Below are 144,179 nucleotides of genomic sequence, written 5' to 3' on the forward strand. Positions count from 1 at the left end.
CTCTTGTTATACTATTGCTATTTTAGGTCTGGCACAAAGGTTAAAAAAATGCATAAAAGGCATTCATAAAAAGTGCATGATAAAAAGTTTACAAGACCTTTTAATATGACCTTCATACTGCAAAACAAACAAACAAACAAAAAACAACCCCTATAAAAGTGCAAAACATCCAATTACATACAACTGTACGTATGACTTGTGCTGGATGCTTACAGTAGATAATATAAACTCACTATTATGAAGGTTTAGTAAGCAAATAGTTAATCACACCACTACCGTAACCATTCCATTTACGTCACTCACTATGACTCTGTTACCCTCCATTTGTCATTTAACCCTCTGTCTGTCAGCACTGTTGAGTTCACAGTTCAGATTTTACCCTGGCAATTTTGTGATCTAGGATTACAACTTCCTGCCCTATTCATATCCTGCTAGTGGAGCGGAATGAGTCTACTGGCCTGCAAACCTGCTGCACGTTTGCTGCCGAGCAGGACAGTTTCCCTGTCAGCAGCAGATGCCCAGTCCTGAGCTATCGCTAACAGCACCTGTCTTTGCTGAGCTACACAAGTGCCTGTGATCTACAGACCACCATGAGTTGGGAAACCGCACTGATCTCTCTGAGATTTCACTGACTCAGTGTCATTCCATTACACAAGTCCATCCAATCTGATCTTCAGAGAGGAGAATGATTGCTTTAGCTTCGTCTTACTTAGGCACTTCTTACTGACATGGGTGATAAAGCTTCAAAAGTTGTCCACTCAGCTTTCCTGTCTATTCGCAGCGGCCCCCACAGTTCTCTGAAGTGCAGGATGTGTGCCGCGGAGAATGAATGTTTATTAGATTCTCTCCACGTTAAAGCGCACTTCATCAATCACTCACTTCCTGTGCTCAGGTTCTGCAGCCCCACCGGACCTCTCGAGACTTCCTGAATGGTCCTGATTGCAGGAAGGCACATTAACTTCACTCAGCACATACAGACGTAATTTGATGATATACTCAGATGTGTATCTGATACTTCATATTGGAATATGAAACAATACTTCATATTGTCTCAAACAAGTTCGCCTCTGCTGGTAGAAACTGTAACTGCACTGTTATGGAGGCACAAGGCGTCTTTCTCCACTGCTGGCTAGACTGTAAAACCGAACAAATACCTTTAACTAAATGAAAAGAGTTCATTTCACTCAAATATTATTGAAAGTTCATTTTACTTTATAGAAAAATGTTATGTGACCTAAATAACTGATTATAGTAAGCTGAACTTAAAATGAATGCGTTGCAGTAGATCTAGTTCCCAGCGTGCTTTGTATCAGACTATATAAGGAGAAAAGTTTTAGTTAAATCATGGCCACGAATTAAGAATTTGTTCCCTCGTTTTAGGAAATCGTGGCCACGTTAAACTAGTTTGTTTCTTTGTTTTGATTTAACTAAAACAAGGGAACGAAATATTACAACATGGCCATGATTTAATAAATCGAGGGAACAAATTATTAGGCTATATCGTGCAAACGATTTACTTAAAACGAGGGAATGCATTAGTAAAACATGCTGACGTATTAGTGAGTCTTAATATTTCAAATAAACTACAATTAACATGTTTGTGTAGTAGTAATAATAATAATAATAATAATCCTTACATTTATATAGCGCTTTTCTGGGCACTCAAAGAGCTTTACATATTGAAGGGGGAATCTCCTCAACCACCACTAACCATAAAAAAAGTTGTAGTGTTTACAGAGCATTGAAAATGCTAATGGACAGGTGTTATGGACCTCCTTGGTCTGAAATGACAATAACAATCATGTGTCTTCACCTCCATTCTAGTAGGCCATTATAATGCTTATAGGATTAAAGGGTGATCAAGTTCATTTTCTCTCTGAGTGGACAAAGACTCAGAGAACATACAAACACACACAATATACACACTCACACACACTATGACTCACTTGTCAGCTCATATTAAGGCGCACAGATTTTCTGCCTGGTAATGAGTGAGTAACATGCAACATTCACACTCCGGCCTCACTGACCCTGAGGGGAGTCTAAAGTTGAGATCACAATGCTTAAACTCAAATAAGTTTCAAGCACGCAAACCCAGAGGAGTTTTTCTTTTTCAACAAGAGTTAACCTCAGGAGGTCATCAGATCTGGGTCTGCATTTTTTGTTAGAAAATGTTATTTTCTGACAGCAAATATGACATAAACATCTAAATTAAATAGACAACAATTAAGAGGTAACAGGGTTGAAATAAATACTTCTGACAGTAAAGACATTTATGATACATAAGATTTCTATTTCAAATAAATGCTGTTATTTTGAACTTTGATTTCCACAAAAATTTGAAGCAGCACAACTACGTTCATCATTGATTAGAATCAGAAATAATTCCTGAGAACCAAATCAGCATATCAGAAGGATTTCATGTGGCCACTGAATACTGGAGTAAGGGATTGTTCACACAAAATGCATTTTTCCATTCCACTGCACTACAATTTCCATTGTTTTTCAATGGAAACACGTGCTAGACAGACATGTTTGATCATTAAACTGGAGACATTTGCAGTGTCTAAAAACACGGCGTTCAAGTTAAATGAGTTAGTTTACCCAAAAATGAAATTGTCTGTCATTAATTACTCACCCTCATGTCGTCCCAAACCTGTAAGAAACCTTTGTTTATCTTTGGATATTAAGATAATAAGATATTTTTGATGAAATCTGGAGGGTTTCTGAACTACACCCAGCAACATCATTGTGCCTTTTGAGGTCCAGAAAGGTAGTAAAAATATTGTTAAAATAGTCCATGTGACTACAGTGGTTCAACCTTAATTTTATGAAGGGACGAGAATATTTTTTTGTGTGCAAAACAAAAATAACGACTTTATTCAACAATTTCTTCTCTTCTATGTCAGTCTCCTATGCAGTTGATGTTGTACACTCAGTGCAGCGCTTCCAGGTTCGCCGACTCATTATTGGCCGGCTCTGGCGTCAGCATCACACGCATACGTTGCTTCATAACATTAAGGTTGAACCACTGTAGTCTTTTTTTTTGTTTTTTCAAAGAACAATAACATACAGCATGTCAAGAAACAATATCAAAAAGGAAAAGAAAAAGAGAACAAATTACAACAAATAAAACAGAATGTCAGGGGAAAGTAAATATAAAAGTTCAAAGCAAAGATAGAAAATATAGATATATACATATATATATACATATACATAAAAAATACATACATATATACAGTGCTCAGCATAAATGAGTACACCCTCTTTGAAAAGTAAGATTTTAAACAATATCTCATTGAACACAAAAACAATTTCCAAAATGTTGACAAGACTAAGTTTTATATAACATCTGTTTAACTTATAACATGAAAGTAAGGTTAATAATATAACTTAGACAACAACATTTTCAGTTTTACTCAAATTAGGGTGATGGAAAAATGAGTACACCCCACTGAAAGTCTCTGGAGCAAAGCTAAATTTTAGACAACAAATGGCTAATTTAACAAGAATTCAACCACAGGTGAGTCTAAATATTCATTACACAGGTAACCAGCAGACAGGTGACTATAAAAGGGTGTTAAAACCCCTTCCCATTTCATGCTGTCAGCAATGGCACCACATGGAAGAGAAATATCACAAGACCTGAGAAAGAAAATAATTTCTTTACACCAAAAAGGTGAAGGCTACAAGAAGATCAGCAAAGCTTTACTTATCAGTCAGAATACTGTAGCAAAAGTGATACAAAAATTTAAAAAAGATGGAACTGCAACCATCTCACAGAGACGTCCAGGTCGTCCACGGAAGTTAACACCTCGACAGGAGCGTCTTCTGATGAGAAGGGTTGAAGAAAATCGGCATGCAAGTGCACTTTAGTTATCTAAAGAAATAGAAAGCCAAACTGGGTTGACTATTTCCCATGACACAATACGGCGTACACTGCAGAGGAATGACATGCATGGGTGCCGTCCACGAAAGAAGCCTCTCCTAAAGCCCAGGCACAAGAAAAACAGGCCTAGAGTTTGCCAGGGCCCATGCTGACACAGATGAAGACTACTTGGACTCTATACTCTGGAGTGATGAGACCAAGATAAATGTTTTTGGAACTGATGGCTTCAAAACTGTATGGCGTCGCAAAGGTGAGGAATACAAAGAAAAATGCATGGTGCCTGCAGTGAAACATGGTGATGGCAGTGTCCTTATGTGGGGCTGCATGAGTGCTGCTGGTGTCGGGGAGCTGCATTTCATTGATGGCATCATGAATTCATAGATGTACTGCTCTATACTGAAAGAGAAGATGCTACCATCACTCCGTGCCTTTGTCGTTTGCACTGTTCCAACTTGACAATCATCCTAAACACACATCTAAAGCCACTGTTGGATTTCTGAAGAAGAACAGGGTGAAAGTGATTCAGTAGCTCCTGATCTGAACTCAATCGAACACCTATGGGGAATTCTGAAGAGACAAGTTGAGCATCACTCTCCATCCAGCATCCAGTCTCTAAAAGAGCTCATTCTTGAAGAATGGAAAAGGATAGATGTTGCAAAATGTCACCAACTTGTTCATTCCATGCTTAGAAGAGTTGGTGCTGTCAGTAAAAATCATGGAGGCCATACAAAGTACTAGATGTAGTAGTTTTTGTTGTGGGGTGAACTCATTTTTGCATCACCCTAATTTGAGTAAAATTGAAAAATATGTAATCTAAGTTATATTATTAACCATACTTTCATATTATAAGTTAAACAGATGTTAAATAAAACTTAGTCTTGTCAACATTTTGGAAATTGTTTTTGTGTTCATTGAGCTATTGTTTAAAATGTTACTTTTCAAAGGGGGTGTACTCATTTACGCTGAGCACTGTATATATACATAAATAAAAATCAAATAAATGTATTAAAAAGTTCCCAAGCTTTCAAAGTTCTTAAAGCTTTCTTGTTTAAAGAGTCTCTGATACTGTCAATATAGATATTTCAGTCAACAAAATCATAAAATTTGTTATTGGTAAATTTGCACTTATGAATGTGAAATATGGTTAACAATATAAGTGAACCACTGTAGTCACATGGACTATTTTAACGATGTCTTTAATGCCTTTCTGGACTTCAAAAGGTGCAATGACTTTGCTGCCTATGTGTGGTTCAGAAACCCTTGGATTTCATCAAAAAACTTCTTAATTTGTGTTCTGAGGATGAACGAAGGTCTTACGCGTGGAACGACATGAGGGTGAGTTCAACTTTTAAAAAATGCACTTTTTTTTGTTCCACAAAAACGATTCTGTGAACCGGCCCTAATTCAGAAAATTCAGTTTTGCATCACAGGAATAAGTTACTATTTTAAAATATAATAAAATGGAAAACTTGAAATTGAATTTTAAATTGAAGTAATATTTCAAATTGCTGTTTTACTGTATTTTTAATCAAATAAATGCAGCCTCAGTGAGAATAAAAGACTTCTTTAAAAAAAAATTTTTTTTTAAAAACTTACCGACTGTTCAATTGTGAACAATAGTAAAAAATCAAATATATATATACACACACACACCCACCACTTAATACCCTTTTATGTATCTGAAGCAGAAAGAGGGGTTGAGTTTGGATTCTGTGCAAGCAGACTATGAGTTTTTGCCAACCGCCTGAAGGATCTGACTGAATGCACTGACTGGCCCGACTGGCAGCCTTGGCAGCAAACGCCACCTCCTTGAGCACATACCTAAAGCTCCTCCAAATGCTCCTGAGGCAGAAAGCCCAGAATCCATGGACACAGCATCTCATCACATCATCAATACACAGATCACAACCTGTATGGATTAAAATGCAAAGCAACCATTTTTATTTTATTTAAATGTCCCCCTACCATAAGAAAATGCAGCACTGATAAGAATGATCAACACTGCAGAGCAATATCTGTGTAGTTCCATCTCTAAATGCAACTTCTCTCCCTCCATGCAGTCTCTCTCACTGCACTCTAATTCATCAGAATTGTCTCTGGAGCACAGCCAAGTCCTTCGGGTAATGCTGTTGCAAGCTTCACTACACATCATTTTTTATCTGTATTTTAGTTTTTCAGAAGAAGCACGGGGAAAGAAAGAAAAATAATGTGTGGAAAATTGCTATACATGGGGGAGGGAGGGGGTTTAGTGCTGAGATTGCAGTTGACGTGAATGTTTCCAAAAGGCTCTGGGATGTATGGCCATTATTAAGGGTAATAAATGATGTAGTTTTTGGTGGATTGCAGCTTTATTTCAGAGAAATTGGCCTGAAGCTTAAAAAACAGAACTGCCAAGAAAATGAGTGTTTGGCAAAATGAAGTTAATGCCTTTTGGGGCTTTAATGTTTCTGTATTTTATTCATAAAGCAGTTCAAAGGCAAATCTTCATCACACCGCCAGCGCTTATCGAGTGTGCTACATAACTGATTGATGAATGCTACACTAAATACAGCAGATGTCAGAAACTATGGTAGAAAACAACACTGAACATCTTTTCTACTACAGTTATGAGCACCATTTTTAAAATGTACATGGCTTTACATGAAGTGGTGTGACAGAGAGATTCACTATCATCAATTAATCTTCTACATTTATTCATTCTGAGTGCAAGATCAATCTCAAAGCATTCAAAAGCTATGAGTCAGATTTGCAGGGCGTAAAGGTGCATCTAAATATGCCAGTAAATGTCCAGCCTCTCCTCAGCATGAATCAGTTCACCACAGTGGCCCATTTCACTGTCACTGATTGGATTTGCTCATCAGTTACAGCTGACTAGAGAGGGACAGGTAAATCTGCAACTGTCACTTACTGTCATCATAAAATTTTTCCCTGTCATTTCCCTCTATTTGCTAGATGGGACACACACAAAGCAAAGCTGAAAATGTTCTAATGTTGACTGAATGATGATTTTCTCAAAAAAAATATTTTTTTAATTTTATCAATGCTGTTTAATATTTTTGTGGAAACTGATAAATTTTCTTTGATATATGGAAAGTTCAGAAACAACATTCATTTAAAGGTTCACTATTTAACTTGTGGCCCTCTAGCAGTTAAAAAACAAAACTGTGTTCAAGAACAAGTGCGGATGAATATGGTTATCCTACTGGTCATAAAACATTCACTACTAGGCATAAGAGATATAACCAGTTTAGATGGAAAGGATCCCAAGCTGACTAGCTGAAGATGTTACTGTAGCTTTACCCATTAATAGAAACAGTACTTAAAGGTGCTCTAAGTGATGTCACGCGTTTTTAGGCCAAAACATTTGTCACATACAGCAAACATCTCCTCACTAGCCGCTAGCTGCCTGTCCCCTGAACACACTGTAAAAAAACGCGGTCTCTGTAGTCGCCACAAGCTCCGAAAACGGCAATAAAAACAAACTGGTGCAGCCTGGACCACGAATCATAATAAACACGCTCCACCCAATAACCGACAAGAATGATTTTAAATGCGCGTTCATGACTGTTTCAGGAAGCATGGAGGGGAGGGGAGGAGGAGGAGGAGGGAGGGTCTAGCTAGCCTCTGTTTTGTTTGACAACACTTCATACGTCAACAGGAAGTTACTCCACCCAGGATCGCTTAGAGCACCTTTAATACAACACTACAACAACCATAATGAAATGACCCTTCACAATAGATAATGCTTTACAATGAACTCTGTTAGAGAAGTACATATGACAAATTAAATGTTCAATAAAATACCTTACTAAAACGCATCTTCGCGTCGCTTAAACAACATTTCAAATCCCTCAGTTCTCGCAGTCTCTGAAAAGCCAAGCCAACGTTGATTCTCCTTTTAATACAAGCTCTGTCTCGTTCCCTTTTTGCCAGCAGACTCTCCTCTGTTCTGCATTTTTAAAAAAGGGTGATTCCCCAGTTGTTGGAAATTTAGGGGCCGTTCACACAACTCCATTTTTAACTAAAACTTAAAGGTGCCCTAGATTCAAAATTTGAATTTACCTTGGCATAGTTGAATAACAAGAGTTCAGTACATGGAAAAGACATACATTGAGTTTCAAACTCCATTGCTTTCTCTTTCTTATGTAAATCTCATTTGTTTAAAAGACTTCCGGAAAACACGCGGATCTCAACATAACACTGACTGTTACGTAACAGTCGGGGTGTACGCCCTATATTTGCATATGCCAGCCCATGTTCCCAACATAATGAAAGGCATTAGACAAGGGCAGCCAGTAACGTCTGGATCTGCACAGCTGAATCAACAGACTAGGTAAGCAAGAACAACAGCGAAAAATGGCAGATGGAGCAATAATAACTGACATGATCCATGATAGCATGATATTTTTAGTGATATTTGTAAATTGTCTATCTAAATGTTTCGTTAGCATGTTGTTAATGTACTGTTAAATGAGGTTAAAGTTACCATCGTTTCTTACTGAATTCACGGAGACAAGAGCCATCGCTATTTTCATTTTTAAACACTTGCAGTCTGTATAATGCATAAACACAACTTCATTCTTTATAAATCTCTCCAACAGTGTAGCATTAGCCGTTAGCCACGGAGAACAGCCTCAAACTCATTCAGAATCAAATATAAACATCAAAATAAATACTTTACTCACATAATTCGAAGCATGCATACAGCATGCATGACGAACATCTTGTAAAGATCCATTTGAGGGTTATATTAGCTGTGTGAACTTTGTAAATGTGCTGTAATATAATCGAGAGCTCGTGTGGCAGGGAGCACGCGAATTAAAGGGGTGGCGCGCTGAAAAAATCAGTGCATAGTTAATGATGCCTCAAAATAGGCAGTTAAAAAAAATAATTAAAAAAAATCTATGGGGTATTTTGAGCTGAAACTTCACAGACACATTCAGGGGACACCTTAGACTTATATTACATCTTGTGAAAAAGCATTCTTGGGCACCTTTAAAACTTTTTAATGCGTTTTGGCCATTCTTAAACACAACAATGGTGTTTTTTGGGGCCTAGAAATGCCAACTTTTGAGTTTTTGTAAAGTACAAAAATGTGAATTTGTGAAAACGGTGGTGTCATGCGCATGCATATTATGTGTTCAGTCTATAGGCATGTAGTGTTTCTTTACAAAGTGGCATCGCCAACTACTGGCCTGGCATGAATAATACACCGTTTTTAGTCATTTTCACAGATCTGTGTGAACGGGGATAGTTTTGACAATGTTGTCATCTGTACGCAAAAAAACACAAGGGTTTTAGTACATTGATGTCGTGTAAATGTACCCTTAACGTGCTCAATGTCAACCTTTTCCATATTAACTTTTCCGTATTTACGGATATAACGAGACAAACATGGGTAAGTGACTTATGTATGCAATTTCCCATGAAAACCGTCCCACCTGGTCTACAATATAAACACGACAGATAGATAAAAAAAGGTTCCCTTAGCAAGGGGATCATCATATTTAGGGGTCCTTGGCAAAAGTTTGAAAACCACTGCAACAGGGGTACTATTCTTCAGAAATACACCCCCACATCCATTCCAGCTGGGTTAAGAAGTTTGGATCAGACCTGAAATAAGTTAAACAGAACTTTGCCTAAATCAGAAAATAAGGCTTTGTTTGTTGCTTATAGAGGGACAGCCTATATGGCAATGCTAATAAGTTTGTTTGTATGTATGTGTGTCCCTTCTCTAAAGGCAGGGTGCATATGCCCCCCCAGGAAGAGTGTCCTTGCTGGGGGTGAGGGGTCAGCGGCGGCCAGCTGGTTGGAAGGCCTTTCATTGATGGAGCACTTTGTCCATCTGCAGGCTGAAATCAATCTGCCTGCATGCTGGCGAACAGCAGATCAGGTTACGTCACACCCTCCTGCCCTGTGGCTCCCAACACCTTGTGCTCATTGTGAGAGCTCCGTGGGTGGCAAGAACTACTGGAACAGGCTCGAATCTGCAAACAGTTCTGTTTGAGCAGACAAACTTTATTGGCCCGGAAGAAGAGGATGGTATTGTGGAGCTCGTGTGCTCAAGGCCTGCTGTTGGATGGGCCTGTTTGTCTCTGGGGCCATGTGAATATGTCACTTTCGACCCCTCCACGAGGAATATGGGTAATGGCTGATTAAAGGGAGGGGTTTGTCACCTCTACTGCCCTTCTTCTCAAATCATTCAATTTCTACATGGAGCTCCTAACTACAACCTCAGCAGCTCTCTATAAGCCCAGACCCCCCTATTTATCATGCTGAAATTTACACCCCCTCAGGGCCATTAGAGTCTTATGGTGCGATTTCTCACTGGTCCTTGACATATCACTTATTGAGTGCATCAAGTATCTCACAGATAAGATCAGCTGACACAGGTCATGTAAGCAGAGATGCCGAGCGCACTGAACGGAAATCAGGCACATTTCTTTTGTTTCACTCTTTTCTTGCTTTGAAATCTGATATCAGAAGAGTTCTGCATCGTTTGTTTTACTCTGTCATGCTGTAATGGAACAACAATCAAAAGGTTTTTTTAAAGAAATGAATACTTTTATTAAGCAAAAACATATTAAAATTAATCAAAAGTAAACAGTGGGCCAGAGATGTGTTACATTTCTGAGTTTGGAAAAAAATAAGACTTCATTTAAGGGGCTCCAGGTCTAGGTTCACTGTCATGTGCCGTCCTTTCATAAATTATCTTCAAAACCAATTATAACTGTAAGTGGACGAACGGATGCTGTTTTGCTTGTGATTTACTGTTATTCTTTCTCTTTTTTTTCTGTTTACACACACAATGTAAAAGCATAATGTCTGTATGCATGCTGTGTTGTTGGTTGTGTTGATATGTGAATATGTATGTTGATTGTTGTGTAAACAAATTAAAAAATTGATCAAAAGTGACAGTAAAGACATTTATAATGTTATAAAAGATTTCTATTTTGAATAAATACTGTTCTTTTTAATTTTTCATAAAGAAGCACAACTGTTTTCATGCTGGTTCAGCAGAAAAACAATCAGCATGTACTGCAATCACTTTATTTTATATTCAGATTATATGGGTTATGTCACATAATACTAGGCAAAACACTAATTACACTCAAACTCATTACAGCCTTTTTTATGTGCATTGCTTTTTTTTGTTGCTTAATGTACAGTTAATGGGCTTGAACATGTTAGAATTTATCTGTTTATTGGATCTTCTCACTTACTCTGTAGAAAGTGCTTATCTAGAACAAGAGCTTATGTTTATTTATTCATAAAATGAAGGAATTCATTCTCCATTTGTTAAAGCAGTTCTCTGATTCCAAATTCACTGTTATCCTCCATCAGGATTATTCTAAACTCTAACTAAACACTTCAAAAAAAAAAAAAAATTTTTTTTAAATCTTTCACTGAACATGATTGCAAAAATTAAAAAAAAATAATAACACTTGCAATTTTTACACTTGAGACTGAATCCAGCCAACAGGAATCTATGCCACCTAGTGAAAGATTTTCCCAAGCAAATTTCAGAACACATTCAAGTTGGGCAAAGTAGATCACTACACTCCATACATTACTCCACTATTGACAATAGACAATGAAATTAGCTGTGACTGCACACAAACCATAAAGATTATAATACATATCGAGATTATAATACATTTCCCAGACAGCAACATAGTGTGACCCAGATCCGGCCCACATCTGGTACATGTGGATTACACACGGACCAGATGTGGGCCAGATCTGGGCGGACACTATGTTGCTGTCAGGTTTGCATCACAAATGTAAAGTGGCAACAGTGCTAAATAAGACAGCTCATTGTTAGCACAATTTTGTTTGTACAATATTGTTGTTCTGCAAGCGCAGTGACCCCTCTGATCCTAGTATATGAGGGGGTGGTCATTAAATATCAAATAGAAGATTGTAAAATCTGCAAGGCCTTACACATGGTAAGGTGATCTCTATTATTGCACACCAAATATATCGTTTACAGTGGATTTCGCTCCAACAACACATAACGGCAGTAAAACAACTTAGTAAAATTTGTCATGCCAGATTATTTTTCAGTGAGCTCCATTGTCAGTGTCAGCCAGTCTAAACACACTTACGCCCATGCATTTAAACTCTATAGTAAAAAAGCCATATTAGTTTCACCGTGGAAAAGAAAATGTCACTTCTTAAACTCAGATGGGTGGATGGGTGATATATATGGCAACCTCATCCATAAAACAATATGTTACGTAAACAGGTGATCAGCACATAATAATCAGACAGAAAAGAAGCACATCTATATGATATAATCATTTATTTTGCTATGTTTCAAATGCATTTTATATATGGATTTAATTGTTAACCTTGCCTAAGAAGGTAAGAGTTAAATAGTCATTAGCCATTTCAATATATATAATTTTTACACAAATTTATCTATCAATCTACCTACCTACCTGTCTGTCTACAGTAAAGTTTTTTTAAAGGCCCACGAAAAGTATAAATATTGCAATCAATCAATCAATCAATAAATCAATCAATAAAAATACTTTAAGACTCCAGTACAGCTGAGTACAGATCTTACAGAAGAGAAAACAATTAAATAAGTCATTTTCTATACAAGCCTTGTGGGGTTGTGGTGGTCCAGTACCCAAAAAAGTTACATTATTATATCACATATAGTCTCTACACTGCAAAAAATGCTGTTCTTACTTAGAGTTTTTGTCTTGTTTCTAGTCAAAATATCTTAACGTTCTTAAATCAAGAAGCATTTTCTTGACAAGTAAAATTTATTTTCTTATTTTCAGGAAAAATAAGTCAAAATTAAGTAAGTTTTTTCTTAAAACAAGCAAAATAATCTGCCAATGGGGTAAGTAAAATAATCTTATTTCAAACCAAGAATAAGCTATATAATCTTGTTTTCAGTTTGGATTAAGATTATTTTGCTTACCCCATTGGCAGATTAATTTGATAACTCACTTTAACTTATTTTTCCTAAAAACAAGGAAATAAATTTTACTTGTCAAGAAAATGTTTCTTGATCTAAGAATTTTTAGATATTTGGACTGGAAACAAGACAAAAATTCTAAGTAAGAACAGCATTTTTTGCAGTGATATGCATATTTAGGCTTTTTCATATGTTGCTGGTTTGAGGATGTTAACATATGTATGTCTGCTCCTTATTTGAGGCAGTACATTATATATGATCAGAGTGTATGAAGTCTTTCAGAGTTGGGGAACACAGGAAAACAGGATATAGGACTTAGATGTATAACAGCAGGAAACAGGTTGAGAGAGAAAATCCTTCACTCACAGGTGAGTCTTTCCGCTTTCTCTCTAATGATTGTTTTTGTCAATGGCAGTAATTGCAGGAGGATGGTATGAGCAGGCTGCTGGTATAATTACACGCTTCATGAGCAGATGACGTCCATCACTTTTGTATCCTCATCATTTTATCTCTGCGTTCCGGCCACCCCCTGCCTTCATTAAAGATGGCACCCGGATTGTTTTGCACTTCACTCTGAGTGAGAGTCCTGGCAGCATTCATCGTGCTGTTCTCTTTGTTAACTCCCACTGTGTCACCTACAGTAGGCTGCATTCTGTGCTGCACTGATTACAACATGAAACTCGACACCTCTTATTACACAGAGAGAGGTGAAAGAGAACTACTTCCCCACAGGGCCTTCATGACCCTCAGCCCACAGACAAGTGTTATGGTTGAGTCGGTCTGCATCTACCTGTCTATCTCATTTTCTGTCTATTCATTTTTCTATATATCTTTTTCTGACTGTCTATATACACTATATTGCCAAAAGTATTGGGACACCCCTCCAAATCATTGACATCAGGTGTTCCAATCTCTTCCAAATGTATAAAATCAAGCACCTAGGCATGCAGACTGCTTCTACAAACATTTGTGAAAGAATGGGTCGCTCTCAGGAGCTCAGTGAATTCAAGCGTGGTACCATGATAGGTTGCCACCTGTGCAATAAGTCCATTTGTGAAATTTCCTCAATACTAAATATTCCACGGTCAACTGTTAGTGGTATCATAACAAAGTGGAAGCAATTGGGAACAACAGCAACTCAGACATTGAAGTGGTAGGTAAATCACAAAGCGGGGTCAGCGCATGCTGAGGCTCACAGTGCGCAGAGGTCGCCAACTTTCTGCAGAGTCAATAGCTACAGACCTCCAAACTTTGTGTGGTCTTCAGATTAGCTCAAGAACAGTGCGTAGAGAGCTTCATGGAATGGGTTTCCATGGCTGAGCAGCTCATCCAAGCCTTACAACACCAAGTGCAATGCAAAGCGTCGGATGCAGTGGTGTAAAGCACGCCGCCACTGGACTCTAGAGCAGTGGAGACGTGTTCTCTGGAGTGACGAATCACACTTCTCTCTCTGGCAATCCGATGGATGAGTCTCGGTTTGGCGGTTGCCAGGAGAACGGTACTTGCCTGACTGCATTGTGCCAAGTGTAAAGTTTGGTGGAGGGGGGATTATGGTGTGGGGTTGTTTTTCAGGGGTTGGGCTTGGCCCCTTAGTTCCAGTGAAAGGAACTCTTAATGCTTCAGCATACCAAGACATTTTGGACAATTTCATGCTCCCAACTTTGTGGGAACAGTTTGGGGATGGCCCCTTCCTGTTCCAACATGACTGCACACCAGTGCACAAAGCAAGGTCCATAAAGACATGGATGAGTGAGTTTGGTGTGGAGGAACTTGACTGGCCCGCACAGAGTCCTGACCTCAACCCGGTAGATCACCTTTGGGATGAATTAGAGCGGAGACTGTGAGCCAGGCCTTCTCGCCAACATCACTGCCTGACCTCACAAATGTGCTTCTAGAAGAATGGTCAAAAATTCTCTTAAACACACTCCTAAACCTTGTGGAAAGCCTTCCCAGAAGAGTTGAAGCTGTTATAGCTGCAAAGGGTGGGCCAACTCCATATTAAACCCTACGGATTAAACCCTACGTCCCAAAACTTTTGGTAATATAGTGTATCTACTTTTTGTATGTCAGTCTGCATATCTCATTTTCCTATCTATCTATCTATCTATCTATCTATCTATCTATCTATCTATCTATCTATCTATCTATCTATCTTTTTCTGTCTGTCTGACTGTTCTATTTTTTGTACTGTATGTCTGTCTGCATATCTCGTTTTCCTGTCTGTCAGTCTGTCTGTCTCAGTTTTTCGATATGTGACCCTTTCTGGCAAAATGAGTCATAATGAGCAGATTTTCAAAAATTAGTTATTTTATTGTTATTTAACTAAGGTCACTTAAGACATAACAGATAATGCATGAATACTCACCAAGACATTTTTTTTTAAAATACTGTAATTCTGTTTATATGTGTATATCAGGATCGCACATTGTCTGAGGCGTCTTTGTCAGATCTGTCAGTCAGTGCGAGTAAGATAGTTTTGTTTACATCAGCATGTTTGAAAATGACATTTTATTGGTTCAGACTCATGCCATCGAGAATTCGCTATGAATATTCACAAAGTTTGAATGCTGCGCTTTAAAACGATACCAAACTTGTGCTGAGGGGAAGCGCCAGTAGTTGAGAAGCGAGCAGAGAAAAACAACATTTTTCATGGTCAAAGGAAAGGTACTCCTCTCAGAAAACGTACAAATAAAGATACTTTTAGATGTTTAATTGCTATTTGGACCATTGGGATCGCTAGACGAGGGCTCAATGAACTCAATTTTGTGAAAACCTCAATTTCAACCAAAACTGACATTTTTCACTTGTTTTGCCTGTAGCTCAAAATTAGCCTGTGTGCATTCTGACTCTATCTATCTATCTATCTATCTATCTATCTATCTATCTATCTATCTATCTATCTATCTATCTATCTATCTATCTACCTCATTTTCTGTCTATCCATTTTCTATATATCCTTTTCTATCTGTCTGCCTATATATATATTTTTTGTATGTTTGTCTGTATATCTCATTTTACTGTCTCTGTCTATCTATCTATCTATCTATCTATCTATCTATCTATCTATCTATCTATCTATCTATCTATCTATCTATCTATCTATCTATCTATCTATCTATCTATCTATCTAATTTTGTCTTTTTGTCTTATAATGTTTAAAATATCTATCCATTTAAACATTGTTCTGTTTGTTTGAGCATAAAAACTAACTCAGCAACACTTCCTCAGTTTGAAATGGGACTATCCAACCAATAGTAGATGAGGTCTGTTCAGAAATACTAGTTTGAAAACATTATTTTTGTAATTCTGTTTGCTGACACTAGGGGCACAGGAATTACACACATCACCTTTGAAGAATCTGGGTTACATAAAGTTTTACATTTAAATCTCAAGCGGGAGTAACAAAGGTATAGAGTTACTGAGATCACAAACCTCTTTTGTTGAGTTTTGAGTAAGGGGTTAACCCATAGGTTCCTATTACTGTTAGCCTGTTAGTGTAATAATATAAAACTCCTGAATCCTGAGATTTTTTCATAAATCTGTACTAGATTTCACCTTTATTGTTACATTAATATTTCTTTGCTGACATTCTTTAAGACAGTGGTTCTCAACCAGTGGTCTGATGGGGTCCTCGGTAGACATCCAATAGGGCTGTAAGATGATTAAAATTATTTTAATTAAATAATATTAAAAAATAAAATCTAATTAAAATGCTAAACATAAAATAAAGATGTACAGTGTGTAGACTAATATATGAAAAAATAAAAAAAATATTTTTATATATACTATGGTATTTATTTAAGGAACATGTAATTCTTAAAACTTCTGGAATCATGAAATGAATCATGTTTAATTATTAAATTAACAACAAGCAGTTTTGTCATGATCACAGCAGAAGTATCAGAATAAATAACTTTTTTTTTTAATCAAATATTGTATTGGACAATGGGGGTGGGGTCTAGGATTCAAAAAGGAGAACCACTGCTTTAAGACATGTCCCAATGCTGTGACACTTGAAACAAGATACTCCATTTTAGCAGTTGGAATTCCCATTATTAAGAATTATTGTCTCGGCCAGTTTGTTGACCAACTTGACTGTCTGCAACTACTGTCTGTCACCAGTAAACCTTTGCCCTTTCTTGCCACTCAAAACATTCAATTTACTCTTTGTTTGCACAGAAAACAATGAAAAGCTCCAAATGACACAAAAAGGGTTGGTGGGTGGGGCATAACTGGGCATGGAAGTTTGTGTCAGCGCAGGGGATAATGTGCTCCATGTGTTGAAATCTGACACTGTGCATTGAGGCACAGCAGTATGGAGAGGCACACTGGTGATGGAGGGCTTCCTCCTGAGCCATAGACTTGGGGCCAAAACGTGGCGTAACCCCTCTCCTCCACCCTAGTTTACTAAATTGCAACCCGCCTCCCTCATCCCCTCCAAAACTCCAATAACTGGACCCGAGAAGCACTAAAGGCCATTAATTTAGAGCTGCTTGTCAGAGTTGAGCCATAGAGCAGCTTAGTATAGCATAATGGTATTCCCCTTTATCGTGGCATTCCCAGTTGCCTCTTAAATGTGCTCATCCTGAGAGATGGTTAGAAGTTATGGATGGCTCCACAATGTAATTTACTCTCCCCTTGTGGGTTTTTCTTCTTCACATTCCGACTATTTCCTCTTTGCCCCACTGAGCATTCAGTAACTTCCTCTGTTTTGGTTTTGCTGACTCAAAGCAGTGACAAATATGAACCCGGTTGCTGGCACCATGAATATGTGAGAGCTATAAGAAGAACATGTGTCATAGCAATGCAGAAATACTTTTTTAACTTTTCCTCATTTCTTCTCTACATGGAAATCTTGGCCAAGTTTTCCATGACAATGATTACAGTCCCTCTCATAATCACATTATGTCTGTGCAGCAAGGCAAATTAACTGTAATCATAGTTTCCAAAGTAAAAGATGGAGGTTTCAGCCTGTCACTCAAGACAATGGTGTGGGCTTGGCCGTCCTTGGATTTCTCGCAGATCCAACTAATTCACCAGAAACACGTGGATGGGTTTTAATTAGAAACAGACTCACTGGATCTGTTCCCAAAACTCAGTCAGAATGGATTTACAAAGTTGTGAACAATTAGTAGGCATGTGTGCCTGCCTGAAAGTAAACGTCTGAGCTTTGTCAAATATTAGAGAAACATATTACTTTCTTTCCATATGAAAACTCTTTGTATTTATATTGGTTTCATGTTGCTTTGAAAAAATAATCATAATCTTGCATATGAGTGTACACATCTTAACTCTTTCCCTGCCAGCATTTTTTTTTTTTAAAAAGTTGCTTGCCACAGCCAGCGTTTTTGATCTTTTTCACAAAACATTCATGGCCCCCAGAATATTTTGTTGTATGAATATCTGAACAGGCAATATATCCAAAGAAAGAACAGAGCATCTGCTTTTAAACAAACAAGCAAACAAGCTTTTATTCTAGCTTCATGCATTCCTTTTTTAATTAGCACTTGAATGTGGGTAAGTTCTATTAAAAAAAGCAACATTTCTCAGAAAAACTCAGAAAGATCGTGTTTTTGTCTAAGACTACGTCTGGATCGGATTCAGAACGATGATCAAATACACAGATGGAGTAGATCATGTCCATCAGTACCCCCAAAGCTTGCACAGTCCTGTACTTCGTCATGGGTTGACATTTCACTCAGTGATGTTAGGCAGTTTTGATTTATATGCTGTTTAATGTTGATGATCACGTTATTTTACATATGATTACATATGTTATCGCTTGTTTCTGCTTCTTCTTCGCCTGTGTTTTGATCAGGAGATTCAGTACTCTTCCAAAAGATGTGTAATAGAGCCCCCTACTGTATAACAATGGCAGGGAAGCGTTGTTTAAAGGGCACCTATTATGCAAAATTCACTTTTACATGGTGTTTGACCATAAATGTGTGTTGGCAGTGTGTGAGCAAAACCACCCTAGAATGAGAAAAATCCACCCAGTGTTTTTTTTACAATCTTAATAATTCATAAGCACTGTCTCAGAACGCCCTGTTCTAAGTTTGCTCTCACTGTGACGTAGAATTGCGCTAAGCCCCACCCACGTGGTTTGATTGACAATCTGGTTTTGGCATAGACCCCACCCTCGGTGATCGGTCAACCATCCTCCATTGTTTCAACGACAGCCGGTAATGTCTCCTAAGAAACATAAGTGTTCTGTTGTGGGATGTAATAATGAACATAGTAGTTTTCACTTACTTCCGACATCAGAGCCACTGAAAACGCAGTGGATGGATTTTATTTACAAAGGAAAGGCGCCACTCAAAATTCCAAAATACGTTTATGTTTGCGCGAATCATTTTTTGACTGACTGTTTTGAGAACGAGGGTCAATTCAAAGCAGGTCTTGCTTCAAAGTTAATCCTCAAGTGTGGATCGTTGCCTACTGTTCGCGATCCAACGTCACCTCCAGAAGAAGTAAGTGTATTTAATGTTTTTTGAGCAAATAGTCATTTCAGTCGATGTCAGCCAATTCAATAACAAATACGTCTAAAGTTGTTGTCGTCGTCGTAGAATGTCTGTGTATATAATTTAAACCTTGTTTGTATAGTGTGTATCCACACGTATATATATATTTTTTTAAAGATATTGTATTAAAAACTGTGTATGTTTTCTGTATGTTTTCATCCATTCCGGGATGGTCTACCATACATGATGGAGTGACTTGAAGTTGTTTCATCCGCCTTGTAACCTTTGATACAACAAATAGCGTCAGACAGTTTTATGTCACGTATTATTTTTTGCAACAATTACAAATGTAAATAAATTAATACCTGTTCTATCTCCCTGCAGCATATATTTTCTGGTTCTGTAGCCATCTTCTCACATTTGCCACATAAGTACCTGTACGACAAGTAATGTCAACATGACGCAATCGTTCCCTCGCATAAATATAATTTCGTTTGTACTTAGCAAACGTTATCACAGTATTTGTGTTTGTAGTTTCAAAAAATTGCGCGAACGTTATCACAGTGTGTGTGTGTGTGTGTGTGTGTGTGTTGCACATCCATAATTGCAAAGGGGACGCGATTAAAACTCTATAAGTACATAAATGTATCAAATAACCATTCAGAGACGTCCTGCTCCATTCTCAATTGTGTTTCTTCTGCCGGAGTCTCTTCATCATCTGGGTCTGATTCCGGTTCAAACATGTACAGCTGAATGCCATTCAAAACAGCGGGTCTCTCACTCTCAGCCATTCTGCTTCTACCCTCTGTTTATTGCCATAGGTATGCAAGTTACGCCCTCATCCAAAGGCAGGGCGGGGATATGCAGCTCATTTATATTTAAGGTGGTATACACCAAAACAGCTCTTTTTAAAACAGGCCCCAAAAATGACATTTTCAAATGGTTATAATAAATTAACTGTGGGGTATTTTGTGCTGAAACTTCACAAATACATTCTGGGGACACCCAAGACCAATATTACATCTTGTAAAAAGGGGCATAATAGGTGCCCTTTAATAAATTACAGAAATTTCTGTCAATGGCGGGGAATGGACATGTGCCGATATTCGGTAATGCGATGTATCACGATAATGAATATGCACGATATTGTTATCGTGGGCACTTCAAAATACCGTAAATAATAATGTATTACCAATTACTAAAATTTTTATAATGCATTTAAGAATACTTTCCCTAGGAGACGCGCTGAATGAAAGTGCACGTTCACTCTCTGACAGCAGAGGGCGCTGATGGAACAGCAGAATGCAGCTGTTACCCCGGAAACCCAGCAAACAAAGCAACTGCACTAGTGAAGTTTTTAAAATGCTTCAAACAGCTATTCATTTTTTGTAATCTCAACGTTGTTCATCACAGCACCAAATACTTAATACTTAAAGACTTAATATGCTATTTATTTTCAAAATTGAACATTTTTATATTTTAATCTGGACTACAACATGCCCTAATGATTAGAAATGTTCTGATTATTTTTTATTGTTCAGTAACACTAAGTGACATAAGGCTTATTTAGTTAACATGTTAAAGGTGCTCTAAGCGATTTGACACGTTTTTAGGCCCAATTTTTTTTTTGTCACATACTGCAAACATCTCCTCAAAAAAACTAACAATGATCAGTTGTATTTCTTAACTAACATTAACAAAAAAATAATACTTTCTGTAACAAATGTAGCTATTGCTCATTCTTAGTTAATGCATTAAATAATGTATTGTATTATTGTATTTAAACATTCTGACTTCTTTTTGTTATTACAAAAAGAGTTCTTAAACCTGTTATACTATAACACTGTTTTTGCAACTTATTTCAATATTGTGATAAAACCGTGATAAAAGCTTCAGCAATTAATCGCAACATGAAAATTTGATACCGTTACATGCCTAGCGGGGAAGCGGTGTCTTACAAATGACGGAAATTTCCGTCAATGGCGGGGAAGAGTTGTCGCATAAATGACAGAAATTTCCGTCAATGGCAGGGGAACGGTGTCTCACAAATGATGGAAAGAGTTAATTATTTCAAAACATTATATTTTTCAGGGTAAAAAAGTTGGTTGCACCACATGACTTTGTCGGAAAAAAACATTTTTTTTTTTTTTTCTCTCAAGTATTTATAAGAAGTTTTGTCAAAACTTTTTTTTCCTAAGACATAATAATAAAATACTATGCCAAACTATTTAATAAATTTCTTTATGCTTCTTTCAGCACTATTGAAGCCCATTTTTGTCACATAAGGAAAACAATTATGACATAAAAAATGAAAGTTATGACAAAGTCCAAGTCATATTATAATTATAACAGTTGAAATTGACAAAAAGTTGAAATAATAAGATAAAAAGTCATAATTATGAAAAAAAAGTTATGTAATAATTATGTCATAAATAAAACTTAGTATGTCATAATTTGGCATCATCAAATATGATCCAAAAGCATGATTTTTATTTAGTTTTTTATTTTAGTTTTTTTTGTATCACCCAGATATTTTGATTTCATACCTGAATTTTTTTTAAAATAGAAATAAAAAACATACTCATCATAGAATAGAATAGCGGTATATTCATGCCATTGTATGTATGTATGTATGAACTGACTAAGACTAAGCCCTTTTAAAAGTGACATTACCATTCCAAACGGCATCACCTGAAATATGTTTCACACACTCATTGCAAGCCTCATGAGGGATTTGGTTTACTGCATGGAAATAGCACGCGTTTCACAGGCAGTCTTGCATGTGCAAGCATATGTGAGGCAAGAAAACAGACAGAGGGAAGGGCAGATGGATAGGAGCTTTGGCGCCTGGCTCCGCTATGTGGCCACGACTCCAGATGTACTCCGTCTTTGGATCTACAGATCCCACCCACACAAAGACACACACATACACACACATAGACAATGGTCCCAAAACAGAGGCTGGCCTGCTCACTGAATCCACAAACGCCACCCACCCTCCACGTGACTCGTGCACATGAGCAGCTCATTCAGATGACTGAATTACTCCAGCAGAGTCTCATAAAACCATCAGACCCTCCAAGAATGAGCTGATATATGGGATCATATTAGTTCAAACGCTGATGACCTGCCTTGATAAGACCTTCCCTATTAGCGAATATGACATGCTGCCTGCGGATTGGATTAATTGGAGGTCTGCCTTTATAACCTTAATTCTGCTGCCTAATTATAGGCCAACGCTGCTGATTCAGGTGTAATTATAAATGCGGGGAAGCCCATTTCTATTTCCCCGGCCCCTAGTTCATTGTTGTCACAGGCAACGGATTAATGCAATTAAAATCCATTGTTTCAAATCATGCACCCTATTCAATTACTCATGCCCAACTGGCAGTTTCTGTCTGGCAGCCCTGGGCATGAGTGTGGGTGACATTTAGATATACTGTCATCTCACATTAGACCAAGATTACTGCTTATTAATTCATTACTATATGAAAGCTTGTTTACTGATTGTCAGTTTTGGTTCCTGGAAGGTTTCTTTTGCATTGAGTAATCCACGTAGACCACGGTTTACATTTGATTTGAGATGTGCTGCACAATTGTGGGTGCTCTATCTCAACATCATGTAATCTTAGTTGTCGTTGTGTCTGAGCGAGAGAGCAGCCAGGGGGCTAAAATGACAGCCAGACAAATGCAGTCAGTGTTGGTTTATTTTGACGCTACAATGCTGTCTGCTATCATCCGTCTGCACAATGACACAATGAAATAGCTGTACACTTCAACATCTACGTGGATTGACAACATATGGCATGGAAACAGGGGAGGGCCAAGGATAACACAAATTTAACCGTGTAAGGATTGTTCTTATTAGATTCTCATTGCTGCATGACATTCATGATAATCATCTAATCTGAACACAATGATCATTTTAAAAATGTATAACAAATACAATTATTATATGATACATACTTTATATTGAAATAATATATACAAACTTAAATAATATATCATTATTTTCTTTACATTTCAGGGAGGGGAAAATGTGAAAATGAATATGAATATGAAATATTCATATGAAAATAATGCCAATAAAAAAAAAGATTGCTTTATGAAAAGCCTTAAAATATAGCTAACTATAATTATTTTTGATGAGCAAATTAAATACTTTTAATAACAATTAAAAGATTATTTTATCAAATTGCATATACAGTGCCCTCCACAATTATTGGCACCCTTAGTAATTATGAGCAAAGGCGGCTGTGAAAATAAATCTGCATTGTTTATCCTTTTGATCTTTCTTTCAAAAAATTCACAAAATTATAACCTTTCATTGAAGGAAAAGAATTGAAAGTGGGGGGAAAATCACATTATGAAATAAATGTTTTTCTCCAAAACACGTTGGCCACAATTATTGGCACCCTTTTATTCAAAACTTTTTGCAACCTCCTGTTGCCAAGATAACAGCTCTGAGTCTTCACCTATAATGCCTGATGAGTTTGGAGAACACCTGACAAGAGATCAGAGACCATTCCTTCATGCAAAATCTCTCCAGATCCTTCAGATTTCCAGCTCCATGCTGGTGCTTTTGCTCTTCAGTTCACTCCACTAATTTTCTTTAGGGTTGAGGTCAGGGAACTGGGACGGCCATGGAAGAAGCTTCATTTTTGTGCTCACTGACACATTTTTGTGGTGGTTTTGATGTTTGTTTTAGATCATTGTCCTGATGGAAGATCCAATCGGGGCCCATTATTGGATTTCTAGCAGAAGGTCAGGTTTTGAATTTTTTTCTGTTGGTATTTGCTAGAATCCAAAATACCATGTATCTGAACAAGATGTCCAGGACCTCCAGCAGAAAAATAGGCCCACAACATTAAAGATCCAGCAGTATATTTAACTGTGGGCATGGGGTACTTTTTATCCATGTGTGCACCAAACCCATCTGGTGGGTTTGCTGCCAAAAAATGCTTTTTTTAGTTTCATCTGACCATAGAAGCCGGTCCCGTTTGAAGTTCCAGTCTTGTCTGACAACTGAGTATGCTGGAGATTGTTTCTGGATGAGAGCAGAGGATTTTTCTTGAAACCCTCCCGAACAACTTTTGGTGGTGTAGGTGCTATTTGATATTTTTTTTAGGCTTTCTGAGACTCAAGACTCAACTAATCTCTTCAATTCTCCAGCTGTGATCCTTGGAGAGTCTTTGTCCACTCAAACTTTCCTCCTCACCACACATTAGGACGATTTAGACACACGTCCTCTTCCAGGCAGATTTGTAACATCTTTAGTTGATTGGAACTTCTTAATTATTGCCCTGATAGTGGAAATGGGGATTTTCAATGCTTTAGCTTATAGCCATTTTCTATTTTGTGAAGCTCAACAATCTTTTGCTGCACATCAGAACTGTATTCTTTGGTTTTACTCATTGTGATGAATGATTACGGGATTTTGGCCTTTGTGTTTCCTCATGTTTATACTCCTGTGGAACAGGAAGTCATGACTGGACAATTTCATTCTCCTAGTCACCCTGGTGTGCTAAAAAAATGTAAATATGAATGGGAATATACTTCAGAGATATTTTACTCATAAGAATTTCTAGGGGTGCCAATAATTGTGGCCAACATGTATTGGAGAAAAACATTTATTTCATAATGTGATGTTCCCCCCACTTTCAATTGTTTTACTTCGATGAAAGTTAGAATTTTGTGAATTTTTTGAATGAAAGATCAAAAGGATAAACAATGCATAATTTATTTTCACAGCCGCCTTTGCTTATATTTATTAAGGGTGCCAATAATTGTGGAGGGCACTGTATATACATACATACTAGGGCTGGACGATATGACCTAAAAATCAAAATCTCGATTAATTGAACGTTTTACCTCAATTATGATTAATGAAAATTACTTTGTTTTTTTGCCCTCATAGTTCACTGACAAGGTTTGTACTGTAAATATGCTTGACTATAAAAAGGTGGGATCTTTTTTTCCTAATGAAAGAGTGCTCCGACATAACAGCTCACTTTCAGCAGTTATTTTATCTATGGTTCGTAACATTTCTTACAGATTTCTGCTCGTTGTAAATCAGATACAGATAAATTAGTACAGTACCAGTACATTTATTTGTATGCATTAATGAGAGAGCGATTGCATGTGTGAATTAGTCATACCGTCTCTCTATTCATTGTGAAGCTGTGGGCTGCAAGTAGTTATTTCAAAAGTAGAAAAATATATGCTATAAATTTTGAGTTTCTAAGCTACTGAAATCACAGGACAACGAGTTTCTGCGCTCCTCTCATGTGCAAGCTACTGTCTGTATGAGTGTTTGTGTCACAATGCATCAGTGCAGTAGCTCAATATAATGATACAAATCTGATGGTCTAAAATCACTTGAATGTCCAAACTGGCAAGCCTTAAAACACATACAAATGACAAAGTTTAGTGCAGATGCAAGTGAATGTAATCTGGCTTCAGGGCTCGCACGTTGTCAGAGAAACATTGCGGCTCGGCTCTCTGTGTCACAGAAAACAGCTCATGAGCACTGAAGAGAGGTGTTTTCCATATTGTTGTTTTTGAATGGTATAAAATCACTTGAATGTTCAAACTGGCAAGGCTTTAAACACATACAATTGACAAACTTTCATGAGGATGCAAGCGAAAGTGATCTCACTTCGGGGCTCACATGCTGTCTGTGTGTGTTGACTTGTCCATTTGAGTTTGCCTACATGTTGCTTCCATGCCACTGACAGGACAGGGCAGTAGTATGTTTTTAAGGGGAAAGTATTAACACGATTAAAGAAACGAAATAACCGACATGGGAAAATTATGTCGGTTAGAGGTTCTGAATTTCAGTTTTGATTACTTCTCGATTAATCGTCCAGCCCTAATATATATATTTGACAGGCCGTGAGAGAATCACCTGTAAATATAGTCTTGTCTGGAAGTTTTTGGTGGTCTCCCTCAAGAAATACAGTAAAAATTGAGCTAAGATTAAGAAAAATGGCAAACGGGATGTTGGGGGTCAGCCAACAAAGGGCCTTGTAAAACGCATTGTTCTTCATCAGCATGGCTGTCTAACCACAGCAGCCCAGACGACAGCACAAGAGTCTGTCAACAAGCAATACATAGCAGCCAGAGAAAGAGTCATTTGACATCAAACACTAACCCAAAGGAGACTATTATTCATGCTTGGTTTTTTAAATGAGAGAGGGTTTGTCTGTCATGTGGCTCCAGTTCAATAAAATATGTAAATAGAGCCAATATTCCTCACAAAGTGCAACGCGGTTTACTTACCCCTTTACTTAAGTTTGAAGTGTATCTTTTAACAAGCAATATCTAAACTTATATTTGATAGAGACAGCATTAATTATGTCCCAATAAATATTTCAAGCCAGTTTTTATTTTGTTTTCAACTTAGGCCTATTGTATATACAAGAAAATTGGAGACAGGTTCATGCTAAAATATGATTAATAACAACTATCAACGATTTCTGTTTACATTCTCAGAAAGATTTCTGCCCTGGAGACACAAGATATGGAGCTAAAACATATTTAACTCTTTATATTCAGGGTTTAAGCTCTGTGAACTGAATTAGAAGACTTAGATCTAGAAAGAGCAAAACACAACAAACAGACAGATATTTATAACATCCAAATACATGGCTTTCTGTGGTAAAAGAGCTGCTGTATTTCAAAAGCTTCCTTGTAGGTTTCCTACTGGAAAAGTAATTCAGCTAATAAGCTGAAAAGTCTGAGTGTATGCGTTTAAAACCTATAGGGCAAACTCTTTGCCAATAAATGTCAGCTTTATGGAATGGCTTTGACCCAGCAACAAAACATTGATTGTTTCCAATTGGCAGGATTCCTTTCCCTCAGACAGGGACCCGGCCAATCAGAAGCAAGCTTGATGGAAAAGAGTCTCCTCACCCTGGCAACCGCTTCTCTCTACCTTTCCCAGTTGGCAGGATTTCTCACAGGCAGACAGTCATAACAGCACGTGCTCTCAACTGTGACTCGTCATTTCTTTAACTGTGTGTGTGTGTGTCCATGGTTTGCAGTGTGTGTGTGTTCACTACTCACTGCTCCTAATGTGTGTGCACTAACTTGGATGGGTTAAATGCAGAGGACAAATTCTGAGTATGGGTTACCATACTTGATCTTCACATCACGTCAAGTCATGTCACTTAAAAGGTGGTAACTGGTTTCTCTGCCTATCTGAATTAAAATATTTTCCATTGATTTTTTTTTAAGGCATTAAAAAAATAAATGCTTATTTTTTTGGGTAGAACATTATCTAACCATATGAGCACTATGTCCACAAGCCTCTGCCATCAGATGTTTCTCTTTAAGTCTATTGTTTCTTTACCTTTATTTTATTTATTTATATATTTTTTTAATTTATAGTTTTGTAAATAGTGCCATTCACTTACTTTTTAAATGCAATTTTGCAAACTGTTGTTCTTTATTATTATTATTTTATTAAGAAAAATATTATAACTATATTTTACTGACCTTATTTTTTCCATTGTTTTAAAACAAATGAAGATTAGAATATAGCAAAGACAGTCTGGAGCACAGTTTTGTTTGAGCTATAGCACAGACAATCATTTAACACGACAGAGGGAGGTGCTGAATATTCCCAAACAGATGTGTCTAGTGGGAAACCTTCAGTGCTGTAATAAACATACAGAAATTACAAACTCAGCAGTTTCACCTATTTGAATCCCCAAACACAGAGAATGTGTTAACTGTCATGTTAAAACTACTCTCTGATATGCTGTGTGAGCGGCGTGGAGAGGTCAGCTGTGAAGTGTTCATGCATAATCTTCCACTGACCATCTGCTGCAGATTTTCCACTCTCAGTGTTTGTTTTGCCTCCGTTTAATAACTAAATCTGTGAGCTTTTATGAGAGAACAGACAAATGGCATTCATACAAATCTCCAGGTGCCACACACACACACACACACACACACACTATATATATATATATATATATATTCATATATATATATATATATATATATATATGAATAAAGTTAAAAAATGGAAGTATTTTAATTTGCATATTAAGCAGAAAGTATTTTAATAAATAAATATATATAAATACTTTCTGCTTTCTCAGCTTAATATTCAAATTAAAATACTTCTATTTTCAAGACAGTTCATAGCTGTGTGGTTTGAATATCCCAAACAGTTGAAAACTGTTTGAAACAGTCTTTTTTTTTTTTTTTTTTTTTCCAAGTTCATTTGATCAAATCGCTGTTTTGATGACAAAACATAAAATAGGAAGATATGTTGCTAATATTTATTGTAAAATATTTATATTTTTAACCATATTTTAGTTATTTTACCGGATATATTTTGATGATTTTTGCACAATATAAAATCAAAATATTGTCTTAAACATATTTTAAAAAATATATAATATAATAATTCCACATATATATATATATATATATATATATATATATATATATATATATATATATAAAATAATAGGCATGTAGTTCTTTTTGGGAAGATCTGAGAAGATTTAAACAAAAGCCGCATTTCCACCGCAGGAACTTTCCCCAGAAACTAGGAACTTTGGGGTGGTACTCGGTGTGTTCAACCACAGGAATCAGGGTCTAGATTGAAGTTCTGGGTAAAAATTTCCCCCTCAGAAAGTACCTGCTCGTGCGGTGGTACTATTTCAAAGTTCCAGAACTTTCGGGAGTGGGACTTGGGCGCTGAACATGCTGATTGGTTGAGTTAACACAGTATTTTGATTGGTTGACTCCACACAGCATTTTATTCCAACCGTCATTTCTAAAAGTCTGTTGCGGTGCGTGCAGTAAGAGTTGTTTGCTATTCGAATCAAGAATGGAGTTTAAAAATTATGACCGATGGACCAACGACGAAGTTCAGGCTTTATTAAGCTTATATGCGGAGGACGAAATCGTGTGTAATCCTACGTTATCCGAATAATCTTCACAGTACTTTAGACCGTGATGGAAACGCAGACAGCAACAGGTCTGGGGGAAAAAAGTTCCTAGAAAAAAAGTTCCAGGTAATTTCGGTGGAAAAGCGGCTAAAATATACTGTTTGGAAAATGAAAATTTAATTTCTTTCAACAATGTTGTTTACAAATACAAGACATATTTAAAGTATATTTTAAATATATTTTGGCAAAAAAAGAAACATGCATAGGTGGTGATGTTAGTGGTGCAGAAATACCTTTAAATAGATATTTCTACAATAAAAAAGTATAAAAAGTGTATACCAAAAAAACAAACAACAACAAAAAATAGTTATACTGAATTGCAGCATTTTACTGATATCCCTCATCTTGAGAGGGCAAATCTCTTTTGTTGGCAGTGAGGAAAGGTGCTATAAAAGAGAGATCTAATGGAGATGTTTGGGTTATGATGAAAGTGTGTGTAATAGGATTAGCACAGCTTAGCAGTCGAGCTATGATGTGGTTACAACAGCATATCGCAGTCCTGGGGAGAGCGCTGCAGAGCTTGACCTTTGACCTTGACAAATTATGATGGTTGAATCTGACTGTGCAAGATGAAACAGGAAAATAAATAACACTTTAAAACAATAATGATCATCATCTGACCTGACCTCACAATCCTGACAGCAGCATTTATGAAATCAATGCTGGAATTTAGAAAGATAGATGAGAAACTATACTTACTTGTATAGGTTTCTTGTATAGGAATCCTACTTGATCTAATTTAGTCATTAACAGTACTGCCTCTTCCCGAGGCTGAAAATAATAAATAAACTCCTACTCCAACAATTTTCTCAATGCATACTGTACGAAATTTCACCGAGAAATGTGTCACATTCATGGAAGTAACACATTGTGAAAAATATTTACATGAATGTCACACATGGTAGGCAGCTACTTCAGGATTCTGAAGTTTCCTCTCTGCTCAGCCTAGAATCTAGATACAGTGTGCATGTCCCTTCCTGTGTCATTCACATCAACAGTGCACTCGAAATTTAAAGCCTAATCACTGGAATTCCCACGATTAAAGGGATAGTTCACCCAAACTTGAAAATGTGATGTTTATCTGCTTACCCCCAGTGCATCCAAGATGTAGGTGACTTTGTTTCTTCAGTAGAACACAAATGATGATTTTTAACTCCAACCGTTGTGGTCAAATAATGCGAGTGAATGGGAACTCGAACAATAAGAGTCGAAAAAACTTGCATAGACAAATCCAAATTAAACCCTGCAGCTCGTGACGACACATTGATGTCCTAAGACATGAAACGCTGATCGCGCTCTGACAATGGAGGTGATGTCTCGCGCTTAACTTCAATGAGTGCTAGACATCACTTCCGTTGTCAGAGCGCGATCAGACCTCACTAAACGAATGCTGAACGCAGTTGGACATAGTGGTGTTTCAGAGGTAAAAAATAATATAAATACTGTTCGGTTTCTCGTACAAACCGATCGTTTCGTGTCTTAGGACATCAATGTGTCTTAAAGGGACAGTAGACTAATTAAAAATTTGTCTGTCATTAATGTTAATCAAACAACAAAAGAGTTGCTCACCCATCCCATATTCTACTGTGAGAAATCTGGTCACCCTACTTAAAGCGCTTCTCCTAATGATTGACAGAGTTTTGTGGTATTTAACGTATAAAAGGGACTATTTACACAAATTACACACAAGTTTACAGAGAATTTTACAATTTTGTGTGAACGGGACAGTTTGAGAGTTACACCCAGGGCCTAAAATTAACACTCGCCAAGCGCCAAATGAGAGTTAAAATCGGTGTTGGCAAATATATGATCGCCAGCTGGCTGGTAACATTTTTATTCTAACAGTGCAATATAGTGAGAACATAAACGTGAACAAATGTGAACGACGCTCGGGACAGTTGATGGACCAGTGCTGCATCATCACGAAAGTGTAAGCTTTGCCAATTTAAATATTCTTGCTCAAGAAGACTAGAAAGCGAAATCAATTCATTATTCGTTACAGATCCGAAGCACGTGCCCAGAAATCCGTCAGTGTGCGAATGCTGATTTGCCCTCTCTTTCACGAATTCTTGTGCTTGAACAGACATATTCAAACAAAATGTCAAAATGCCCATCTTGGCAAGTATCCTTGTAAACATAAAATAGTCAGTCATGTCTTAACTGAATGTAAACAGTTGAGAAGTAAATGCAGGTGTAACAGTATATTGGATCCGTGCATCAGATCTTAAAGTGAAAGCAGCCTAATATTTATGCTGTCTGTGTTTTTAATGTTAATCAAAAAACAAAAAACAATCATTCATTGCAACTTTAATCCATCTGTTTTATGGCTGTTAAAAAAATATTTATGGCCAGTAAAAAAGCCACCAGCCATTGGCAGGTGTGGCAAAAAGTTAGTTTTAGGCCCTGGTTACACCTGTTAAAAAATACTGCTGTGAGTCCCAAAATGGGACTTCAGTTTTCTTTGAACACTGAAAAACCTGTCCTTCATCTTTCATCTTCACATCATAACTCTTTCCATCTCCCTACAACTCTAAGAGCAACACTACCTCCTTTAACCATACACAGCTTCTGACCAACAGTTTCCTGGCTCAGGAGAAACAGCTCCTAGTTTAGCATGAAAAGACACATTCATCAATGCGTCAGTTAAGGCACATTTTCCGTGAGTTACAGTTCATTTACAGAAAAGGTAGCAGGGATACACACTTGAGCTGAGAGGAGTTCAGAAATTATGAGCTGAAGTACTGCAATTCAATTTATTCTATAATCTAAAATGAGAGCTCAATGATGCATCTCAACCATCTCCAGCATTCAGCTTTTGTGAGGATGAAACTCATGCCCACAGGCTGTGATAATGCCATCCTGTCTCTTATACCCAAATAAAGTGCCCTCCATTAAGAGCAGAGGGAGTGACTGACGCAAACTTACTGAAAAAGACATTATGTCTGCTCTCAGAAAGCCTGTACAAAAGCTGCATCGTTGTACTCTAGTGCGTAATCATACTGTTGTTTGCGGATAAAACATCAAGTCAACGTCTATTCTTATCTGAGAGAGAGGTAGAGACAGAGAAAGTGAGTCATGCTCATGGGACTAAGTGGATATTGTAGTTTTACGCATTTTGTCAGGACTTTTACGTCAAACATGTCGTGCATAACAACAATTGTAAATTTATGCATGCTGCCTTCGCTCTCATGGTGAACACAGTGTTGACTCTCTGCACTGTTTGGTAAAACTCAAAACAAATTTCATTATTTTCATAGAGTACATAAAAAAATAAGTGTTGAAAACACTTGCCTTGCAACATACACTGACATTAAAAAGTAAAACTCTGCAAGTAACTTTCAATATACCCCCCGGTTTCAAAGACAAGGCTTAAGCCAGTCCCAGACTAAAATGCACGTTTGAGCTGTTTTAACTGAAAGCAACTTGCACTGACATATCTTAAAATATGTCACTGCCATTGTTTTGTCTCAAGATGAACACCAGTACTGTTTTTTTCCTAGGGTATGTTTATAAAAGCTACTTCAATACCCTAATTGAAATAAGGCTTAATGCTGGCTTAAAGGATTAGTCCACTTTTAAATAAACTTTTCCTGATAATTTACTCACCCCCATGTCATCCAAGATGTCCATGTCCTTCTTTCTTCAGTTGAAAAGAAATTAAAGTTTTTGATGAAAACATTCCAGGATTATTCTCCTTATAGTAGACTTGAATGGGCACCAAACAGTTGAAGGTCAAAATTGGCTTCACTGCAGCTTCAAATTGTTCTACACAATCCCAGATGAGAAATAAGGGTCTTATCTAGAGAAAAAATCACTAATTTTCTGAAATTTTTTAAAAATTATATAAGTTTTAACCATAAATGCTCATCTTGAACTAGCTCTCTTCTTCTTCTCTATTAGAATTCCAGCAGTGTAGACACTGCTAAGTGTATTACTGTCCTCCTCAGGTCAAAGTTTGAACTAATTGTTATTTACTATTGAACTAGCATATTGCATATAAAAATTAGTTCAAACTTTGACCTGAGGAGGGCAGTAATACACTTAGCAGTGTCTACACTGCTGGAATTCAAAAAGAGAAGAAGAAGATGAGCATTTATGGTTAAAACTTATATAATTTTAAATTTTTTTCAGAAAATGAGTGATGGTTTCTCTAGATAAGACCCTTATTTCTCATGTAAGATCGTGTAGAACAATTTGAAGCTGCAGTGAAACTAATTTTGACCTTCAACTGTTTAGTGCCCATTCAAGTCTACTATAAGGAGAATAATCCTGGAATGTTTTCATCAAAAACCTTAATTTCTTTTCGACTGAAGAAAGAAAGACATGGACATCTATGACATGGGGGTGAGTAAATTATCAGGAAAATTTTATTTAAAAGTGGACTAATCCTTTAATCTAAGCCCTGTCTGTGAAACCGATCCTTTATGTTTCAACCACAGATGGCGATAGAGAGGCCACAGTTTATTAGTGCACCCTTAATATTTATTACATGTATGCATTTGGCAGACGATTTTCTCCAAAGCGACTTACATTGCATTCAAGGTACTGTAATCAGTTCTTGCTTTCCCTGGGAATCAAACCCATGACCTTCCAGATGTTAGTGCCATGCTCTATTGTTTGAGCAAATGATGACATAGTAATTCTGATGGCATAATCACGTTATATGATGAACATATTTAATTTAAGGGTGAACTATCCCTTTAAGTGCCATAGATTTAAATAGATGCATATGGACCTCAACAACAGTGACAACTGACAAACATCAAGTAAAAAGATGAGCACTTAACGGGTTAGTTCACCCCATTATGAAATTTCTGTCATTAATTACTCACCCTCATGTCATTCCAGGTTTTTTTTTTATTCTCCATTGAAAGCAACGAAATTATCACATGTCCAGAAAAGTAGTAAAAACGTAGTTAAAATAGTCAACATGACTACAGTGGTTCAACCTTAATGTTATGAAGCGACGAGAATACTTTTGTGCACAAAAACAAAACAAAAATAACAAATTTATTGAACAAATTTGTCTCTCCTCAGCTACGCTATTTTCGTTGCAGCTTCCAGGTTCTACATCTGAACGCCAGCTCAGTATTGGCCGACGCCTCTTCACGTGAGCAGCACGAGGCATGCGTGTGATGCTGACACAGGAGTTCGGACGAAAACACGGAAACGCAGCACTGTGCCAACTGCTTAACAGACTGACAGGGAAGAGAAAAAATCGTTGAATAAAGTCGTTATTTTTGTTTTGTTTTTGCGCGTAAAAAGTATTCTCGTCGCTTCATAATATTAAGGTTGAACCACTGTAGTCACATTGACTATTTTAACAATGTTTTTACTACTTTTCCGGACATTGAATGTGGTAATTTCTTTGCTTTCAATAGAGGATAAAAAAAAAACTCTCGGTTTTCATCAAAATATCTTAATTTGTGTTCCAAAGATGAACGAAGGTCTTACGGGTTTGGAACGAAATGAGGGTGAGTAATTAATGACAAAAATTTCATTTTTTGGGTGAACTAACCCTTTATAACACACAACAAATTACTGTAATATTGACGACAAAACAACAACAGCATAAATAAAGCAAAACAACAATCTATTATAGTAACAGCATAATTTATTCATGCTGCAATTCACGTTTGGGGCTCACAAAACCATTAAATAAATCAGCAACATTCTATGACATGAAATTCTTTGTTCAGAGAACTCTTTTAGACTAGTCTGGACAACATTTGGATTAACATGTGTTTTTATTTTGAAAGTATTTCAAGTTTATGCTGAATGAAATGTACCAGTTTGATGTCAAAAGACATTAAGAGTTGAACTGTTCTGTTTAGAAACACACCTCCATCAGACAGTGTTTATATGTGAGGTAGTGGAAATCCTCACGTGCATGTCAAATACTGGCACCTTTGGTGAAAGAGGAAAAAAGAATTGAGTGAGAGAGGGAGATGGAGAAAGGGAGACTGAAATAGAAAGAGTTCTTGACCCCCTGTTACTGTCACACTACAGGACGTCAACTTTGATTTGAACATCCTTTGAACTTATATTTCAAAGCGTTTTAGCATCGAAGGAAGACAGCGACAAACCCAGACCCTTCTGAAAGCACATCTTTTTGGAAGCAGATGAAACTCCAATTATATGCTAATTTCCATATTACACCGTCGGTCCAATGAAAACATTTATGTTACTGAGATGAATGGAGCGCAGTATACTGGATGTCATGCCATCAGGTCAACCTCTCATCAACCATCTAGCAACCATACAGAACACCACTGGAATCACTTAGCAACCCCCTAGCGACTATCCAGAACAGCATATAGCAACTACACAGCAACATGCAGCTGTATGGGAACGCCGCAGCAACTATGCAGAACATGCACTGTGACGTTGAGTGTTCCACAGAAAAGCATCACTCACATTTTCTTCAAAAGATGTAAAAATGTTGTTGTATCTTTTGCTGTTCTAGTGATTGTAGGGATGGGGAAAGAGCCTATAATTTGGCTCTGTGAAAAGGAGAAAAGATATAAATATGACAGCTTCCTTAATATACCAAAAAAAAAAAGCACAGCCAGGATGACACAGAAAGTGATAATGTTAGGAAGTCTGTTTTTTTCTTCAAAGTACATAAATAAAAGGTAACTGACTTCATATGCAGTGTTACTTAAGAATTATTTATATACTATTTTAACACTTTAATATAATATTTATTTTTATATTTTCAGTTTTAATTTTACACAGTTTTTATAATTTTGTTCTATGTTTATGTCATAGGTACACTACGTAACCTTTGGCCCTCTTGCAGTTAAAAAACTAAACTGTATGCATTTTGCGGAAGAAGAACATCGTTTTGGTTGTGCTTCGGCTCGGTGACTGTGCGGATGAATATGGTTCTTTCTCATAACTAAAAAGAGAGATAATTTCCTAAAACATTCATTACTACACTTAAAGGATTAGTTCACTTTCAAATTAAAATTTCCTGATAATTTACTCACCCCCACGTCATCCAAGATGTTCATGTCTTTCTTTCTTCAGTCGAAAAGAAATTAAGGTTTTTGATGAAAACATTCCAGGATTATTCTCCATATAGTGGACTTCACTGGAGCCCAAACGGTTGAAGGTCAAAATTACAGTTTACAGCGATCCCAGACAAGAAATAAGGGTCTTATCTAGAGAAACAATCACTCGTTTTCTAATTTTTTTTTTTTTTTTAATTTTATACATTTTAAGAATAAATGCTCATCTTGAACTAGCTCTCTTCTTCTTCTCTATTTGAATTCCAGCAGTATAGACACTGCTAAGTGTATTACTGCCCTCCACAGGTCAAAGTTTGAACTAAATTGTCATATACAATATGCTAGTGCAGTATATAACAATTAGTTCAAACTTTGACCTGAGGGGGGCAGTAATACACTTAGCAGTGTCTACACTGCTGGAATTCAAATAGAGAAGAAGAGAGCTAGTTCAAGATGAGCATTTATGGTTAAAACTTTATATATATATATTATTATTTTATTTTTAGAAAATAAGTGATGGTTTCTCTAGATAAGACCTTTATTCCTCGTCTGGGATCGTGTGGGAACGTTTTGACGCTGCAATGAAACTGTAATTTTGACCTTCAGCCATTTGGGCTCCATTGAAGTCCACTATATGGAGAAAAATCCTGGAATGTTTTCATCAAAAACCTTAATTTCTTTTCGACTGAAGAAAGAAAGACATGAACATCTTGGATGACATGGGGGTGAGTAAATTATCAGGAAATTCTAATTTGAAAGTGAACTAATCCTTTACGAGATATAACCAGTTTAGATGAAAGGATCTCAATCTGAGTAGCTGAAGATACTGTATCAATAGCCTACCCATTGATAGGCAAGGCAGGCTCCTTGAAAATAAATTCCAGCACAGCACTACAACAAGCATAATGAAATGATCCTTCACAATAGATAATGCTTCAGTAGGAGTACATATGGAAATGTATCTGCGCAATAAAATACCTTACTTACCTGTTCAGTAAAAAAACGCCATCTCCGCGTCGTTTTTTTTTTTACAACATTTCAAATCCAGTTGTGGGCATTTCCGAAAAGCCAAGCCAGTGTTGATTCTGGTTTTACTACGAGGTCAAGTTCTCATTTTGCCAGCAGACTCCCCTCTGTTCAAACGGGTGATTCCCTGAAGGTTCGAGATTTAGAGCGCTCCAATTTCTCACGCATTGTAACTGAACAAATTTTCTCTATTAACTAATAGACCACTTTGGAGCAGACGTCACAATGACGTCACTTGCAGCTGCGCGCGCATAGTGGTTGCAGAAAAATAGCGGCAGCAATTGGAGGAAAATGTGCAAAATCCACAGAATAAGAGAAAAATGTTTTGTTGTGCCTCTGGATGTTGGAATCGGAATGCAAAAAATATAGTCTTCATTTTTAAAGAAAACCATCGTTGAAAACGTCCTTTGAAGCTAAACAGAGACGTTTCACAGACTGGACTGATGACACCCGCAAGGATTAGTCTACTATTAAAGCAGGAATTTGATGTAAAGAGTAAGTCTACATAATATTCACATATTCAGTTCAGAGGGCATACATACATAGCAGTTACAGCATTGAAATAATATTTAAACCTATAACATTTCACATAGATAACTTTTAAACAGTCTATACAATTTTAATTTCACAATTCTGACTTTTTTCTTGCATTTGCGTGTTTATTACTCCCAGTTCGGACTTTATTACTCGCAATTGTGAGTTTATTTCACAATTCTGAGGGGAAAAAAGTCAGAATTGCGGGATAAAATGCAATTCAGAAAAGACAGAATAACGAGTATATCTCACAATTCTGTTTTTCTTTGTAAGAAATGTGAGATATAAACTCAGATTTGCGAGAAATAAAAGTCAGAATTGTGAGATATAAACTCGAAATTAACTTTTTATTCTTTTAATTCGTGACTTAAACAAAAACAAAACAAAAAACAAAGTTGTACGCGTCAAGAGGCACTCTTTTAGCTTCTCCTGAGTATAGGCTATACACTTGAGGTGTCAATCAGGTAAATATATATCTCTGGCCACTGGATGCTTGGCCATTTCGTTTTGTCATTTAACCACTGACAAGGTGCTATGGCAAACGGATCCGTAAGCTGTATCCCACTCGGTAATGTTAATTTTTTTTTTAAATAACAGTGCTTATCGCTGGGTGAAGCTGCTGTGATATGCCGACAACATTTAAAAAAAAATAACAAATCAAAATATTCTATAATGTTTCTAAATCTTACCTACTTTGAACCGCTTCGTCGTAACTCTCTAGTCGTACTGGTTATCACTCCCGGGTTTTCTGCAACCATGATGCGCGCGCATCCCGAATGTTTACAAACATTAAATAGGCCTATAGTGTGTATGCACGTGACTTCACGGTCGACCGTTACGACTGCGGTCACGCCTGCTGAGTGGCAAAAGACTGAGCGGCAGCATTGGTTTTCAGAGTGAATGCCGCGAAAAACACACAAAACACATCCAAAACGGAAAAGAGCTTTGTGATTGACTGTACAAATAGCTTTGACACAAACCCTTAGGTATATATTTAAAGACTGACGAAAAAATAAGCAAATGGATCACTGCAATTCACAGAAACAGCTGGACTCCAGCAGAGAACATGGATTTGCAGTTATCATTTTGTGTCAAATTGTTGGATTTTGAGATAAAAATCATACGGTATATATTGTATTATTATTATGTTGACAAATCATCAATTAAATATTTTACATCTTATATTATGCATAATTGGGTATTTTTAAATAAACACTGACAAAAACTATACTATAAAACAATATATGTTTTAGGGCTGGACAATATGACGATATAACATTGATATAAGTGATTACGTGGATTTAAACCTACCTATATTGTAGTTCAGGCACATATGTCAGGAAACACGACTCCTGGCTGCATGTCAATATCCATGGATTAAGTTTACACTTTCGAACCAAACCTTTAGTGTAATTCGTTTGTTTTACTCGCGTTTTGCAGTTTCCCCTATTAAATTCAGTCATGCAGCAGGTTCTTTGCCACTCAGTCCAGCTGAGGGAGCGCATTCCGGCGGGAAAGTGACGTCGATGCATACCCTCTATACGAAGAGACACGCACGGGCGAATGACGTATGCATGCAATTTCCCGCGAAAACCATCCCGTCAGGTCTAAAATATAAACACTTTTCATAACGGGCTTACCATCAGGGTAAGACAAAATTGATGATGTTTTGACTTGCTATTTTAATTTTGATTATTTTAAACAAAATACATAGTGTAATGTATTTTATTTCAGTTTTTATTCTAGTTTTTCAACTAATATTTATGTTTTATTTTATTCAAGCTTTAATTCAGTTGACGAAAGCAATTTTTAATAGTCTTAGTTTTAATTTGCAATATCAACATAGTTAGCTATCAATTATAACATTGGTATCTTTCAATGTCACTTTATTTCTCCTTTTAAACTTTATATCATAATTTTTTTTTTTTTTTTACTGTGAGTAAAAATGGCTTCTATAAACAATGTGCAGATAATGGACACAAGTAGTTGATTGAACCAAAGTATCTTTTTAGTTTTGTTAAATAAATAAGAACGTATTTGGAACTATTTTCATTGTGTGGGAAACAAAAACCCAAGTTATTTGGTATTTATTTTCCTACATAGATGTTTTCATGGTGTCTTTCCAAATAAGCTAATAAAATAATTACTCAAAATCAATCTTTTATTTAGTTCTTTGATCTGTAGCCTTTTATAAACACTATTTTTATAGGATTCTCATTGCAACAAATTTAAGCACAACACTCTGCTATTAGCTTATATGCTAAATGTATATTTTCAATATTCTTTAGAATATAAATACCCATCAGCAGTGAGTCAAAAAACAGACATCCTTTCCACACAGGGCTCACTGGACTCAGCTAGCACACATCACTCATTGACATTTTCTAATGTAGTTTGCTGAGAGCCTCACCTAGGAAAACATAAACAGAGTTTAGTCCTTGAATTTGAGAGAGAGGCTTTATTGAGACACACAGAGAGCGCTGAGCAGCCTGTAGCTGGGCTCTGTGCCACACGTGACTGTTCCACTCCGAATGAGAAACATGTATGAGCTAATGTGTAATTAGACGTTACTATTTTCACTGAACTCTGCCCTAGAAGAGTGCAAGGCTGCTGTTTGAACTCCCTGTGCCAGGAAACTTAGGGGCCATCAGTACGGCTTTGGGTTATTGCAGTTAACTTTAAATAACTCTGTGTTCAGCATGGCTGTGGAAAACGATACGCCTGGAGAAACTTACTCAGAACACTCTCAAAGCCATACTTTCAGCTAGTATAATGTCATGAAATATGTAAATATGATTTCTTAAAACACAAAGTTGGCACATTAGAAACCCCCAGCTTCACATCCACATTTCAAATATAACTTTTAAAAAAGAGTTCCAGTTTCTTAACATGTGCAAGTCACTTTTAACAGCTAAATTAGATTATATTAAACATTTTTATCTGATATTGTATACAGTATATATGTAATTATATACATTTAATTATAAGTATAAATAAAAAAAATGAATAATGAAACTTCAAGAAACTGAAAACTCAAGACCATTAAGATTTTTTCCATTGTGACATTATTTGAATGAATTTCAAGCATTTTCACTCAAATTCTTATTACTGTAATGTCTCTGGATATTTATAGGATTCATATATATTTATGCATAGTGTAATTTCTAAAGGTTTGTTCTGTATTTTGTGGTAAAATATGACCTGGACGGCGCAAAAGCTTGGGTTAGGGACGATTTTTAAAAATATTATTGGAAACAAAATAAAAACTGTTATATTGTGAAATAGTATTCAAAATATCTGTTTTCTATTTTAATATATTTTAAAGTGCAATTTATTCCTGTAATGCAAAGCTGAATTTTCAGCGTCAGTCTTCAGTGTCAAATCATTCTAATATGCTGATTTGGTGCTCAAGATACATTTCTTCTTATTATTAATGTTGTAAACAGTTGTGCTGCTAAATATTTTTTTGTGGAAACTGAGATACATTTTTTTCAGGATTATTTGATGAATAGGAAGTACATAAGTACAGCATTTATTTGAAATAAAAAAATCTTTTATAACATTATAAATGTCTTTACTGTCACTTTTGACCAATTTATTGCATCCTTGCTGAATAAAAGTATTAATTTCTTTTTTTTTAAATCTTACTGACCTCATGCTTTTGAATGGTAGTATATACATGACCCTTCCACAACTTTTAGGCCTCAACACATAGTTTTAAAGTGATGTTTCAGGGTTGGCCTGTCTTAACTGAGCAGCTTTTCTCCTTTGGGGGACTTGTGAGAAGCCTTTATATGCCTTCTTTTCTTGAAAAACTCCCATTCACCCGTACAGAGTCCAGAGAAAACCTCTGGCACAACATCAAAGTTGAGCACATGTCTGCTTCACTTCCTCCCCCTTCATCTCTGGGGGAGATCAGCACATGTAGCGGCGATGTGAGTGTAGTAATAAGATACAGCCCCCTTTCACTTATTGTTAAAACAAAGCAATAAAAACTGTGCCGACTTGGCACTCGTCATGACTGCTTAGAAATGGAGTGAAAAAAAAGAAGAAGCTGTGACATTGTGAGACATTTCAGCCAAATTGTAGCTGTAAAGATCTTTAAAGTTTTCCACACCTTTTCACCAATGAATTTCCATAACATTTCCAGCATTTTGTGATCACTAAATAAACTTTTTTTTTTTTTTTTTTTTATCATTTCATAGCAATTGCACTCCCAAAGAGTAGCTGATGCAATTTTTCAGAGCTAAGTGCAACTAGAAAATGCATATTCACAATAGAAGTTTCCATTTTATAACTTTTCCAGACACAACTCCCTGTTATTCCCAACTGTGGGAACTTTGGTTGGACATCATTTTATTTTATCTTACACTGTGGACACTACAGCAAATCTGATTATTTGTGTATCTGATCTAAATTGTGTCCACCCTGTGTACTGTAACTGTTCAGATCTGATTTGTCTGTCCCATGGCTCTCTTTGTTTTCTGGAATATCTTCATTGGCTTTTATGGTAATGTTGTTGCATTGGTATAGGCATATGCCAAAAACAACAGCAACATGGAGCGGTTTGCAATACAGATGTTGTCTTATTGACAACATGACATTGTGTAGCTGCTGCGCTGGACTACAAGATCTTCTGAGGCAGCGGCAGAAACGTAGGAGGCTGATATGCTCGGCTTTATCAGCCGCTGGTCGGCTCGTCTCCGCTGGTCTCAGAATTCAACATGTTTCGATTATATTGTAATTTTCTGCTCGACCGGCACTTTGCAACAACACAATCTTGTTTCTGCAGTGACCTTCAGCATGTTTCCTATAACAATATCTGACATGTGTACGATTTCAAACCACATATGAATGTAGCTGAAAACAGATTTGTAAAAATCGCATTTCATGTGATTTTTTTTGCCGTTCACACTTGCTAAATCTGATCGGACTCCAATCGGATATGGACATAGCCCAAATCCAATTTAGCCTGACAGGCTTATAGAAAGTTTTGAAAGTCTTGTTCAGACTCTCCTAACCTTGTTCTGTATTTAGCCTTGTTCAGACTGTCAGCCCAAATACTATTTTTGGGCATATCCGATTGCAATCCGATCAGATTTAGCAAGTGTGAACGGCAAAAAAAAAAAGAAAGTGGTTTGAAATCCTATTCAAATCACATTTCAGTTTGACTGCTCTGATCTGATTTCGTGTGGTTTATGTGACTTTCTCACACCAGGTAAAACATGAACGTAAGACAGATTATAGGAAATATGCTGAAAGTTGCTGCAGAAACAAGGTTGTGTTGTTGCAATGTGCCAAACGAGCAGAAAATAACAATATAACGGAGACGTTTTGAAACCGGCGGAGACGACAGCACAGAATAAAGCCACATATACCATCTCAGCAGCTACACATTATCATGTTGTAAATGAGACAAAATCTGTATTGCAAAACCCTCCATGTTGTGGTTGTTGTTGTTGGCGTAAAAAAAAAAAGGGATCTGAACAGATATGGACAGTCAATTATTTTAGATCAGATTCCAATCCAGATTTAGACAGTGTGAATGTAGCCATAAACCACACAAAAAACAATCAGAGTGGTCAGACTGAAACAGATTTCCAGAAATCCACATGTGAATGTAGATCAAAACGGATTTGTAAACTGATTTTTTGCCATTCACACTTGCTAAATATGATTAGATTTCAATATGCACAAAAACTGGATTTGGACTGAGTCTGAACGAGGCTTATGGAAAGCTTTTAAAGTTAGTTGAGACTAAATTAGAGAATATACTGTTCTTTTTTGGTCAACTGTGGGTTGTTTCTTCTACAAAAGCTTTGTGTTGCTGGTCTTGTGGGCGGCTCCTGCGGGATTGGTAAAAATTTGCGACTGCGGGCCATGTAAACTTTTTAGATTTGAGCTCAGAGGGCTTTTTCCAGCAACATTAAGAGACAACACCTGATCAGAGCAGACCTTGTAGACATAGTTTTATTTCAAGTGATATCTGACAAGCAATCATCAAATCAACATATAAAAACATCTGCACCATTTCCTTTCAAGCTTATGTCATGGCGCTTTAAAATAAATACTTCTCAAGAGGAAATAATACAGACATAATATGCAAAATCCAAACCAGACAAAACAAAACGACCGAGCAAATGCCACAGACGTGAAACATAAAAAGGGTCCATAAAATGTCAAGGTACAGCCCCCGAAACTCATCGTCAAAAAGAGTTGTAGAAAACATCTGAAGTACTTTGTAAAATACAGAATCTTAGCAAAAATGTCTTTTGTTTTTTTTTCCCCCAGGTTTTCTCAAAATCATTGCAAAATATTAGCTGGTATCATAGCAAGATTAAATGTGAAGAAGAATGTGCTTTTGCATGTTTTTTTTTATTAGTATTCACATATAATATATAATAATAAGTATCGACAAAGTCCTGTATGGAGCAATGGCAGCCATATTGCACAAGGCTCATCTTCCTCAGGCACATGGAAGAACTCTCCTCTCGTTCACATGCTGCTTTAGCGGGCACGGGTAACCATGGCTACCAGCGCCACTCGAATATGACGCCCTCGCACTCGACGCGCTTTGGGGCGGCCGTTGCGAGTGCCCGCACCTTTCTATTCATCATCTGCCAGCGACCGACAGAGTAAGACAAAGAACAGAAAGAGTCAACTGAGCATGAGTCCAGAGTTCACATTCGAAATCCCCCTCTGTTTATGACACAAACGCAACAGGTTGCTCACATTTTTTTCTTTTCACATATTAAAAAAAATTTGGTTCCTTTTGCTCGTCTTTCCGCCACAACGTAACAAGCCCTCACACGCTGGTTAAGAATACAGGTATACAGTACAAAAAACTGGTCCGTGTCAAAGATCATGTGACCTGTGAATGCAACCCTCACAAACACCCACAGACTGAATGTAAACAATCTCTCGCATGGCTTTCGATCCAAACCGGAGTGCATGAGCTTGAAAAATGTGTCGTTTCCCACTGTACAATGACGAAAAAAGCTTGCCACCATGCCTTAGCACCTCAGAATCGGTCCCAAATGTAATCTAGCATTGAAAAACATAACATATCATCAAATACTACAATGCACCGTTGTGTCTCGAACCGCTAGAGCGAGTTAAGCTACATTTAGTTCACAGCTGTTAGTTTACTTAAAACGAGTTAAGCAGGAAATGAACGTTCTCTTGAGTTTCCATTGAGTTTCTTATCAAGGACCGGTGCTGGGCGAAAACGTGTACACGAAAGGGTAAAAAAGAGGGTTAGTGTGTGTACGCCGAATGCCTGCCATCGTGTCGCAGAGCTCCGTTGCCTCGCCTCCGAAGAACATTCTCAAAGTGCAAAGGTTACGAATAGCCTTTCACAGTCCGCTTCAATCGTTCACTTGACATTTGTGAGAGAAATAACATAAATCACGCTTTAAAAATAACATTTAAATTAAAATAAATGTTCTAGGCACTACTGAATGTCCAAAGGCGTTGCTGTAAATTGAGGAAGAGAGTGTTAGAAAGCAAATCCAAAACGTTTTAAAGTGATGATTTTGCGAAACACTTCTACATGTAGATACCTCAAAACCAGCCAAATAACCAGATAGACGAGCTCTGAGTCTTTCGGTAGAGTTTCTGAGAGGAAGAAGGGTCCGTAAAGATGTACGTCAAGACAAAACGTCCCAATAAACGTCCTCAGGCCATGATTTTCTGTGGGATCTCTATGGAAGCTTTGAGGAAGATGGAGTTGTCACGGATGTAGTTCCTCTTCTTGATCTCCTCGTGCGAGATGAACTTGGGGTAGCCGAAACCCAGCGTGCTCTCGTCCAGCGAGTTCCGGCTGCTGCACGGTTTCTGGAAGTTCTTCCAGTTGGGATCAGGGTTGAAGGTCTCCGTGATATGCTGAGGTTTGGACAGCGACGGGTCGCTCTGGTCCAAAATGGAGAAGGTCACCTTGTAGGAGAAGGGCCATTCCAGCAGGTTGTCGTACTCGCCGGGCAGCACGCGGATGTAGATGGACAGATGCGAGCCCTCTCCGCTGCCGTTGCCGTTCAGGAATGCGGACACCTGCAGCTTGTAGCCATAGCGGTGCGTGTAGAAGGGCGGGCTGAAGAACTCGTGGTTGTTGCGGAGTTTGGCCTCCTGCAGCTTACGCGAGTAGTCGGTCAGTTTCCAGATGAGAACGCCGTCGTGACTCACCGACAGCTCCTCCATTTCACGTCTCAGCTCCATGATTTCCTGCCGCTGCCGCCCCACCAAACTACACATCATGGTTAGGTGGGATTTTGTGCTCTCCTCCAGGTGTCGTCCGATTGCCATCTTTGGGCACTAGAAACCAGAGCACAGAACATTTACATTAGCATAATGTGAATTTGAATCTTGACTAAAATGTGCTCATCTTGTTTTGATCTAAAATATAGACCTTGATCATCATTGTAGACATCATATTTAATTTGACACAAATCAATGAATCGATGTATCAGTGTATTAATTCAAAAATAAAAATGTAAATAAATAAATAAGGTTTTCAAGCTGACAAATAAAATTACATATTTAAAATTTTTTTTTTAAACTAGCTAATTGATAATTGATGCAACATTTAAAAATATAAAACATTTACAAATTACTTTCTGATTAATTAAACAGTTTAAAATATCTACTTATTTGTCAATTTAAAATGTGATCATTTTACTGTTACATCTAACTCAATTTTGAAACATGAACTATATAAACAGTTGTAATGCGTCTACTTATTTGTACATTTGAAAGGTATTTTATTAATTATTTTACTGCTACATTTAACTACAATTTTCAATGTATTAATGAACAAATTAAAAAAAATCTAAACTCATAAAAAACATATTTAAAATCATTTAATTACTGTTTAACTATTTACTTAACAAATCATTATTAATTAATAATTTTAAATGCAACATTTAAGAATATTAAGTATTTACAAATTTGACAATTTGAAAAGTGATTTATTAATAAATTATTTTACTGTTACATTTGAACTAATTCAAGTACTTAAACTTGAATTATAAAAACAACTGAAATATGTCTATTTGTCAATTTGAAAAGTGATTAATTATTTCACTGTTACATTTACTTATATTTTTCAACGTATTAATAAAAAACAAACGTAAATAAGTAAATGATTTATTATTTTACTGTTACGTTTAACAATTGTGTTTGGAAAACTGTGAAAAGTAATTTATTATATTTTTAAAGTTGTATTTTTTTTTTTTTCAATGAATAAACTCATAATTCCTTTTAAATTTCTTTTTTTCCCCCTTTTAACTAGCATCGCTAGTTCTCCATACTCTCAGGACTTAATACTGCAAGTAAAGACAGGAGACAGAAACACGCCACAGTAACGTTGTTGACAGTGATGCCTGCAAAGTGCATTAAAAACGTAATTCCCCAAACTCCCTTGATCTCAAAAACTAGAAAATATGATATCTCACAGAAGACAGCCCATCCTTAAAAACAGTCTTCTACTATAAGCTTCAAAGAATTTTTTTACTGATACAGACTTTTTTTTTTTTTACAGGTGTGGAGGAAGGAAAACTGCATAAGGCAGCACATACTAAATGCAGTGAAGTTACAGCATAGGACTCACTCTGTGTTTGCAGCCGGCCTCCTTGAAGGGGCAAAGGATCAGCGCGCTGCCACAGCTCTCCTTCACGTGGTTCGCCAGATCCTCACGTGCAATGTTTGGGGTGCCGCATTGATTAGGACACTGCACAGGAAAGCGAGGGCAGTGGTACTGGTGGTTCTGTGAGATGAAAGGCAACAGTCAGCATTGACGTGAATCTGTAGGTTGTGCTGTGATTTCTTGAGCAATAACAGCTTGAGTACTGAGGCGTGAGAGCTAAAATATGCATGGATTCATGAAATCATCATGAGAGTCGCTGCACTCGTGTTCCTGTAGCATGACACTAGGAAAGCAAAAGTCTTGGGTTCAGTTCGCATATTGATGAAAGTTTAGGCTTTGGATTGAAGTGTAGGCCAAATGTTAGTCATAAAGTAATAAAAAAACTACGCATAAAAGAAAAAAGAAAAAAAAACATGAAATGTGAATCCTCCTCTGTATAAGGAAATTAAAAGATCCATTTTTTTGTTCCAACACCTATAGGTGCCTACAGAGGCAGTATTTTAAGGAATCATAGGCGTTCATAAGGCATCAAAGTGCTGTGCAAAAAGGTAGGTGACTTAATTACACTTAATTACACTTAATTAACCCTCATTTTAACTAAATTCTGAAGCAGCATTAAATGCATCCATTTAAACGCCCTGTGGTCAGTGAAATCCAAGATGGCGGACAACATGAGAGAAATGTAAACATAACAAAAAATGACAAATGTAAACAAAAATATACATATTTTTCCTTCAGTACTGAAAAGTATCAAATTGTGATTTCTTTCTGACAGAAACTGTCATTGCTAAAATGTGATTTAAAAAAAAAAAAAAGCTCCAGGTTTGCTGTGCTTATTTGTAGGGCTGTACAATATTTATTACTTAATTTATATTTATAGGTATATCGTGATTTCGGTTTCATTTCGGTTAATCGTGCAGCCCTATTCAGTGTAATTAGTGTGCTTCAGTATAATTTTATGCTTAGCAGGCTATCATTCTGTTAGCTTAGCAACATGCTAACATCAAAATTTATTGAAAATCACCTACAAATCTAGTCTTTCATGCAGAGCGCTATTTGTGTGATTTGCTGTTTATGTAGAGCACTCCTTTTTGGTCACTTATGAAGTTCCATGACAGATGTGGCGAGGCAGTGTTTTGGAACAGAGCTAGTGTGTTTGTGTTAGCTGGGCTGCTGAATCTCACAGTGTTTTCAGGATGTATATCTCTATGTGTGTGAACGCAGGTGTTATGAAAAGAAGCAAGGCCAGTCCAAGCTGTGGTTGGCACCAAACCTAGAATCTAGAATGAAAGCCAGCATTTATGTAGTCACAGGCCCACTGCCATCCCACCCTGTGGAGCCTCAAAACCCCTTTAATTCACCACTAAGCGACTACTGTTCCATTAGCACCCGGCGTTGGACGTGCACACAAAAAAGTCAACAAGCAAACACTATTTGTATCCATTTTTCTGTCGTACAGATGCAAGACCACAGCTGAAGCCAAGTCAAAGCACTGAATGATTTGTGTGTAGAGGTTTGCTGTGCCGTGTCACTCACCTGGATGGTGTCGTAGACAAACTCTTTTCCGCAGTACTTGCAAGGCTGCGTGCGTTTGGGGCATTCTGTCATGGTGTGCTGGGATAATAGTCTCCTCATCATTCTTGCACCACACTTGTTCTCGCAGTACACGCTTTCCTGCGGACAGATGCCCTGGTGGTTCTGAGGGACATGAAAAGGGATGGAGATGTGAGAGGAAGAAAAGAAACTAGATTTGCATTTTCTGAAGATAATACCAGTGCTTGCAAAGAAAACCAGTGTTGAAGATTTAGGTTAGTTTAGGTTCTGCATAAATGAAATGATATGGTTTGGCGCTGTCGTGGCACTCTTTTTTGTCGGCTGAACCATCAACATCCATCCCAACACAGTCTTTACAGTGTAGAGGGGGCCTATAGATGGTGCATCAATGGTCCCATTAAAGGGTTAGTTCACCCAAAAATGAAAATAATGTCGTTCTACACCCGTAAGGCCTTCATTCATCTTTGGAACACAAATTAAGATATTTTTGATGAAATCTGATGGCTCAGTGAGGCCTGCATTCACAGCAATGACATTTTCTCTCTCAAGATCCATAAAGGTACTAAAACATATTTAAATCAGTTCATGCGAGTTCAGTAGTTCTACCTTAATATTATAAAGCGACGAGAATATTTTTGTGCGCCAAAATAACAACTTTTCAACAATATAGTGATGGGCCGATTTCAAAACACTGCTTCGGAGCTTTACGAATCGAATCAGTGACTAGGAGCGCCAAAGTCACGTGATTTCAACAGTTTAGCCGTTTGATAGGAGATCTGAATCAATGATTCGATTCGTAAAGCTCCGAAGCAGTGTTTTGAAATCGGCCCATCACTATATTGTTAAAGTGTCGATATTTTGGGTAGCTTTATAATATTAAGGTAGAACTACTGAACTCACATGAACTGATTTAAATATGTTTTTAGTACCTTTATGGATCTTGAGAAATGTCATTGCTTTGAATGCAGGCCTCACTGAGCCATCAGATTTAATCAAATATCTTAATTTGGGTTCCAAATATGAATGAAGGCCTTACGGGTGTAGAACGACATGAGAGTGAATAATAAATTACATTATTTTCATTTTTGGGTGAACTAACCCTTTAAGAAGCTTTAACATCCACAGAGCATTTCTATTGCACAAAAGGTTGTTTATAGTGGAATTCTTCAGATTATTAAAAAGTTCTTGACACTATACTCTTAAAAATAAAGGTTTCAAATGGGGTTTTCGCAGTGATGCCATAGAATCACCAATTTTGGTTCCCCAAAAAACCTTTAAGTGAACAGTTCTTCAATAGAATGGAAATGTTCTATGGATGTTAAAGGTTCTTCATGGAACAGTAAATGGCAATAAAGAACCTTTATTTTTAAGAGTGAAGAAAAAACTTCTTTTAAGAACTGTTCCAATAAAGATTCTTTGAGGAACCCAACTTGTTCTTTAATGGAACCTTTATTTTTAGAGTATATGATCAATGCCAAAAAGTAAGAACTCTAAGAATCATACACTTATTGACTTTGTAAATGGTTACAGAGAAATACTGGGCATTATACATTAAATGCCTCACTAACAAACTTTCAAGTCATTCCAAACACAAACTTGCACAGAAACATGCAATTCCTTGCTAGGAGACGGATGAAAAAATGTAAACAAAATGTGTTCTAAAATTGGCTCAAAATATCAAACATGTTTAAAATCCTCTGTGAAAATTTTCTGTGAAATGTCAACTATGACTGCCCAAAATTTGCTAGTATTGACTCTCCCAAACCTCAAATCGGGTATTCTAGCCTTAATTAGAATGGTTGTGTAATATCTGCCTTGCAAGCAATTTCATGACGCAAAGAGACAGACAAACATCACCACTGGCTGTTAAGCGGCATATCCCAAATAAAACGGTTCTTTAATCATAAACGGTAACAATTTAGTGCAATTTTGCAGCCTACCCAGGACACACAAGAAAGATTCTCATAAAATGCAATTAAAAGGCTTAAATGTCTCTTTTATACAATGTGAGGTTTCTATTACATGTATAAAAATAGGAGTGGCACTATATTAGCGAACAACCCTGGTCCTTGTGCTACTATGATAGCAAGCTGCCAATTTGCTAATTATGAATTCTTAGAGTTCACACATTGCAGAATTACACCATGGTGAGAAGCACACAGGCCTCTTCCTTCATGTAGCAATTCATATTATAGAGCACAAACTCTATATCAATCTATTCAAAATGATTCAAGTTTGCATATATCCGCAGAAACGACTAATTTTTCTGTATTATGCGGGCCAGACAAGTAATTTGGCAATGTCGCTTTGTAAAAAAGACTAAGCGTCTGTGCACATACACATTCAAACGCACAAACCTTTAGACTAAACACGTAAATGAATGGCAAGAACGCATTAAAACTCTTCTGTTTTCAGTTAAAAAGGTGTCATTTAAGTGGCTCCTAAGTTAATAATGAACAATTATTACAACGGAACTGATTCATTCAAAAACCAACTGTATCTCGATAATAACTTTTTCTTAGAGCTGCTGTAAAGCCAAAACAATCTCTGTCCATTCATTTTCCTATCATCACTGTGAAGCTGCTTTGAAACAATCTGTATTGAAGATGACTTGACAAACTGACAGTAATCAAACAAGAAAGCTACGCTAATGCATCTAAAAGACTAATATTCCAAACAACAGAGTGCTGCAGAGATTAAGTTAGCGTCACCCGGGTTCCTTCAACAAAAGCAAATAGGATTTTTCCATTGACATTTGGATTGTTGTAGAAAATGAGCTCTGTGACCAACAAAAGTTTATGATTTTTTTCATCAAGATAATCTTCGCAAATGAACACAAGTCTAAATGCAATTGGCAGAAGTAAAGAACTCTTTCAATCTTAATATAAAGTTGGAAAGTTTGAATTAGAATAGAGCGTGAGTGTAAACACAGCAAAGTCAGTTTGTGACGACCTCTGTATTCCCATTTAGCCACTTGATAGGAAGTTAGCATGTGTCTTTTTCAAGACATGTAAAAGCTTAAAAAGTTCAGAGTGAGGTATTACTAATGTATTTTGTCATTGAGCTTGTGTTAACCACAGCACATGTACATCACGAAGACGTCTATTTGATGTCTGCTTTACATCTGCAAGATGTATTTTTAGAGTGTTTGCTCATCTGCAATATGTCTCTAAGAAGTTTCATGTCAGATGTTAAATAGACATTTAGAAAACGTTTTTAAGATGTTTACGATTTAGAATGTATGTAAAACTGCTTTTCTAAGACGTTTATCAGATGTTTCTACACAACAGATGTTTTCCATTAAAGGGTTAGTTCACCCAAAAATGAAAATTCTGTCATTTATTACTTACCCTCATGCTGTTCCACACCCGTAAGACCTTCGTTAATCTTCAGAACACAAATTAAGATATTTTAGTTGAAATCCGATGGCTCCGTGGGGCCTCCATATGGAGCAATGGACACTTCCTTTCTCAAGATCCATAAAGGTACTAAAAACATATTTAAATCGGTTCATGTGAGTACAGTGGTTCAATATTAATATTATAAAGCGACGAGAATATTTTTGGAGTGCCAAAAAAACAAAATAACGACTTATTTAGTGATGGCCGATTTCAAAACACTGCTTCATGAAGCATCGGAGCATTATGAATCAGTGTATCGAATCATGATTCAGATCGCGTGTCGTTAAGTCGTTATTTAGTTTTTTTTGGCGCTCCAAAAATATTCTCGTCGCTTTATAATATCGAACCACTGTACTCACATGAACCGATTTAAATATGTTTTTAGTACCTTTATGGATCTTGAGAAAGGAAGTGTCCATTGCTCCCTATGCAGGCCTCACGGAGCCATCGGATTTCAACTAAAATATCTTAATTTGTGTTCTGAAGATTAATGAAGGTCTTACGGGTGTGGAACGGCATGAGGGTAAGTAGTAAATGACAGAATTTTCATTTTTGGGTGAACTAACCCTTTAAGCGCTCTTTAGCAGATATCTTAAAGACGTAACTGTGCTATCTGGGATATTTCAGACAATTAACCAAAAACACATTTAAAGAAACAATGACTTAATGCTGCGTTCACACCGAACGCGTCTGGGGCGTCAAATTCGCGCCAGACGCGTCTAGTTGGAAGCTTGAACATTTTGAAGTCAGACGCTTCGGACGCGCGTAAAATTCGCTCAATTCGCGCGTCTAAACAAAGTGTGTTCAGATGCGAATTGGCGTCATGGGAGGGGCTTTCATCTCTTTCTGCACAGATCCTCTGAATAAACACATAATCTCGTCAGTTGGAAACCTGTAGCGGCAATTTAACTCGGTTATGCCGGCCGGCTTTTGAAGGTGGGCTAGTATCAACGGCTAAAATCATGCAAAAAGTTTTACAACTAACCAGATTGTCCGATTTCTTCGCTTATTCTCTTCCAGGCAAGGTCCTTTTTATTCCTGTCTCGATAAAAATATAATGACACATCATAGAGCTCAGGGTGGCCACACACAGTGACATCTTTGTTCTGGTCTCCACCGCTGATCACATCATAAACACGTTACTACCAAAGCAGAGTCCCTGATTGGTTAATGCGCCGCGAATTTACGCCAAAGTTCAGATTTTTCAACTGGGGCGTTTGGGCGTCAGACGCTCAATTCGCGCGTCAGCCGCGTGAACGCTCAATTCGCGCCGCGCCATTCGCGCGTCAACGGCCGATTCGCGCCGCAGGACACCTAGACGCGCGTTTACATTGACTTAACATGTAAATCAGACGCCTCAGACGCCCCAGACACGTTCGGTGTGAACGCAGCATTAGAGCGATGGAACCGGAAGTGCTAAAATGCTTCTTTCCAGGTTTTAGAACTCTAAAACAGACCTGCAGCATTCTATAACAATCTGTCTTGGATGTGATTTGACCACGATACCTCATAGGCCTCTCCTGTGAACTCGCTCCCGCAGAACTCGCACTTGACCTTGCGCTTGGGGCAGTCGTGCTGCAGGTGTTCGGGCAGGTCTCTGCGCGTCAGCTTGACGGAGCAGCGGTTGGGGCAGGGGATCACGTTGAAGGCGCAGGTCGAGAAGTGGCTCTGGGAAAGAAACAGACAAGTATGCTTTGTAATGTACATTCATGGTGACATAATTTTTTTTATTTAGGGTGGAATATCCCTTTAACACAACAACACATTCAAACAAATCAATGCTAGCTAGCAGACAATACTGCCATCGCAAGCAGATGCTATGTTAGGAGACTACAATTTTAACAAAGCACGACTGGACAAAGAGAATGTGTCATAAAAAGAGAAAAGCATCATTACCTGTAGCTGTTTCATCTGGCCGGTCCAGCGGCAGCCCTCTTCACTGTGAATACAGCGGATGGCCAGTGCCAGTATCTGCTGCTCCAGCTCAGGGTCAGGATAGATCTATAACACACCATTACACCAAGGACACATTAATCAACGCTGTCTCCTCTCTTTAAACACACTCATATATTAACCACTCAAGGACAGGACAGAGGTCTGGGTTTAAACGTTCACTTATTAACTATGGCACAGTATACGCCTGTGGCTTCTCCCACAGTAAAAGGGGATTGTCTGTTTATATAATTAGTTAAAATCATGTCATTCATACAGATGGGTGTGAATACTTGAGTACACGGAAATGACAGCAATGACTGACCATAAAACACAATAACTGTGTAACTTGGCTACGTGGGTAGTTTTTCATAACATTTCACAATCTTTATCGCATTATTTTCAGTGGTATCTTGCAATTCTGACAGATAATTTGAGTCATTATTGACACTTGTGTCAGGGTTATGTTGTGTTTTGGTTTTGTTTTCAATGTTCCCTGTCACTGTTTGCCTGAGTTCTTATTACTAGTTTATCTCTATTAACTCTTTCTGATTGAGTTACACACCTGTTTCTTGTTCCGTTAATGATCCCTGTGTGTGTTTAAACCCTCTGTTAATTCTTTCATTGTTCTGTGTTGTCTTTGTTAATGTGTGGAAAGCCTATGTTATCATTCCGAGTGTTCGTCTTGTTAGATTAAAGACTGTTACTTCGTATCTTTTGTGTCGTGCATTTGTAAAGCCACATTGACTTGTGACAACTTGTCAATACTAAGGTTCCAAATCCACATATTTATATGCAGATTTTGGGATATCAGATAGAAACTCTGTAAGGAAACCAAAATGCAAATAAATAATAATTAAAAAATATACAATAATAATAAAATAAGTAATTTAAATACAATTTTTCATCTCTGCTTTGAATTTTTATTTTATATTTCACTGCAATTTTCCTGGAAGTTGCAATATTGTTCACTTGGGATGGAAACTGATTTATTTACAAATTGTTTTTTTTTTTATTGTGTATAAATTAAATTCACACCCAGTTTTTGTAATTCTGACACAATTTGAGTCAATACTGACACTGTGGGGGAATTCCATAATAATGAATTGTCCCTGTTGTTTTAGCGCTGCTGTATTTAGTAATTAAATTATTCCAATTGAAATTAGGTAACAAAATTAAGCAAATATACCCACAAAAAATTGTGATGAATGAAGTGCAATATTGCAATCCACATACAGTACAGTCCAAAAGTTTGGAACCACTAAGATTTTTAATGTTTTTAAAAGAAGTTTCGTCTGCTCACCAAGGCTACATTTATTTAATTAAAAATACAGTAAAAACAGTAATATTGTGAAATATTATTACAATTTAAAATAACTGTTTTCTATTTGAATATATTTCACAAAGTAATTTATTCCTGTGATGCAAAGCTGAATTTTCAGCATCATTACTCCAGTCTTCAGTGTCACATGATCCTTCAGAAATCATTCTAATATGCTGATCTGCTGTTCAAGAAACATTTAATGTGTACAATTGTACAAAATATTTGTGTACAATATTTTTTTTTCAGGATTATTTGATGAATAGAAAGTTCAAAAGAACAGTGTTTTTCTGAAATCTAATCTTTTGTAACATTATAAATATCTTTACTGCCACTTTTGACTGATTTAATGCATCCTTGCTGAATAAAAGTATTAATTTCTTTAATTTCTTTTAAAAAAAATAAAAATAAAAATTCTTACTGACCCCAAACTTTTGAACGGTAGTGTATAATGCTACAGAAGCTTTGTATTTCAGATAAATGCTGTTCTTTTGAACTTTCTATTCATCAAGGAATCCTGAAAAAAAAAGTAAACAACTGTTTTCAACATTGAAAATAATCATAAATGTTTATTTGAGCAGCAAATCAGCATATTAGAATGATTTCTGAAGGATCATGTGACACTGAAGACTGGAGTAACGATGCTGAAAATTCAGCTTTGCATCACAGGAATAAATTACTTTGTCAAATATATTTAAATAGTACACAGATATTTGAAATTGTAATAATATTTCACAATATTACTGTTTTTTACTGTATTTTTAATTAAATAAATGTAGCCTTGGTGAGCAGACGAAACTTCTTTTAAAAACATTAAAAATCTTAGTGGTTCCAAACTTTTGGACTGTACTGTACCTGAACTGGCTCTAAAAACATCTAAATTCAAGATATATGTTGGGTTATAATGCTCTTCTCCATCAGTTGATTATAATTTGATGAATTACTGCTGCCATAACCAACAGAAAATGTACTTCATATACTGTATAATCATCTATAACAAGCCCAATTTCTAAAGAAAGATGACCGTCTAGATTTCTAAAATTCTTCAATATTTTTAATTGAAAAAATATTATACATTTAAAATGCGCTTTTTTGGTCATTCATAGTCAGTCGTATGTTGATGCCTTTATACTGTTATTCTACATAAATAACAAACACCATGAAAAACTGCAAAGCGTAAAATGGATTTTGAGAGACAGGGAAAAGAATAATGTTTTGTCAAAAACACAAATACACTGCTGCATGATCAAATTCAATTTCACGGAGATGGATGGTCTCAACTAGAGCCCCGTGAAACGAGTGTGCACACGTGCGTCTGTGTGTGTACGTCGCATCCAGCGGCTATTGCATCTTCCCTTCAGCCATAAAGTCGATGAAGGATGAGACGGTACTCCATCCAATCAGCCCAAATCCGGCAGGATTTACATACACACACAGATCTGCTGTATTACAACAGCACGTGAGACAGCACTGCAGACGTGGCCGTTCGCCACCCATGTCTTCCCATACATCCCCCTTCTCACCCTCCCAGCAACACACGCACACATTCATTTTCATTGACAGATTTCCTGGCATACTAAGATAAACTCTCGCAACAGTGCCATCCTGTCATATACACAACGACTGAGAATTTTTGGAAGATTTGTAGATTAAAAATAACATGCATGAAAGCAAATCTTCTGTATAAAACTGGTTAGTTGCAAGTCAACTGCTTTATCAATTTAATGCAAATTTGCTGAATAAAACTATTAAATTCTTACAAATTGCGCTGATTCCATACTTTTCAACGCTAGTGTATTTATTCACTTTATAGTTTTGACAGAGTAGGTGTACCAAATGAGACATGAGACGTGGCGTGAACCCAACCTCAAACAGGCAAAGACAGGCACAGAACGACAGCCCTGCGGAGGTGGATGGGTAATCTGTGGGTGACTGGGCGGCTGTCAGGTCTTTAAAAATTACTGCTTGTGCAATAATTGTGTGTATTCAGGCCTCATGAGCATCAGACACCCCTCCTGCAGCACTCCAGGCTTTCCAGGATGAGTAGAGTTATCCCCCTGACTTCATGCAAATCACAGTTTCAACGGATTAGTGTGCTAAAGCTCTTTCCAACACAGAACAGGTTTAACTTCGTGCATGTGCCCTTCCAGAAGCGTGTCAAACGCGCTGCATGAGAAGATGACTCAGATGTTAGAAGAGTTTGCTTAAAAACCACATTAATAGGGCTGAAATTTGGATAAGTGGGAGATGAATTTATGCCAAGAAACATCATAGAAACTGACAATGCAGTTTTTGACATCAGCAACAACAGTTTTGGGAAGCATTTTGCGTACGATTATATAGTCATTTGTATTGCAGCCAATTTTTATTTTTCAACCCACCCATCAAATGAAAATAGCTGATTTAGAGTAGCTTTAAAATCATTGTTGTTAAATTCATGATACAGTATATTGATCATCTGCAGAGAACTCTGAGGTTTCGTAATCTCACTCTCTGGGGCACCGCATGAGAAAAATGACTCTTTAAAGAACGCCGACTCTTGTGGCATTTTTCCCAGCTCAACTGGATTAATTAACTAAAGGATAAAATGAATAATTAGCCAATACTTTAATTAAAGATTTGGTGAAATTCCTTCTTTAATGTGGCATGGTGTAGATTAGCTAAACTGCAAATACTGAAATATTTTGCGAAAGGGAAATGCTTACAGCAGAGGCTACTGTATTAATATTTAACACCTTAATGAAGAGATTGACCTTTTTATTTAAAAAAAAAAATTAATGCATCTTCCGTTTTTTTTCCCCCTTCCTCTCATTCTTTGGTGTTACAGTATATAATCATGCTATCTTTCTTTATTTTTAGATCTTATTCTAGTTCTAGAAAGAAAACATTTTTTGTACCTTATGAATTTTTTTATTTTTATGCACATTTTATGTCCCATTTATCATACTAAATGTTTTCCAGTTGAGACTTAAAGGATTAGTCCACTTTAAATACACTTTTCCTGATAAATTTACTCACCCCATGCCATCCAAGATGTTCATGTCTTTCTTTTCGTCAGTCGAAAAGAAATGAAGGTTTTTGAGGAAAACATTCCAGGATTTTTCTCCTTACAGTGGATTTCAATGGCTACCAACAGATTGAAGGTCAAAATTACAGTTTCAGTGCAGCTTCAAGGGCTTTAAACGATACCAGATGAGATCGGTCATTTTCGAAAAAAATACAACCGTTTATGCTTTATAAACAAAATATCGCATTGAACGTACTTTCTGCTTCCGCATTCTTCATAACGCTTACGCTGAATGTCCTACGCCTTCCCTATTCAAGTTACGGAAAAAAACTAAACTGGCGCCGCGTTCGTTCCGTAAGTAGAATAGGGAAGGCGTAGAACATTCAGCGTAAGCGTCATGAAGAATGCGGAAGCGGAAAGTGCGTTCAAGGCGATATTTTGTTTATAAAGCATAAACGGTTGTATTTTTTTCAAAAATGACCAATCGATTCGCTAGATAAGACCCTTATTACTCATCTGGTATCGTTTAAAGCCCTTGAAGCTGCACTGAAACTGTAATTTTGACCTTCAATCTGTTGGTAGCCATTGAAATCCACTGTAAGGAGAAAAATCCTGGAATGTTTTCCTCAAAAACCTTCATTTCTTTTCGACTGACGAAAGAAAGACATGAACATCTTGGATGACATAGGGGTGAGTAAATTTATCGGGAAAAGTGTATTTAAAAGTGGACTAATCCTTTAAAGTGCCCCTATTATGCCTTTTTAAATGTTCCTATTATTGTTTTGGGAGTCTCCTACAACAGGTTTACATGCATGCAAGGTCAAAAAACACTTTCATTTTCTCATAATATCCATTTAATTTCACCTCAGTTCTCAAAGATTGGTAAACAATTCGTTTGAAGCAGTTCAAAGAATCAGTCTCTCTAAACCCCTCATTTCTGTGAGACTACACTGCTCTGATTGGTCCACTGCGCGCACCATGTGCCCATTGCTATAACTGAATGACAGCTATCAATTCGCAAGACATTGTATACAATGTATGGACAGAAAAGATAGCATCGATTTTAGCATCAATTCGAACCCGAGTCCGACGACGAAACGTCTAAAGTAGTCGATCAACCAGAAACTGATTCGCAATCATGACTGGAGTAGGACATTTCTATAAGGTAAGTGTCACCTTAGTTTGCATTATTTATAAGACGTGATAGCAGCGCCACTGTTATACTTTATGTAAGTGCTCCTGTAGGAACTGTATCAGAATGCCAAGCGAAGCTGAAAACCTCTAACATAAGATAAACATTTAGACCAGATGTGTACACAGACTTTTTCATCATAACTATTAACAAAGAAAAATGGCTATATCATTGTTTGACATTACATTGTTTACTGTTTACAGAGATAATACTTCAACTAGTTAGCGCGGACTAGCATCTTCACATCCTATTACAATACAGATAGAGCTCCACTCTACTGTAATAATAAAAACGCAGAGGAAAAATACTGTTTGTTTTGTATGTTGTTTACAATTGACAAATGAATCGACAAATTTTTAGACAATATCGGACCCACATCTGAATAGCAGAACTACAGAAACGTGAGTTAGCCTGCTAGCAGGAGACATACAGACTAGGGTGTACGTTACATAACATAACATACAAAACTGAATTTTTGAACGATCGCTAGAAAATATAATCATCAATTATTAATCATACTTACAGGTTGAGATTCAGAGGAGCAAGCTGGTTGAAATAAACTGGGCATTGATCCATATTTTAAGACTAAGCGTTTTGTGAATCCTGCGTTAAACTCCCCGAGGTTTGAGAAGCAGTCGTCAGTAAAATGACGGGGACACAACAAAAGATTGTACTGTACTGGTATTGTTGAAAAAATTAATTGTCCCTGGCGTCTGCGTGCGCAATAAGTGGGCGGGCAATATGCTAATGTTACGTTGTGACATCACAACAAAACGGCTTGGGATTTGTTTTACAAACGACTCCTTTAATTGACTCAGAGTCGACTCTTACAATAACTTTATATACGGGATTTGCAGGACGTTTTCATTTACTTAGAGCTGCTACACACTACACGAAAGGTAATTTTCAAAAATCCATAATAGGGGCAATTTAATATATTTTATATATATACTATGCAGCATTAAAGTAGCAGAAAATACATTGTCATATTCCAAACCAATCTATGTGTCATGTCCATTTCTTCCTTCCTTCCTTCCTTCCTTTCCACATTCCCAGGGAAATGAGTCGCCTGTGGTAGTTCATTAGTGTGATTACTCGGGTGGTTTGAGAAGCGTGGACGAGGGGTGAGCGCCTGTGGCAGTCAGTGACTCACAAACATAGCCTGCCTTTGTTGACACATTAGCATTTCGTACACTCTTGCAGAGCCACTCACGGAAAGTTGTACAGAACGAGGCCCCTGTAACTCCACTGTATAGTACAGGGATGTAAATGACTGTGGGAGATTGAACTGTAATCTTTTCTACAGCAGAATACATCAGAGATTAGTGCTGAGTGCATTACTACCTTGGCGTAATCCAGTGGGAGCTGGTCCTCCGGGCACTTGAAGACCCCCTCACTGCAAGCAGAAGAAAAGAAGGATTTATTTTCAACTTCACTGATCAAATCAGATACAAATAATTGATTCAGTTCAGGGTTGTTATATACAGCAGATTCAGCGTAAAAGCAGCTGAAATTAAATTGTGAGGGGAGACTAGATTTTCTGAAGAAAACAGTGGTGAACCATCATGTAAAAAGTAATATCACTTTTTTTTTTTTAACATTATCTAACATTATTTTCAAAAATATTTTAAAAACAATGTATTTTCTTTATTACAAATATCATGAATTATTAATTTATAAATATTTTAAGTTTTTGGAGAGTCGCACCACATGACATTTCACAACCTGAACTAACCTTGTCATGAAAAAGGTCAAATTATCTGATAGACTTATTGACCTTGACACAGTCATGAAGTCATTTCCTGTTTTATGTTTTTTCAATAAACAGCTATAAATATATTAGATGAAAATATGGAAATTAGACATTTTTCTTTGGCAATTAACTGAATTAAAGTAAATTGAAGTGCTAAAATCACTAAAACTATTATAAAATGAAGCTACACAAAAATATAAAAAAAAAAACATTAAAAATGACAAAAAGCACATAAGATTACTAAAATTATATATATATATGAAAAATAATAATCAATACTGACTGGTCACACCACATGACTTTGATATGACAGACAGGTATTTCAAAAAGTAGTATGCATTTTTGAATTTTTGAATTTTTTCTAAGACACAATAATAAAAAATTATGTCAAACATTTTCAAAAATGCTATTCTTTTTTTCATTATGAAATCAGAATAGGTGATTCATCCTGACATTTTTAAATTTTATGCCTCAAAAAAATACCAGAATCAATTTTAATACAGAAATAATAATAATAATAATAATAATAATAATAATAATAATAATAAAAACATCACAGAAAAGGTACATTTAAGTTATTGTATGCATGAATTGCATTTGAAAGTATACTTAAATAAATTAATAGATGGGACAAAAAAAATGAGCGCTATTCATGTCCGTAGAACAATGGTGCAAGACGATTTACACACTGAAGCCTAATACTTAGGATTTTGGGTTTGTTCAAATCCCTTATTTTAAGTATGCACAGCAGTAATAGTGAGTCATGCCTTGGCAAGCACCACTAAACATTGCCTTTCTGTCTGGCTGGAGGAGTGCCCTAATCTGGGCTCTTCACCCCCTTTTTAAGGATGAAGGTTAATTATGTACCCTAGTTGTGAACTGCTTACAACAACGCTGAAAGCAGCCAAGAGAAAGACGCTGTGGTGGGACATAAAGAAGAAAAAGTAAGACATGAGATTTAGCCCGGCTGTGAGGCGACCAGCTGAGAGGGGCGTCGTGCCTCATTAGCGGGGCCCCTCTGGCAGCATGGGCCGTCCAGAACACTGATGTCACCATGAAATATTCACATGGTAAATAATGGAAGTGACTGCAGATAGCAGTGACGGGCGCAGGGGGAGGTGTGTGTGTGTCATTGTGTCCAACTGTACAGCACTGTTATTTACATAAAAAGAATCCAAAAGGCCCATCTGTGGAAGCAGTCCCGAGAGATGTGTTAATACAGCTCTTCTACAGCCTGTTACTGCCCACAGACAGTATATAGAGGCCATTAAACAGTGCTTATGAATGTGCCATATACCAGCCTTATTTTAGTATTATTTATATAATTTTAATGATAATATTTTCAGTCATTTTAATTTAGGGTAGGCAATTTCGCAGAGGCAAGCTAGCTTTGAAAGCATACGATCCCACCCTCCCTTCAGAGAGTCTCCAAAGCCACGCCTCCTCCAAAACACATGAACGCACACAGCCAGAGCAAAGTCTGCAAAGCGTCACGAGAGACGGCGTTAAATTGCCTCCTGTCTCAAAATACATAACATTATGATAATAATGAATGAAAAAAAAACTTAAAGAGCTCTGACTTGTTCCACCTGACTGCTGCAGATTAATTTCGGTGTTGACCGTGTTGAAACGCATAAATCCGAGTCTGAGGATGTGAACAGCTCCAAGTATGAATGTCACGGGTTGTCATATCTTAATTACGGTAATTTCGACATGGTGTAAACACAGCATAAACTCGTTATTTTGGTTCAGGAGGAACTGTAAAGGTGGCATGGAAGGTATGGAAATACATTTGTTGACAGGCAGGTAGGAAATCCTATCATTGCATTCAGACCAAATGCAAACATTTTTTTTATCCTGAGACTTCCACAGAAGATAGATGCAATTTGTGGCGACCAGGGCGGGCGAGAGCCGTGAGGGAACGGCGCGAGGCCGGTGGCGCGAGTGTTAATGAGCTTCACCTGGGAGGCGCACCGGCCTTGAGTCCCTCACGGAGGAGCTCCGGGAGCATAAAAGGAGGAGCGACTACAGTGAAGGACGAGAGAGGACCAGGCCTGGACTTTATGTTATGTTTTATTATGTTTGTGTGGCCGGCAGACGTCCGCGAGGGTCTGCCGGCATTACTTTCGTTTTGTTCTTTGTTTATTTCTAATTAAAGTTTTGTTGAATGTTCGCCGGTTCCCGCCTCCTTCTTCCCGTATTGACGAACTTCGTTACACAATTTTTTTTAAATATTTAGACCACTTTTATTATTGACTTATCAGGATGTGAAGAAAGTTTCAACTAGTCTAACAAAAAGTGTTTATGAAAACACTGGCTACCTTCCCATCTTTAAGTTTTGTTATTCGATTTAGTCATTTTTGTTAATTTTTATTTTTTAAATTTCCTTTTAAAGTTTAATTTTAGTAATTTTATTACTAAACTTTAACTTTTTTTTTTTTTAGTTAGTCGCCAAAATGATTTCAAATTTTCTTTTAAGCTTTTCACATTTAAGTTTTACCATCTGATTTATATTTTATTTCAACTTTATTTCAAATCAACGAAAATGATTTTTAACACTATCACATACAATAACAGCATTTATTTAGAAGGAAAAGTGAATGAGGAGATCAAAATCATTATCTAGAGTTGAAAAAAAAAAAGCATTTTGCAGTATCATGAGACCTTGTGACAGGCAAAATAAGTCAATAATAAATTCTTCCCTGCATGACTTTTCAACAATTAAGGCGACAACATCTCCACTGATGGTTCACCTAAAATAATGAGAATATGTCACATGACGTGGACTGTCCCAGGCTGATTTGGGGCCAGATGGAAAGGGTTTTAACGCCTGAGGTGACGGCAGCAACATCCATTAAGGTCAGTGTGTTAGTAGGGCTACACGAGCTTTAACAAAAAAAGTCAATCAATTACCCACCAGAGACAGACCTACGAATGCAAATGCATGCTGAACTATATTACTAGACCATCAATGCGGTTCCATTGGGACTGTTCAGCTTTTTCAGATGCGCTCTGATTTACAACCGAGTACTGCCCCTTGACTGATGAACAACTATGAGACAGAGAGAGAGGTGGGGAAGGTAAACCGGATGCTCTCATTTTTTACCATGTAAATAAATGACTTGTCAGACCGATTCCTTCCAGAGAGGAAGAGAAACCCAGCAGCTATACGTTCATCTGCTGAATGTCTCTAATTCGGATCGACTGGCACTGACTCATTTGTTTAGACTCATCATTCTGCTTCAGTGCTGTATTAGCGTTAGTGTAGGACAACATCAGCAAATGCATTTCATCTTCAATGCTAAGGCAAGTATGAAAGAAACACTTTGAAATCCTTGATGCTTGGCCCCTTCTCTACGCTTTGAAAGCCTCGCATGAGGAAACCCCCTCACATGGCTTTCTTTTAACTTTACAAAGAGTGCTGATTTGATGGGTTTGAGTTAAAGGGATAGTTCACTTAAACATGAAAATTCTGCCATCATTTAGTCATCCTAATGTCGCTCCAAACCAAACATACAATATTATTCATGCTTGCACATATACAAACTTGCCACATTTCAGTAAATAAATTGCACATCTTTACATTTCAATGATATTCATACAAAAAAGTCTGTGGAAACTGTATATTTAGGACTGTCAAATGTAATGTGTTAAAGGTGCCATCGAATGTTTTTATACAAGATGTAATATAAGTCTAAGGTGTCCCCTGAATGTGTCTGTGAAGTTTCAGCTCAAAATACCCCATAGATTTTTTTTAATAATTTTTTTTAACTGTTTTGGGGCATAATTAGAAATGCGCCGATTCAGGTTGCGGTCCCTTTAAATCGCGCGCTCTCTGCCCCCAGAGCTCACGCTTGCCTTAAACAGCATAAACAAAGTTCACACTGCTAATATAACCCTCAAAATGGATCTTTACAAAGTGTTTGTCATGCATACTGCATGCATGCGTCGGATTATCTGAGTATTGTATTTATTTGGATGTTTACATTTGATTCTGAATGAGTGAGAGGTTTTGCTCCATGGCTAAAGCTAACATTACACGCTGTTGGAGAGATTTATAAAAAATGAAGTTGTGTTATTATTGCTCCATCTGTCATTTTTCGCTGTTTTCCTTGCTTGCTTACCTAGTCTGATGATTCAGCTGTGCACATCCAGACGTCCTGCCCTTGTCTAATGCTTTGAACATGGGCTGGCATATGCAAATATTGGGGGCGTACACCCTGACTGTTACGTAACAGTCGGTGTTATGTTGAGATTCGCCTGTTTTCCGGAGGTCTTTTAAACAAATGAGATTTATATAAGAAGGAGGAAACAATGGAGTTTGAGACTCACTGTTTGTCATTTCCATGTACTGAACTCTTGTTATTTAACTATGCCAAGATAAATTCCATTTTTAATTCTAGGGCACCTTTAACTTAAATATATATACACATATGTTTCTTGAGCAGCAAATAAGCATATTAGAGTGATTTTTGAAGGATCATGTGACACTGAAGTCTGGAGTAATGCCATCACAGGAATAAATTACATTTTAAAATATTTATATTATTAAAATAACAGAAAACAGTTATTTTAAATTGCAATACTATTTCACAATATTACTGATTTTACTGTATTTTTGACCAAATAATTGCAGCCTTGGATGACCATTCGACGACTCCAAACCATTGAACGGTATAAAATAAAATAAAATAGATTAAAAAAAATTCAATATGCTTTTAAGTTACTTGACTGCCCCGCTCCCAGTCGCACATGAGCAATGGGGTAAATAAGTGAAATCTCAGTTTCTTCCAGCCTGACAGATGCTCTTCTAGAAGGACGACCAATCGAGACGAAGGCCCATGTGCTGTAACAGCAGGACAGATGAGAGTGCCTGCAGGCTCATTACATATTCATGTCTGTCCCCCTTCACCTAACACAGAGCTACAGTCCTCTGATCTCTCCTTGAACGTCATCTTCTACATCCCGTGGGTACATTAGGATCAGCTATGTTGTATTAACGGAGCTGTTCACTTATCATCAATGATTCTTGATTGCCTCCCAAGCTCCTTAAAGTCTCTTCCATGACCCACAGGTCAGATTAGTAAGCTGTCCATTGGCAAAGTGATATAGATGAGGACAGGCGTCACAACACTGCACTCACACCTTCCACATAGCTTTTGACAGGCAGGCCACCGGGAAGTGACCAATCGCTGTAGAGAAAGCTCAACAAAGGGAACCTTAGAAAAGCGGAGAGTGAATCTAATTGCCTTCTTTATGAAGAAATATCTCTCTCTTTTTGTCACAGAATTGTATGGAGGGCTACAGTCATCGATTCAATAGACATGAATAGTAAGTGCACTTGAATACGGTTAAAGACTGCTAAATAAATCTCTGCCCTTGAAAAGATGTTCATTTGGATAGAGCAAACCAGAATTGTGATATCTCAGATCTTACAAAATAATGTTTTGTTGTTCATTTCACCTCTAAATTTCCGATAAAACTTATTTCCATCACACAGTCAAAAAAAGAAAATTGAATTGATTGAATTTATATCTCACAGTTGCAACTTTATTTCTCGTAATTATGCCTTTTATTTCTCTCTTATTTCCATTTATTTCTTAGATTTGTGACTATTTCTTGTGACTGTGAATTTATTTCTCTTTGTTTTCATTTTATTTCTCACATTTTCTTGACTTTATTTTTCATACTTATCACTTAATTTCTCATAATTGTCATTTTTGATCTCACAATTGTAAATATTGTTTAATTTATTTTTCATAATTACGACTTTTTTTAATCTCACAGATGCGATTGTATCTCTTACAACTGTAACATTCTCACATTTATAACTTTATTTCTCATAATTCCAACTTTATTTCTCATTGTTTTCACTTTATTTCTCACATTTGTGATTAATTGTGATTTTATTTCTTGTAATTATCACTTTATTTTTTGTAATTGCAGCTTTATATCTTACAATGACTATATCTCATAATTGCGACTTTCACAAATTTATGACTTTTCCATAATTGCAAATTTATTTCTCATCTTTTTCACATAATTTCTCACATTTGCAACAATTTCTCAAAGTTGCGTCTATTTCTTGTAATTATCATTTTATTTGTCACTTCAGATCTGTGCTGTGACTAGCTGTGACTTTATATCTCAAAATTGCGACTTTATTTCTTGTAATTGTGTCTTTATACCTCAAATGTGACTTTATTTATCGGATATGCAGATTAAGTTCCACCCTGTGATCTCATTCCTGCTCTTTGTTCCCAATTGACCCTTCGCCAGTAGTTTGATTGACAGGTGATCTAACAAATCATTACGCTGTTTTGTCCGACAAAGCAGTCAGGGGAGTTAGCAGATTAACGTAGGTAGACTTGAACTTGAAAAATGATGTGTACTGACATCTTTCAGCGATTGAAACAACATTTCTTATGATGTTCATTCATGTTTATTTGATGCCATAAATGAACTAGTAGGAAGAGATGATCGGTTCACGAGCCGCTTGAACTGAGGCGCTACAGAGATCTGTTACGACACATTAAAGAGCCACAAAATGGAATTTATTGTTTAAATTTCTTTAAAAATGACAAAATTTGAAATTTGAGACTTTGTTTCATATCAAAAGTAACCTGCCTTGTCTTGTCTGTCGACGCGTTGTCAGTGTCCTCTTTGCGCCGCAATGTATTTTTCACTGCGTGAGAACATGATATGTGGCGAGAGACTGGCATGGCTTGTCGGACGTAGCAACAGTAACTAAAGGGGGCGGGTCTTTGCGAACGGTCAATTATCTCCCATTCACTCTTTACCTTCTCTATTAACAGTGAAAAAGCACTTTTTTTTAAACTACAAAGGCAGTAAAGTTTCTGACTTGACATTTAGTGCATAGTGACAATAGTGTATCAGATCTCTCCACCCACCGGACTGTGAAGATCACAAACCTCCACAGGTCAGCACAACACCGTGACTGCTTTTAGATTGTGAGGGTTTGACCATCATAAATCTACCATGTCTTTTGGTTTACAACACTGCAGGAGCTGGGCACTTAACACCAGTACTTAACTGTTACTCACTCACTGCTGCCTACCCGTTTCATTGAATGTCATTATTCATGTAATTTACAATAACCAAGTCAAATAATCTTGACCTTGATTCAAAACATTGCAGATATGTTTTAATATGCACTCATAATGCAAATCCTGTGCATGTAGAAGCTGAATCAACTGTAAATTTATGATGACGCACTCATCATAGGAAGTGCGTGGTGGTGTCAGGCACAACTCCCGAAATCGCATTGGTGGGCAATGACCTGTCAAAATTCTGTGCTGCTGTGTCACACAAGTAGCATCATGGGTCACACGGGTTCATGCTTACGCAAAACCCTTCAGTTTTTCTCCACACTTTTCTCATCACTATCTCAGCTGACAATGTTGAGACAAGCCATCTGTGATTCACACAGTCCCTCCATATTCAAATCAGTCTTTTTTAGAAATGTCATATAATCAACATTATAATAAAGTTGATTAAAAAAAAAGTTATTTAAAAAAATATATATTTACTCCTAAAGACCCCATGAAATCAAAACAAGAGTTTTTAGAGGCTTTGAAGGGCTGTTTACACAACACCATTTTCAACTAAAAACTGGAAACTTTTCATGCGTTTTGGCCATTCGTTTACACGACAACGGCATTTTTTGCACGTTTTTTGTTATCGTCTCTGTGTAAACTACAAAAAAAAACTAACAAACAAACAAACAAAAAAAAAAAAAACGGATTTGTGAAAACAGTGAGGTCATTCGCATTGCATGTTCAGTCTCTAGGTGTGCAGTGTTTCTTTACAAAGTGACATCGCCAACTACTGGCCTGGCATGAATAATACAGCGTTTTTAGTCATTTTTGTGAATCATTTTGACAATGTTGACGTGAAACACACGAAGGAAAAACTTTTCAGTTTTTAGTACATCATTGTTGTGTAAATGTACCCTTAGTCCATGTTTGTTACTTTTGAGGCCAATTATATGTAGATGTACGCCCCCAACATTTGCATATGCCAGCCCATGATCGAGGTATTACACAAGGGCAGCCAGTATTAACGTCTGGATGTGCACAGCTGAATCATCAGACTAGGTAAGCAAGCAAGAACAATAGCGAAAAATGGCAGATGGAGCAATAATAACTGACATGATCCATGATAACATGATATTTTTAGTGATATTTGTAAATTGTCTTTCTAAATGTTTCGTTAGCATGTTGCTAATGTACTGTTAAATGTGGTTAAAGTTACCATCGTTTCTTACTGTATTCACGGAGACAAGAGCCGTCGCTATTTTCATTATTAAACAGTTGCAGTCTGTATAATTCATAAACACAACTTCATTCTTTATAAATCTCTCCAACAGTGTAGCATTAGCTGTTAGCCACAGAGCACAGCCTCAAACTCATTCAGAATCAAATGTAAACATCCAAATAAATACAATACTTTCATGATTAGACATGCTGCATGACGAACACTTTGTAAAAATCCATTTTGAGGGTTATATTAGCTGTGTTAATTTTGTTTATGCAGTGATAGAGTCGAGAGCTCGGGAGGGGGCGGAGAGCGCGCGATTTAAAGGGGCCGCAGCCTGAATTGGCGCATTTCTAATTATGCCTCAAAATAGGCAGTTAAAAAAATTAATTAAAAAAAATCTATGGGGTATTTTGAGCTGAAACTTAACAGACACATTCAGGGGACACCTTAGACTTATATTACATCTTGTAAAAAAACGTTCGATGGCACCTTTAAGAAACTATGGAATTGTTTCATTGCTTTCTTTCCTGTGTTCCTTATATATTTCCGCAATAATAATAATAATAATAATAATAATAATAATATTTTTATTTTTTATAAAGATACTGTGGAATTGTTTCACTGCTTTCTTTCCTGATATTTTTCTGCAATAATAATAATAATAATAATAATAATAATAATGCTGCAGACAACTTTTGAATACATTGTATCTGCAAAGATTATCTACAAGAAATGTGCTAAATGTTCTTATTCATACTGATGGCGTGTACTTTAAAAAAAAATATGTGATAGAATGGGAAGAGTGGAAGTCAGAATCTTCAATGGGAAGGTTTTTTGATGTTAAGAGCTTAATATACTTCATCTATCAGCAATGATGAAGATGCCTGGAGGAGACAGGCATCATTAAACAGTAAAGGTAGAGCCGCTGTGAAAGAGCCATGTGATAAAAGTACTCCAAACCTTCATATTCTGCTCCCAACTGTTTTTTACTAGACTCTAATTGCTTCCATCAATAAGTTCATCAGCATGCTTTTAGCATGTCTGTACAACTAGATGAGTGACTGAACATTTGAAGGACCTCTAATCCTCATACACTATAATGGCCTAAGAGAGATTCTCTGCCTTGCTGACAGTAATGGAAACCACGGTCAATAGTGTGACCTCAATGACAATCCACACTTAAATCTATATTCACAATTACTGGAATGACAACAACAATATTCAGGTATCAGGAGCTCAGATAAAATTTGGACTGAATGTGAATGAATATTCAAATGAATTTTGAATGCATGAACTCCTTTTTAGGGAGCACCCAAGTGCAGTAATATATCTCAAGGCCACTCTAGTGGCATCCTAACCTTGAATTCAACATCTGAATGTAGCTTTAAGAGGTTTCAAGAGCCAAAGCTCACTCAGGGAGTCTCTTTATGCAATTGGTTAGAGTACAGATGCATGAGGGAGGCACAGGAAAATCAATTCCATCTCATTAAATGATCTGTACCGGGCTGCTATTAGCCCTGATGGAGATGCCACTCGTTTACCTCCCCTGCCATCATCTCATCCCAGCTCAGTCCAGCAGAACCAACATGTCCAGTTCTGCAAGATTCTGCACTAATTGTAGGTTCAAATAACACAAAATTGTAGTATTCATCATGCCAAACTTGTGGTGTTCATGTAGCTTTAGTGCTCCTGTAATTAAAGCAAAAAGGACATCCTCAAAATACTAAAACATTATGAAACTAATATTAAATATTCACTCAAATTGAAATTCTGAAAATGTAAAACATAATTTGTAAAGAAAACAAATATATAAAAATCTATTTTAATATTTTAATAATATAATTGTTGCATTTTCACTCAAATTTTAAGTCTGAAAAAGTATTTGTAATATATATATATATATATATTTAAAAATAATCTAATATTTTGATAATACAATGTAAATGTAAAATATACTTTGTAAAAAAAAATATATATATATATATATATATATATATATATATATATATATATATATATAATACAAACATAATTGTGTTAAATTTTGACTCAAATTCTATTTCTGAAAAATTTAAATAATTTGTAATGAAAAATAACAATGTAATATTTAATAATATAATAAAATATAATTGTCTTAGATTCACTCATATTGTAATTCTGAAAATTTTAAATATGATCTGTAATGAAAAAATATGAAATCCAAAATCTAATACTTTAATAATACAATATAATATCATTTTCTTAAATTTTCACTCAAATTGTAATGCTGAACATTTTAAATATATTTTTTAAGGATAAAAAAAAACAAAACAAATATTATATATATATATATATATATATATATATATATATATATATATATATATATATATATATATATATATATATATATATATATACATATATATTTGATATTTTCATTATACAAATTGTTTTTGTTTTTAAACAATTTAAATAAAAAAAATATTAAAATATAGTATAAAGAAATATTAATATAAATAATATACACTCAAAAATAAAATTTATTCAGACACCTTGAACATTTCATTCATTAATACAGTTTATACACTATAGTTTAAAAAATGGTAATAAAATATGACAAGATCTCAGAGTTTAATATTTAATTTAATATTTAATTATGTCAGATAACACTTAAGCAAAACATGGTCAGGTCAAAGTGTCTGAATAATTTTTGGTCCCAAATTTATATCAATTTTACTAGTAGTCCAATGTATGAAGATTTTTCGGGTATAATATGTCACAGTTTACTTTATTTTGCTATGCTCACTTACATAAATGAACTATAGTGTCCTGCACCCACTAGTATTTTAAAACACTGTGACTGTTTTTTTGGCACAATTATTGCATGTTACATAAGCAGACAATCCTTTAAGGACAAACAGGTGTAACAATGCACACTATAAATGCAGTGATGGTCCTAAACATCTCCTAAAGTCTCTCACAAGACACATCTGACCTAGTGCCGTCCACCTGATCAGATCCCCGAGACAGACAGATGCTAAAACCATGCGTAAATGGGGCCTGGCATTAGACCTGGAAGTGGAGAGCCTATGAAAGGTGTCAATCGAGTATAATGGTTCCTGGTGAGCTTTGATGGTGACTTGAAAGAGCAGTAGGGAGAGCCTGATCTCATATGTGAACGTTCAAAGTGCTTAAGGAGCGTTTCTCCATTAGACTTTGCACACATGTGAGAAGGAGACACCGGCCCGTGTAGAGGTGCTAAAAGCTGCAGTCAAGTGCAGATGTGAAATGGTCACAGACTCCGCTTTTGAGGTTCACTCGAAATGTCATCTCCTTTTCTTCAGCTTTCTCCCACTCGTTTTACTGTCACTTCCTTTGTTTGCGTCTCTCTTTCTGCCTCCTACATAACCACGCATGCATATGTACACGCTGGCACACAATCATGAAAAATGGCATGAATGGCAAACAAAGTTTCTCCGACAGGCTGCTTTTGCTGTTTAATTACAGACGGCAAGTCTAATTTTAGCTTCCTCTGTAAAGGGCAGATGTTTGCAGAATGTTCATCCATGAGAAGGCAAATGCTTTGAAGGGAGGCAGCGACGCTATAGACTCCTGAGGAACGCAAGCGTGTGACTCCTGTGCTGACAGCTTTATTAAAATAGATACTGTCCATACGCACCAAAGGCTTTGATGTGCCTCAGCGATCCCCCTTTTTAACGCTGTCAAAGGGCATCGTGACGCTAACTATCACGATCGGGTAAGACGGGGCACAAGGAAGGCTTTGACGGGGTCAGAGGAATCTGGCTCTAAAAATAACAGAAGATATTAAAGAAGTGTCACACTAATCCCAGATACTGAGAGGATGGATAACCAGCACATCTGATGGATGACTCAGTTTTATGTTAATCCTAAGATTTAAGACACTAGAAAACAGCAGTTCTCTTGAGGATAAATGATGGAGTCTTAAAGGAATGGCTCGCCAACAAATGAGAATTCATGTCATAACAAACCCATATGACTTTCTTTTCCGTGGAACACAAAAGGTGAATTTTGAACAATGTTCTGGTCAAAATATTGAGCGTATAATGAGGACTAGGGCATTTAAGTAAAAAAAAAAAAAAAAAAAAAAATCAAGGTAGTTCTTTATGACTCATGCACTATATTTAAAGTGATAGCTCACTCAGAAATGACGTCAAACCTGTATGACGTTCTTTCTTCAGTGAAACACAAAAGAAGATATATATATATATATATATATATATATATATATATATATATTTATATGAGACGACTGCTGCGCTGACGGACAGAACGAGCAGAGCTCCTCCCTTGTGCGCGCGAGCTCTCTCTGTCTTCAAAGTAAGCACCGTCTTTGCACTCTCTCTACCTCACACATAATAATCTAAATCAACTGACACAATGCTAAAAGTTCGTAAGACCGAATCCATGTTTCACGAGGCGCATTCAGAGAATGTTTTTCCTGAATAACCGCTGGGTGTGAATAGTGCTCAAACGAACGTCACCTCATCTTCTCTGACAGGCGCCCTGCACGTGCAGCTGACATAAACCACACTTTCAGTAAACAAAAAGAAAATCCTATCCAGTGGTGAAGTGTTTTCTGTGTTGACAAATCTTTTGCGATGTCCTAATAACAGCCGCGATTTGCACACAACGCGTCAACGTCCGCTAATGTCCAATTCGCGACCCAATGACTCATTTGAACAGATTCATTTTAATGAATCATGACAACAACTGATCTGTCCACACGGTCTATAATGAATCATTTACTCGAACAACTCTGAAATGAGAACATAAGTGTGCTTACCCCATTTAGCAAGAGTGGTTAAAGAGTGGACAATATTTGTCCGAGATACAACTATTTGAATATCTGGAATCTGAGGGTGCAAAAAAAAAAAAAAAAAAAAAAATCAAAATATTGAGAAAATCGCCTTTAAAGTTGTCCAAATGAAGTCCTTAGCAATGCATATCCACTCACAAAAATACATTTTTGATTAATTTACGGTAGGAAATTTACAAAATATCTTCATGGAACATGGAACAATTTTTTGGCATAAAAAAAAAAAAAAAGATAATTTTGACCCATACAATGTATTGTTGGCTATTGCTACAAAATATTCTCGTGCGACTTATGACTGGTTTTGTGCTCCACGGTCACATTTGTGAAATAATCATTCTCTTAAGTTTTGAGTCTTGAGTTGGATCTTTTCAGTGATTCAAATGAGTCAGTCTGAATGATTCATTCACATTTTGTAGTCTCTGGCTTCACATAATAGTTTAAAACAATGAGACTGTGTGAGAAATTATCACAGTAAAATAATTGTGTGTACAAATTCAACATTTTTATAATGTCTCTTGCTTTTAATGCTTGTATGTCTTGATTTTGTAAGTGCTGAATATGGCATCCATTCCAACTAAGGATTGAGGTAAAGTGGGTGGACACACTTTTGAAAGCTGTCAAGTGAAGTCTTATGAAGCCCTGAATGTGATAAATGCTTAATTACAAAGCATTTAATTCATGAAAATGACATTTAGGGCCAATTCTCACAATGCATCTGTCACTTTGGAGGAGTTGATTAAAGTTTAAAACTGACATAATGCAGACGACAAAGACAAAGCCGGTCTGAATTAAAAAGCTCCTTAACAGTTTGAAAGGATTGTGAATTCAATGATGTGGAAATTAGAAGGGAAAGTATAAGCATAAAGGACTCCAGGATTAGCCATTTCTTAGCTTATCTTCCTGCTGCGAGCTCTTCTTGCCCTTCTCAGTCGGTGGGTAGGCGAGATGTTGAAAAAGGTCTGGGTTTTCAGATGGCTATGGGGCTAGATGCAAAAGAGAAAGCCCTCGCGGCTCATTCTGGGATGAATACATAATTCATTAAAATGAGAAGATCTAAGAACAAGCTGATAATGTCTGTTGGATAATCTCGCAACAGCTTGATAAATTCAAAGGGTTTATTTTGGAAGAAAAAGTAAGTTTGAGAGCCTCTGAGCAAGTTCGGAGCTCTGGGTGTAAGATATGAAGCTTATGGGCAGCTCTAAATGTTCTCGACTTTGTTGTCGGGTCCAAAAGATAAAGGAGCTAATGCAATTGGAGATATGATCATATAAAGAGACACCAGCAAATATGAGGGTGCATATCAAATGATCTGCATGTTTGTTCCTGATCGTTTCATTTTAGTCTACACAGTGAAAAAATATAAGTAATAAAATTTGACACAGTTTCCGTTATCTTACCATCGCCTCACACTCCAGGCTGGCTTCTGGACTGAAAAATGAAAAACTAACAGGACTTTGGGGCACAAAACAGACTCCACAACCTCGGGTTTCGCTAGAGGCAAATTAGCAGCGTGCTAATCCTTAGTGCTGGAGACTGAGGATGGGTGGATTACCTTCCTGAATGTCATGCGCTGTTCGACCATGACAGCAGGTGGAACGGACAGATAATCCCGGCCAACAAATACTTATCAGGCAGAAATGTCTGTCATTAGCCTGCAAAGGACAAATTTTTTCTCCTCAGAGCACAACAGTGACTCATGACTCTCTGTACTTGATTCTGACCGGTCAGTCACATCATTCTGTGGTAAAATATTGTTGCATAATGACCACTACACTGTATAATTGACCACTGTACCGATCAACTGATTTCCTATAGCTGCACTTGTTTCATGTCTTACGTCTCACTACAGTTTTTTTCAAAAATATGAAAAAATTATTTATTGATTTACTTTATTTATTAATTTATTTCAGTAACCCATTTATGTATTTACTTTATAATATATTTATATATGTTATCATAGCCTGTATATTTATTAATTTCAATAATCCATTTATTTAGTTATTTATACTATTTGTCTGTTTATTTATACAGTCTGTTAAATTATTTATTTATTTTAATAGTCTATTAATCTGCTTATTTCTTTAAATAGTCCCTTTACGTATTCATTTTTACAATATATGTTTATTTATTCATAGCCTGTATATTTATTTATACATTTATTTATTTTACTAATTAATCTAAATTAAAATGCATTTAAATACTCCATTAAATTATTTATTTATCTATTCATTTTTATAATATTTATATATTTTTTTATAGTCTGCATGTTTAATTTATTTATTTCAATAATCCATTTATTTATTTCATTTAAATTTATTTAAACAGTCCACTGAATTGTTTATCTATTTGTTTTTATAATATACTTATATCAATTTATTTTTTCATAGCCTGTATATTTAATTTCTTTCAATAATCTATTTTTTTATTTATTTACATTTATTTAAATAGTCCATTAAATTACTTGTTAATCTTTTCATTTTTATAATATACTTATCTATTTATTTTTTCATAGCCTGCATATTTATTTTATTTCAATAATCCTTTTATTTATTTATTTATAACTATTTGTGTTTATTTATACAGTCCATTAAATTATTTATTATCTATTTATTTTAATAGTTCATTTATTTGCTTATTTCTTCAAATGGTCTCTTTATTTATTTATTCATTTTCACAATATATTTATTTAATCCATTTATTTATTTATTTACTCAATTTAAATATATTTAAGTAGTCCATTAAATTATTTATCTATTCACTTTAACAATATATTTGTCTATCTACTTTTTTCATAGCACATATATTTAAATTTATTTCAATAATCCATTTATTGATTTATATTTGTCTATTTATACAGCCCATTCAATTATTTATCTATTTATTTTTATAGCCCATTTATCTGTTTATTTCTTCAATAGCCCCTTTATATATATATATATATATATATATATATATATATATATATATATATATATATATATATATATATATATATATATATATATATATATATATATATATTATTATTATTATTTTATTTCCCATTCAAAATCTCGTTCCAGTAATCTCCTGTTACTCTGCTTATTTGTAAAAAGCAAAAAAGATTTTCAGTGACTACAGCTTAAATTTTAAAATGTAACAGATTTTCTTCATGAGTGAACTAAAAAAATTCAAGGCATTTTGTACACCCATGAGCTCTGCATCTATTCTGATATCTATTTTCATCTTACATATTCCACATATCATCAGCTCTTCATAATGCTGCATTGTCCCTCATTTAGTGAGTGAATAAAAAAAACAAATGGCTGCCTTGTCATCTAGTGAGTGACCGTATTGAGCATCAACACAAAAGCTTCTTCTCAGTGAGTCCAGTGGTATTAAGCCTCACAAAAGATGGCTTGAATAAACTCTAAATTAACTTTGCTAAGACTTGACACGCCAGACCTACAGAGCTCTTCATTGTGCGTCTCTGCATGAGACGGTGTACAGTACCAGGTGCTGAAAGAATAAACAAATGTGCATGTTGTGTGGGAGGCTCGATTTAGCTCAACTCCATTGACGCTCCAGGGAAAAACTCAACCACACCCCAATAGCACAGTTCCACCGTCTAATTATACCATCCATTTCCTCATGTGACCAAGAACCGTTCTGAAAGAGTGGGTGAGAATATCCATTTGCGGTTGCAGATATGGACAGTGATGTGCCGCATTAAAGTTTATAATGCAGTTGAGTCAGCGCAGTAAAAGTAACTGGAAAGTGGGTGAAACGCTATCCGAAAGCAAAAGAATTTACCCTCGTTATCGGCTGTCTGAGTCACCGCGTGCTGGTGGAAACAAACTACGCACCCAATACGTGATGAGTCACCTCCAGCGTCCCGAGACAACACCTCCTGAGTGTTCTCCACCTGTCTCGGAGTTCCTGACTTCAAAAAGTTTTAAAACCAACGTTGAACCCAGTGACTCCCTATGTAGGAGGATTATGTAATTATAATGTGTTTTTTACTTTGAGTTCATTGATTAGAGGGAGACGGTCAGAGAAAGCAGAGAGGGCTGCTCGTCAGCACCTCATCAGGGATGCTGTGTGTGTGCGCCTCACTCGTCAGCGGTGCCACCGATTGGCTAGGCCCGGAACTTCAGTGGCCATGGTAACGGGGTGAAGGTGAGGCTCTTAATGCCGGAGAGAGAGGTTTGCGTGTGTGTAAGGGAGCGGCGAGTCTGTTAGGAAGCTAGATGTGCGCTCATGTAGCTGATAAGAACATGCTAGAACTCCTGTGCTCGCCATCATCCCACAGCGCAGACAGTGTGTCCTCACACGGAGCGGAAACACAATCCTCTCGCTCATAGGCCTTGCCGTTCCCCCTGTGTGGTTGGGTGTTCTTATTGCACATATTAGGATGTATAAGGGTCAATGATGCAACCCTCACTTTTTTGTGCCTGGACCAATGTATTACAAAATAAATAAATGAATAAGTTAGGGCTGTCAAAACGAGTATCTAATCAATTACATGATGTGGTGATTAATTATTCTAATTAATCACAAATTAATCACACATCAAATTTGGCTGAGAAATTAACCTCAAAAGATAATTTAAAGTCATTATTGTGTTAAATGAGAAAAGCATCAAAAATAGCTTTCGACAGCACTAGAATACATTCATAAATACATATATACACACACACAAACAAAGAAAAAATAAAATAAAAATGCATTTACATAAAACCAATGATTTTCGTGGATGTCAAGGTAGTAAAACCATTTTTTAATTTTTAATCTCTAAATAATCTTTTTTATTAAGTAATATATATATTTAAAAATAGTCAAGGAGTTTTAAATTAATATTTAAAATCATTAGTGCAACAAAAACGATTATGACATTAAAAATGTATATATTAGGATATTCAAATATTTTAAAATACAAAAAATATTATGTAATTTATAATAATTAACTATCATTATTATACTATAGGCCTATTATTATTCATATTTTAATAACATGTGACAAGAAAAGAATTTCACAGAAAAAAAAAGACATGATAAGGTAATTTCAGACTGTCATATGGTATAATTTCAATAAATCTTTAAAAAATAAAAAGACGTAAAAAATTAATAAATAAATAAATAGCCTATTTAAAAAAAAGCAATGAATTGACTACTGAAAAAAAAACAAACATACAAATAAATACTGAATTAAATTATATTATGCAAGATAGTGACATGATGCTAGCACAACTATGTAGAAAACTGGTTGCATGGGACGGCGGTCAATAATACGGTTATACAGCGGTCATTTTACCACAGAATGATGTGACTGACCAATCAGAAACAAGTATTTTAGAGTCATGAATTGTGTTGAATAAATAAATTAATTTTTTTCAGAAGTTTTTATAATGATTAATGAAAATAAAGACGTGTACACTACACCATTAAATTACCATTGTTGGTCTGTTCAAAAGCCAAAAAAGGAGAGACAAAATTACATGAAATTCTCCAAAAAGGAGTACAAAAAGGCTCTTTAACATCTCTCTCATCTTCAGCGGAAAAAAACAATCAACGCGGCTGGCCTTAAAGATGAGGAAATGGCTTTCTCCGTCCTCTTTCATAGGATCAGTGTCACTTCTGAGCCGGGTTAGGACGTGGGAGTGCGAGTTTGTGTTGCGCTGACACATTTGAGAGTAAGCCAGGGGAGCGAGATGAGGGTAACGTGCCGTGCGGGAACTGAAAGGCCGTCTTTGAGCTGTTATATAGAGCGGATCAGCGCAGGGTAGGGCAGGAAGGAAGCGATCACAGTGCCTCTTTCACGAAGGGGAAACAATGGCTGTGACCTTCAATCCGGCCGGCCTCCGGAATTGACAGTCAATAACGGCGAATGAGTGTACGCTTTAACCGAAGAGCTTAACCGCTCTGCCAACACCTGTTGCACTCTATAAGAGAGCCTTTCACTGAGACAGGTGCCCTCGGAGTGAGAGACACCTCCTTCCTCAAGATCTGGCCACCCCAGCTGCTCCCCTCACCAGCAAATTCTTCACATGCCTGCCTGTCAGCTACACAACAGATAGCATTCTCACACCAGTGGTCTCTCAGCTGTCTGAGCCCCCTTCAGAGCCCAGGCAAATGCATTCGTTTTTGGTTTTTGATTAAACCATGTTACGTGTTGGATAAGGCATGATGGAGTCACGCAAAATGAAAAACACACAGGCTGCGTGTGTGGAGCAGGATGTGACTGGAGATTTAGAGGTTTACATTAGCACAGAATAATTCAGCAGAGAGAAACTAATTGCATCTAGATGCTCTAAATGACCTTCAACTGCCTGTTACAGGGACATTTCACAAAGCATTTCACTGAATTTATTTACATGTAAAATACATATAAAAGAACTAGAACGAACAATTTATCCTAAAAAAAGGTGTATATGTACAATCAACACAATACATATGATTGCTTAAAACTAGGTTTTTTCATTGGTTTAAGCTGGTTTAAATGAATATTTTCAAATAGCTTTTATTTTTATATTCTCAGTTTTCATCTAATCATCTAATATAATTTAAACTGCCAGATGCATTTTTAATAGTTTTAATTTTAGTTAACAATAACTGGTTCTAAACAACACTGGCCCCCCATGACTTTCATTGTAAGACCAAAAAAAACAAAACCCTTTCTACACTGGTCAGTCAAAGTGGTCTTCAGTCTGGTCTAGCTGTCTTCCAACTGAAAAACGCCCCATCTAAATCCAGCCAACAGATCAGCCAGTCCAGGCTAGGAGACCAGTTAAGACCAGCAAACCAGTTTAGGCTGGATTAAAATGTTTTTCAACAGGGAATGGTTTCCAGGGCATTGCTATGTGGTTGCTAAGGTGTTCTTGAAGCATTTTAGGCCCAGTTTACACCTGGTATTAAGATGCATTTTGGTAGATCGGATCACAAGGTGACGATGCATATACAAATACAGGTGTAAACAGATGCAAATACAGGTGTAAACAGGGTCTATAAAGTTTTGAGCTTGTCCACTTTCGACCACTTCCAGAGGTAGTCAAAAATGCATTAGATCGGATTGATTTCGTAGTGTAGATGATCATGTGGTCGAATGTGTTCGAACAGCACAAAAGACCGCCTACTGACCTTATGCGTAAACATTATGGGAAGGGAGCTAACCAGATAGGATTTAAACTTTGTCAGGTGAAGACCCAAATTTGGTCTGAAGATGAAAAATGTACCAAGCACAATGTTCTCTCACCATTCCTGATTGCTAACACAGTCACAGCCAGAGCTGGGTAGATTACTTATTAATTGTAATCAGTTACTTATTACAAATTACATAACAAAAGTTGTAATCAGTAATATAATCTCTTAGATTACACATTTTTGGTAATGTAATTTGACTACTTTTGGATTACATTTAGATTACTTTTGTGCTAACCCTTATTTGATATCACATTTATTGTAGTATAATCTTATACCATTACAAAAACAAATATTGAAAAACATGAAATTCACGGCAATATCACTGCTACATCAAATATTTCATCTATATTTCATATATATTCATCTATATTTCCCCCTCACCGCCAGAAAAACTCAAAGAATCACAAACGTATATAAGTCAGGTTTATTATGAAAAAATATAAACATTAAAAAAAAACTAAAAATTAGGAGAATCGATGAATTGTGAACAACTTACTGCCATTGTGTAAATAATATGTAATCATGTAATCCATAAAAAAGTAACTGTAATCTGAATATGAATATTAAAAAGTAGTTTACTCTAATTACAAGTACTTGATTTTTGGAATCGGATTACGTAATCCAGATTATATGTAATCCGTTACTACCCAGCTCTGCTCACAGCATTCAGTGTGGTCTTGAGGCTCTCCGCATGTTTTTACGTCATCTCCATGCACGTTCATATGTAAATTGTGTGACCTTATTTCGTCCATTTGATCGAAAGATCTGAAAAAAAAAAAAAAACATCACATATCTACCCACCCATAGACCCTCCCCTCGAAGAAATCAGGACAGAAGTGGCCAAAAGTGGACAGAAGAGACGGATTAAAACACCAGGTGTAAACGGGAATGTGTCTGCCTCGTCCACTTGTGATCCAATCGACCAAAACACATCTTAATACCAGGTGTAAACAGGGTCATAGTGTGTTTCTATGTGCTTTCTAGGGAGCTCTAGGTAGTTGCTAAGTCAAACGAGCCCACTGTCAAGTTTCTAGAATACCTGGTTTCACAGACAGGGCTTAGGCCTGTTAAGACAGGATTAGGGCTTAGTTCAATTAGGGCATTTAAGTAGCTTTTATAAACGTGCCTTAGAAAAAGGGGTCCATTTTGAGACAAAACAATGGTATTGACATATTTTAAGATGTAAGTTTAAATTGCTTTCAGTTAAAACAACTCAAACATGCATTTTAGTCTTTCTTTAGATTAGGATTAAGCCTTGTCTGTGAAACCATGGGTAGATATCTCACACCCTTCCTTCAATGTACATCTACAACAGATGTTATCCATCCACCTAGACAAAATTCGTAAATATCAGTATCAGTCACATCCAGGGTGCACAGCATGGGATGACATTTTAATACCTAGTGTAGGGATTTGTTCATTTCCCCAAGAATAAGCAATAGCAATAATGATGTTTGTCTTAGCAAGTATCACAAATTACCTATTGTTTGAATCCTGCCAGCTTCTGGCAGGTCTAGGTTAAAGCAACCTGGCCTCAGCATGTATGGCGTGAGTGACAAGCTGCTGTACTGCATAACTGAAATAGTTCCCTGCGTATCTGCACCCAAGGGGAGTAAAGGTATGATTATTTGATTTCTCTTTAAATACAAGCATGCTCGGGCAAGTCCTGGATCCCCGCAAACCCTTCAATCCACTTTGTTTATGAACCCCTCGCTAATATCAATGAGCGTCCCAGGTCGTCAAGCACCATGGTTTTTCACAAAGGAATGTTGTCTATGCGCTTGCAGACGATGGACATCTGAATAGGGCAGAAAATCCAGTCAGGAATGTTAAGAGCTCGCCCACTTTTTGTGTCGCCCTCATTGAACAAGTCCTTTAGCTCCTAATAACACCCTCTAACGCTGATCATTAACACAGAACCCTTACGGCACTTTAAACCAAAGAAGCGCTGATGCAAAACATTTAAATGAAATGCATCGTAGAGCTTCTCGATAACAGCCTCACCCTACGCCCGCTTGCAGCTGTGTGGAAGGGATGGAGAAATATCCCTCCAGAATGTCCAGTTTACAGCTGGAGCTGAGGTCCACCACACTCATAACAACCTCCCTAAAGACTCCTGTCTATGAGATCACACAGCCAAGACCTGATCTCAGTTCATTCACAGCAGAACAAAGAGTTTCAGCTGAGAAAACAATGTACACTCTTAAAACATAAAGGTTCTTTATTGTCATCAGTGGTTCCATGAGGAACCTTTAACATCCATGGAACACTTAAATTCCAAAAACTTTTTTTTAAAAGTGGAAAAAGGTTCTTTAGATTGTTAAGATGTTCTTCATGGCTCTTTTAACAATTGATCACTGAAAGGTTCTTTTGTATCGCTGTGAAAAAAATCCTCTTTTGGAACTATTATTTTTAAGAGAATATGAAAGTATTGTTGAATTCATCACTAAGATATTAAAACTTCACTTTTTGACGTCACATGCACGTCATTTATGTAATTTCTGTTTTCTTCATCTACATGAACTGTTCTGAATGTACTTGACAGGGCTAATAAACATTCCAAGATGTTTTTCCTCTCAGCAGAAGTTGCAGAAACATATTTATGGATTAGGACAATGTAACACCCGAGGCGGTTTCATTTGTTGGACCATGGTCTAGAAGCTGAGAACTCATTGGGATTTCTGAAGCAGCAACTCGCTGACACAGTTTTTTCTCAGGAAGACAAATCAATAGTACGCTGTTGCTGTTCTCTCCACTATGGTTTTAGAAAACATACAACTGTGTGATGTAGCTCAGATCTCATTCAGGGTTGGGGCAATGGCATGATGCTATGTTCTTTATTGGCATTGATGCTTCCATGAAGAACCTTTAACCTCCATGGAACCATTTATGGTTCTTTATAGTGGAAAAAGTTTCTTCACACTAAGAAAAAAATGGTTCTTTTAAGAAAGGTTCTTTGAGGAACCAAAAATGGTTCTTCTATGGAATTACTGTGAAAACCCCCTTTTGGAAGCTCGTTTTTTAAAAGTATACATCCTGTATAATGAAAATGTTTTTAATTATTGAACCCAAATTCATTTTGATATTTATAGGGGAGGCATAAAATCAAAATATCAAGGTGGTACAACTATCTTGATATAACAATGAAGAAAGAAGCTTTGACCTTTTTATGAAAAGTCATGGAAAGTTGTGGCTGTAAAATGTCACGGGGTGTTTTTCACTCCCAAAAAAATGTAATGATTTTCATGAATTAATAATTTCTAATATCCTTGAAATATACCTTGAAAAATTATGAGCATGTCTTTTATTACTGAATTAAAAATTCATTCAAAAGTCAAAAAAGTAATACAATTTCCTGATATCATAATGAAGGAAAAAAGTTTAAAAGAATTAAATTCTTGATAAATCGAACTTTGGCATACAATGGACATCTGAATGGGGCAGGAAATATGTTTCATCAAAACAATTACAATACTTAGTAATATTGAAAAACAGTCCACAAAGTCATGTGGTGCAACCAGCATGGAGAAAAACAAAACAGGAAATGACATCATAGCGAAGACCCCTGCAGTGCCTCAAGACAGTGTGTTAAGGTCAATAAGTCTGTTAAAATATTAGGTAATTTGTCATGTCATGTGGCATGACTCCCAAAAAATAATGATATTTATGAATTTTCAAGATTCATGATATTTGTAAAAAAAAAAAAAAAAGATATTTTAAAACTTTTTCAAAATTATGATAGATGTGTATACACGCGTATATTCAAGGTAAAAAATAAAATATAAGATTACTTTTTACCTGACGGTTACACTACATGACAGTTTCGACTCATAAAACTTCAACTTTTCTTTGAAAAGTGTTTGCCTCCTTGGATCTTATCTTATATGTCATGGGCCCAGCTAACAGATGAGCTTGGACGGATGACTTTTATGACCAGTGGCACCTGTGAGAGGATGTGAGGGTCTTTGATGAGGCCGGGCAGGAAGTGAGAGAGGATGCCCAGTCACTATTCATCTGCCTCAATGGCATGAATCCTGAGGGAGGACGCAGACTCCCAGCTGTCATACCCACAGCCTGGCTTCCTCTCAGTACTGGGCACCAATGCTTCCTCTAAATCTCCCATTCCTCAGAGAACCTCTCACTATATGTGACAGGCCAAAGAGGCTCCTTTCTGTATCTCAATGGACAGAGAGCAATTCATTTGAGCTTTAATGTAAAAAAGATGTTGTTCACACAGATGGCCCTGGCTGGAAAGAAGTCAGTCTTTCTTTTTCCCACTTTGCCTGTCACCAGTTACCCCGTTCTACCCCGATTAAACCCATCCTTCCGTTGCAAGGCTTTAGTGTGCACATGTTGCAGACCATCGGCTCTCAAGAGAACGCAGGAGGGCTTGAGTTCAACAGAAGACACAGAGAACTCTATTCAGACTTTCTATGAAAAAAGACATTCTGTTTGAGAAAATTAGGCTGTGAAAACTGAAGCTTAATAGAGAAGCTAAGGTTTTATGCTCCTTACACCAGGATATTCACCTTTTGTACTTTCTTTGGATACAAGCCACTTCTGAATGGCAGCCTTGTCAAGCATTCATATTTATAAGGCAAGACACTACAGGTGAATATGGAATAATAGCTATCATCACCATACTTCCCCAGTTGATTAATCACAGCACATGCCCTAATTTGCATACATTTTCAGAACAGAAATCTAAACATTGGATATTATATACTATATTTCGGCCATCCAAGACCAAGTCCTATCTATTTGAATGGGGAATCCTGAAATCTTCAAAAACTGCTTGCCAAACTCACAATTAAATAACATATTTTAAATCAGCAACAAATCTGACATGAACTGTCCCATTAATATTGTTTCTTATGCTCAAATAGCATTAAAAAAAAGCTTATTTTTCAGGTTAAACCAGCCAATGTGCATGTGCAGTCCTAAGCGCGAGTCAACTGGCTCTTTTACTTAGAAGGCGGGACGTATTCCGCCATATTGCACATTGCAGTTTCTCCCATTCATAAGTAATAGGAGTGAGCCGTCTATAGTCTTTGGCGTAGCCGCATGGTAGCATAGCCACATGCTAACATCATACGCAACTAGAATCGACATTTGTTTCCCAAATGACATACGCACTTTCGCACTATTTACTGAACTATCTAGGCTGGTGTAAGACATTTAGGCAGGTAGTTTGTCGCCCAGCATCGGAGTCATAGGAGCCCCTTCCTCTGCGCTACGTAATTAAAGCCGTGAACATATTTGAGCATTGAAAGTGACATGTGAAGGCCAAGTATGGTAACCCATACTTTGAATTTGTACTCTGCATTTAACCCATCCAAATTAGTGAGTAGTGAACACACACACCCTGCAAACCGTGGACACACACACCCGGAGCCGTGGGCAGCCATTATGCTGAGGCACCCGGGGAGCGATTGGGGGTTAGGTGCCTTGCTCAAGGGCACCTCAGTCATTTCCTGCTGGTATTGAGAATCGAACCTGCAACCTCCGGGCAGCTATTTCGGGCATCCAAAACCAAGTCCTATCTATTTGAATGGGGGAATCCTGAAATCTCAAAAACTGTTTGCCGAACTCACAGTCAAATAACATATTTCAAATCAGCAACAACATCTGACATGAACTATCCTATAAATGTTGAGAATCAAACCTTTAACCTTCCGGTTACCAGTCAGACTCTCTAACCATTAGGCCATGACTGCCCCCAAGTACGAGGTCTCCTCGTTGGGGAATCGAACACTGGTCTTCCATGTGACAGGCAGAGATAATGTCCACTATACTAACGAAGAGTTTAAATATAATGTCTGGAACAGAAGCAATTTTTGCACCACTTCTGGCCACAGTACCTCTTGCGGTCTGGGCATGTTGCCACACGGGATTCAAACCCATGACCTGAAAGGTTCAGGACTTGCTGCTCATCATTGTTGGCATTTTCAGTATAAAAACACTACTCGCACTAGTACAAAAAAGCAAAATAGTGGATAAGTGTGTAAATTGGGACACACCTTGTGTATTGTGAGCAGATTATGTACACCACAAGTTCAGACACAAAACAAACAAAGCTAAAGCTTGAATAAAAGACTACAAACCAATAACCGTTATCTCACAAAGCACCAAATTAAAACATTCAGGAGTTTATTTGACTCAACTCGTCTAACTAGTCTATACCATTGCTTTATGACATTAAGGGTGCCCTTGTATGTGCATTCAGAGATGTTAGCCCATATTATGAGAACTTCTTTTGTGTTATGCCGGTGAACCAAACGCCCTTAGTTCAAGGTTCATCTACTCTGCATTATCATCATGGTCATGTGACTTGAGCTGATTGCTGGAGTGATAAACCCTGTGGGTTGGCCCCTCCTGACCCTCCCGGCACTGATTAGGTCTTCTGAGACAACCGCTTTCCTTACACATTCCTTCTTCAGCGGAAACACGCTCCATTTACAACGCAAATAACCAACAGTCAAAGCCTACTGCCATGAATGAGACAAATCCAAGTAAAAGAAGTTTGACTGAGATGCTTTCAGATTAAGACCTGAATCAAGTTTTACAGGGCAAGTCTATAGGTGTACACGTTGCGTGAGACTCAAACTGAAGTAGCCAGAGGCCCTTTTCCAATAATGGTTAAAATGCAGCAGATGGTGAATCATAGTTGGGTTTTGTTGTGCAAGAGCATAACCCATGTAAATCCTTGCACATATGGCAAAATTTCCCAAAGTGATGGCAGGTCTGGACTGATCAACAGGCTGACTAACGGATGGAATAACTTTGAATGTGTACTGTACACAACAATGATGAAGAGAAAACACGGCTATCACGCAATGTCAACAAAGCACATGCTTATCCTGACGCACTGCCATGTGAGTTTGTGATTCCGATCTTCACAATTCTCATAAACCATGATTTAAACATCCACTTCAAACTAATTCAACAAGTAATGCTTAATATAATGTTTAGATCAGTACTTCTCAACCTTTTTGACTACAAGGATAAGTTTTTTTAAAGGGTTTTTTGTCTTAAAGGGTTTGTCATCCAAAAATGAAAATAAAGTCATTTATTACTCACCCTCATGTCTTTCTACACCCGTTTTGTGTCGAGCCCCAAAGTCACGTGATTTCAGCAGTTTGGCAGTTTGACACGCGATCCGAATCATGATTCGACACAAAAAATTCATAACGCTCCGAAGCTTCCTGAAGCAGTGTTTTGAAATCGGCCATCACTAAATAAGTAGTTTTTTTTTTTTTTTTTTTGCGCACCAAAAATATTCTCGTCGCTTTAGAATATTAATATTGAACCACTGTACTCACATGAACTGATTTAAATATGTTTTTAGTACATTAATGGATCTTGAGAGAGGAAATGTCATTGCTGGCTATGGAGGCCTCACTGAGCCATCGGATTTCAACAAAATAACTTAATTTGTGTTCCGAAGATGAACGATGATCTTACGGGTGTGGAACAACATGAGGGTGAGTAATTAATGACATTATTTTCATTTTTGGGTGAACTAACCTTTTAAGCCGAGTGCACACTGTATGATTTTGGCCATCTGAGACAAATGTTGAAAATCCTAAAGGATTCCTCTGATCCTAAGCCAAAATCTGAAGTCTTTGATCGTTTGACATGACAGCCAATTATGACTGTTGCGATTTTTACCTTCAATGAAACCTTCAACCAAATTTTACCTTCAATGAAATTCTGGTACTAATATAAATCGTACAGTGTCCTTGGAAATTTGCTGAGGTGTATAGTGGGCCTGGGCCCTCTGGCTGTGAATCACTGATTTAGATAAATTCTTTGTGTTGTGGAGGTTCAAATTATTGAGGTTTTAATGCAAATCACTTTCAAATCAATGAAAACATATGCATTCTATTCTTTTGAGTTGTATATTTTCAATAAATCAGGTGAACCAGTTCACAAAACTGGTCTGGATGATTCTACAAAGTCAAGGAATTAGACAGAAAGTTCTATAGTGAATATTCTAAAAAATAGCATTTTGTCCATCTAGTCTCTTTAAAAAATGCTTAATCAAGTAGCTTTAAAGGATTAGTTCACTTTTAAACAACATTTTCCTGATAATTTACTCACCCCCATGTCATCCAAGATGTCAATGTCCTTCTTTCTTCAGTCAAAAAGAAATTAAAGTTTTTGATGAAAACATTCCAGGATTTTTCTCCATATAGTGGACTTCAATGGGCACCAAATGGTTGAAGGTCAAAATTACAGTTTCAGTGCAGCTTCAAAGCGTTCTACACGATCCCAGATGAGAAATAAGGGTCTTATCTAGAGAAACCATCACTTATTTTCTGAAAACAAATTAAAATTATATATGTTTTAACCATAAATGCTCATCTTGAACTAGCTCTCTTCTTCTTCTTCTTCTTCTTCTTCTTCTTCTTCTTCTTCTTCTCTATTAGAATTCTGGCAGTGTAGACACTGCTAAGTGTATTAACAGGTCAAAGTTTGAACTAATTGTTATATACTATTGAACTAGCATATTGTATATGACAATTTAGTTCAAACTTTGACCTGTGGAGGGCAGTAATGCACTTAGCAGTGTCTTCACTGCTGGAATTCAAAGAGAGAAGAAGAAGAGAGCTAGTTCAAGATGAGCATTTATGGTTAAAATGTATAAAATTTGATTAGATTTTTTTAGAAAATGAGTGAGTGTTTCTCTAGATAAGACCATTATTTCTCATCTGGGATCGTGTAGAACAATTTGAAGCTGCATTGAAACTAATTTTGACCTTCAACTGTTTGGTGCCCATTGAAGTCCACTATATGGAAAAAAAATCCTGGAATGTTTTCATCAAAAACCTTAATTTCTTTTCGACTGAAGAAAGAAAGACATGAACATCTTGGATGACATGGGGGTGAGTAAATTATCAGGAAAAGTTTATTTAAAAGTGGACTAATCCTTTAATCGTAGCTTTAACTAGTGTTAAAAAGTCACTCGTTAGCTGGTGACAAACGTTGGTAAAGAAAAAAATTACTTATAAAGAAAAGTAGATCAGATTTCTCCCTGGTGACACACTAATGACCCAATGACTCATAAGCATTGTCTGCTTTCATTTAGTCTTACACGAAACATTTTTATTTGTATTATCTCAAGCAATTTTGGGAATATGAAACTGAGCAAAGCTTCACGTCCTAGAAGAATCTTTCCCCTATGTAGGCGTGTGAGTAAAGAGGTTTACTGAGAATAGAAAAACATAAACACACAGAGCCTTAGGCAAAATGCATCATGTGCTTCATTCTTCCTCCCTCTATTCAAAACCATACATGATAATTCGGTGTTTCTATGAGTATCTATAGTGGACCTTGCATTCACTGGTAAACTTGAACTGAGATCTCTTATCTTTCACTGCAGCATCAGCACACGTTCTGTTTATATTCCACAACATGCAGACAGGAAAGAAACAAAACCTGTTTGGATATGTGGAAAAACAAGATAACATCTTTGTGACTCGTATTGTGCCTTTGTTGCAATTGTTAAGTGCTGAATTGATCAAGTATGTTTATAAAAATCAATACATTCTCTCATGTTTCCGGATATCAGTGTTGGCATGATACAATAACCAGTCAATTTTCTAAATATAAATACAGCGATATTCTTTTAGTGTGCAACAACATTTCTGAAGGTATAATGTTATCTGTTTGCACGATCGCATGACTAACATCCTATTCAACTGGCTTCCCATGGACAAATCCAGCCCTCGTAAGGCTGTCAGATATCTCACCTTTGGGTTCAGTGGGATTTTCTAAAGAAATTAATACTTTTATTCAGCAAGAACACATTAATTTGATCAAAAGTGACAGTAAAGACATTTACAATGTTATAAATGTTTTCAAAAATGTTAATAATAAGAAATGCTTCTTGAGCAGCAAATCAGCATATTAGAATGATTTCTGGAGGATCATGTAACACTGAAGACTGGAGTAATGATGCTAAAAAATTCAGCTTTGCATCACAGGAATAAATCACATTTTAAAATGTATTAAAATAAAAAAGCTATTTTACATATTTCATAATATTACAGTTTTTACAGTATTTTTGATCAAATAAATGCAGCCTTGCCAAACATAAGAGACTTCTTTCAAAAACAGGATTTAGTATTTAGCACCAATCCTCCACTTTATATCTCCCAGACTTATTTCCTTATGGTAAAAAACATTTCTTCATTTTTAATTATGCATGATTAATGCTCTAAGACTACAATGTCACAAGTGAAAATGAGCATCTCAGCTGTCAATCATTCAGTTTTAAAACCAGTGTGTCATGTTTACAGTGTCATCACGCCATTCCCCAAGCAAATAACTAGCTGAATGACTTGATCATACTAAGTGTATAAACTGTAAATGTTCCTATTTTGAATTTCCCGGTAGTAAAACTATAAAACTGGTTTAATTTACAATGTCGAGTTATTTTGTTAGCCTGCACGCCTTAAAGAATTTTTCCATTTGACTTATTAAATTTGAGCATGTCCATTAAATGCATTTTATGTCGTTCCTACATGACCTATCAAACAAATTACAAATAACACAAATTAGTGCTGAGCAAACGAACCGCCGGTCTTCCAGCACACTGATTCCAATAAAGGATTTGCTCCCTAATCCAACATGTGAGACTGACTGCCCCCTCAAAGAGCCTTGTAGCGCCTCGGGTCAAAATGACAGACAGGGCCAGAGCTGAGGGTCTCTACTGCCTGAATACACACACACACACACACACACACACACACACACAGGTCTGACAATATTTTTCCTCCACATTTATAATGGTAGACCACAACTGGACAGGCTCAAGGAAAAATATTCAAAATATTTTCTTTTTTTCCTGAATGTTACTGACAGGTAACACTGACAGGAACTGCTCCACTAATTATGGCACTGTTGGTATCCTACAAGCAGAGCCTGATTTTGCTAAGTTCAACATGTTCCTGGGTCAACATTTTTGTTGGTCCTGGAACAACATTCAATTCGACCAATCAGATTTGAGAGACAAGTTTACAGATTATGTCAAGTTTAGGCTTAAAATCATGAATTGGTGCTTCTACATCAGTGTTATTCATCTATCATTCCCCTCTGATTTTGGGATAACTTATGGGTAGGGTTAGGTTTAGGGGTATAGGGTTAAGACTAAATTTACAGACTGGAATGTTGTTCCAAGATCAACAAAATATGTTGACCCAGGAATGCATCTAACTCAGCAAAATCAGGACATGCATACTACAACTATAATGTTGCAGAGCAGATTTTTGATATTAAGATATCATTAAACTGTTTTACCCATCTTATCTAAATGGTTAATGTTGCATTTCCCTCCCATACACACGCATCTGTCAGTGTTTATCTCGTGACACTACAACATCTAACTTCATTTGCAAGATATTTGCATACAGAACATCTCCAGTATCCTATTGGCTGACAGATCAACTCAAGGCCTTCGGGCAGATATAAAAATGTCAACTGTAGTGCCAAGTGTGGAAACGATGATTGACGAAACTCTCCACTTCACTGGTTATGTGTGTATCCTATAGCGTATGTTGTTGTTGGCTCATTGCTTACGCAAAATACGCGTTTCCTTACCTGAGAAATTCCTGCAGACAGGTATCGCAGAATCGGTGTCCACATGTGGAAACTTGGACGGGTTCCCTCATTGCTTTGCTACACAGAGGACACTGAAAGCGTCTCTTGGGCTTCTCCAGGAACTTGTAGTCGAACCCCGGCATTGCTGGTTTTTACACTAAGCGTCTTTAGAAACTGTCGTTTGTTGTCCTCTGCAATAACGCTTGGACAGAGCGCGTACGAAAACTGATATTCACTTGCCAACGATAAACAAGCTCGCGCACGCAAACCGTCGGTATTGTTCCTTCTCAGCTTCCTCTTTCGAGCAACACGGCTCGATCCAGCATCAGGGTGACAGCTTAAACCCGACGATCTGTCTGTGTGATGAGGCTGTCAATGCAGCGCTGGTGCTCTTTGATGAACCGAGATGACGAGCGCGATGAGAAGCATTCACCGCGCCTGTCGAGAATAACACTGACAGCCTGGAGACAAAGCTCGGATCCCATCTGTTTAGGTATATAAAGCCCCACCCACTATCCATGAGGGAGGAGCCGTGTTTAAATCCTCTCAGCACCACAGAAATCAGAAGGGCAGGCTTATTTACAGTTCTTTACAGTAATACTGTCTGTGAGCATTATAATGTAAGGGATTATTTTAATTGAATTTATGTTAGTAATGGTCCTTCTCGCAACAGAACGGTCAACTATGTAAGAAACTTTTTAAACAAAACGCATTTTGTCATATGCATGTGGATTATCAAGTCAAAATAGGCCAATGACTGTAATACAGAGTCGTTTTAACCTTTGTGGTTACACTTAAAAATGTTATAAATTAATAGTGGGTTTTTGCAGAATCTAAAGAACCTTTTTTTCCACTTGTGTAATGGAAAGGTTACACTGTTCAACCATTTATGCCAAAAACGCTTTTAAAATGTTTATGTGCTTATTATGTAAAAATCCCCCTCCCATTATTCTCGCCTTGAATACCCTTTAACTATATAAAAGTTGTGTTCCTGCCCAATATAACATATATGAAAAATATTAAATGTGCATAAATATACACGATGTTTTAGAATATAAATAACGATATAACAAGTAAAAAAAAGAATAAACGTTTTTTATTTATTAAAAAGCTTGCATTCAAAGGCAATTACTAGTAACAAAAGGTTGCAGAAAGTTATTTGTAAGGCAAACGACTCCCTCTATCGGTGAGAAGCACACATACATGCACGAGCAGACATTACGTCAACAGAACAACAACAACAATAACAAACATAAATCATGGAATTGGAGTAAGACAGTTTATTAGAGTTAGGCTATTTAATAGTTCGGTTTCATTTAAACATTAAACCCTCTGTTTTGCATGGAAAAGCGCGCGCCACATTAATGACCCGCTCTGAGCATCACGTATTGCACAAGAATTACATCATAGCATGATGGACGCACGAGCGCTGTGTTTTCTGCCATGTTGATGGTATTCATCTGAGAATAAAAAATGAGTATGCTTTTTAATATGCAATATACATTAATATGCATTCTAGCTAAAAAAAAACAATACTTAATAGTTAATAATTGACAATGATTATAATTAACAATAAGATATTATTATTATTAGCAATATAAATAATATATTATTTTAAATGTATATTTATTATTAAAGCTTTTATTTATTAAAGAATTTCTTTTTGAACTCCCACATTACAACTGTCATAATGTCCAGTCATATATTTATGATGCACTTTCAAAATTGAGTTTTAACTTCCAATTATGTGGAAACATAAGCAGCACTTTATTATCTTCACATAAATATTTTTCTTCCATTCAGTCTGGCCTCAGTGATGAATCAGGCATTATTTACAATACTGCATATTTATTATTATTTTTTAACCTATTTCAGTCTAATTTATGTACACAAAATATGTAATACTGCAAATAGAGAATTGGAACAATTCTGCTGTTATAAATTAATAAGTATTTACATTTGGTCAAAAAAAAAAAAAGCTTTACATAGCTGGAAATTATGTCACGTTATAAACGCAACTGCATGGCTTATAATTCTCAATGAACCGACACTATAGCATCCAATCCCTCAATCCTTATGGACAGAGCCTTTTTTGTGGAGTGTGTGGAGCAAGAGGCAGCGCTATCACTTTGGAACAGGCTCTTCGAAAAATGCTGAAGAAAAGACAGAAATGATGAGTAAGAATAGTGGCTAATGAGAGAATAATGACAACAACCTTTCTAATGCCAAATCAACAATAGATAATTTCAACAAATACAGTCTAGATTCTGTTAACATTTGTAAAAGTAATTTTAGCTGCACATTACGTTTCACAGCCAACAGTGTGTTTCCATGGCAACAAGCCACCGAGGTGACAGTGAAAGGGTGACTCTCATCAAGCTGCACTGTCTTTGGTATCCCAGAATCCTCTTCTTTCCTTCCGAGTCGACCACGTGCCCCTTTACCCCAGGTGTACACATCCCCCTCTGCCGAATGAAGGAGCAAGAACATTTAGTCACAATTCTGAACATCATTTGGCTGAATAACATCTTTGTCATTCTATTTCTCTGCATGTCAGATCCTGTGAGAATCATGAATGAACAAAGACAACACAAAACAATGAAGGTCTTCAGAGTCTTCTAAGCCTCTGGGACACAGTCGGGGTTACATGCTGACCTTTAGCCACATGTCACATTAATTAACCTACCTGCCCCCACTAGAGCACATCCTGTGACTGAAGAAATTAATGGCTTGATAGCAGCCTTGTCTGGGATGCATTACCATTATTTTGAGCTGATGTAGTTTGGTTGTTCAGGTCAAATTTTATCCCAATATCAAAAAAAACCAAAAAAAAACGACATTCTACTAACTATAAGTAACTTTGCAACTACATATCAGCTAACTCTCATTAGAGTATTAGTAGACTGTCTGCTTAAAGGGTTAGTTCACCCAAAAAATTAAAATAATGTTATTAATTACTCACCCTCATGTCGTTCCACACCCGTAAGACCTTCGTTCATCTTCGGAACACAAATTAAGATATTTTTGATTAAATCCGATGGCTCAGCGAGGCCTACATTGACAGCAATGGTACTTCCTCTCTCAAGATCCATAAAGGTGCTAAAAACATATTTAAATCAGTTCATGTGAGTACAGTGGTTCAATATTAATATTATAAAGCGACGAGAATATTTTTTGTGCATCAAAAAAAAAAAAAAAAAAGACTTTTTAACAATATCTAGTGATGGCCGATTTCAAAACACTGCTTTCAGAGCGTTATGAATCTTTTGTGTCGAATTAGTGATTCGGATCATGTATCAAACCACCAAACTGCTGAAATCATGTGACTTTGGTGCTCCGAATCACTGATTTGATTCGTAAAGCTCTGAAGCTTCAAGAAGCAGTGTTATGAAATCAGCCATCACTAGATATTGTTAAAAAGTCATTATTTTGTTTTTTTGGCGCACAAAAAATATTCTCATCGCTTTATAATATTAAGGTAGAACCACTGTCCTCACATGAACTGATTTAAATATGTTTTTAGTACCTTTGCTGTCTATGCAGGCCTCGCTGAGCCATCGGATTTAAACAAAAATATCTTAATTTGTGTTCTGAAGATGAACGAAGGTCTTAGGGGCGTAGAACGACATGAGGGTGAGTAATTAATGACAGAATTTTCATTTTGGGGTGAACTAACCCTTTAATATCTGCTAACACTATTATGATGCTCCCAAAAATTATGATGATTATGATGTAACCAAAACTTTATGTGACTTTGCAACTACATCAACTTAATCTACTAGCCCGAATCCTAACCTAACAGTTTACTACAGTCTACTAATACCGTAATGAGTGTTAGTTGACATGTAGTTGCAAAGTTACTTATAATTAATTAACTTTTTTGCTCACCAGCCACTGTGGCAACATTGGCGAGTGGTTTTACAAAGTTACTAGCCACTCAGAATTTTCACTGGCCACAATTTTGACATCAATACCATGGGGAAAAACTGCCATATAGATATTTTTTATATTATCTCATAATTTGGCAGCAGGTATATTAGGCTGCTGTCACTTTAAGACCTGACGGACAGATCCATTATATGGCTACACATGCGTTTTCTTTCTCAACTGGTTACGTTCACTTAAAACATAACTGATTGTGTTTACATGAATCCTCACCAAGACCGACATTTTGACATTATTTTGTGTGTATTTGACTGTTTAAGAGCAATAAGCAGCAAAAAAGAACTCAATTTAGTGCTGAGAGGCGGCTTTATGTGCGAACACTTTTGGTGTGAGCACAAAATCTGCGGGAACGAGTAAAATTATGCGCAATACGCGCAGTCCACGGTGAAATTCAAGGCCTGTAACACCAACAATATTCATCCAGAGCAAATGAAATGAGTGAGGGGAGGAGTGTTTGTGTCAACTTGCTGTCGGAGAGATGAGAGAGCGAGAAATCGCAGCTGGTATCTATTCTGCGGAAAATGAGCATTGGAAGCCTTTCAGATATTTCAGTATCGATATGTATCGGAGAAAAAAAAATGTTATTTTTGACAACACTACATTAGAATTAGTTTATTTCAGATGCCTTTTTAAAAAACTACAGTTGGGAAAAAAAAAAATAATAATAATAATAATATATATAAAATATATAAAATTCATCCCGCCAAAGTGGCTAGTAAGAGTGACTGCGTTACATGCCACTGCTGAAATCCACCCGCATTTGGCTGGTTGGCAGGTGTTAAAGGTGATAGAGAGGATTTTTTCGTCGACTGAGAATCCAAAGACTGTTAGTGAGTTTTTGAAATGAGCGCATGTGTAAGAACAACCCCCCTCCTTCACAGCTCACTTCAAAGGAACGCCTCCCAAAACTCGTGCACGAGTATTGGAACACGAGTGTTTACCACCGGCATTCGCTGTGTCGTGTTAGTGGATTCATTATGTCAGACTCACCGCAGGTAACTCATAATCTGTAGTTGTTATTCCTGTCTCCTGACAAAAACATTGCATGCAGCGCCTGTGGAGTGTGGAAAGTTACTGGAGCGCGCAGCCTCGCTCATCTCTCACAAGGAACGTCACGGCAGTGATTGACAAGCCAGAGGGCCAATCGTTTACGCGATGATCGCGTAAACGATTGGCTGATGTTTTTAAGGCCCTACCTCGTGCACAGATGATGTATATTAATATTATTACTTTCAGTGCACCTAATAAATAGTCTTTTATCAGTTAGTAAAGACAGTTTCAAGTAATATTGCAAAAATGTATAAAACAAAACATCCTCTTTAGCACCTTAATGTCAAGCCCTTATTAAAATGTCTAAAGTGTAAAACAAAATAAAATGTAACCAAAACTTGGTCTAATTTTCAGTGTAACTGTTTTTAAATATGCTATTAAAATGTCAACTCAAGTAAACTAAAACAAGAATATAATTCTCAATTTTCCCCCCATAATTATGAATTTTGACAGAGCTACTGCAATAGATCGTATTAAATAACCTACATGTACCTGGTTCATTACCATTTTTAAGGCTTTTGTTACATTTATACTGTTATAAATAAAAACCAAAGCCATATAAAGAGGCTATCACCCATGCTAGTTTGGATAAAACATCAGATTTACCATTAAACGTTAAAACCTGAATGGTTTAAAATAGCTTTTAAGGACTAGAGGATTAAAAAACACATAATACGCTAAAAATTACTGTATTACAATAAACACGTATGAATCATGCGTGAAAAATCAAGATAATCTTGTCTGGATGTATTACAGTAATGAGAATTGGGGTGATTAATTGCCATGTAAATATATATATATTTATTTTGGCCTGAAATGTGACCTGTTTTGTGACATTCACAAGTGCATATGTCTTGTTTACCTGCTCCAATAGCCAGAGTGAAAGCATCGCCACACGCAGCCATGGTGATTCCCTGCAGTCCTGAGACTTGATAGGGCACTCGACTGGTTCTGCGGGAACTGCAGCCAAGCTGCCCATGCTGGTTACTGCCGAAGGTGAAACACTGACCTTTCTCTATATTTAGGGCACATACTCATAGTCTGTGAGCTGGTCCTCAGACAAAATCAAAACTGTAATGTGAATGAAGTGCTCTGACCTGTGACTGCAACAGAGTGTGCTGTGCCGATGTCTATATAAACGATCTTCTCAACATTTAGAGGAGCAGACTGGACAGGCTGGAATGTGTGGATCTCCTCCACCTGACCGTGAGGTGAAGGCTCCTCTGCGCCTGAGACCTTATCCAAACCCAGCTTGTTAAATCTGCATTTAAGATGGTTAAATATTCATTCAAATATCACTTTAGAAGCCCTCTGTGAAAAGAAATGCACTTAATTGTACTGAATGTGCACATGTAGTGTAGTTCAGTATATTAAAAAAATGTACTTACAGATAGTATATTTATCAAATAAAAGGCCATTTAAGTGTACATGTCTTTTGCTGAACACAAAAGATGATATTTAGAAGAATGTGGATAACCAAACAGCTGATGGGCCCCAGTGACTTCCATAGTATTTTTTTTCCCCCTCAATACTATGGAAGTCAATGGGGCCCATCAGCTGTTTGGTTGCCCATATTTTTCAAAATATATTCTTTTGTGTTCAGCAGAAAAAAGAAATTCACACAGGTTTGGAACAACTTAAGGGTGAGTAAATGATGACAGAATTTTCATCTTTGGGTGAACTATCCCTTTAAGCCTGTAAACCAGGCATTTAATGTCAGTTTTTAAAGGTCATTTTTTATAACCTTTAAAGAACTACACTTATTTTTGATGTTTTCACTAACATACTGAAGCACATGTAAAGTACTTGTTTATAATTTTAATGTAGATTGTTATTTGACATTACATTTAAAGTTATATAATGCAAATGTATTACAAATACATGACTTACAGTACAAGTTTCAATATAAAAGACATTATTTTAGTTTTCCATAAATGCTTGTTAGTACATTTGGCTGTACATTATATTTTAAAGTCAATTAAAAGTAATTATGAAATGACATATAATGATGTACTTCAGCAGGTCAGCTAATTGTATTCAATACCAAATTTACATTATAATACATTTTTTTAAATTGCCATTAACATGCAATTAAGTGTCAGAAAACATTACATGCATCTGGCACTGAAGTATTTTCTATTAAAGTACAGTACAGTCCAAAAGTTTGGAACCACTAAGATTTTTAATGTTTTTAAAAGAAGTTTCGTCTGCTCACCAAGGCTACATTTATTTAATTAAAAATACAGTAAAAAACAGTAATATTGTGAAATATTATTACAATTTAAAATAACTGTTTTCTATTTGAATATATTTCACAAAGTAATTTATTCCTGTGATGCAAAGCTGAATTTTCAGCATCATTACTCCAGTCTTCAGTGTCACATGATCCTTCAGAAATCATTCTAATATGCTGATCTGCTGCTCAAGAAACATTTAATGTGTACAATTGTACAAAATATTTGTGTACAATATTTTTTTTCAGGATTATTTGATGAATAGAAAGTTCAAAAGAACAGTGTTTATCTGAAATCTAATCTTTTGTAACATTATAAATGTCTTTACTGTCACTTTTGATTGATTTAATGCATCCTTGCTGAATAAAAGTATTCATTTCTTTAATTTCTTTTCAAAAAAATAAAAATAAAAATTCTTACTGACCCCAAACTTTTGAACGGTATTGTATAATGCTACAGAAGCTTTGTATTTCAGATAAATGCTGTTCTTTTGAACTTTCTATTCATCAAGGAATCCTGAAAAAAAAAGTACACAACATCATAAATGTTTATTGAGCAGCAAATCAGCATATTAGAATGATTTCTGAAGGATCATGTGACACTGAAGACTGGAGTAACGATGCTGAAAATTCAGCTTTGCATCACTGGAATAAATTACTTTGTGAAATATATTTAAATAGTACACAGTTATTTTAAATTGTAATAATATTTCACAATATTACTGTTTTTACTGTATTTTTAATTAAATAAATGTAGCCTTGGTGAGCAGACGAAACTTCTTTTAAAAACATTAAAAATCTTAGTGCTTCCAAACTTTTGGACTGTACTGTATATTATATTCATATTAAGTTTTTCTTTTTGTAAGTATGCTATAGTGTACTTCTTTTTCTCACAGGGCTGCGGGTTTATTCTGAAAATCTGAAAAGTCTGTAAGGGTCATAAACGATATTTAGCACTCAGTATGATGGTGTGGCTGACAGGGTGTGACTGTTATTTAAAATATGGTCATTGTGTTGGTCATTTCCTGTGATGAAATGTCTTCATCATTCACAGTCTTTTCAAATGCTAAAGCAGGAATGAGGAGTGTTAACTCCCTAAACTGGTTTGGCAATCTGTGAAAAACTGCCTAACATAAGCAAAACAGCTAAGCAAGACATTCATGGAATTTTATGCATTTTGATATGCATTATCATTGCAATTAGACTCGTACCAGGTTTTTAAAAATCCACTTTGAGGCTCATTAACCAGCAACATGTCAAAATGTAGACACATTTGGGAATCTGTGACAGTCAACACCTCTACTAACCACATGCCGTTTGAAGCTTCGGCAAAGAGATGAGCGCACATGATGTCATCATTACTAATGGGAAATCTGGGTTTTCTGTGAACCCTCTTTTTCTGAGTTAATGACTATTAAAGAATTGTGTCAGTAGCAAATTTGAACTCAAAATAAGTAGGTTTTAATTAATGCTGATTATATAATTTAATATGCTCATACATTTACATTTAAATTTAGTCATTTAGCAGATGCTTTTATCCAAAGCGACTTACAAATGAGAACAGTAGAATCAATCAAATCAACATGAGAACAACAGTATATAAGTGCTGTGTGAAGTCACAGTTATGACAGTAAAGTGCTCGTAGCAAGGATTTTTTTTTCATACTTCATACTAAATGTCCACATTACCCATCATTCAATGTGGAAGGCTGAAAAAAATAAATAAAATAAAATAAATATTTACTGTGCATTTTGTTGTAATACTAGGACTAAAACATTACAGGAAGTAAAAAGGACAGAAAGAAATAATATATATGAAAAAAGAGAGAGATAGTATATATATATATATATATATATATATATATATATATATATATATATATACACCACTGTTCAAAAGTTTGGGGTCAGTAATATTTTTTAAAGCAATTAATAGTATTAATTAGCAAAGACAATACATTGATCAAAAATGACAGTAAAGACATTTATAATGTTACCATTATATTTCCATTTTTAAAAAATGCTGTTCTTTTGAACTTTCTATTCATCAATGTTCAATAATGATAAATGATTAAAAATTATAATGATAAAAAAATGTTTCAGTTTCCACAAAAATATTAAGCAGCACAACTGTATTCAACATTGATAATGATAATAAGAAATGTTTCTTGAGCAGCAAATCAGCATATTAGAATGATTTCTGAAGGATCATGTAACACTGAAGACTGGAGTAATGATGCTGAAAACTTTAAAATATATTAAAATAAAAACCATAAACCACCAAAGTTTTTATTTAAATTTACTTTATTTACGAATAAATAAATGCAGCATTGGTGAAAATAATAGACTTCTTACAAAAATGTAAAAAAAAAATGTTATTGACCCCAAACTTTTGAAGAGTAGAGTATTATATATAAATAAAATAAAATAAAATAAAATAAAATATAAACATCCAACCAAAATCACTTGAACACTCCAGTTTTCCCAATGTATTAAAGTAATATGATAATGTTATTAAAGTAATATGCTGTTTTTCATACTGTTTTGTTCGTAATAAACTGTGAGAAGTCATATTGAGTACCTGTTGTTCCCACAGGCCAGGATCTGGTGCTGTGTGCTCATGATCATGGAGCAGTCCACCCCACACAGCACACGCTGTGCTTCAAAATCAGCTGGCAAACTCACCTGCTGTGGACAGTTGTGGCAGTCTTGAGTGGCCAAACCAAGCCGGCCTGTCGGACAGAGAGATAAAAACAGAGTGAGTGTGATAGAGAGAGAGAGAACGAGAGGGAGACGAGAACGATGGAGCACAAAATGCCAGGCCTGCCTGGAGGCGCTGCTGCTGTCTGCAAGAGTACAAAGAGAAACCCAAAGAAACACAGTATTCAAGTGACAAGTGATGTTGCTCATTTACCGTTGTCTCCTCGCCCCCAGGAGAAAACCTCTCGCTCATTGGTCACTGCCAGAACGTGGGATGCTCCACAAGACACTTGAACCAACTCATAGCCCAGAAGAGCCTCTACTATCTTGGGCTGAATACAAAGACAGCAATATGAAGAACTATGAGTATTAACACTAGATTTTCACATTTTGTAAAGAAACATTGACAGTTGTGACTATGCAAACACGCACGTCCTGATTTTTCTGAATTAAACGCGTTCCTGGGTCAACATATTTTGTTGATCCTGGAACAACATTCCAATCCTAACTATATCCCTACCCCTAAACCTAACACTACCCATAAGTTATCCTTAAAATCAGAGGGAAGTGATAGGTGAATAACACTGATGTAGAAACACCTAACCCTGGTTTTAAGCCTAACCTTGACATAAACTGTAAACTTGTTCCTCAAATTTGATTGGTTGATCATAATATTGTTCCAGGATCAACGAAGATGTTGATCCAGGAACATGTTGCACTTGGTGATGCATGCAGACATGCCATCATGTTGCTGTAGGGTACTGTGGGTGGTTTCCAAGGTGTTGCTATGTAGTTCCTAAGTTGTTTTTTAAGCACATTGCTATGCAGTTGCTAGGGTGTTCTTGTTGGTTGCTAGGGTATTGCTAGGTGGTTGCTTACTGGCCCAAGTCTCTATCACAAGCCGAGGCAGGATTTTTTCTGATGGCAGTTTTGGACCAGTAGTTCTGCTTGCTCTGCCATTGTTTTCACATAAATGTATTTTATTTTTACATTTATTATTTTAAATCTCTATTTTATTATAATTATAACAGTCATTGTTATTTATTTTAATTTAATACTAATATGTCATTTGTTTATGTATAATCGACAATTTCATCAAAAGTTAAGCTTTCTTCACAAAAAAAAAAAAAAAAATTTTAAATAATAGCTGTAAATTATACCATTATTATAAATGTAAAGGAAACTGTTCATTTTTTAAGTATTATATACTATTATAGTATTTATTAATATTTAATTTTATTTTTCAGTTTTCATTTTAATTTTAGGTTTTAGTAATTTGTAATAAATTATGCGCTTTTTGTTATTTTTTTTTTTTTTTTAATATTTCTAAATATTAAATTTACAGTTTTAGTAATTTTTAGTGCTTGAACTTATTTTATTTCATTAGTTTCCAAGGCAATGTGTTTTAATTTTATTTTTCTAAGTTTTTCAACATTCATATTTAATTGTATTTCAGCTTTATTTTAATTAACAAAAAAAATTTTTTTTATATATAGATTTAGTTTGTTAACAATAAGAACAATATCACACTGATCCCAGGCCAGCGGGCCATCTTTCTTTTTGAGAACTGAGGTCACTTAAGCTTAGTTTAAATATATATATATATATATATATATATATATATATATATATATATATATGTATGTATATATACCATTGTCAGATCATCTAAATCTACCTGTGTCACATCGTTGAAGTTCCCATGTCCAAGACAACCATTGCTTCCACTTCCAAACGTCATGATTATACCTCTGTCTGCAAAATCGAAAGCAAATTGAGCAGATTATAGTTGCTCTTGCAGATAAACAAAGAATTAAACAACAATTGTTTCTCTGTCAGCGCAAACCTCTGCACAAGAAGAGCAACTGAGCTGGAAGTCAGGCCCTTTGATCCTCTAAATCTGCTGGTGACTAATGATTTCCTTGCTGAGACGAATGCTTACAGCATATCATTTACTCTAGAGCAGACAAATGTACACCGCTGTGCTACAATGCCAGGGGACAAGAGATTAGCTTTTGCTGTGTGTACAAATGGCTCTTAATGAGCTCTGTAGGAAGGATAATAAATAGGGGTGATTACATCCTCCTTTCATCCTTTTTTCATTTTATCATAAACATTTAAATCACTTTGTGCTTAATTTTGTAGAAAAAAGACTTAAGTCATGTCCACTTTGCAGCTTCAAGTTGAGAACTGCCCACTTAGGCAGTTTGATGGACATGTAAAGTGACTAAACGTTGTTTGTTTTAGATGTATGTGTCATTAGGGGCAGAAGATTCTGAAATCGATCATGCCACAACACAGAGCTGCACGATTAATCGTTAAAAGATCACGATCTCGATTCAAACACCCACACAATCTTATTCTTAAATCACAGTGATTCAGCTGTATATTAAACCTTAATATCACACTAGAGCACAAAAAACTCTGTTGGCACTGCTGCTGACCCAGAGTCTTTTCAACCAAACGGTATCATTATTTCTGTGTTGCAAATGTTCAAATTATAACAGAAGTACTGAGAAATAAGTTTATAGTTCAGATATAAATACTGATGTCTACGGAAGCGATCAAAATAGAGCAGATCCCCTTTTGAAAGTAACTTATCGCTTCAAATAAAGATTGTATCAATTACATCGTTACACCAGTAGGTGGCAACAAGCGACTTAAAAATGTACACTATATTGCCAAAAGTTTTGGGACGCCTGCCTTTATGTGCACATGAACTTTAATGACATCCCATTCTTAATCTGTAGGGTTTAATATGGAGTTGGCCCACCATTTGTAGCTATACCAGCTTCAACTCTTCTGGAACCGTTCTTCTAGAAGTGCATTTGTGAGGTCAGGCACTGATGTTGGACAAGAAGGCCTGGCTCGCAGTCTCCGCTCTAATTCATCCCAAAGGTGTTCTATAGGTTTGAGGTCAGGACTCTGTGCAGGACAGTCAAGTTCCTCCACACCAAACTCGCTCATCCATGTCTTTATGGACCTTGCTTTGTGCACTGGTGCGCAGTCATGTTGGAACAGGAAGGGGCCATCCCCAAACTGTTCCCACAAAGTTGGGAGCATGAAATTGTCCAAAATGTCTTGGTATGCTGAAGCATTAAGAGTTCCTTTCACTGGAACTAAGGGGCCAAGCCCAACCCCTGAAAAACAACCCCACACCATAATCCCCCCTCCACCAAACTTTACACTTGGCACAATGCAGTCAGGCAAGTACTGTTCTCCTGGCAACCTCCAAACCGAGACTCATCCATTGGACTGCCAGACAGAGAAACGTGATTCGTCACTCCAGAGAACACGTCTCCACTGCTCTAGAGTCCAGTGGCGGCGTGCTTTACACCACTGCATCCGACGCTTTGCATTGCACTTGGTGATGTAAGGCTTGGATGAGCTGCTTGGCCATGGAAACCCATTCCATGAAGCTCTCTACGCACTGCTCTTGAGCTAATCTGAAAGCCACACAAAGTTTGGAGCTCTGTAGCTATTGACTGCAGAAAGTTGGCGACCTCTGCGCACTGTGAGCTTCAGCATGCGCTGACCCCGCTCTGTGATTTTACGTGGCCTACCACTTTGTGGCTGAGTTGCTGTTGTTCCCAACTGCTTCCACTTTGTTATGATACCACTAACAGTTGAATATTGAATATTTAGTAGTGAAGAAATTTCACAAATGGACTTATTGCACAGGTGGCAACCTATCACAGTACCACGCTTGAATTCACTGAGCTCCTGAGAGTGACCCATTCTTTCACAAATATTTGTAGAAGCAGTCTGCATGCCTAGGTGCTCAATTTTATACACCTGTGGCCATGGAAGTGATTGGAACTCCTGAATTCAGTGATTTGGAGGGGTGTCCCAATACTTTTGGCAATATAGTGAATGTCATTGAATCATTCGTTCAAAAGATTTGTTCAAAAACGCTGATTCATACAGTAATGAAACAAGTGAACTATTTATGAGTGAGTCATTAAACTATTCTTTTAAACAGATTTTTTAAAAACAATTCATTCAAATTAATTAAACATTTTAAATAAACTGCAGCAATTAACATTTTACAAGAACCTCTAGTAAATGACATGTCATTTTGTTTAGTTGTCTCTTGTCTGTTCAGAATCATGATCTCTATTTAAAAAAAAAAAAAAAAACATGATTCTCAATTTATCCAGAATCACACAGCTCTAGCACAACAATAGACTGAGACCTGCTTGGAAAATTCTGGATTTTAAGAAGCATACCTGTTAGGCAGGTTGTGAAGAGATCACCACATGAGACAGATTTGATCGTGACACCTGACTGTCCCTCCAGGAAGCGGGAGATAAACTGGGGCTGCAATCTGCTCAACAGCGCCGGGCAGAGTGGGCTCACCGGATCCAACCGAGGGGGCCTGGCGTAGAGTAAAGCCAAAATAAAAATTGAAAACTGAAAATATGATTTATACTCAATTAAGATGAAGAAAAATTATCATCTCACCTCCCATGTGATGAGCCTCCCAGATTTGGTGACACCCATCTTCTGTGTGCGGCCCAGGGACACTTGTATAACCTCTGTGTTTAACATGGGCAGACGCAGAGGAGTGGAAATGCCACTGCCCCAGGTGTACACTGAAGATAAAGGCAATGGGTGCATCATCTTTGTTGAAGTTAGCCCTGACAGTCCTCCTAGGAGATGAAATGGAGCACCAGAAAATCCTCATGCAGACAGTCAAACCAACAGAACTAAGTGAAAGCTTACTATGAACTCAAAACCTGATGTTTAAACAGCTAAACCCCAGCTAATCTAAAACATAACATTAGTAAATAAGAGAATATTTAAGGAAATAACATCCCACCTCTGGTTCTGGTACTTGCTAAGCGTCCACCAGGTCTTCCATGAGGCCCTGTCTGTACAGTAGAAAGTGGCTTTTCTATTCTAAAAAGAGAATAATTTAATTAAAAAAGAAAGCGCAGCAAGCCTATAAAATTATATAGAACAAGTAATCCATTTAGTAGCCAAACAAAGTGCATTAGTGCTCTTACAATACTTAAAGGTGCCCTAGAATCAAAAATTGAATTTACCTCGGCATAGTTCGAATAACAAGAGTTGAGTACATGGAAATGACATACGTTGAGTTTCAAACACTATTGTTTCCTCTTTCTTATATAAATCTCATTTGTTTAAAAGACCTCCGAAAACAGGCGAATCTCAACATAACACCGACGGTTACGTAACAGTCGGGATCATTAATATGTACGCCCCCAATATTTGAATATATGCCAGCCCATGATCGAGGCGTTACACAAGGGCAGCCAGTAACGTCTGGATCTGTGCACAGCTGAATCATCAGACTAGGTAAGCAAGCAAGGAAAACAGCGAAAAATGGCAGATGGAGCAATAATAACTGACATGATCCATGATTACATGATATTTTTAGTGATATTTGTAAATTGTCTTTCTAAATGTTTCGTTAGCATGTTGCTAATGTACTGTCAAATGTGGTTAAAGTTACCATCGTTTATTACTGTATTCATGGAGACAAGAGAGCCGTCGTTATTTTCATTTTTAAACACTTGCAGTCTGTATAATTCATAAACACAACTTCATTCTTTGTAAATCTCTCCAACAGTGTAGCATTAGCCGTTAGCCACAGAGCATATAGCCTCAAACTCATTCAGAATAAAATGTAAACATCCAAATAAATACTTTACTCACAGGAATCGATGCATGCATGCAGCACGAATGACGAACATCTTGTAAAGATCCATTTGAGGGTTATATTAGCTGTGTGAACTTTGTTTATGCACTGTATAACTGCACTTATAGTCGAGAGCTCGGGAGGGCAGGGAGCAGCCTGCACCGCGCAGCCTGAATCGGTGCATAGTTAATGATATCCCAAAATAGGCAGTTAATTAAAAAAATCTATGGGGTATTTTGAGCTGAAACTTCACAGACACATTCAGGGGACACCTTAGACTTATATTACATCTTTTTTCTACGGCACCTTTAACACGTACATGTAAATGTGGTAGAAATAAAATAAAATAACATAAGTGGACAAACAAAATGCGTTTACAGTACCTAACACGATTCTAAAATAGTACAATTAAAATTCTGTACAAAAATAAACAAATAAAATAAAATAAACAAATAAATAAAACTTGGACAAACAAAATGCGTGGTACTATTAAATATTAATAGTACTATTTAAATCTGGTACAAAAAAACAAACAAAAAATAAACAAATAAAATAAAACAAAGTGAAATAAAGTAAAAAAAATAATAAAATAAATAAATAAATCTACCTGCGCATTTTGACATTGCCTATGTCAGTGTAAAGATTGAGCAATGGCCTAATGCAGATGGGATGAGCCATTATCTCATTGAGTTGGGGCCTTTTAGATGGGTCCAGATTCAGCATGTTGAGAATTAGTTGTCTCAGCTCTGGGCTGTAACGATCTGAAATGGGGGCAAATGTGCCACTCATGATCTTCAGCACCAAGGCTGGCAGGTTCTGGAAACAGAGAAATTGCTTAGCTTGTCATTCAACATTACTGTAATTTGTGATGTTTGGATTCTTCAAAATTAAGACAACCAGAAAATAAAAAAAATATATCTTACTGCTGCCTCAAAAGCTCTCTTGAGACTAGCAAGCTCATAAAGCACACAGCCGAGGGCCCAAATGTCACTCTTCTGATTGTATGGCTTTCCTTCACAAAGTTCTGGAGAGATATAACACGGTGTCCCCACAACCTGTCATGAGAAGGAGAATCTGAACTGTAACCAAACCACATGCTGTCAAACTCACATCATTGCTGAGGTACATACAGTATTGGTACTCACAGTATAAGCTTTGCTCTTGCTGACAAGAATTTTCGAGATTCCAAAATCTCCTATTTTTACTATCATCTGATGCTTGTCTAGGAGTATGTTCTGGGTTTTGAGGTCCCGGTGTAGGATGAGTTTATTGTGCACATGATAAAGAGCCAGTAAGATCTGAACAAAGAAATGTAATATGGTGTCCTCATCTAACAAGGAGTTGCAGCGTTTCTGTATGTAATCAGCCAGGGTTCCACCTGTGACGATCATAAAGAGACAAGTGATTACAGATTCAAAATGCTTATTATATTTTGCATAAAGAAAAAAGTGAGTGAAGAAAGTACATGCCTGGAGCGTATTCCATTGCGATCATTAACGCCTTATCCTCAAGGAAGTTTTCATAATACTCAATTATGTTGGGGTGGTTGAGTAACTTGAGGACTTGGCATTCATTCTGGGCCGCGAGACGTTCGTCACGGGTCATCTGCTCAACTGGGATTTCCTTCAAGATCACCAGCGCGCCATCAGTGCGTCTGCGACAAAGGTGCACTATCCTGTATCAGATAAAAAGTCAGGATACAGGTCAATGTATGGATTTGTTACATTCACAGAAGTTTAACAGCTGAATTTAAAGTTTAACAATTTCAGGTTTCAGGATACATATGGTACTGATGAATGTACTGACAAACAATTATAATAAGTTACAATATACTTTAATGTCATTTCTGTTTAAACTTGTATGCTGTGTATTTAAGTATATTTGTAATTACACTTTTGTAATGATGAATTTAGAATTTCAGGGTTACACTTTATGTTAAGGTGACCTTGTACAATGTAATTACACAAATAAGTACTGAGTAATGTTAATTACCTACATGTACTTACTATATTAGGGTTAAGGTTAGGGTTTGGTTTAGGTTTAGTTGCTTGTAATTATGCATTATTTTCTGTTATTAACTACGTCACCTTAAAATTAAGTGTTAAAGAATTTAGTTTAGTTAACTTTATATATAATATATTATCAAATAACACACTAGCTTACAGTGCAATCAAGTTTGTGCTTTTAGAACACATCAAAATAAGTGTACTTCTATAAAGCATGGCAAAAGTTATGATTAAAACAATTATTTAAAATGTACTTTACAGTAAACCGTTAATTTGACATTATTACAAAGTGCACTTTTTAAGTGTGTTTAGTACAGTTATGAAAGTGTACTCTCTTTAAGTAGACTTAGTAGGGATAGTTCACCCAAAAATGAAAGTTCCATCATCATTTATTCACCCTCAAGTTGTTCCAAATCTGTATAAATGTCTTTGTTCTGTTGAACACAAAGGAAGATATTTTGAAGAAAGTTTGCAACCAGACCACTTTGGGGAACCATTGACTTCCATAGTAGGAAAAAAACTACTATGGAAGTCAATGGTGCCCCAAAACTGTTCAGTTTAACACATTCTTCAACATATCTTCCTTTGTGTTCAACAGAACAAAGACATTTATACAGATTTGGAACAACTTGAGGGTGAGTAAATGATGATAGAATTTTAATTTTTGGGTGAACTATCCCTTTAAGATGCCTTTTATTTCATTTATATTATAGGCATATTACCTGCAAGTCAAGTTTTTTAAAAATATACTGTTAATATTTGAAGTACACTACAAGTTTGAATTCAATACAATTAAGTGCACTTCTTTTTCACAGGGGTTTGGTTTAATAAATCAGTTTCAAAAGCTAATACAAACTTTACTTTTTACTTTACCTGCTTTGCTTAAATACAATGTTAAACATTTTACTTCTCCAATATGTTTTTTTTATGACAGATACTTTGATTTTTGAGTACAATTTTCACACAGAACAGTATTCCATACTTTAACTTAGCCTATACGTGGGAAAGCGTAATTTCTCAGTAAATTTTAACATGTTTGCTGCTTAACATTCCAAATTACGATAGTAATTCCAATAGGAAAGCTGTAAACATTCCTCTTTTTGATAGGGAAATTTAAAACGAGTAGGACGAGCTTCTTTTCCATTTGAAAGGGAAAGTGTCGAAATCTTTCTCAAACTCTTAATGCAACTATAACTCGTTGAATTGGGTGATAATGGCTCTGTAACTGTACTGATGGAATGCGGAAACGCGAGAAAATGATGCGCTGTATATTCCGCTAGCTCGCGCACTGAGAGGTGCAGATTTAAAGTTCTTCACCGGAGTTTCTAAAGTAACTGTTCTAACAAGTTTAGAGGGTAAAATTATATTTTTGTAAAGCAACTAGTTCAAACAGGCGTGTACACATCACTAAAACAAATTTGCGAACTTATAACAACGTGTTTGTTGTTTTATTTACCCGAATGCTCCTCTGCCGACCACTTTAATCTTCTCGTACTTCTCCATGTTTTCTGGATTCTAAACGCGCCCCGTCACCATAGGCAACACTTCCTGTACCCCTACAGAGTTCTAGAGGGGACAAAATACAGCAAATGTGCAGGGGGAACTGACTCTGACATCATTTTTTGTCATTTTGGGTTATGTTAATCAAAGATGTAAATACTAATTTACTACTGAGGAGATAAAATCTTTAATGAACCAGCTACTGAAAACCCCATATCAAAGTTGGCTTGACTACAGCTGACAAGACACTAACAGAGAATGTGAAGTTATTTGTGAAGTTTGTGTTCGGTTATTACCCAGCTAAAAAAAAAAGTCTAAGAAAGTTTTGCTAGTAGGCAGTTATAAGAATGTTACTTTTTATTGTTCTACTTTTTGTTGTTCATAAATAACGTTGTACTAATGTTTTGTATATAATGTTTATAACATTATTACATTAACATTTATTAATTTAGCAAATGCTTTTATCCAAAGCGACTTAGAATTGAGGAATACAACAAGTGATGCATCTTAAAGGGATAGTTCACCCAAAAATGAAAATTCTGTCATCATTTACTCTCAAGTTGTTCCAAACCTGTATGAGTTTCTTTCTTCTGCTGAACACAAAAGAAGATATTTTGAAGAATATGGGTATGTTAACCAAACAATGGGCCACCCCAAAAAATATATTAGAAGTCAAAAATCTTTTTTTTAAAGAGAAAGAGATGAGTTCTCAGCTGCTTCTTGAAAATTGTAAGGGATTCAGCTGTCCAGATAGGGAAGATCATTCTACCAGAAAGGCATGCTTAACGAAAACGTTCTTGAGAGTGATTTTGTGCCTCTCTGTGATGGTAACACGAGGCACCGCTGGTCTATTAAAGACTAGATAACATTTAACAAACATTATGTTAACATTACTGGAAGAACTTTGAGAGAAACTTGCCAGAACATTAGTGAAGTTCATAGAGCGTTCCCTGTTAGCTGGGCAGCAATTAGGGGTTGATGCTGAAGAAACCATTGATAAATAAACATAGATTCCTCATTAATATCTGTTTCATGGGCTGCTATACGTAAGCCATCCGCCATAATGGAACGGACAAAATATGGTCCATGAACACTTGAGAGCAAATAAGTACTGCACTTGACTACACAAATAAGATGCACTTGACTGTACTTCTGCTACTGTTTAGTTTGAATATCTGTATCTGAAATTGACTTATTTTGATAAAGGCATCAGCTAACACAACATTGAAAAGTTACCATAGTATAAAAGTGTTTAATATTGAATTAATATGAAAACACAAACCAACACATTCTCACCTGTGAAAGGTTATCCCATTTCTTCAGGAATTTAAATCTCAGTGGTTTCACAACCAGAAGCTGTGCAATGTTGTGGTATCATTATTGATTCTTCAGCTAGAAGCTGTCCACACCGGACAAGACAAAGCGATTATTGCAAATTCATTTTTTTTTTTTTTTTGTATCAGATGTAGCGCAAATGCTTGGAGTATGTCAGAAATAGAACGGGGCATCAGTGTACTATCTGGAATTTGTAATCATTGGGACACGTCCATCAGTAACTTCTTCCCTCAGCATCTACACAATGCCTATTCAGACCAGATCTTTAAGACCAGGGTTGAATCACACATTCTTTTCAACACCTCATAATACAGGTAAAACCAATAACCGTGACCAGTGGACTAAAATTTAGACTGCCTTTACACCACCTCGCTATTATGGTGTCACTTGATTCTCAATAAGAAGATTGTTAACTGGTGATTTTATGGCCTACAGCAGAGATCACGTGTCCACAAACTATTTTCTAGGCTTATCTTTATGACCTTTTTGACTATAGGAAGTGATTTAGACCTTAGTTAGATGGCTTTAAATCAAAGGAGAACAGACAGGGCCATTGTTTGCAAAATAAATGTTTCTTCACAATATCAGACATGATATTGTTCTTTTGCAGAATGTTTTCATTAATTTTGTAATATTTGTTTGACATTTTTTATGGAGGAGATTTTAAAGTGATAGTTCTGCTTTATTTTTTATTTGTTAAGGGAAAAATTCAGCCAAAAATTGTGGTTACTAAATATCTTTGTAAGCCTGTATGACTTTCTTTCTTCCATGCAACAACTACAACTCAAAAAAAAAGGAGATATCTATAGATATTTATGTCTAAGCTGCTTTTTATGTGCCATCAAAAATTGCCATCATCTTTTCATTTCAAAGGATATTTTTAAATTATCCAAAAGGTAATGTAAAAGTATTATAATAGGTATAGATATGGATATGAATATGTTAAAAAAGAATCAGTGGCACCTGTGAGAATGAGTTTCCACAGTGTCCATTTGCGTCATATTGTTCTCATTAATAGAAACAGTTCCGGTGAGTATATGAACACTGAACATTCCTGATCACTGACTGTCACATTCTGAGATGTGAAGTATTTCAAACTTGGATTACAGTGTGCTTTATGGGATGAACCAAATATGCAACCATGCTGGTTCTGGAAAAGTAAAAGCATAGTCTCAAAACAGTGAGGTCAGCAGTAAAATAGGTTTCAGCCTAAGGTTCTTTTGTTTATAAAGTTCATAATTTTGCTGTATTATATGACTCAAATCTCCTAAAAATATCCATGTCATACAAATAACCTTAGGTTGAGCACAACTGGCCTAGAAAGGGAGGGCTAGAAAATACACTGACTGATGTGAAGCAACCTTGGAGGTTTATGCTGTCCAGTCATGTAAATTACTGGTTAGTTTCTCAGAGAATTTCTGCAATATCAGCCCTGAGCAATATCTCAGTTCTCACGCTTTAGTGAGAATCAAACAGATTTACAAAATTCAAGTCATGTAAGTTTGCTAAAATAGTAAGTTAATGCTAATCTGAATCAATTCTACACTGAATTAACATCATCATTCCGAATGCAATGTAATATCTTTAATAAACATTTCAACTAGAGAGTATACATTTACACATATACATTATTAATCTGAATAAATTATCATGTAGTGTGCATTTTCTTCTTGCTGTGTCAGATTTATCCATAAACAATCCAGTGGTAATACCTAAACATAGCAAAGAGACAGAGTGATTTAACAGAAACAGAAGGTTTGAAAGGTGAAAAGTTCACAAAATGACCTTTTCAAATTCGCTGAGGCCTGACACTTGGAAGTGTATTTTTATATGCTGTACATCTTGACATTTAAATATACAATTATTATTTAAATATCTCAGCTTCAGTCCTCCACAGTCAGAATAACAGTGTGAGAACAGACGACTGACGAGAACAGATTTCCTCAAGTTTACTTTAAGTTCTGAAACACTGATTACACAACATTATGCTTTATTTGGTTCAAACGAACCTTGAGATTTGTTAAAAGACTAGGCTTTGGTACACCTACGCATACAGACTGCTCTATAACATTGACAAAGATTGAAGAATTACACGGAAATCTGTTCATTTCATTGTGCAGACATCAGTACAATAAAGAGAGAGAAAATAATATCTGATGTTCTTTCACCAGAAGAAGCCTTACCATGACAGGTCATCTTAAGATGTTTTTTTGTCTGTGTGTGTGCTGCCCTCTTGTGGCTGATGGTAAAACTTTTTTTCTCTCTTACAAGTGGAATCAATTAATTTCAGCATATTAACTCTACATAACATTACAGAATGATTTTGTAAAATTTAAACAAATGTTTATGCTAAACTTTTAGAATGTGTAAAAAGTTGTTGCTTTTTGCATTTCACTTAAACTCATTGGACTGTTTCCTGCACATAATTGCATTTTGAATTTATTTAAAGGTGCTAAAGAGGATCTTTTCGTCGACTGAGAAACCAAAGACTGTTAGTGAGTTTTTGAAATGAACGCATGCGTAAGAACAACCCCCCTCCTTCACAGCTCATTTCGAGGGAACGCCTCCCAAAACTCGTGCTGGTGTTTGTTTACCACCGGCATTCGCTGTGTCGTGTTAGTGGATTCATTATGTCGGACTCCCTGCAGGTAACTCATAATCTGCAGTTGTTACTCCTGTCTCCTGACAAAAACATTGCATGCGGCGCCTGTGGAGTGTGGAAAGTTACTGGAGCGCGCAGCCGTGCATGTCTCTCACAAGGAACGTCATGGCAGTGATTGACAAGCCAGAGGGCCAATCGTTTACGCGATGATCGCGATAAAAAAAAAAATATATTTTTTTGCAATTGAGACTTAGAAAAAGTGTCCCAATCAACCTGAATTCACCCTATATATGTCTTTCTATGATTTTCTTTAAAAGCTGCAACAAAAACCATTAGGATCCACTTATAGATATATGCCTACTATAATAAATTTAGAGACCAACCAACCAAAAAAATAAAATAATAATAATAATTTACATGGAACTTGTTCTCATTTTTTTATTTTCTGGAACATTGTATGTCATTATGTGACGATGGTACTTACCAGTTTTGTCAGCCATTTCCCTCAGTGCTTTATCTGCTTTATCACCCAAAGCTATTGTGTGTATAATGGCGCCACTTTTAATTGCAGCTGGAACACAACTATTAATATCGTCCGATGCTTCACCATCTGTCAGTAAAAAGATTTCATCCCCTATCACATCCCCATTGTCCTTTTTGAGTACCTTTATGTTTTGAAGACAAATACAGAACATTGGTATAAAACAAACTGTAGGCTATATACTTAACAGATCATAAACATGATCAATATGGCACCTGTAAGCCTAGATTGAGGCCTTTACAAATGTATGTCCCTCCATCTGCTACTTTTGGCAACAATTTGATGAGTTTCTCTCGTGTGGATTCACTGTCAATAGTAGTCAAGGGGCTCAGAGTAGAAGCATCAGAACTAAAGGTTACAGTTCCAACACTTGCTTGATCCTCAATGATGTTCTGCATGAAATGTGTGGCAGCCTGCTGTAGTCGAAGCATTCTGGGGCCCTAGAAAATGGGTGCAATAAAAAAATGCATGTGATATCAGGTTTATACTCATTCAGAATGATTAAGATCATATCAGAGCATTGAAGGTTATAATAATGGGATGCATCTTTGTTTTCAAGTAAAGTTAATGTTATGGCATACTTGCATGCTTCCTGAGACATCAAAGATGAGACAAACAACCCGATGCATTCGCTGCACAACTTTGAAAGTTGGCACTGGTGGAGAGGACAGCAGTGGTTTCAGAGAACGAAGTGCGTCTTTATCAACAGAATCCTCAAATATCACAGTCCGTGTTGCTTTGCCACATTTTTTGTTTTGCAAGTTTGGGGCTTCATAATTGTGCTCATTTTCACAACAAAATGTGCTCACCTGAAACCAAATATTTCAAATAATTTCTTCATTCTGTATGTTGCATGAAATGCACTGCAAATGGTCAAAGATAAAATTTGCATGTGTGGGAACATGTAAAGTCTGTACTTACAGAATCCAGGCTTGGTAAGAACATTATAGAGTTGTCTGTGTTTTGATATTTGTTAGGAAAAAACTTTCAATGTTTTTGCTACACCTAAAGATAAGCAGGAAATCAATGGTTGAGATAATTTACAAGGACATTTTAAAAATATTCTTTTTTATTAAGTTTTATGACCTTGTAGCTTCAATACGGCCATTAGAGTAGTAGAATGGTTTTGTTTCACTGTATTCATCATACACGCCCCATCTCAGATGAGCCCATTCATGGACTAAGACATTTCCTGCAAACAAACAAACAAATATTCTTGTTAATAATACAAACATATTAGTGCATTAACCTGCACAAATGTTGAAGGATAACAAATGACATTCACCTCTTGACCCATAAGTCTTAATGAGAGTGTCGTCTCGGAGGAAGTTTGGGGTGAAATGAATGTACTGACCCTCATCTCCACATTCACCATATAGAAGAGTGTAGGGTTCATCACCATATGCTGGATTGGCATGATCAATTCTTATGTTTGCCTGCATTTCACACTGAAATTGTCAGCAGTATGTTAATGAAATGAGTAAACATTGCTATTTGACACGTAAGATAAAATGGCATAATTCTCTGTACCTTTTCATAGGACTCTGCTCTTGCTTTGGTAAAATCCTTACTATTCCAGTGGGGTGGAACGAGTATTGTTCCTTCTTTGAAATAAACCTTTTTATCCAATGCTTGATGAAGATGAATCGACCCTTTAGTGACCATGTCCTGTCAGAATGAAAAAATGAGAAAAACTCAAAATACAGTATTTATAAAAAAGTAATTATACTTTAATTTGTTCATTCAGAAATACTGTTAATGAAACTTGATTAGGGTGAATTGTGGATGATTGGGACAATTTTTGCAATTGCGAGAAAAAGTGTCCCAATCAGCCTGAATTCACCCTATATGTTTCTTTCTATGATTGTCTTCAAAAGCTGCAACAAAATATTATCTTTCACAAAAGCCACTAAAACCATTAATTCATATTTTGTTAAATAGACAAAAAAAAATATATTCACCTTGATTTTATCAATGAGCGTGTTATCCTGTGGTACTCTTGAACTGATTGCAATGGTAACGTTAACATAACCATTTCCATCTAGTTTGATTCCATTGGATGAGGACAGCAACATCCATAATAAGACAGACACTGTTCTTGAGTCCATAGCTGCAGAGTTTAGATGAACAGCAACTCAAGAACAGAGGTGGGAAGTCCAGGGGTCAGAGAGTAAAAGTCCTGCCATATTTTTATTCCACCCACTGAAGCATTAATGAGATAAATAAGTGTTTAATTGAGTGATGATTGACCATTATTGAAGACACCTGATGATAACAAGCAGAATCACCAAAGGAGAAAATCACTATTTTTAAGTTACCATCATCGAGGTCAGGGTTTGCTTTAGTTGAGCTCTTGACCCTTCACCTTTTAATATTAATTTTTTTTGGACAGTTTTAACTGCATTAAAACCAACCAGACAAGCAAAGATAAAAGATGATCTGATGATGCAGTTTAAGTTTTCATATAATCATTATGTCATCTTTTGATTAAGTAATTACTTTTGATAGTTTAGAGCCCAATCTTAGTTAGATTTACGTTATTGATTACAGCAGCACTGTGATTCTACAGCAGAAGATCAACTTTATCAATACAACAGTATTTTTTTTTTTTAAATTCTGATTTAAAAAAAAAAAAGTTTCATTTAAACACACAGACATCAAGAATCAGTCTGTGAATCTCAACAGTGGTGAGAGTAATAAAGCATGTTGCAATGCATTCTGGGTGCCACCAATCAAAATTCATCCATGCCTCCCATCATGCATTGCTGCATGAATAAATTATGAGCTGAATTGTCTTAATAATTTTCTTTATTCTCACTATTTAAATTTTGCTGTTTTTCTGAGACTTTTTAGTAGCTTGTTTTCTAATGTTCAGAGTTGATCTGTTTATCAGAATATGTTGCTTGTCACCTTTATTGAGATTCATACATTGATTCTTGATGTCTGTGTGTGCCTAAAATACTTTTTTTTGTGATAAGGACAACTTTCAAAAAAAAAAAAAAAACTTGTATTGATAAAGTTGATCTTCTGCTGTAGAATCACAGTGCTGCTGTAATCAATAACGTAAATCTAACTAAGATTGGGCTCTAAAAGAAGTTCAGTGATTCAGATCAAATAATGGTTATGTGAAAACATAATCAACACTACCTGACCAACTTTAACTTTGCTTGTCTGGTTGGATTTAATGCAGTTAAAACTGCCCAAACAAAATCTAATATTGAAAAGTCAAGGGTCAAGAGCTCAACTAAAACAAACACTACCCTCGATGATGGTAACTTAAAAATAGTGATTTTCTCCTTTGGTGATTCTGCTTGTTATCATCAGGTGTCTTCAATGCATGGTGGGAGGCATGGATGAATTTTGATTGGTGGCACCCAGAATGCATTGCAACATGCTTTATTACTCTCACCACTGTTGAGATTCACTGACTGATTCTTGATGTCTGTGTGTTTAATTGATATTTCATGGGAGTAGGTGGTGTTAACAAGATCTTGTAAATGTAGATGCAAGCACATGAAGTGGGTGTTTCATTTGCATAGATGCAAACTCACCTTTAGGTGAGAACTCCTGTGGGATTTGTATAGATCCAATGAAAAAGTGTTTTATGGGAGGTAGGGAGTTCTTACAAAGGATGTCCTGCATAGCTTTTTGTTATTTATAACATAAGGTTTTAACCAAATGTTGATTTTTGGTCAAATGTTGCAACAATGTTAATTTTTTGCAAGAAAAATTACAGTTTTGAACATTTAAGGGATTTATACATTTATGTTTACTACCCTGTAAGTAACTACAAATGAGCATGTAAAGCAAATAACTTTTTAAAAAATTATGTGCGCAGCATGCCCCCGCCCCGCACAACGTTCTCACCTTTTTTCCTCTTTACATCCCTGCACTTGAAATATGTCACTTTACGAATTAAAACAGATTGCAAATGCCATTTTATGTTGAAATTAAACGTGTACGTCACTAAAGGCCCATGCATACCATACCATTTAATTGAAACAAAAAAAAAATATTTTCATATTATAAAAGTTGATCTTCTGCTGTAGAATCATAGTGCTGCTATAATCAATAATGCAAATCTAACTAAGATTGGGCTTTAAATGAGTTTAGTGATTCAAATCAAATAATGATTACGTGAAAACATAAGCAACACCACCTGATCATCTTTTAACTTTGCTTGTCTGATGGGTTTCAATGCAGTTAAAACTGGCCAAACAAAATCTAATATTTAAAAAGTCAAGGGTCAAGAGCTCAACTGAAACAAACCCTGACCTCGATGATGGTAACTTAAAAATAGTGATTTTCTCCTTTGGCGATTCTGCTTGTTATCATCAGGTGTCTTCAATAATGGTCAATCATCACTCAATTAAACACTTATTTATCTCATTAATGCTTCAGTGGGTGGAATAAAAATATGGCAGGACTTTTACTCTCTGACCCCTGGACTTCCCACCTCTGTGAACACCCTGTGAACACCTAAACTTCATTGTCAACCTGTCAGATCCACCCGATTAGTTGTACTGCATAGGGAGAACCATCCCAAATATCATATTTACAGCACTTATTGAACATGCCAAAATGTATTCTTGCAAAACTGCTAATAGATTTAAAACATAAAGTAGATTAGAATGACTCAAATATCCCTGACACAGACATCAGTTTTTTGTGGCAGCATGTGTCACTTAAAGACATTTTCTCCAAGCAATCAGAGTTACTAAATGATGTGAGGGCAGCTGTCCAGCTGATTTTTCATTGGATAGTTTTTTAACCTTTTATCCTGCTCTGACAGAGGGTACCCAACACCATATCAATAATAACAAACAGATCACAACTTAAAGAAACCGAAAGATACACAACTTTAAACTCTGAAGGCATAGCTGATATTCTGGACCTGATTCTAGCTTGTGGCGTATTGGCGGAGCATCCAGCTGATCTAAAGTTTCACAGTCACATTAACCCTAAACGCTGATACAGATTATATTATCACTATGCCCATCTCAGCTCTCTGCGCCCTAGTGTGGCGGTGAGTAAGAATGCAGGGGGATTGGTGGAAACAAAAGCACTGGCAGTGATAATGATGACTTGGCTTACAGAAACACAGTGCCCTGTGCATCAGGACAATATTAGTCTTACTCACAGCAACATACAGACTGGGGAGTATGGGGGGGATTTAGACTAGTGGGCCAATGTTGCATTCCTCTCATCTCTGCCTCTACACTGATGCATCCAGAGGTGGGAAGTCCAGGAGTCAGAGAGTAAAAGTCCTGCCATATTTTTATTCCACCCACTGAAGCATTAATGAGATAAATAAGTGTTTAATTGAGTGATGATTGACCATTATTGAAGACACCTGATGATAACAAGCAGAATCACCAAAGGAGAAAATCACTATTTTTAAGTTACCATCATCGAGGTCAGGGTTTGTTTTAGTTGAGCTCTTGACCCTTGACTTTTTGAATATTCGATTTAGTTTGGGCATGTTTAACTGTGTTAAATCCAACCAGAGATGTAAAGTTAAAAGATTATCAGGTGGTGTTATGTTTCTCATTATTAGATTTACATTGTTGATTACAGCAGCACTGTGATTATACAGCAGAAGATCAACTTTATCAATACCATTCTTTTTTTGAAAGTTGCCCTTATCACAAAAACACACAGATATCAAAAATCAGCGTGTGAATCTCAATGACGGTGACAAGCAACATATTCTGATAAACAGATCAACTCTGAACATTAGAAAACAAGCTACTAAAAAGTCACAGAAAAACAGCAAAATTTAAATAGTGAGAATAAAGAAAATTACTAAGACAATTCAGCTCATAATTTATTCATGCAGCAATGCATGATGGGAGGCATGGATGAATTTTGATTGGTGGCACCCAGAATGCATTGCAACATTCTTTATTATTCCCACCACTGTTGAGATTCACAGACTGATTCTTGATGTCTGTGTGATTAAACAAAATTATATTTTTTTAAATCAAAAATTTTTTGTGTTGATAAAGTTGATCTTCTGCTGTAGAATCACAGTGCTAGTGATGGGCATTCCGGCTCTTTTTTGTGAGCCGGCTCGTTTGACTCAGCTCACTGAAAAGAGCCGGCTCTTTAAATAATAAATGTTTTAACTATGTCTTGGACTATGATAGGTGTGAAAACAATTTGTGAAATTGTGAGACATTGCGAGTATGATTTCATTTAATAATTTAATTAGAACTGTTTTCACACCTATCATAGTCAAAATCATAGTTTATTATTTAAAGAGCCGGCTCACGAAACGAGCCGGCTCTTCAAACGAGCCGGCTCACGAAAGAGCCGGAATGCCCATCACTAGTGTGTGCGCCTAGGCTTATATAATTATATTTTTTTGTGTTATTCTTTGAATTATTAGTCTATTGTTTTAAATAAAATTTAAATCATTCATTACATAATGATTGAATTTCTATAGGCTTTGTTTTTAAAAATAGAGTCGGCTCTTCAGATATGTGAGCCGGCTCCCGACGTTCACGTAAAAGAGCCGGCTCTTAGAGCCGGCTCGTTCGCGAACGACCCATCACTAATTAGGACTAAACACACCCAGCCAATGATTCATCAGTACATCTGAGCAGATCTGTTTGTCCTCCTGTCAGCTAGTATGAATCCAACAATGTGTTTATTTTTCTTTCAATCTGTCCTCTGGAATACATATAACTTTGTCATATTGTTAATAAGCTATACCTTCAGCTAAACTCCATGTATCCATAACTCTCCATAACCGGTAACTGTTCAGAGGAAAAATACAAGAAACCAGTAAAGGCATGTGAAGTTTTAGATGGAAACGTTATTACAATCATTTTAAAAAATAGGTTAAAAGTATTTTACAGACATAAATCTTCAGCAATATATCTTTGTGGACTTCTGCTGATAGACAGTATCTGGTAGACACATTTACAGCATCTATCACTTCTGTAGACTTTCTGAGTTTACTAAAAGTAATAAAAAAAATACTGATAAATAAAATCACATTCTCCCATTATAATAAACTAAGATGTCTGTATTGCACAATAAATCTCTCATTCACAATGTTTATGGGTTGTTTTATATGAGTGTTTCAGTTCTGTCATTTCTTGTAGTGTATATTGAGTGTTACACCATCATTGTTATCAGTATCTAGTGTATCCAGAACAATTACAAATTGATTATGGTGACTTTCAGCACTTATTTTCAGGGACCATTCCATATAAAATTGAGTTTAAAATTACACAAGTTAGAAAAGTTCTTATATAAGTTCAGGTCCTGTAATAGATTACTGTGGGAAACTGTAATTGAGAATAACAGACCCAAAAAAAGATAAAAACAAGAAACTGGTGTGAAGTCACACACACACGTCAGTGTCGCTGTTTGTCTCTGTGTCTTCAGTTTCTGTAGCTCCTTATTCACCATCAGCTGATCCTGAGGAAACTGGACTAACGTCTAAATACTGAGAGTCATACAATAAAACACAGAAATATTAGTATATTAATTTTAGTCAGAGATATAAATGAAAAACTGCTAATAGATTAATAAAAGTAAATGATAAAAAACTTTCTCTTGATCACTTACACACAGAGACACTGTAAGAGATGAAAATATTAATATATTCATAGATCATATTCACATCACAGAATTAAACTCTTATTAAAACAGTTTAAGACTAAAGTGGATCTGAATTATTATTCAGTTACACACATATGAAGCTGTTACTGAACTTGGGTCATTTTAAAAGCTTTAAATAAAAAATATACTCACAATATTTTAGTTCTTTCAGATTATAATGTGGATCATCTTTCAGATCAGAGAGCAACTTCACTCCTGATTTTCCTAGTTTATTCTTAGACAGATCCAGATCTCTCAGGTTTGAGGGGTTTGATCTCAGAGCTGAAGTCAGAGCAGCACAACCTTCACCTGTGACTCCACAATCACTCAACCTGTAGAACAATGACAGTTTGAATTGTAGTTCAAGTGTCTGTAGTTTGTTATTCACTCTGGTCTCAGATCAGTAATCTGCATTGTAAAAAGCGCTATATAAATAAAGGTGACTTGACTTGATCAGTAGAAGGAGATGCAAAGGCAAGCATTGCCACATACTGCTGCAGACAGAACAAGCATGTTGATGCTCAATGTGCTGTTTTCACAGGACCCACGTGTTCCCATATCAATAATTAACTCTTGTGCTCGAACTCATAATTGTGTCATGTTTTGGTCTAATGGTTATTTTTCTTAAAGGGGTGGTTCAGTGTTTTTTCTAGGCGTGATTGTGTTTTAGGGGCGCAGTTTAACATGTCTTAATGCTTCGTTTTTTTTAAAAAGCCGTATTTTTCATATATTTTAGCTTTATTCTACACCTCTGTTTCCACTGTCATTTGAATGGCTCATTTGACTTCCTGCTTCTGTGAAGCCACTCCCTCCAAAATACACAATGTGCTCAGATTGATTAGCTGGCCCAGTGTATCCAGAGCCATCGTGATTCACTGAAGCGTCCGGAAACGCCACGCCCCTTACCATTCATTGCTTCGGTGGAAATGTAAATAATGGCGTCTATATTGCTGTATCACATTGAGCCCGAATCAGACCCAGATGAAGAGCGTCAAGCAGAACCTCTGCAATCGCGGCTTTTAAAGGAGTTTTATGAATGGTATTTCATTTTGTATTTGTGTCAAAGTGTTAAGATATGCTGTCACTGCTGTTTGTTAGCTTTCAATATACAGTTTTAACCTGATTAAAGCTTTACTGTAGCTGAATACATGACTGAGTAGTCACATTTTTGTAAAGGCAGCGTTTAATTTATAGCATGAACAACTGTTTGTCTTTAAACATAGACATTTGTTGTCATTGTCTTTGTTTACGTCCTTGATGCAACCAAAAAATAGCAACAAAACTATACGTTTAAAAGACATGTACAAACAATAAAACGTACTTACAGTTTGGGGCCAATAAACAGCAGCTTCTGCTATTAAACTAGGAACTGCTTCTTTCAGTAATAGCCTTTGTGCAAATCCAGCATTGAACTCGTGTAGATTCTGGAAGCTGTCTTTGGTTTATGATGTCACCAACCCGGGAAGAAGCTTGTTGTTGTCCAAACCGGTCGTTTTTGTAGGCATTAAAATGCCTCAACTTTACAAGACAATATCTCCCTTTGTATTGAACTTTCAGTGCTGTAACTTTGCAGATACTGTTTATGCTCAAGCAGCAACATTACACACTAACTAAAGTTAAAAAAGTGAAATTGCATTGAACCACCTCTTTAAATGAAATCGCCTCAATGACGTAAACAGCCTCATAATGCGACCTCTGGAGGATGCAGCCTTCAAAATGAGACAGCGTGTATTTCACAGTTAAATTCATGCCATGCTTTATAACATCTATGAGAACACAATAAGCTCAGATGATTTCAGAACAAGAAAATAAGATAACAGTTAAAAGAGAGAAGCAAGTAAAGGAGTATTAATCATTTGATCTGAGACTTAGTGTGTTACTGAGCATTTATTTTTATTTTTGATTTTAGTTTAAGAATTTACATTAAAGGACACGTTTTACTGAGGACAGAGATGTGGAAGCGCTGGATGTAAACAGCGTATTAGAATGAACCTCAGTGGTTACACAGAACGTTTGAGCTTCCCAGTTTGAGAGGTTTGTTATCGCACGTGCAGCAGAAAGAGGCTGAACACTTCAAATATACTTTATATCGTGATTCATGTGTGAGAGTCAAATATGATCTTACTCCAGTTTCTCCAGTTTACAGTGAGGATCCTGTAGTACATCAGACAGCAGATTCACTGATTTTCCTATTTTATTCTCAGACAGACTCAGTACTCTCAGGTGTGAGGGGTTTGATCTCAGAGCTGAAGCCAGAGCAGCACAACCTTCATCTGTGACTCCACAATCACTCAACCTGTAGAGAACAATGACACACTCTTCACTCTCTCAGTTCAGATCAGATCAGATTAGCAGTGAATCCATTATTAAAGAGAAAGTACAAACTTTAAGCACAAATTAATATGTCTGATGGATTATTAGATTGAGATCTAAACTGTCACAAAATATGTTCATAAAATATCTAAAGTATCATTCAGTCGGGAAAAATTCTGTCTCTTATTTGCATTATATTAAATGTCTGTTTAATGCAAAATCTGTTTTAATAAATGACACTATTCACTACATATGTTAGTTTTACTAAGTTATGAGTATGGATATTTCTCTATGTTCTTCATTTCTCAGTTCTGACTGTTGAGCTTGAGTCTGTTTAAAGTCAAGAGACTGAAATGTTGATTGTGTGAAAGTGTGTATTTTGGTGTGACTCTCAGTCCTGCAGTATCATGTGACTGAGGAGCAGCTCATGTGTTCAATCATTTACAGCTCAATCAGCTGAACTCACAGCAGCAGAAAGAGGCTGAACACTTCAATATACTTTACACTGTGATTCATGTGAGAGTCAAATATGATCTTACCGCAGTTTCTCCAGTTTACAGTGAGGATCCTGTAGTACATCAGACAGCAGATTCACTGATTGTCCTATTTTATTCTCAGACAGACTCAGTACTCTCAGGTGTGAGGGGTTTGATCCCAGAGCAGAAGCCAGAGCAGCACAACCTTCATCTGTGACTCCACAATCACTCAACCTGTAGAGAACAATGACACACTCTTCACTCTGTCAGTTCAGATCAGATCAGTTTAGCAGTGAATCCATTATTAAAGAAAAAGTACAAACTTAAAGCACAAATTAATATATTTGATGAATCATTAGACTGAGATTTAAAATGTCACAAAACATGATCTGAAGTATTTAATCAGGAAAATGAATCTCTCTTATTTACACTATATTAAATGTTTGTCTTATGCAAAATCTGTATTAATGTTTGACGTTATTCACTACATATGTTTTACTTAGATCTGTACTATGTAGTATGTCCCCCTCTAGAAATTTTATGTTCCCAGAACATTCTCAGAACGTCCCCACTGGTGTTATTATTGTGCAGTTTTCTTTCTGGAATCCTTTAGGATTTTTTATGTCAAGGACGTCACCTGGTAACGTTTCCAGTACGTTCAGAGACAGTCACGATGTGGAGTTCTTTTAAGGTTTGGGGGACGTTATTTGGTGGACCTTCACAGAGCATTCAGGATGTTCTCTGAACGTTTAGGGAACCATATTTTATTTGGAAATGTGATGTTCCCAGAACATTCTCAGAACATCCCTGCTGCCCTTGTCAAAAAACAGAAACACAACATTAAACACTCACATATCTCTCTAGATCTCTGCATATTCACTTATTACAAACTACTCTTTCTTTATTTCATTCAAAACTTCTTAAAGAGGTGTTGATGTTTTATCAAAAAATAAAAAAGTTTGAAGTCACTGTTATGGAGGTAAGTGCTTGCTTTAGTTCCTGACCCTTGATGTTTTAACTTAAGTTTTTCTCCAGTTGTTATAACTGTGTTTCTAAAGCAGTGGTTCTCAAACCTGTCCTGGGGACCCCCCACCACTGCACATTTTGCATGTCTCCCTCATCTAACACACCCAATTCAACTCTTGCAGTCTCTACTAATTAGCTGATGACTTGAAACAGGTGTGTTAGATGAGGGTGACATGCAAAATGTGCAGTGGTGGGGGGTCCCCAGTATAGGTTTGAGAACCACTGTTCTAAAGCACATTTGTTATAACAAAAATTGTGAGGGAAAAAGATGAATCTGGTCAGTTGAATTTGGTTGTTTATTGACAATGGTTTCATCATCATACAGTGGCCTTATTCATCTCTGAATATAGTATTCCTTATTGAAACCTGATAATACTACTGCATAAAATCCCATCCTGCTTTGATATTTTGATAGTTTTTAAATCATTATACTGAAATTATTCAGACAGCATCACGTAGACTCACACAGACATCAAGATTCAGCGTATGATCTTCAACAATGGTGACAAATTTTTCAGATAAACAACAAAACAAGCTACTAAAGTCACAAAAAAGTTTTATTTTTTTATTATTGTCACCATTGTTGGGATTCATAAAATAATACATGATGTCTGTGTGAGTTTAAAAGACACTGCTCAAAACTCTCTGTATAACGAATTTTAAAATCAAAACATTTGATTATCACAAATAAAGACTAACTAACAAATAAAAACTATCAGTTAACACACTCAGGGGTGGTTTCAGAGATTAAGCCTAGTCCTATAAAATGGCCCTTTAAACCAGATTAACAGAAATCTGCTTTCCCTGTCATGGTTTAGAATAGTCCTAGACATACGGCGTTTCTCAAAATCAAGTTCGCTAAGTTAGGACTTGGCAAGTTCGACTCCGGAGAACGAACTCCCGTGGACGGGAGGACGCAAGTCCGGTGATTCTGCAAATGGCACAGCAGCGTACTTTATAACTTCTCTCAGCTCGCTCTGGCTTCTCCGGTTATCTCTGTATGAATATTTTAGCCAAGCATAAAACGAAATTTGTTATAAAACACCACTTTGAGTCTGCCTCTTTTCGTTTTATTTTTTAAAACAAAAAAACAAAAACATATTAATAGCCTCAGGCAATGAGTGATTAATTATCTGCAATGTCTGCTTATATTTAAAACAAAAAAACCCTGCCTCTTTTCATTTACATTTCAAAAATATTAAATGTAATACTATTTGTGCATACTCTGATTATCTTCGCTGTAATGAAATGAAATAGGCTATAACATAAAACACAGCTGTCTCTTTTTGTTAAATGTCATTTTTAATGTTCAAAAGCTTAAACTTTCAGAAAGGCGCTATCTTTATCAATAAGCCACAAATTTGAGCTTTAAACCAGCACATTCGTGCCTGAAAAAATCTTAAAACGGCATATCATGACATAATAACAGTAATGTTTAAATTATGTGGGTTTTCTCCTTTACTATACCTGGCTGTCTCAAGTCTGCACAAGTCACCTCTCGATACATCCTCGATTAATAGGGCGGATCAAGAACACATCCGGGGATTTGAACTGAACTTGGCTAGATGCGAACTTTGAATTGGTACAGTGCAGAGGTCCAGGGGTCAGAGAGTAAAAGTCCTGCCATATTTTTATTCCACCCACTGAAGCATTAATGAGATAAATAAGTGTTTAATTGAGTGATGATTGACCATTATTGAAGACACCTGATGATAACAAGCAGAATCACCAAAGGAGAAAGTCACTATTTTTAAGTTACCATCATCGAGGTCAGGGTTTGTTTTAGTTGAGCTCTTGACCCTTGACTTTTTAAATATTAGATTTTGATTGGCCAGTTTTAACTGCATTGAAACCAACCAGACAAGCAAAGTTAAAAGTTGATCAGGTGGTATTATGTTTTCACATAATCATTATTTGATCTGAATCACTGAACTCATTTAGAGCCCAATCTTAGTTCCACAGTGATTGGCAATAACGTACTCGGTTACTAACGTAACCTCGGTTCCCTGAGATATGGAACGAGTACTGCGTATGGGGAAATGTCTCCTTTTACCCCGTTACTGAAGCCTTTTTCAATAACGCAGTGTAACTGCATTGTCATTGGTTCACTCATAGACAAGTTGTTGAACCAATGACGGCGCGGCATAGCTGCGTGGCCTATGGCGACAGAGCGCGCGAATATTCCCGCCAAAATGGGCGGGGTTTAGGGCTATATAAGCGGGCGTTTCGCCATAGGATTTCAGGTCATTCGACTGAAGCGACAACACTGAAGTCGCAGCCTCGTGGCACGGCATGTAACGCAGTACTCGTTCCATATCTCAGGGAACCGAGGTTACGTTAGTAACCGAGTACGTTCCCTTTCGATACTTCACTCGTACTGCTTATGGGGAACGAATTCAACCGCGCCGTGCCACGGCAGGGAACGACTGGACTTGTCTTGGGCACCGTGAGGGAACCAGAGGACAAGTGAGAAGGCCGGAGCTGTCGAACCCTCGTTACACTACAAAAAGGGAGTTAACTCCCAGAGTGGCATGAAGCGGAGCTCGATAGAGGCCGCTGGATCATACCGAGAGGACCTGAGCTTGTAAGGTCGGGACGTCCAAATGATAAAATCTGACAAAAGTGGATGGCGAGGACCAGCCGGCCGCCTCACAAATGTCTTTAATCGAAACTCCACTAGACCAGGCCCAAGAGGAAGTCATTCCTCTAGTAGAGTGGGCTCTAACTCCTATGGGGCAGTCGAGGCCCATAGAGGAGTAACAAAGAGCAATAGCGTCGACTATCCAACGTGAAAGACGAAGACCGAAGACCCTTTGGTGCGGCCACCAAAGCAGATAAAGAGCTGATCAGATTGCCGAAAGGGCTGTGATCGATCAACATAGGTCCTTAATGCCCTGACAGGGCAGAGTAATTCCAGCTCTCGCTTGTCCGACGAGGGAGGAAGCGCTGAGAGGGAAATGACCTGTGCTCTGAATGGAGTCGAGAGCACCTTAGGAACGTAGCCATGCCTAGGTTTCAAAACGACTCTGGAGTCATTGGGCCCGAACTCAAGGCACGCAGGGCTCACGGAGAGGGCCTGCAAGTCGCCAACTCGCTTAACCGATGCTAGTGCAAGTAACAGAGCGGTTTTGAGCGTCAGGGGCCTGAGGTCAGCTGAACGCAGTGGCTCAAAGGGAGGCCCTTTAAGAGCTCTGAGGACCAAAGAGAGGTCCCAGGTGGGAACAGTGAGAGGACGAGGAGGATTTAATCGCCTAGAACCTCTCAAGAAATGCACCACGAGGTTGTTTCGTCCCACTGACTGGCCAGCAATAGGAGCGTGAAACGCTGCAATGACTGCTACGTAAACTTTGAGCGTTGAAGGGGTGCGACCCAGATCCAAACGCTCCTGGAGGAAAGACAGTATCGGAGATACGTCACACTCCACTGGGTCTATGTTGCGTGTAAAACACCAGTCAACAAAGACCGACCATTTCTGGGCGTAGAGGCGTCTCGTGGATGGAGAAATGGTATTCAGCACGTCCCTGGGGAGGTTAGCAGGCTCCCGTCGAGGGACCAGAGGTGCAGAGCCCAGAGTTCTGGCTGGGGATGCCAAATAGTCCTGTTCGCCTGAGAGAGGAGGTCCCGTCTCAGGGGGATCGGCCACGGAGCTTTTGTGGAAAGCCTGAACAGCTCTGAGGACCAAACTTGGCTCCTCCAGAGCGGGGCCACCAGGAGGACTCTGTGTTTGTCTTCCCTGATTCGTCTGACGACCTGTGGGATCAGAGCGATCGGGGGAAAAGCATAAAGGAGGGTGCTGGGCCAGACATGGGCCAGCGCATCTTCCTCCTTCGAGGAATAAATTGACAGAGCGCATAAGCGGCTGGACGAGAGGCTGCCCTGGTGATTTATGTATGACACCACCGTCATGCTGTCCGACTGGACTAAGACGTGGTGCCCTGTCAGGTGTGCCTGGAACGCATGAAGGGCTCGAATCACTGCCAACATCTCGAGGCAGTTGATGTGCAGATGGCATTCCTTGTGAGACCACGAGCCGAAGGCCGGTCTGCCCTCGCAAAGAGCGCCCCAACCTGTGTTGGACGCATCCGTTGAGAGCACTGTCCTTCTGGACACCGCCTGTAGGGGTACCCCTTGGCTGAACCATACAGGGTTCATCCAGGGTTTCAGAGCTGCCAAACAGGCCTGATTGACCCTGAGACGCAGGCGGCCGTGCCGCCAGGCGTGAGGAGGGACCCGGAACTTCAACCAGTACTGCAGAGGCCGCATCCAAAGAAGGCCGAGCTGCAGAACCGGGGAGGCGGAAGCCATCAGCCCTAGCATCCTCTGGAAAAACTTCAGAGGGAAATAGGCTCTGTTCCTGACTGATGCCGCGAGCTGCTGAATGGCCAGAGCGCGCTCTGGAGAGACTACAGCCGTCATACGGACTGAGTCGAAAACCGCACCCAGGAACGTTATACGCTGGCTGGGGAGCAGTGAGCTCTTGGCAAAGTTGACCCTGAGACCCAGGCACTCCAAGTGGCTGAGTAACACGGATCTGTGATGCTCCAGCTCGGCTCGTGACTGGGCTAGGATGAGCCAGTCGTCGAGGTAATTGAGAACCCGGATTCCCATCTGTCTCAGTGGGGAAAGCGCCACGTTCATGCACTTGATAAAAGTGCGAGGAGCTAGGGACAGCCCGAATGGAAGGACCGTATATTGGTAAGCCACACCCTCGAACGCGAATCTCAAGAATCGCCTGTGATGGGGGGCTATCTGGATGTGAAAGTATTCATCTTTCAGGTTCAGCTTCAGCGTTAGCATCTTGAACTTCCGTCTCATGAGGGAGAGGTTCAAGAGCCTGAGATCTAAGATGGGTCTGAGACCGCCATCTTTTTTGGGAACTAGAAAATAACGGGTGTAGAACCCCGAATTGCTTTCTGAGGGGGAGACTATTTCTATAGCTCCTTTCCTCAGAAGAGACATGACTTCGGCTCGGAGGACATGAGCGTCGTCCGTGTTGACTGAAGTCTGAAGCACCCCGCTGAAGCGCGGGGGCCTTCGGGCGAACTGAAGCGAGTAGCCTCGACTTATGGTTCCCAGAACCCAGCTTGACACTCCAGGGATGGCCCGCCAGGCCTCGGCCCGCGTGACAAGGGGCTGAATGGTATTGGGTGACGGGCCGCCAATCGGGGGCCCGTGCAGTGGAGAGAGTGGAAGAGGAACTTCGCTCTTTCTTAGAGAAGGAAAAATATTCATAGTGTTCGCCATAAGAATGGCGTTTTGCATGGACGCAGCACTGGGCCCAGTTAGCACAACACTGAACATATCTCCCACACCCGGAGCTGAACGAGGCGGAGGGGGGGTGGAACGAAAGAGCTTTTGGGGTGGTCCGGCCGTGGCGAGACTTTGCCCCATCCTCTTCCTTCCTGAAAAATCAGGAGGGCTTAGGAGGCGTCGGGTCCAGCGTAATTTTAGGCCGGGGTCCCCGACGTTGCCTCGGGAAGGAGGAGCGCCTACGATGGGATCTAAGCGCCTCAGGGCTAAGTCAGTGGCGCTGCGGAGGTCACGGAAGGCTCTGCCAGCCAGGGCAGAAGTGATCCTGCAGGGCTTGGATGGAAGGGCCCTCTTAGTTTCCCAACCCACAGCCGTGGGGGGACAGAGGTGAGCCGCCACTGCTTCGTCCAGGGGCGGTAGATGCTCGTAACCCTTCACCATCCACAGAGGTGAGAGCTGAATAATGTGTAGTACGTAGGCGGGCAGAATACGGGGCGCGCCACGACTTCGTCAGCTCATCATGAACCTCTGGGAAAAACGGTGCGGCGTGTTGACGAGGGGCCTCGCGGGAACCCGACAGGAACCACTCGTCGAGCCTGCTCCGTGATGGCTCCTCTGGCGGAGCCCATTCGAGGTCCAAAACCTCTACTGCTTTCGAGAGGATGCGGAAGAGCTCGGCATCCATACCTGGCTTGCAGTCAATGGGTTCCAGCGAGGGAAGGCGGGCGGGGTCAGAATCACGGGCCCAAACTTCGGTTTCAGAGGCCGCGAGAGACATGGAGTCATCAAGCGGCTCGTCCTCAGAACCGCCAAAAGAGACGAGGTCACTCGCATCTGCCGAGGGATGCAGCTCAGGGCGGGAGAACAGGACGGGGGACTGCTCTCTCGGGGGAGAGGGTGAGGCACGCGGGGAAGCCGGCGTGACGTTATCCAACTCCGTGCGCTGGGCCGCTCCGCCCCGCTGTCTCTTCCTAGCTGGCTCGCGGGAGGAAGAAGACGGGAGGGCGCGAGCGGCGAGATCGCCTTCACTGAAGAAGGCAATCCGCGAGCGCAGAGAGGCGAGACTCATGGGACAGTGAGCGCGGCCTCTGCATGGGGTCTGCCCAGCGATGTGAAGTCGTCGCTGAAGGAGCGAGAACTGAAATCCTATGGCGAAACACCCGCTTATATAGCCCTAAACCCCGCCCATTTTGGCGGGAATATTTGCGCGCTCTGTCGCCATAGGCCGCACAGCTATGCCGCGCCGTCATTGGTTCAACAACTTGTCTATGAGTGAACCAATGACGATGCAGTTACACTGCGTTATTGAAAAAGGCTTCAGTAACGGGGAAAAAGGAGACCTTTCCCCATAAGCAGTACAAGTGAAGTATCGAAAGGGAACACCCATGGTCTGCAATGTAAGTTTAGTTACAGTAAGTCTGTCTCTAATGGGTCAGATGAAGTTTCTCTCAGAGAGGAGTATAGAGTCACAAGCATGTGCGGCAAGGAATTAGAAACACGGCCAAGGCTCGCTGTAGCATTGTATGCACGAGACAGTAACTCATCAGTGCGCCTACACTCACTCGAAGTGCCTCATCAGGAGATACAATAAGCGCTGCCACACTAGATTCCATAGGTGGTATGTAACCAAGTCCTACTGTCTCTGGGTCATGCATTACAGCCAGTGTGCAGGCTAACTGATCTGGACGTGTCGCCTTTGTTGAATTTTGCAATGCAGACACCAATACAGACGTAAAGTCATTGCACTGAGGCATTGTAAATGATGTTCTCTGTGCACGACGCAGAAAAATATTCTCAGACCCCACTGCTAGTTGAGGGGGATCTAGATTGGTGCGGGCAAGCATAGCTTTTAATGTTCCTTCCATGGATGCAACAACTGAAGATGATCCACCTGATTGCACAGATATGGTCTCACTGCCAAAGTGCTGTGATAGATCTCAGATTTTCCTCAGCACCTGAAGTAACATCTGGAATGGTTTTAAAAAAAAAATGAGTCAGTGGCAGCCACTGACATCACATCCAAATCCTGTCCTGTATGCATCATTGGTGAGGGTGTCATACCTAACTCTGAACTTTCTCTCGAGCATCTGTTTTAGACTGAGCTTTAGACAGAAGTGGCAATAACAGCTCCACTGCAGAAGACAGCTGATCAACTTTACGTTCTAAATCAGAAGATCTAGTTTTCTTATTCTTCTTCGCACCCTGAGATCCTTGCTTACGCTTACGATCAGCTCTAGTGATACTGGAAGAAGGTAACAAACAATCCAAAGCAGATTCTAGACACGCTAGATGAGCGTGACGCACGGCGAGCGGCATAATGGAGCATTGACGGGTCAGTCAGTGCCTCTCTAAAATGATCCATACCAAGACAAGCAGGACATTGGCAATGTCCATCCATTATATCCATTACATTGGGGCATGAAGGACATTAAAGTGCATCCATGTTAAATCAATACTCACCGTAAAGTTGATAAATCCGGCACAAGTTATAAATTCACACCACGATCAGGTTCGTATACACTCTTAGCCGAGGCAGCCAGGGCTTCTAAGTGTAAGTATATCATCACAGAATTCAAACTTGCCGGCATCCAGCAGATCGAAGCCTCTTGCATGGTGCAATCTGTATATCACGATCGCGGTGCACCACGAGATGCGTGTAAATTCAACAATCAATATACTAAGCAATGTAATCAAGATGAAACAGCTCGCGATATGTCTTGAAGATCTCTTCAGCAGCAAGCTGCACAAAATATCGTCACGTTCGATTCAACAAGCGAGAATGAGAAAGAGATCGAGGTGACATGCTAAGGGGTTATTATAGTTCAAGGCACATCACGAGTCATGAGATGACAACTTTGTTATTCGATTCTCGATCAAGCGTGAACGTGAGTAGTTTTCCACTAGTGCTTTCAGCACTGCCTCTGGCGGTCTGGAGCGAGAGGAAATAGAACTCAAGGGACCCGGTTTCAGAAAATAGTGGCTTCAGGCTCCCAAAATGCTGGATCTGTCTGAACGAAACACTGATAAGATACATAATTTTTACGTATACATAAACACTGTGTGGATGGGCTCTCAGTGTGACTTTCAGTCCTGCAGTATCATGTGACTGAGGAGCAGCTCATGTGCTCAATCATTTACAGCTCAATCAGCTGAACTCACAGTGGCAGAAAGAGGCTGAACACTTCAAATATACTTTACACTGTGATTCATGTGAGAGTCAAATATGATCTTACTCCAGTTTCTCCAGTTTACAGTGAGGGTCCTGTAGTACAGCAGACAGCAGATTCACTGATTGTCCTATTTTATTCCACGACAGATCCAGTTCTCTCAGGTGTGAGGGGTTTGATCTCAGAGCTGAAGCCAGAGCAGCACAACCTTCATCTGTGACTCCACAATCACTCAACCTGTAGAGAACAATGACACACTCTTCACTCTCTCAGTTCAGATCAGATCAGTTTAGCAGTGAATCCATAATTAAAGAGAAAATACAAACTTAAAGCGCAAATCGATGTGTGATGAATCATGGAGATCTAAAATATCACAGAGCACAAAACATGATCGTGTGTGTAAGTAATTTTACAAAATACTTTAGAAAGAGTCAATGCAGAAAGATGAACGTGATGAACAGTGAGAATGAATCCAGCATGTTCTTCATTTCTCAGTTCTGAATGTTGAGCTTGAATCTGTTTCAAGTCAAGAGACTGAAATGTTGATTATGTGTGAAAGTGTGTATTTCAGTGTGACTCTCAGTCCTGCAGTATCATGTGATTGAGGAGCAGCTCATGTGTTCAATCATTTACAGCTCAATCAGCTGAACTCACAGCAGCAGAAAGAGGCTGAACACTTCAAATATACTTTACACTGTGATTCATGTGAGAGTCAAATATGATCTTACTCCAGTGTCTCCAGTTTACAGTGAGGATCCTGTAGTACAGCAGACAGCAGATTCACTGATTGTCCTATTTTATTCTCAGACAAATCCAGTTCTCTCAGGTGTGAGGGGTTTGATCTCAGAGCTGAAGCCAGAGCAGCACAACCTTCATCTGTGACTCCACAATCACTCAACCTGTAGAGAACAATGACACACTCTTCACTCTCTCAGTTCAGATCAGATCAGATTAGTAGTGAATCCATAATTAAAGAGAAAATACTAACTTAAAGCACAAATCGATGTGTGATGAATCATGGAGATCTAAAATGTCACAGAGCACAAAACACAATTGTGTGTGTGATTTTACTAACTTAAAACAATACTTTAGAAAGTGTCAATGCAGAAAGATGAACATGATGAACAGTAAGAATGAATCCAGCATGTTCTTCATTTCTCAGTTCTGACTGTTGAGCTTGAGTCTGTTTAAAGTCAAGAGACTGAAATGTTGATTATGTGTGAAAGTGTGTATTTCAGTGTGACTCTCAGTCCTGCAGTATCATGTGACTGAGGAGCAGCTCATGTGTTCAATCATTTACAGCTCAATCAGCTGAACTCACAGCAGCAGAAAGAGGCTGAACACTTCAAATATACTTTACACTGTGATTCATGTGAAAGAGTCAAATATGATCTTACTCCAGTGTCTCCAGTTTACAGTGAGGATCCTTCAGTACATCAGAGAGAAGCTTCACGGCTGAATCTCCTATTTTATTCCACAACAGATCCAGTTCTCTCAGGTGTGAGGGGTTTGATCTCAGAGCTGAAGCCAGAGCAGCACAACCTTCATCTGTGACTCTACAATCACTCAACCTGTAGAGAACAATTACACACTCTTCACTCTCTCAGTTCAAATCAGATTAGTAGTGAACCCATAATTAAAGAGAAAATACAAACTTAAAGCGCAAATCGATGTGTGATGAATCATGGAGATCTAAAATGTCACAGAGCCCAAAAGACAATTGTGTGTGTGTGATTTTACAAACTTAAAACAATACTTTAGAAAGTGTCAATGCAGAAAGATGAACATAATGAACAGTAAGAATGAATCCAGCATGTTCATTTCTTGGTTGTGTTGAACTCGAGTCTGTTTAAAGTCAAGAGACTGAAATGTTGATTGTGTGAAAGTGTGTATTTCAGTGTGACTCTCAGTCCTGCAGTATCATGTGACTGAGGAGCAGCTCATATGTTCAATCATTTACAGCTCAATCAGCTGAACTCACAGCAGCAGAAAGAGGCTGAACACTTCAAATATACTTTACACTGTGATTCATGTGAAAGAGTCAAATATGACCTTACTCCAGTGTCTCCAGTTTACATTGAGGATCCTTCAGTACATCAGAGAGAAGCTTCACGGCTGAATCTCCTATTTTATTCCACGACAGATCCAGTTCTCTCAGGTGTGAGGGGTTTGATCTCAGAGCTGAAGCCAGAGCAGCACAACCTTCATCTGTGACTCCACAATCACTCAACCTTTAGAGAACAATTACACACTCTTCACTCTCTCAGTTCAGATCAGATTAGTAGTGAATCCATAATTAAAGAGAAAATTCAAACTTAAAGCACAAATCGATGTGTGATGAATCATGGAGATCTAAAATGTCACAGAGCACAAAACACAATTGTGTGTCGGTGATTTTACAAACTTAAAACAATACTTTAGAAAGTGTCAATGCAGAAAGATGAACATGATGAACAGTGAGAATGAATCCAGCATGTTCTTCATTTCTTAGTTCAGATTGTTGAGCTTGAGTCTGTTTAAAGTCAAGAGACTGAAATGTTGATTGTGTGTGAAAGTGTGTATTTCAGTGTGACTCTCAGTCCTGCAGTATCATGTGACTGAGGAGCAGCTCATGTGTTCAATCATTTACTTTAAATATTCTTTATACTGTGATTCATGGGAGAGTCAAATATGATCTTACCACAGTCTCTCCAGTTTACAGTGAGGATCCTGTAGTACTTCAGACAACAGATTCACCGATTGTCCTATTTTATTCTCAGACAGACTCAGTTCTCTCAGGTGTGAGGGGTTTGATCTCAGAGCTGAAGCCAGAGCAGCACAACCTTCATCTGTGAAACCACAATCACTCAACCTGCAGAGAGATGAAAATCAAAAAGCACAATAAATAAAGACTATCAAATAGCTATCCAACAAATTTCAATTCACACTAATAAAACTGTTAAGATTTAATTAAATTAACATTTATGTATTTATTAACTTAGAAACCAAGGGACTTCAACCGGAGGTCCGACAATTAATGTTTGATCACAAATAATTTTTTTGTTCAAAACTTACACAAATTAAAACTTCAGTCAAAAACAAAAAACATAAAGTCAAACATAAGCTCCCTCAGTTAATACTGTAATAATATCATATTGGCAAACGGGTTTGGAAATCGCTCCAGTGTGCTTTTGTGTTCGCGCTTGGAAGAACATCAAATGTTTCTATTTACAACGTGTTTTTGCAATGCTGAGAAATGTAGCCAGTCACAGACATGTTTGTTGATCTCTTGAACGCAATGGCTAATCAGAAGCATTTCATTTATTCAGAATCCACTCACTGATCTACATCTGCACTTTACTAGAGAACCCGCACTAATTTCAGATTCTCAGTGATTTGATTCTTAATCATCCATCTCATGGTGAAATTAAAATGTGAACTTTTAGTCAACTTTAAGCCAAAGACCAAGTAAATGTTTAATCGTCCATCTGACTAGTAATATTAAAATGTATTACTCTGATATGTTAAATCATACTTCATGAGTTCACATGTACATATAATTCAATATAATGAAAGTTATGCGTATTTGGTGTGCTGTCCAGTGGCAGGGCTCCAAGTTCGGAATATTGGCCCAAACCCAGAGTACTCCCCCCGGTGTGGTAAAAATAGATAGAACTTGAAGTGAGGAGATGGGGTGGAGGAGGGATGCTGATAAACTCTCAAATGAACAGAGGTAAGCTGTATTTGTACCTCTAGTCATTGGTTGAGTTGATTAACTGAATGCTCTCCACCTGTGCTAATTAGGTTAATTATCTGATCTTGCTCCTCCCGAATTTTGTTAATAAAACATCATATCAATTTTTTTAGGAGATTTGAGCTTCTTGATAAATGGGCTGTTTCTTTGGTTGTTTGGTCTTAATTTCTATTATGAACTTTTGTTTTCCTAATATTTTAACAGTGAAGTGATTGTTCTCATTGATACTTACTTGACTGATCTGGATTCTTTAATCACGAGCAGCAGCTTCTGAACAACTTTCATATTTTCAGCTTTATTGTTTCCTCCAACAAATTTATTAATATCAAACTCATCCAGCCTCTTCTCTGATGTCAACAACACAAAGACTAAAGCTGACCACTGAGTTGAGGAGAGTTTGGTTTCCTTTATTCTTCCAGATTTCAGATACTGTTGTATTTCCTCCACTAGTGAATGATCACCCAGTTCATTCAGACAGTGGAACAGATTGATGGATTTCTCTGGAGAGTCAATGGTGCTGATCTTCTTCTTGATGTACTCAACTGTTTTCTCTCTATTTCTGTCAGATCTGATTCTTGTCTGTTTCATTAGTCCTTGAAGGAGAATCTGATGAGACTTCACTGACAGACCCAGAAGAAACCGCAGGAAAAGGTCCAGATGTCCATTTTTACTCCAAAGAGCCTCATTCACAGCTCTCTGATGCAGCTCAGATAATGAAACATGTTCTGATGAATTGTGTTGAAACCTGTCTTTAACTTTAGACCTCAAACTATGTTTGTTAATTTGGTCAAACACATTTCTGTTGTTGTTTGTACAGGAGAGGTGCACATATAGAGCTGACAGATGTTCCTGAACGCTCAGATGAACAAAACAGAACACTTTCCCCTGATACCAGCCAAACTCCTCTCTGAAAATCTGAGTGCACAATCCTGAGTACACTGATGCTTCTGTCACATCAATGCCACACTCTCTCAGGTCTTCCTCATAGAAGATCACATTGCCTTTCACAAGCTGCTGAAAAGCCAATTTCCCCAGTTTGAGGATCATGTCTTTATCTGTCACCTTCTTCTCATAGTCCTTCTCATGTTTGATGTTGGTCTGAAGGATCAGGAAGTGTGTGTACATTTGAGTGAGAGTCTTGGGAATCTCTCCACTTTCTGCTTCGCTCAACATCTTCTCTAGAACAGCGGCTGAGATCCAGCAGAACACTGGGATGTGGCACATGATGTCGAGGCTCCTTGATGACTTCAGGTGTGAGATGATTTTACTGGCCAGACTCTGATCACTGATTCTCTTCCTGAAGTATTCCTCCTTCTGTGGCTCATTGAAGCCTCGTACCTCTGTCACTCGATGGACACACTCAGAGGGGACGAGATCAGCTGCTGCTGGTCTGGAGGTGATCCAGATGAGAGCAGAGGGAAGCAGATTCCCCACAATGAGGTTCATCAGCAGCACATCCACTGATTTCTTTTTGTCTGAGTTTCGTAGAGTCTCATTCCTTTTAAAATGTAAGGGAAGACGACACTCGTCCAGACCATCAAAGATGAACAACATTTTATATCTGTCACTGAATATTTCCATTTCTTCTGTTTCAGGAAAAAAGACATGAAGAAGATCTGAAAGACTGAGTGTTTTGTCCTTCATCAAATTGATCTCTCTGAAAGGAAGTGGAAATATGAGCTGGACGTCCTGATTCTCTTTCCCTTCAGCCCAGTCCAGGATGAACTTCTGCACAGAGACTGTTTTTCCAATGCCAGCGACTCCCTTTGTCAGCACAGTTCTGATGGGTTTGTCTTGTCCAGGTAAAGGTCTAAAGATGTCATTGCATTGGATCGGTGTGTCCTCTGTTGCTGCTCTCCTGGATTGTGTCTCAATCTGTCTCATCTCATGCTCATTACTGATCTCTCCACTCTCACTCTCTGTGATGTAGAGCTCTGTGTAGATCTCATTCAGGAGTGTTGGGTTTCCCTGCTGTGCTGTTCCCTCATACAGACACTCAAACTTCTTCATCAGATTTGATCTAAATGTATTGAGGACTTCATGACTGTAAAATTAGAATACCACATTATCACATGGGTTAAAAAGGTAAATTTATAGAGAAAAATGTCTTGTTTTCTGTATTATGAGACACTAAGCAAATAATTGGTCTTAAATGTGTCAGTTCCTTATAAAATAACTGAGAAATGTGTGATGCAAAAAAAAAAAAAAAAAAAAAAAAAACTACACGATGCAAGGATACCTGCTTTCATTAAAGTCCTGTAGCTGATTCATATGGTCATTCTTTTTACAGATGAGTTTTGTTACAGCTGATCTGGGTGGCAGAGTTGACCTTAAACATAATGAGAATCAGAGAATCAGGAATCAGACACTCTGATATTACCTTAATAATTTTGCAAACAGTTGTTTATAAACTTATTAACAATGCCCTTGCTAAAGGTCACAACTGTAATAAACAAACAAACAATATTTTACTTTGTGGTCAATATCTGTTCGCTGTCATTTTGATGGTCAGACTGTTTGTTGTTTATAATTGTTATACCTGAACTCTAGTGGAAGACCCATAGACCCATCACTCCTCACAGACACAGAGCTGGACTCTGGTTCTGACTTCTTATGATGAACTAAACTATAACAGAGAAAGATTAAAGTGAATCCTTTGAATTACAGTATTAGTATTAGTATTGGTTTATTAAAAACAGGTATGATCTTTTCATTTGCACTGTTGACACAATATGATGAATACCTTATAAAAACACCATATCAATAATTCAACCATGGCTTTTAAATAAATGTTATACCTGAACTCTAGAGGCAGACCCATAGACCCATCACTCCTCATAGACACACAACTGGGCTCTGGTTCTGATTTCTGATGAACTGAACTATAACAGAGAGAGATTAAAGGGAAGGCTTTGAATTACTGTATTCATATTAATTTATCATCAAAAACACTTATGATATTTACATTTACACCATGTTGATACAAAACCTCTACCAAACTAAGCAATTTCATGTGTCTCTGCCTAATATTTAACATGAATACCAATAACTTGAATACCTTGTAGGATATATACAGTAAAACATCATCATATAAATATGACACACATCTGAACTTTGGTTCTGATCTCTTCTGCTGAAATGTAACTGTAACATAACAAATGTAATCCTTTATGAAGATAATCATTTTTTTTTATAAGGTCCTTAAAAGAATTGTTCATAAAGAAGCCCTTCATGAAGAGCCTTTATGGTCTTGTTGTGTTTAATACAATTCTCACTTTTAACTTAAAAGCACACACACACAGACACACACACTGTTTCTCTGGAGACTTTCATCTCAAAGTACCTGCATCCTGGAGAAAAATCTTCATCTCTGGATGTTTGTGTGTCATCCATGATAAATCTGAACAGTTAAAACAGAATCTGATCTCCAACACTGACTCTGGATGGAAATGACAAACAAACAATAATTCAGCTAAACGGATCCTCAGAGTC

The 144,179-nt window shown here is 37.2% G+C and overlaps 3 protein-coding genes, 1 long non-coding RNA gene and 1 pseudogene across 7 annotated transcripts in view; 1 reads left to right on the plus strand and 4 right to left on the minus strand.

Annotated features, from left to right (window-relative positions):
- LOC125248424 overlaps positions 1 to 10,800 on the plus strand; it is an 86,268-nt gene extending 75,468 nt beyond the window's left edge. For 3 of the 4 annotated variants that reach the window (XR_007180303.1, XR_007180301.1, XR_007180302.1), the window contains one exon: positions 9,630 to 10,800. This is a non-coding gene — a long non-coding RNA (uncharacterized LOC125248424). The remainder of the gene's footprint in view (positions 1 to 9,629) is intronic. The other variant, XR_007180305.1, reaches the window with a different exon arrangement.
- Positions 10,801 to 43,781: 32,981 nt separating this feature from the next.
- Positions 43,782 to 94,054, minus strand: traf4a (tnf receptor-associated factor 4a). Its single transcript, XM_048160252.1, has 7 exons — positions 93,533 to 94,054; positions 61,221 to 61,272; positions 54,321 to 54,425; positions 53,931 to 54,092; positions 49,006 to 49,167; positions 47,434 to 47,589; positions 43,782 to 46,139 (listed from the first exon to the last, which is right to left on the minus strand). The coding sequence occupies exons 1-7, from the start codon at positions 93,673 to 93,675 to the stop codon at positions 45,507 to 45,509; spliced, it is 1,413 nt and encodes a 470-aa protein (XP_048016209.1). The 5' UTR covers positions 93,676 to 94,054; the 3' UTR covers positions 43,782 to 45,506.
- A 574-nt stretch (positions 94,055 to 94,628) lies between these two features.
- On the minus strand, positions 94,629 to 112,713 carry nek8 (NIMA-related kinase 8). Its single transcript, XM_048160248.1, is given in 16 exon segments — positions 94,629 to 95,685; positions 95,839 to 95,997; positions 99,390 to 99,542; positions 99,625 to 99,788; positions 103,341 to 103,491; positions 103,674 to 103,791; positions 105,138 to 105,214; positions 107,689 to 107,785; positions 107,787 to 107,837; positions 107,924 to 108,111; positions 108,282 to 108,361; positions 109,732 to 109,940; positions 110,048 to 110,179; positions 110,270 to 110,502; positions 110,594 to 110,799; positions 112,587 to 112,713. Coding segments are annotated over 16 exon segments (2,094 nt in total). The 5' UTR covers positions 112,634 to 112,713; the 3' UTR covers positions 94,629 to 95,656.
- A 4,598-nt stretch (positions 112,714 to 117,311) lies between these two features.
- On the minus strand, positions 117,312 to 119,191 carry LOC125248270 (annotated as a pseudogene).
- A 5,328-nt stretch (positions 119,192 to 124,519) lies between these two features.
- Positions 124,520 to 144,080, minus strand: LOC125248271 (NACHT, LRR and PYD domains-containing protein 12-like). The gene is made up of 13 exons (XM_048159992.1): positions 144,031 to 144,080; positions 143,486 to 143,569; positions 143,227 to 143,313; positions 142,927 to 143,016; positions 140,920 to 142,731; positions 139,635 to 139,805; positions 137,683 to 137,853; positions 137,021 to 137,191; positions 127,575 to 127,745; positions 126,848 to 127,018; positions 124,876 to 125,054; positions 124,690 to 124,700; positions 124,520 to 124,567 (listed from the first exon to the last, which is right to left on the minus strand). Exons 1-13 carry the CDS (start codon positions 144,078 to 144,080, stop codon positions 124,520 to 124,522), a joined length of 3,216 nt encoding a protein of 1,071 aa, XP_048015949.1.
- Between the last annotated feature and the right edge of the window lie 99 nt (positions 144,081 to 144,179).

Source organism: Megalobrama amblycephala, linkage group LG16 (genome assembly GCF_018812025.1).
Source record: "Megalobrama amblycephala isolate DHTTF-2021 linkage group LG16, ASM1881202v1, whole genome shotgun sequence".
Taxonomy (NCBI): Eukaryota; Metazoa; Chordata; class Actinopteri; order Cypriniformes; family Xenocyprididae; genus Megalobrama; species Megalobrama amblycephala.

Coding starts and splice junctions, on each gene's coding strand:
- traf4a (XM_048160252.1), bottom strand. CDS start 93,675: ATGCCGGGGTTCGACTACAAGTTCCTGGAGAAGCCCAAGAGACGCTTT. Junction 61,273..93,532: donor TGTCTGCAGGAATTTCTCAG/GTAAGGAAACGC, acceptor TTCTGCTTGCAG/TGAGGGGGTCTTCAAGTGCC. Junction 49,168..53,930: donor TCACAGGAGAGGCCTATGAG/GTATCGTGGTCA, acceptor CATGTCCCTCAG/AACCACCAGGGCATCTGTCC.
- LOC125248271 (XM_048159992.1), bottom strand. CDS start 144,080: ATGGATGACACACAAACATCCAGAGATGAAGATTTTTCTCCAGGATGC. Junction 143,017..143,226: donor GGTCTTCCACTAGAGTTCAG/GTATAACAATTA, acceptor ATTATGTTTAAG/GTCAACTCTGCCACCCAGAT. Junction 127,746..137,020: donor TGTAAACTGGAGAAACTGGA/GTAAGATCATAT, acceptor TGTTCTCTACAG/GTTGAGTGATTGTGGAGTCA.